Source organism: Protomyctophum bolini, assembly GCF_963924005.1.
Source record: "Protomyctophum bolini genome assembly, chromosome: 8".
NCBI classification, from domain to species: domain Eukaryota; kingdom Metazoa; phylum Chordata; class Actinopteri; order Myctophiformes; family Myctophidae; genus Protomyctophum; species Protomyctophum bolini.
This window is the reverse complement of record NC_137869.1, coordinates 7,769,922-7,914,100: the sequence shown is the minus strand read 5'-3', so window position 1 is coordinate 7,914,100 and position 144,179 is coordinate 7,769,922. Positions and strand designations below refer to the sequence as shown.

The window sequence follows — 144,179 nt, the reverse complement described above, 5'->3', positions numbered from 1 at the left end:
AATGACGAAATGACAAAAACGAAAGGTTATAGCCCATGTTTTTTGAAATTTTGAAAAAAAAAGTTAGCCTCGTTTCTCATCATTTTGGACCATGGGCTATAGCCCATATCGTACGGCATACTATAGCGCGCTGTTTTTCATCATTTTTGAAGATTTGAAAAAAATGACGAAATGACAAAAACGAAAGGTTATAGCCCATGTTTTTTTAAATTAAAAAAAAAAGTTAGCCTCGTTTCTCATCATTTTGGACCATGGGCTATAGCCCATATCGTACGGCATACTATAGCGCGCCGTTTTTCATCATTTTTGAAGATTTTAAAAAAATGACGAAATGACAAAAACGAAAGGTTATAGCCCATGTTTTTTGAAATTTTGAAAAAAAAAGTTAGCCTCGTTTCTCATCATTTTGGACCATGGGCTATAGCCCATATCGTACGGCATACTATAGCGCGCCGTTTTTCATCATTTTTGAAGATTTGAAAAAAATGACGAAATGACAAAAACGAAAGGTTATAGCCCATGTTTTTTGAAATTTTGAAAAAAAAAGTTAGCCTCGTTTCTCATCATTTTGGACCATGGGCTATAGCCCATATCGTACGGCATACTATAGCGCGCCGTTTTTCATCATTTTTGAAGATTTGAAAAAAATGACAAAATGACAAAAACGAAAGGTTATAGCCCATGTTTTTTGAAATTTTGAAAAAAAAAGTTAGCCTCGTTTCTCATCATTTTGGACCATGGGCTATAGCCCATATCGTACGGCATTCTATAGCGCGCCGTTTTTCATCATTTTTAAAGATTTGCAAAAAAATTACGAAATGACAAAAACGAAAGGTTATAGCCCATGTTTTTTGAAATTTTGAAAAAAAAAGTTAGCCTCGTTTCTCATCATTTTGGACCATGGGCTATAGCCCATATCGTACGGCATACTATAGCGCGCCGTTTTTCATAATTTTTGAAGATTTGAAAAAAATGACGAAATGACAAAAACGAAAGGTTATAGCCCATGTTTTTTGAAATTTTGAAAAAAAAAGTTAGCCTCGTTTCTCATCATTTTGGACCATGGGCTATAGCCCATATCGTACGGCATACTATAGCGCGCCGTTTTTCATCATTTTTGAAGATTTGAAAAAAATGACGAAATGACAAAAACGATGGGTTATAGCCCATGTTTTTTGAAATTTTGAAAAAAAAAGTTAGCCTCGTTTCTCATCATTTTGGACCATGGGCTATAGCCCATATCGTACGGCATACTATAGCGCGCTGTTTTTCATCATTTTTGAAGATTTGAAAAAAATGACGAAATGACAAAAACGAAAGGTTATAGCCCATGTTTTTTGAAATTTTGAAAAAAAAAGTTAGCCTCGTTTCTCATCATTTTGGACCATGGGCTATAGCCCATATCGTACGGCATACTATAGCGCGCCGTTTTTCATCATTTTTGAAGATTTGAAAAAAATGACAAAATGACAAAAACGAAAGGTTATAGCCCATGTTTTTTGAAATTTTGAAAAAAAAAGTTAGCCTCGTTTCTCATCATTTTGGACCATGGGCTATAGCCCATATCGTACGGCATTCTATAGCGCGCCGTTTTTCATCATTTTTAAAGATTTGAAAAAAATTACGAAATGACAAAAACGAAAGGTTATAGCCCATGTTTTTTGAAATTTTGAAAAAAAAAGTTAGCCTCGTTTCTCATCATTTTGGACCATGGGCTATAGCCCATATCGTACGGCATACTATAGCGCGCCGTTTTTCATAATTTTTGAAGATTTGAAAAAAATGACGAAATGACAAAAACGAAAGGTTATAGCCCATGTTTTTTGAAATTTTGAAAAAAAAAAGTTAGCCTCGTTTCTCATCATTTTGGACCATGGGCTATAGCCCATATCGTACGGCATACTATAGCGCGCTGTTTTTCATCATTTTTGAAGATTTGAAAAAAATGACGAAATGACAAAAACGAAAGGTTATAGCCCATGTTTTTTGAAATTTTGAAAAAAAAAGTTAGCCTCGTTTCTCATCATTTTGGACCATGGGCTATAGCCCATATCGTACGGCATACTATAGCGCGCCGTTTTTCATCATTTTTGAAGATTTGAAAAAAATGACAAAATGACAAAAACGAAAGGTTATAGCCCATGTTTTTTGAAATTTTGAAAAAAAAAGTTAGCCTCGTTTCTCATCATTTTGGATTATGGGCTATAGCCCATATCGTACGGCATACTATAGCGCGCCGTTTTTCATCATTTTTGAAGATTTGAAAAAAATGACGAAATGACAAAAACGAAAGGTTATAGCCCATGTTTTTTGAAATTTTGAAAAAAAAAGTTAGCCTCGTTTCTCATCATTTTGGACCATGGGCTATAGCCCATATCGTACGGCATACTATAGCGCGCCGTTTTTCATCATTTTTGAAGATTTGAAAAAAATGACAAAATGACAAAAACGAAAGGTTATAGCCCATGTTTTTTGAAATTTTGAAAAAAAAAGTTAGCCTCGTTTCTCATCATTTTGGACCATGGGCTATAGCCCATATCGTACGGCATTCTATAGCGCGCCGTTTTTCATCATTTTTAAAGATTTGAAAAAAATTACGAAATGACAAAAACGAAAGGTTATAGCCCATGTTTTTTGAAATTTTGAAAAAAAAAGTTAGCCTCGTTTCTCATCATTTTGGACCATGGGCTATAGCCCATATCGTACGGCATACTATAGCACGCCGTTTTTCATCATTTTTGAAGATTTGAAAAAAATGACGAAATGACAAAAACGAAAGGTTATAGCCCATGTTTTTTGAAATTTTGAAAAAAAAAGTTAGCCTCGTTTCTCATCATTTTGGACCATGGGCTATAGCCCATATCGTACGGCATACTATAGCGCGCCGTTTTTCATCATTTTTGAAGATTTGAAAAAAATGACGAAATGACAAAAACGATGGGTTATAGCCCATGTTTTTTGAAATTTTGAAAAAAAAAGTTAGCCTCGTTTCTCATCATTTTGGACCATGGGCTATAGCCCATATCGTACGGCATACTATAGCGCGCTGTTTTTCATCATTTTTGAAGATTTGAAAAAAATGACGAAATTAAAAAACGAAAGGTTATAGCCCATGTTTTTTGAAATTTTGAAAAAAAAAAGTTAGCCTCGTTTCTCATCATTTTGGACCATGGGCTATAGCCCATATCGTACGGCATACTATAGCGCGCCGTTTTTCATCATTTTTGAAGATTTGAAAAAAATGACAAAATGACAAAAACGAAAGGTTATAGCCCATGTTTTTTGAAATTTTGAAAAAAAAAGTTAGCCTCGTTTCTCATCATTTTGGACCATGGGCTATAGCCCATATCGTACGGCATTCTATAGCGCGCCGTTTTTCATCATTTTTAAAGATTTGAATTTTTTTTAACGAAATGACAAAAACGAAAGGTTATAGCCCATGTTTTTTGAAATTTTGAAAAAAAAAGTTAGCTTCGTTTCTCATCATTTTGGACCATGGGCTATAGCCCATATCGTACGGCATACTATAGCGCGCCGTTTTTCATCATTTTTGAAGATTTTTAAAAAATTACAAAATGACAAAAACGAAAGGTTATAGCCCATGTTTTTTGAAATTTTGAAAAAAAAAGTTAGCCTCGTTTCTCATCATTTTGGACCATGGGCTATAGCCCATATCGTACGGCATTCTATAGCGCGCCGTTTTTCATCATTTTTAAAGATTTGAAAAAATGACGAAATGACAAAAACGAAAGGTTATAGCCCATGTTTTTTGAAATTTTGAAAAAAAAAGTTAGCCTCGTTTCTCATCATTTTGGACCATGGGCTATAGCCCATATCTTACGGCATACTATAGCGCGCCGTTTTTCATCATTTTTGAAGATTTGAAAAAAATGACGAAATGACAAAAACGAAAGGTTATAGCCCATGTTTTTTGAAATTTTGAAAAAAAAAGTTAGCCTCGTTTCTCATCATTTTGGACCATGGGCTATAGCCCATATCGTACGGCATACTATAGCGCGCCGTTTTTCATCATTTTTGAAGATTTGAAAAAAATGACAAAATGACAAAAACGAAAGGTTATAGCCCATGTTTTTTGAAATTTTGAAAAAAAAAGTTAGCCTCGTTTCTCATCATTTTGGACCATGGGCTATAGCCCATATCGTACGGCATTCTATAGCGCGCCGTTTTTCATCATTTTTAAAGATTTAAAAAAAATGACGAAATGACAAAAACGAAAGGTTATAGCCCATGTTTTTTGAAATTTTGAAAAAAAAAGTTAGCCTCGTTTCTCATCATTTTGGACCATGGGCTATAGCCCATATCGTACGGCATACTATAGCGCGCCGTTTTTCATCATTTTTGAAGATTTGAAAAAAATGACGAAATGACAAAAACGAAAGGTTATAGCCCATGTTTTTAGAAATTTTGAAAAAAAAAGTTAGCCTCGTTTCTCATCATTTTGGACCATGGGCTATAGCCCATATCGTACGGCATACTATAGCGCGCCGTTTTTCATCATTTTTGAAGATTTGAAAAAAATGACGAAATGACAAAAACGAAAGGTTATAGCCCATGTTTTTTGAAATTTTGAAAAAAAAAGTTAGCCTCGTTTCTCATCATTTTGGACCATGGGCTATAGCCCATATCGTACGGCATTCTATAGCGCGCCGTTTTTCATCATTTTTAAAGATTTGAAAAAATGACGAAATGACAAAAACGAAAGGTTATAGCCCATGTTTTTTGAAATTTTGAAAAAAAAAGTTAGCCTCGTTTCTCATCATTTTGGACCATGGGCTATAGCCCATATCGTACGGCATACTATAGCGCGCCGTTTTTCATCATTTTTGAAGATTTGAAAAAAATGACAAAATGACAAAAACGAAAGGTTATAGCCCATGTTTTTTGAAATTAAAAAAAAAAAAGTTAGCCTCGTTTCTCATCATTTTGGACCATGGGCTATAGCCCATATCATACGGCATACTATAGCGCGCCGTTTTTCATCATTTTTAAAGATTTGAAAAAAATTACGAAATGACAAAAACGAAAGGTTATAGCCCATGTTTTTTGAAATTTTGAAAAAAAAAGTTAGCCTCGTTTCTCATCATTTTGGACCATGGGCTATAGCCCATATCGTACGGCATACTATAGCGCGCCGTTTTTCATCATTTTTGAAGATTTGAAAAAAATGACGAAATGACAAAAACGAAAGGTTATAGCCCATGTTTTTTGAAATTTTGAAAAAAAAAGTTAGCCTCGTTTCTCATCATTTTGGACCATGGGCTATAGCCCATATCGTACGGCATACTATAGCGCGCCGTTTTTCATCATTTTTGAAGATTTGAAAAAAATGACGAAATGACAAAAACGATGGGTTATAGCCCATGTTTTTTGAAATTTTGGAAAAAAAAGTTAGCCTCGTTTCTCATCATTTTGGACCATGGGCTATAGCCCATATCGTACGGCATACTATAGCGCGCCGTTTTTCATCATTTTTGAAGATTTTAAAAAAATGACAAAATGACAAAAACGAAAGGTTATAGCCCATGTTTTTTGAAATTTTGAAAAAAAAAGTTAGCCTCGTTTCTCATCATTTTGGACCATGGGCTATAGCCCATATCGTACGGCATTCTATAGCGCGCCGTTTTTCATCATTTTTAAAGATTTGAATTTTTTTTTACGAAATGACAAAAACGAAAGGTTATAGCCCATGTTTTTTGAAATTTTGAAAAAAAAAGTTAGCCTCGTTTCTCATCATTTTGGACCATGGGCTATAGCCCATATCGTACGGCATACTATAGCGCGCCGTTTTTCATCATTTTTGAAGATTTGAAAAAAATGACAAAATGACAAAAACGAAAGGTTATAGCCCATGTTTTTTGAAATTTTGAAAAAAAAAGTTAGCCTCGTTTCTCATCATTTTGGACCATGGGCTATAGCCCATATCGTACGGCATACTATAGCGCGCCGTTTTTCATCATTTTTGAAGATTTGAAAAAAATGACGAAATGACAAAAACGAAAGGTTATAGCCCATGTTTTTTGAAATTTTGAAAAAAAAAGTTAGCCTCGTTTCTCATCATTTTGGACCATGGGCTATAGCCCATATCGTACGGCATACTATAGCGCGCCGTTTTTCATCATTTTTGAAGATTTGAAAAAAATGACGAAATGACAAAAACGATGGGTTATAGCCCATGTTTTTTGAAATTTTGAAAAAAAAAGTTAGCCTCGTTTCTCATCATTTTGGACCATGGGCTATAGCCCATATCGTATGGCATACTATAGCGCGCCGTTTTTCATCATTTTTGAAGATTTGAAAAAAATGACGAAATGACAAAAACGAAAGGTTATAGCCCATGTTTTTTGAAATTTTGAAAAAAAAAGTTAGCCTCGTTTCTCATCATTTTGGACCATGGGCTATAGCCCATATCGTACGGCATACTATAGCGCGCCGTTTTTCATCATTTTTGAAGATTTGAAAAAAATGACGAAATGACAAAAACGATGGGTTATAGCCCATGTTTTTTGAAATTTTGGAAAAAAAAGTTAGCCTCGTTTCTCATCATTTTGGACCATGGGCTATAGCCCATATCGTACGGCATACTATAGCGCGCCGTTTTTCATCATTTTTGAAGATTTGAAAAAAATGACGAAATGACAAAAACGAAAGGTTATAGCCCATGTTTTTTGAAATTTTGGAAAAAAAAGTCAGCCTCGTTTCTCATCATTTTGGACCATGGGCTATAGCCCATATCGTACGGCATTCTATAGCGCGCCGTTTTTCATCATTTTTAAAGATTTGAAAAAAATTACGAAATGACAAAAACGAAAGGTTATAGCCCATGTTTTTTGAAAATTTGAAAAAAAAAGTTAGCTTCGTTTCTCATCATTTTGGACCATGGGCTATAGCCCATATCGTACGGCATACTATAGCGCGCCGTTTTTCATCATTTTTGAAGATTTGAAAAAAATGACAAAATGACAAAAACGAAAGGTTATAGCCCATGTTTTTTGAAATTTTGAAAAAAAAAGTTAGCCTCGTTTCTCATCATTTTGGACCATGGGCTATAGCCCATATCGTACGGCATTCTATAGCGCGCCGTTTTTCATCATTTTTAAAGATTTGAAAAAATTACGAAATGACAAAAACGAAAGGTTATAGCCCATGTTTTTTGAAATTTTGAAAAAAAAAGTTAGCCTCGTTTCTCATCATTTTGGACCTTGGGCTATAGCCCATATCGTACGGCATACTATAGCGCGCCGTTTTTCATCATTTTTGAAGATTTGAAAAAAATGACGAAATGACAAAAACGAAAGGTTATAGCCCATGTTTTTTGAAAATTTGAAAAAAAAAGTTAGCCTCGTTTCTCATCATTTTGGACCATGGGCTATAGCCCATATCGTACGGCATACTATAGCGCGCCGTTTTTCATCATTTTTGAAGATTTGAAAAAAATGACGAAATGACAAAAACGAAAGGTTATAGCCCATGTTTTTTGAAATTTTGAAAAAAAAAGTTAGCCTCGTTTCTCATCATTTTGGACCATGGGCTATAGCCCATATCGTACGGCATACTATAGCGCGCCGTTTTTCATCATTTTTGAAGATTTGAAAAAAATGACAAAATGACAAAAACGAAAGGTTATAGCCCATGTTTTTTGAAATTTTGAAAAAAAAAGTTAGCCTCGTTTCTCATCATTTTGGACCATGGGCTATAGCCCATATCGTACGGCATTCTATAGCGCGCCGTTTTTCGTCATTTTTAAAGATTTGAAAAAAATTACGAAATGACAAAAACGAAAGGTTATAGCCCATGTTTTTTGAAATTTTGAAAAAAAAAGTTAGCCTCGTTTCTCATCATTTTGGACCATGGGCTATAGCCCATATCGTACGGCATACTATAGCGCGCCGTTTTTCTACATTTTTGAAGATTTGAAAAAAATGACAAAATGACAAAAACGAAAGGTTATAGCCCATGTTTTTTGAAATTTTGAAAAAAAAAGTTAGCCTCGTTTCTCATCATTTTGGACCATGGGCTATAGCCCATATCGTACGGCATTCTATAGCGCGCCGTTTTTCATCATTTTTAAAGATTTGAAAAAAATTACGAAATGACAAAAACGAAAGGTTATAGCCCATGTTTTTTGAAATTTTGAAAAAAAAAGTTAGCCTCGTTTCTCATCATTTTGGACCATGGGCTATAGCCCATATCGTACGGCATACTATAGCGCGCTGTTTTTCATCATTTTTGAAGATTTGAAAAAAATGACGAAATGACAAAAACGAAAGGTTATAGCCCATGTTTTTTGAAATTTTGAAAAAAAAAGTTAGCCTCGTTTCTCATCATTTTGGACCATGGGCTATAGCCCATATCGTACGGCATTCTATAGCGCGCCGTTTTTCATCATTTTTAAAGATTTGAAAAAATTACGAAATGACAAAAACGAAAGGTTATAGCCCATGTTTTTTGAAATTTTGAAAAAAAAAGTTAGCCTCGTTTCTCATCATTTTGGACCATGGGCTATAGCCCATATCGTACGGCATACTATAGCGCGCCGTTTTTCATCATTTTTGAAGATTTGAAAAAAATGACGAAATGACAAAAACGAAAGGTTATAGCCCATGTTTTTTGAAAATTTGAAAAAAAAAGTTAGCCTCGTTTCTCATCATTTTGGACCATGGGCTATAGCCCATATCGTACGGCATACTATAGCGCGCCGTTTTTCATCATTTTTGAAGATTTGAAAAAAATGACGAAATGACAAAAACGAAAGGTTATAGCCCATGTTTTTTGAAATTTTGAAAAAAAAAGTTAGCCTCGTTTCTCATCATTTTGGACCATGGGCTATAGCCCATATCGTACGGCATACTATAGCGCGCCGTTTTTCATCATTTTTGAAGATTTGAAAAAAATGACGAAATGACAAAAACGAAAGGTTATAGCCCATGTTTTTTGAAATTTTGAAAAAAAAAGTTAGCCTCGTTTCTCATCATTTTGGACCATGGGCTATAGCCCATATCGTACGGCATACTATAGCGCGCCGTTTTTCATCATTTTTGAAGATTTGAAAAAAATGACAAAATGACAAAAACGAAAGGTTATAGCCCATGTTTTTTGAAATTTTGAAAAAAAAAGTTAGCCTCGTTTCTCATCATTTTGGACCATGGGCTATAGCCCATATCGTACGGCATTCTATAGCGCGCCGTTTTTCGTCATTTTTAAAGATTTGAAAAAAATTACGAAATGACAAAAACGAAAGGTTATAGCCCATGTTTTTTGAAATTTTGAAAAAAAAAGTTAGCCTCGTTTCTCATCATTTTGGACCATGGGCTATAGCCCATATCGTACGGCATACTATAGCGCGCCGTTTTTCTACATTTTTGAAGATTTGAAAAAAATGACAAAATGACAAAAACGAAAGGTTATAGCCCATGTTTTTTGAAATTTTGAAAAAAAAAGTTAGCCTCGTTTCTCATCATTTTGGACCATGGGCTATAGCCCATATCGTACGGCATTCTATAGCGCGCCGTTTTTCATCATTTTTAAAGATTTGAAAAAAATTACGAAATGACAAAAACGAAAGGTTATAGCCCATGTTTTTTGAAATTTTGAAAAAAAAAGTTAGCCTCGTTTCTCATCATTTTGGACCATGGGCTATAGCCCATATCGTACGGCATACTATAGCGCGCTGTTTTTCATCATTTTTGAAGATTTGAAAAAAATGACGAAATGACAAAAACGAAAGGTTATAGCCCATGTTTTTTGAAATTTTGAAAAAAAAAGTTAGCCTCGTTTCTCATCATTTTGGACCATGGGCTATAGCCCATATCGTACGGCATTCTATAGCGCGCCGTTTTTCATCATTTTTAAAGATTTGAAAAAATACGAAATGACAAAAACGAATGGTTATAGCCCATGTTTTTTGAAATTTTGAAAAAAAAAGTTAGCCTCGTTTCTCATCATTTTGGACCATGGGCTATAGCCCATATCGTACGGCATACTATAGCGCACCGTTTTTCATCATTTTTGAAGATTTGAAAAAAATGACGAAATGACAAAAACGAAAGGTTATAGCCCATGTTTTTTGAAAATTTGAAAAAAAAAGTTAGCCTCGTTTCTCATCATTTTGGACCATGGGCTATAGCCCATATCGTACGGCATACTATAGCGCGCCGTTTTTCATCATTTTTGAAGATTTGAAAAAAATGACGAAATGACAAAAACGAAAGGTTATAGCCCATGTTTTTTGAAATTTTGAAAAAAAAAAGTTAGCCTCGTTTCTCATCATTTTGGACCATGGGCTATAGCCCATATCGTACGGCATACTATAGCGCGCCGTTTTTCATCATTTTTGAAGATTTGAAAAAAATGACGAAATGACAAAACCGAAAGGTTATAGCCCATGTTTTTTGAAATTTTGAAAAAAAAAGTTAGCCTCGTTTCTCATCATTTTGGACCATGGGCTATAGCCCATATCGTACGGCATACTATAGCGCGCCGTTTTTCATCATTTTTGAAGATTTGAAAAAAATGACGAAATGACAAAAACGATGGGTTATAGCCCATGTTTTTTGAAATTTTGAAAAAACAAGTTAGCCTCGTTTCTCATCATTTTGGACCATGGGCTATAGCCCATATCGTACGGCATACTATAGCGCGCCGTTTTTCATCATTTTTGAAGATTTGAAAAAAATGACGAAATGACAAAAACGAAAGGTTATAGCCCATGTTTTTTGAAATTTTGGAAAAAAAAGTCAGCCTCGTTTCTCATCATTTTGGACCATGGGCTATAGCCCATATCGTACGGCATTCTATAGCGCGCCGTTTTTCATCATTTTTAAAGATTTGAAAAAAATTACGAAATGACAAAAACGAAAGGTTATAGCCCATGTTTTTTGAAAATTTGAAAAAAAAAGTTAGCTTCGTTTCTCATCATTTTGGACCATGGGCTATAGCCCATATCGTACGGCATACTATAGCGCGCCGTTTTTCATCATTTTTGAAGATTTGAAAAAAATGACAAAATGACAAAAACGAAAGGTTATAGCCCATGTTTTTTGAAATTTTGAAAAAAAAAGTTAGCCTCGTTTCTCATCATTTTGGACCATGGGCTATAGCCCATATCGTACGGCATTCTATAGCGCGCCGTTTTTCATCATTTTTAAAGATTTGAAAAAATTACGAAATGACAAAAACGAAAGGTTATAGCCCATGTTTTTTGAAATTTTGAAAAAAAAAGTTAGCCTCGTTTCTCATCATTTTGGACCTTGGGCTATAGCCCATATCGTACGGCATACTATAGCGCGCCGTTTTTCATCATTTTTGAAGATTTGAAAAAAATGACGAAATGACAAAAACGAAAGGTTATAGCCCATGTTTTTTGAAAATTTGAAAAAAAAAGTTAGCCTCGTTTCTCATCATTTTGGACCATGGGCTATAGCCCATATCGTACGGCATACTATAGCGCGCCGTTTTTCATCATTTTTGAAGATTTGAAAAAAATGACGAAATGACAAAAACGAAAGGTTATAGCCCATGTTTTTTGAAATTTTGAAAAAAAAAGTTAGCCTCGTTTCTCATCATTTTGGACCATGGGCTATAGCCCATATCGTACGGCATACTATAGCGCGCCGTTTTTCATCATTTTTGAAGATTTGAAAAAAATGACAAAATGACAAAAACGAAAGGTTATAGCCCATGTTTTTTGAAATTTTGAAAAAAAAAGTTAGCCTCGTTTCTCATCATTTTGGACCATGGGCTATAGCCCATATCGTACGGCATTCTATAGCGCGCCGTTTTTCGTCATTTTTAAAGATTTGAAAAAAATTACGAAATGACAAAAACGAAAGGTTATAGCCCATGTTTTTTGAAATTTTGAAAAAAAAAGTTAGCCTCGTTTCTCATCATTTTGGACCATGGGCTATAGCCCATATCGTACGGCATACTATAGCGCGCCGTTTTTCTACATTTTTGAAGATTTGAAAAAAATGACAAAATGACAAAAACGAAAGGTTATAGCCCATGTTTTTTGAAATTTTGAAAAAAAAAGTTAGCCTCGTTTCTCATCATTTTGGACCATGGGCTATAGCCCATATCGTACGGCATTCTATAGCGCGCCGTTTTTCATCATTTTTAAAGATTTGAAAAAAATTACGAAATGACAAAAACGAAAGGTTATAGCCCATGTTTTTTGAAATTTTGAAAAAAAAAGTTAGCCTCGTTTCTCATCATTTTGGACCATGGGCTATAGCCCATATCGTACGGCATACTATAGCGCGCTGTTTTTCATCATTTTTGAAGATTTGAAAAAAATGACGAAATGACAAAAACGAAAGGTTATAGCCCATGTTTTTTGAAATTTTGAAAAAAAAAGTTAGCCTCGTTTCTCATCATTTTGGACCATGGGCTATAGCCCATATCGTACGGCATTCTATAGCGCGCCGTTTTTCATCATTTTTAAAGATTTGAAAAAATTACGAAATGACAAAAACGAAAGGTTATAGCCCATGTTTTTTGAAATTTTGAAAAAAAAAGTTAGCCTCGTTTCTCATCATTTTGGACCATGGGCTATAGCCCATATCGTACGGCATACTATAGCGCGCCGTTTTTCATCATTTTTGAAGATTTGAAAAAAATGACGAAATGACAAAAACGAAAGGTTATAGCCCATGTTTTTTGAAAATTTGAAAAAAAAAGTTAGCCTCGTTTCTCATCATTTTGGACCATGGGCTATAGCCCATATCGTACGGCATACTATAGCGCGCCGTTTTTCATCATTTTTGAAGATTTGAAAAAAATGACGAAATGACAAAAACGAAAGGTTATAGCCCATGTTTTTTGAAATTTTGAAAAAAAAAGTTAGCCTCGTTTCTCATCATTTTGGACCATGGGCTATAGCCCATATCGTACGGCATACTATAGCGCGCCGTTTTTCATCATTTTTGAAGATTTGAAAAAAATGACGAAATGACAAAAACGAAAGGTTATAGCCCATGTTTTTTTAAATTTTGAAAAAAAAAGTTAGCCTCGTTTCTCATCATTTTGGACCATGGGCTATAGCCCATATCGTACGGCATACTATAGCGCGCCGTTTTTCATCATTTTTGAAGATTTGAAAAAAATGACAAAATGACAAAAACGAAAGGTTATAGCCCATGTTTTTTGAAATTTTGAAAAAAAAAGTTAGCCTCGTTTCTCATCATTTTGGACCATGGGCTATAGCCCATATCGTACGGCATTCTATAGCGCGCCGTTTTTCGTCATTTTTAAAGATTTGAAAAAAATTACGAAATGACAAAAACGAAAGGTTATAGCCCATGTTTTTTGAAATTTTGAAAAAAAAAGTTAGCCTCGTTTCTCATCATTTTGGACCATGGGCTATAGCCCATATCGTACGGCATACTATAGCGCGCCGTTTTTCTACATTTTTGAAGATTTGAAAAAAATGACAAAATGACAAAAACGAAAGGTTATAGCCCATGTTTTTTGAAATTTTGAAAAAAAAAGTTAGCCTCGTTTCTCATCATTTTGGACCATGGGCTATAGCCCATATCGTACGGCATTCTATAGCGCGCCGTTTTTCATCATTTTTAAAGATTTGAAAAAAATTACGAAATGACATAAACGAAAGGTTATAGCCCATGTTTTTTGAAATTTTGAAAAAAAAAGTTAGCCTCGTTTCTCATCATTTTGGACCATGGGCTATAGCCCATATCGTACGGCATACTATAGCGCGCTGTTTTTCATCATTTTTGAAGATTTGAAAAAAATGACGAAATGACAAAAACGAAAGGTTATAGCCCATGTTTTTTGAAATTTTGAAAAAAAAAGTTAGCCTCGTTTCTCATCATTTTGGACCATGGGCTATAGCCCATATCGTACGGCATTCTATAGCGCGCCGTTTTTCATCATTTTTAAAGATTTGAAAAAATTACGAAATGACAAAAACGAAAGGTTATAGCCCATGTTTTTTGAAATTTTGAAAAAAAAAGTTAGCCTCGTTTCTCATCATTTTGGACCATGGGCTATAGCCCATATCGTACGGCATACTATAGCGCACCGTTTTTCATCATTTTTGAAGATTTGAAAAAAATGACGAAATGACAAAAACGAAAGGTTATAGCCCATGTTTTTTGAAAATTTGAAAAAAAAAGTTAGCCTCGTTTCTCATCATTTTGGACCATGGGCTATAGCCCATATCGTACGGCATACTATAGCGCGCCGTTTTTCATCATTTTTGAAGATTTGAAAAAAATGACGAAATGACAAAAACGAAAGGTTATAGCCCATGTTTTTTGAAATTTTGAAAAAAAAAAGTTAGCCTCGTTTCTCATCATTTTGGACCATGGGCTATAGCCCATATCGTACGGCATACTATAGCGCGCCGTTTTTCATCATTTTTGAAGATTTGAAAAAAATGACGAAATGACAAAACCGAAAGGTTATAGCCCATGTTTTTTGAAATTTTGAAAAAAAAAGTTAGCCTCGTTTCTCATCATTTTGGACCATGGGCTATAGCCCATATCGTACGGCATACTATAGCGCGCCGTTTTTCATCATTTTTGAAGATTTGAAAAAAATGACGAAATGACAAAAACGATGGGTTATAGCCCATGTTTTTTGAAATTTTGAAAAAACAAGTTAGCCTCGTTTCTCATCATTTTGGACCATGGGCTATAGCCCATATCGTACGGCATACTATAGCGCGCCGTTTTTCATCATTTTTGAAGATTTGAAAAAAATGACGAAATGACAAAAACGAAAGGTTATAGCCCATGTTTTTTGAAATTTTGAAAAAAAAGTTAGCCTCGTTTCTCATCATTTTGGACCATGGGCTATAGCCCATATCGTACGGCATACTATAACGCGCCGTTTTTCATCATTTTTGAAGATTTGAAAAAAATGACAAAATGACAAAAACGAAAGGTTATAGCCCATGTTTTTTGAAATTTTGAAAAAAAAAGTCAGCCTCGTTTCTCATCATTTTGGACCATGGGCTATAGCCCATATCGTACGGCATTCTATAGCGCGCCGTTTTTCATCATTTTTAAAGATTTAAAAAAAATTACGAAATGACAAAAACGAAAGGTTATAGCCCATGTTTTTTGAAATTTTGAAAAAAAAAGTTAGCCTCGTTTCTCATCATTTTGGACCATGGGCTATAGCCCATATCGTACGGCATTCTATAGCGCGCCGTTTTTCATCATTTTTAAAGATTTGAAAAAATTACGAAATGACAAAAACGAAAGGTTATAGCCCATGTTTTTTGAAATTTTGAAAAAAAAAGTTAGCCTCGTTTCTCATCATTTTGGACCATGGGCTATAGCCCATATCGTACGGCATACTATAGCGCGCCGTTTTTCATCATTTTTGAAGATTTGAAAAAAATGACGAAATGACAAAAACGAAAGGTTATAGCCCATGTTTTTTGAAAATTTGAAAAAAAAAGTTAGCCTCGTTTCTCATCATTTTGGACCATGGGCTATAGCCCATATCGTACGGCATACTATAGCGCGCCGTTTTTCATCATTTTTGAAGATTTGAAAAAAATGACGAAATGACAAAAATGAAAGGTTATAGCCCATGTTTTTTGAAATTTTGAAAAAAAAAGTTAGCCTCGTTTCTCATCATTTTGGACCATGGGCTATAGCCCATATCGTACGGCATACTATAGCGCGCCGTTTTTCATCATTTTTGAAGATTTGAAAAAATGACGAAATGACAAAAACGATGGGTTATATCCCATGTTTTTTGAAATTTTGAAAAAAAAAGTTAGCCTTGTTTCTCATCATTTTGGACCATGGGCTATAGCCCATATCGTACGGCATACTATAGCGCGCCGTTTTTCATCATTTTTGAAGATTTGAAAAAAATGACGAAATGACAAAAACGAAAGGTTATAGCCCATGTTTTTTGAAATTTTGAAAAAAAAAGTTAGCCTCGTTTCTCATCATTTTGGACCATGGGCTATAGCCCATATCGTACGGCATACTATAGCGCGCCGTTTTTCATCATTTTTGAAGATTTGAAAAAAATGACAAAATGACAAAAACGAAAGGTTATAGCCCATGTTTTTTGAAATTTTGAAAAAAAAAGTTAGCCTCGTTTCTCATCATTTTGGACCATGGGCTATAGCCCATATCGTACGGCATTCTATAGCGCGCCGTTTTTCGTCATTTTTAAAGATTTGAAAAAAATTACGAATTGACAAAAACGAAAGGTTATAGCCCATGTTTTTTGAAATTTTGAAAAAAAAAGTTAGCCTCGTTTCTCATCATTTTGGACCATGGGCTATAGCCCATATCGTACGGCATACTATAGCACGCCGTTTTTCATCATTTTTGAAGATTTGAAAAAAATGACAAAATGACAAAAACGAAAGGTTATAGCCCATGTTTTTTGAAATTTTGAAAAAAAAAGTTAGCCTCGTTTCTCATCATTTTGGACCATGGGCTATAGCCCATATCGTACGGCATTCTATAGCGCGCCGTTTTTCATCATTTTTAAAGATTTGAAAAAAATTACGAAATGACAAAAACGAAAGGTTATAGCCCATGTTTTTTGAAATTTTGAAAAAAAAAGTTAGCCTCGTTTCTCATCATTTTGGACCATGGGCTATAGCCCATATCGTACGGCATACTATAGCGCGCTGTTTTTCATCATTTTTGAAGATTTGAAAAAAATGACGAAATGACAAAAACGAAAGGTTATAGCCCATGTTTTTTGAAATTTTGAAAAAAAAAGTTAGCCTCGTTTCTCATCATTTTGGACCATGGGCTATAGCCCATATCGTACGGCATACTATAGCGCGCCGTTTTTCATCATTTTTGAAGATTTGAAAAAAATGACAAAATGACAAAAACGAAAGGTTATAGCCCATGTTTTTTGAAATTTTGAAAAAAAAAGTTAGCCTCGTTTCTCATCATTTTGGACCATGGGCTATAGCCCATATCGTACGGCATTCTATAGCGCGCCATTTTTCATCATTTTTAAAGATTTGAATTTTTTTTTACGAAATGACAAAAACGAAAGGTTATAGCCCATGTTTTTTGAAATTTTGAAAAAAAAAGTTAGCTTCGTTTCTCATCATTTTGGACCATGGGCTATAGCCCATATCGTACGGCATACTATAGCGCGCCATTTTTCATCATTTTTGAAGATTTTTAAAAAATTACAAAATGACAAAAACGAAAGGTTATAGCCCATGTTTTTTGAAATTTTGAAAAAAAAAGTTAGCCTCGTTTCTCATCATTTTGGACCATGGGCTATAGCCCATATCGTACGGCATTCTATAGCGCGCCGTTTTTCATCATTTTTAAAGATTTGAAAAAATTACGAAATGACAAAAACGAAAGGTTATAGCCCATGTTTTTTGAAATTTTGAAAAAAAAAGTTAGCCTCGTTTCTCATCATTTTGGACCATGGGCTATAGCCCATATCGTACGGCATACTATAGCGCGCCGTTTTTCATCATTTTTGAAGATTTGAAAAAAATGACAAAATGACAAAAACGAAAGGTTATAGCCCATGTTTTTTGAAATTTTGAAAAAAAAAGTTAGCCTCGTTTCTCATCATTTTGGACCATGGGCTATAGCCCATATCGTACGGCATACTATAGCGCGCCGTTTTTCATCATTTTTGAAGATTTGAAAAAAATGACGAAATGACAAAAACGAAAGGTTATAGCCCATGTTTTTTGAAATTTTGAAAAAAAAAGTTAGTCTCGTTTCTCATCATTTTGGACCATGGGCTATAGCCCATATCGTACGGCATACTATAGCGCGCCGTTTTTCATCATTTTTGAAGATTTGAAAAAAATGACGAAATGACAAAAACGATGGGTTATAGCCCATGTTTTTTGAAATTTTGAAAAAAAAAGTTAGCCTCGTTTCTCATCATTTTGGACCATGGGCTATAGCCCATATCGTACGGCATACTATAGCGCGCCGTTTTTCATCATTTTTGAAGATTTGAAAAAAATGACGAAATGACAAAAACGAAAGGTTATAGCCCATGTTTTTTGAAATTTTGAAAAAAAAAGTTAGCCTCGTTTCTCATCATTTTGGACCATGGGCTATAGCCCATATCGTACGGCATACTATAGCGCGCCGTTTTTCATCATTTTTGAAGATTTGAAAAAAATGACGAAATGACAAAAACGATGGGTTATAGCCCATGTTTTTTGAAATTTTGGAAAAAAAAGTTAGCCTCGTTTCTCATCATTTTGGACCATGGGCTATAGCCCATATCGTACGGCATACTATAGCGCGCCGTTTTTCATCATTTTTGAAGATTTGAAAAAAATGACAAAAAACAAAAGGTTATAGCCCATGTTTTTTGAAATTTTGAAAAAAAAAGTTAGCCTCGTTTCTCATCATTTTGGACCATGGGCTATAGCCCATATCGTACGGCATTCTATAGCGCGCCGTTTTTCATCATTTTTAAAGATTTGAAAAAAATGACAAAATGACAAAAACGAAAGGTTATAGCCCATGTTTTTTGAAATTTTGAAAAAAAAAAGTTAGCCTCGTTTCTCATCATTTTGGACCATGGGCTATAGCCCATATCGTACGGCATTCTATAGCGCGCCGTTTTTCATAATTTTTAAAGATTTGAATTTTTTTTTACGAAATGACAAAAACGAAAGGTTATAGCCCATGTTTTTTGAAATTTTGAAAAAAAAAGTTAGCTTCGTTTCTCATCATTTTGGACCATGGGCTATAGCCCATATCGTACGGCATACTATAGCGCGCCGTTTTTCATCATTTTTGACGATTTGAAAAAAATGACGAAATGACAAAAACGATGGGTTATAGCCCATGTTTTTTGAAATTTTGAAAAAAAAAGTTAGCCTCGTTTCTCATCATTTTGGACCGTGGGCTATAGCCCATATCGTACGGCATACTATAGTGCGCCGTTTTTCATCATTTTTGACGATTTGAAAAAAATGACGAAATGACAAAAACGATGGGTTATAGCCCATGTTTTTTGAAATTTTGAAAAAAAAAGTTAGCCTCGTTTCTCATCATTTTGGACCGTGGGCTATAGCCCATATCGTACGGCATACTATAGCGCGCCGTTTTTCATCATTTTTGACGATTTGAAAAAAATGACGAAATGACAAAAACGATGGGTTATAGCCCATGTTTTTTGAAATTTTGAAAAAAAAAGTTAGCCTCGTTTCTCATCATTTTGGACCGTGGGCTATAGCCCATATCGTACGGCATACTATAGCGCGCCGTTTTTCATCATTTTTGACGATTTAAAAAAAATGACGAAATGACAAAAACGATGGGTTATAGCCCATGTTTTTTGAAATTTTGAAAAAAAAAGTTAGCCTCGTTTCTCATCATTTTGGACCGTGGGCTATAGCCCATATCGTACGGCATACTATAGCGCGCCATTTTTCATCATTTTTGACGATTTGAAAAAAATGACAAAATGACAAAAACGATGGGTTATAGCCCATGTTTTTTGAAATTTTGAAAAAAAAAGTTAGCCTCGTTTCTCATCATTTTGGACCGTGGGCTATAGCCCATATCGTACGGCATACTATAGCGCGCCGTTTTTCATCATTTTTGACGATTTGAAAAAAATGACGAAATGACAAAAACGATGGGTTATAGCCCATGTTTTTTGAAATTTTGAAAAAAAAAGTTAGCCTCGTTTCTCATCATTTTGGACCTTGGGCTATAGCCCATATCGTACGGCATACTATAGGTAAGGCTGCAACAACGAATCGATTAAATCGATTAAAATCGATAATTCGTTGCCAACGAATTATCTTAGCGATTATTATCGCGGGTGTTTTCCAACATTAAAATGTAACATAAAGCTGCTTTCTTTTTACCGTTCAGTAACGGCACTAGGCTGAACGAACAATATGCAACGGGTCGTATAAACACAACACAAGATTGTCTTGAACGTGACCAGAGCAGCTCCCCCCCCCCCCCCACACACACCGCAACGATCCTGTTGCAACGTTAGCTTGCTAGCCTAGCAAGGTTGTGTTTACTGTTGATATAGCAGCTATCGCTAACATGAGGAACAGAAACAAGTCCTCTTTGGCTCTCCGTGTTCATCGGATTCTTTATCTTACATAAAGAAATACGAGCGACCTGTTAAAGAAGTTAAGAACACAGCGTGGGGACAGAAGTCACAGTGACAGACTTGTACTGAGCGTGCCGTATGTGACTGTGAGCATTGCGGGCTGAGAGGACTCCCCCCTCCGCTCCCCAGGCTCAGGAGGGAGGGGGCTGTTTGACTGTACTGTGCGCTGGGCAGGAGCATGTCTTAACGGTAGAACGGAGCGGCACTAAAAGTCAGCATTGCAAAAATAAAAAGTATGATTTTATAGTAATGATTTATATAAAAGTAAGTCAATTCTGTCTTTCATATATTTGATTTATCCATGAATATTTTTCTTCACAGTTAGGTTTGTGGGCAGGGGGTGCTTAGGGGGTAAAGGGTCTGTAACAGAGTACAAAAATGGAACCAAATGGACTCAACATTGATTTTACAATAGAAATTAAAATATAAAAATTGGGGTCCCAGAGAGTACAAAAATGGAACCAAATGGACTCAACATTGATTTTACAATAGAAATTAAAATATAAAAATTGGGGTCCCAGAGATAGAAATGGAAAGAAAGACAGTCAGCTATACACGGTCAACATTACAGATTACAGTATCATTACAAGTAGGAATGGCAATGAAATCAAATTGGATAAAAAAGGGGGTAACATATTAATTTTGAAGGAGTATTCATTTTTATTATCTTTATTGTTAGTTACAACATGCCTAAAATAACTTGAAGCTAATTTTTTTAAGTAATTGCAAAAAGGTGCCATAATCCGATTAATCGATTCATCGTTTAAATAATCGGCCGATGAACCGATTATGAAATTAATCGTTAGTTGCAGCCCTAACTATAGCGCGCCGTTTTTCATCATTTTTGACGATTTGAAAAAAATGACGAAATGACAAAAACGATGGGTTATAGCCCATGTTTTTTGAAATTTTGAAAAAATTGTTAGCCTCGTTTCTCATCATTTTGGACCGTGGGCTATAGCCCATATCGTACGGCATACTATAGCGCGCCGTTTTTCATCATTTTTGACGATTTGAAAAAAATGACGAAATGACAAAAACGATGGGTTATAGCCCATGTTTTTTTTAAATTTTGAAAAAAAAAGTTAGCCTCGTTTCTCATGATTTTGGACCGTGGGCTATAGCCCATATCGTACGGCATACTATAGCGCGCCGTTTTTCATCATTTTTGACGATTTGAAAAAAATGACGAAATGACAAAAACGATGGGTTATAGCCCATGTTTTTTGAAATTTTGAAAAAAAAAGTTAGCCTCGTTTCTCATCATTTTGGACCGTGGGCTATAGCCCATATCGTACGGCACTATAGCGCGCTGTTTTTCATCATTTTTGACGATTTGAAAAAAATGACGAAATGACAAAAACGATGGGTTATAGCCCATGTTTTTTGAAATTTTGAAAAAAAAAGTTAGCCTCGTTTCTCATCATTTTGGACCGTGGGCTATAGCCCATATCGTACGGCATACTATAGCGCGCCGTTTTTCATCATTTTTGACGATTTGAAAAAAATGACGAAATGACAAAAACGATGGGTTATAGCCCATGTTTTTTTTAAATTTTGAAAAAAAAAGTTAGCCTCGTTTCTCATGATTTTGGACCGTGGGCTATAGCCCATATCGTACGGCATACTATAGCGCGCCGTTTTTCATCATTTTTGACGATTTGAAAAAAATGACGAAATGACAAAAACGATGGGTTATAGCCCATGTTTTTTGAAATTTTGAAAAAAAAAGTTAGCCTCGTTTCTCATCATTTTGGACCGTGGGCTATAGCCCATATCGTACGGCACTATAGCGCGCTGTTTTTCATCATTTTTGACGATTTGAAAAAAATGACGAAATGACAAAAACGATGGGTTATAGCCCATGTTTTTTGAAATTTTGAAAAAAAAAGTTAGCCTCGTTTCTCATCATTTTGGACCGTGGGCTATAGCCCATATCGTACGGCATACTATAGCGCGCCGTTTTTCATCATTTTTGACGATTTGAAAAAAATGACGAAATGACAAAAACGATGGGTTATAGCCCATGTTTTTTGAAATTTTGAAAAAAAAAGTTAGCCTCGTTTCTCATCATTTTGGACCGTGGGCTATAGCCCATATCGTACGGCATACTATAGCGCGCCGTTTTTCATCATTTTTGACGATTTGAAAAAAATGACGAAATGACAAAAACGATGGGTTATAGCCCATGTTTTTTGAAATTTTGAAAAAAAAAGTTAGCCTCGTTTCTCATCATTTTGGACCGTGGGCTATAGCCCATATCGTACGGCATACTATAGCGCGCCGTTTTTCATCATTTTTGACGATTTGAAAAAAATGACGAAATGACAAAAACGATGGGTTATAGCCCATGTTTTTTGAAATTTTGAAAAAAAAAGTTAGCCTCGTTTCTCATCATTTTGGACCGTGGGCTATAGCCCATATCGTACGGCATACTATAGCGCGCCGTTTTTCATCATTTTTGACGATTTCAAAAAAATGACGAAATGACAAAAACGATGGGTTATAGCCCATGTTTTTTGAAATTTTGGAAAAAAAAGTTAGCCTCGTTTCTCATCATTTTGGACCGTGGGCTATAGCCCATATCGTACGGCATACTATAGCGCGCCGTTTTTCATCATTTTTGACGATTTGAAAAAAATGACGAAATGACAAAAACGATGGGTTATAGCCCATGTTTTTTGAAATTTTGAAAAAAAAAAGTTAGCCTCGTTTCTCATCATTTTGGACCGTGGGCTATAGCCCATATCGTACGGCATACTATAGCGCGCCGTTTTTCATCATTTTTGACGATTTGAAAAAAATGACGAAATGACAAAAACGATGGGTTATAGCCCATGTTTTTTGAAATTTTGAAAAAAAAAGTTAGCCTCGTTTCTCATCATTTTGGACCGTGGGCTATAGCCCATATCGTACGGCATACTATAGCGCGCCGTTTTTCATCATTTTTGACGATTTGAAAAAAATGACGAAATTTTGAAAAAAAAAGTTAGCCTCGTTTCTCATCATTTTGGACCGTGGGCTATAGCCCATATCGTACGGCATACTATAGCGCGCCGTTTTTCATCATTTTTGACGATTTGAAAAAAATGACAAAATGACAAAAACGATGGGTTATAGCCCATGTTTTTTGAAATTTTGAAAAAAAAAGTTAGCCTCGTTTCTCATAATTTTGGACCGTGGGCTATAGCCCATATCGTACGGCATACTATAGCGCGCCGTTTTTCATCATTTTTGACGATTTGAAAAAAATGACGAAATGACAAAAACGATGGGTTATAGCCCATGTTTTTTTTAAATTTTGAAAAAAAAAAGTTAGCCTCGTTTCTCATCATTTTGGACCGTGGGCTATAGCCCATATCGTACGGCATACTATAGCGCGCCGTTTTTCATCATTTTTGACGATTTGAAAAAAATGACGAAATGACAAAAACGATGGGTTATATATAGCCCATGTTTTTTGAAATTTTGAAAAAAAAAGTTAGCCTCGTTTATCATTTTGGACCGTGGGCTATAGCCCATATCGTACGGCATACTATAGCGCGCCGTTTTTCATCATTTTTGACGATTTGAAAAAAATGACAAAAACGATGGGTTATAGCCCATGTTTTTTGAAATTTTGAAAAAAAAAGTTAGCCTCGTTTCTCATCATTTTGGACCGTGGGCTATAGCCCATATCGTACGGCATACTATAGCGCGCCGTTTTTCATCATTTTTGACGATTTGAAAAAAATGACGAAATGACAAAAACGATGGGTTATAGCCCATGTTTTTTGAAATTTTGGAAAAAAAAGTTAGCCTCGTTTCTCATCATTTTGGACCGTGGGCTATAGCCCATATCGTACGGCATACTATAGCGCGCCGTTTTTCATCATTTTGACGATTTGAAAAAAATGACGAAATGACAAAAACGATGGGTTATAGCCCATGTTTTTTGAAATTTTGAAAAAAAAAGTTAGCCTCGTTTCTCATCATTTTGGACCATGGGCTATAGCCCATATCGTACGGCATACTATAGCGCGCCGTTTTTCATCATTTTTGAAGATTTGAAAAAAATGACGGGTTATAGCCCATGTTTTTTGAAAAAAAAGTTAGCCTCGTTTCTCATCATTTTGGACCGTGGGCTATAGCCCATATCGTACGGCATACTATAGCGCGCCGTTTTTCATCATTTTTGAAAAAAATGACGAAATGACAAAAACGATGGGTTATAGCCCATGTTTTTTGAAAAAAAAAAGTTAGCCTCGTTTCTCATCATTTTGGACCGTGGGCTATAGCCCATATCGTACGGCATACTATAGCGCGCACAATGAGCAGAAAATGAACCATGTAAATAACAAATTGAGGGCACCGCAGGGAGTTGAACCCCATTCTGGTAAACCAGGAGTACCACACCAGTGCCATAGTTTTTTGTTTTATAATTTACAGGTCCAAAATCAGTCATTAGTTTAAATTTTGCTAAATATGTTTAACTTACTCTTGCCGACCTCCTGCGGCAAGATAATAAAAAGATAGCCTAAACACTCAATTTGAATGATAGCCATGATTATGTCTTTATACAATTGAAAGAAGACTCACACCACAAATACATTAAGGAAAACTCCTCAGACATAAACTAAGACATTTATTTTGTCATGCTCATAAAGTGCTGCAAAGTGCTACAAGTGAAAAGTGCAGCAGAAAACGTTTGGGTCATAGGCCCATCGTCGATGCCTCGCCTACTGACCGGCATGGATGATGAAGTTTTAGCTGTGCAAATGGAAGCATAAATAAATCACATCAATACACACCACATAATGTGATGTTAACTGACGCGATGAAGCTTCACTCGCACATTATAAAAGACATACATCACATCAACCAACATCACATACCTAGCCCTAACCCTACCCTATGTACATTATGTGATGTAGGAGGACATGATGAAGCCTTACTCACAAATGTGAAATGAGACAAGACATAAACACACATCACATACCGGGCCTGTGTTCATAGGTGATGTGGGCTTACATAATGAAGCTTTACTCACAAATTAGATCTGATAATATAGCACCAACAATGGTCTTATGACCTAGATGTTTGCTGCTGCACTTTTCACTTTAAGAACTTTGAGCACTTTATGAACATGAACAAAATAGATTTTCTTGGTCTCTGCCCAAGCAGTTGGCCTTAAGTTTCCGTGGCACAAGTTTGTCTATCTAGTTGTCCCATGTAGGAAACATGGGGCAAAATGTACAATTTATGCCATTTGTGGACGATTGACATAAATTATACGAGGTAGCAGCATTCTTTGCGCCCCAGTATTTGTCAGCAATACTACGAACATTAGTACACAACATACAACAGCAATAAACACAATTCGTATGGCGCAATGCCAACAGACGTGAATAACAAGCTATCCGCAATTGCTGTGAAATATCACCTTTAAAAAACACATGAATGCACATCACATATCGGCCTGTGTTCATATCTGATGTGAACTGACGTGTTGACGCTTTACTGGTAAATTACATGAAACAGCTTCAAGTGAGAAACTGTACACGAGACATGACCCGAGTCACACATACACTAGTGAAGAACTAGTGTCATAGATAGGAAAGAAAGAAATTAGAAATTACAATACAATAAAGCAAAATGCGATTAAAAACTCTGACCACAAAAAAATAACTTTATTAAAGCAAAGAATAGAAGAGAGAACAGATGAAGGTTGGGTAGAAACCTTGTACATCCAAAACAGTTACTTTTCTGGACTAAAAAACTACTGTGATCCAATATTATTAATATAATAATCTGTGTTCCAATGTTATTATTTAGTCACAAGCTCTTGCTGATACTTCACTGGTTCAACAGAATACTACATAATGTTAAATATTCAATAATGCATTTGCCTCGTGAGATTGGCCATTTGCTACTTGTGTGTGACACTGTAGCATGACCAAGTAAGGACATTTATTTACTAAAGATTGAACTATGGCGATACAAGGTTTCTGCCCAACAGTCAAGGATAATAAACTACGCTCACTTACCTTCAATATCAGCACTAAACAAAACACACACACACCAACCAAGGAAACAAATGACACAGCGGCCATCATTTGCTTCCTCTTGTTAGTTTGCACAGACCTACAGCATAGTAAGCTGTAAACACAGTGTTAAGGGGCTACATGCTACCATAATGACGCAAGACATAAATCACATACCTCCACATCACATTTGTACACACATAAAAGACTAGTGAAGAACTAGGGCAATAGATAGGCAAGAAGAAAGAAATAACCTAAATAAAGCAAAATGCGATTAAAAACTATGACAACAAAAAATAAATAACTTTATTAAATCCAAAGAATAGAGAAGAGAAAGGAGACACAAGAGAACATACATACGTGATGTGGATGTGGACAGACTTTACCCGTAAATTATGTTAAACGATAAATAAATCACATGCCTCAACAAACATCACATAACAGTGATGTGGACTGGCATTATACACACAAATTAAGTGAAACTATACATGGCGCGAAAGACAACCTACGGTATGGTAGCATGTAGCCCACTTAAACAAGCAGCAGGAATCAGACGGTTAACTAACCTTCACTGCTAACAGCAGCCAGCAGTGGCAACAGCATAGAGTTCACCCAGCAGTGGCAACAGCATAGAGTTCACACCTCCAGTCAGCTTCACTTTCTGAAATGGCAGGGGGAAAGAAAATTAGTTGTCGGCCTACAGGATGACATTTTGGAAGTCATAAAACTCACTGACAGGGCTGTGTCACCTTTATTACACACAGTCTAGGGCTATAATCTGCCTTGTGCAACCATTTATTTTATGAAGACAGCCCTAGTTTCTACTACAGCCACATGTAATCCAGGTACATACCATGTGGGGCCTTCCGTCGCTCGGTTGAAGATGGCCGGTATTAATAGAGCCGCGTAGGTTGTATGGCACAATACGTCCCGAGCACCGTACGCCTCGTAATCTCAGGGAGCGTTCGTTGACACCGTTATTCGTTTCAGCCCAGCCGAGTAGACACTCTATTACCAATACCAGCCATCTCCTGATGACTGCAGCCAAGGTCACCGCATGACACCAAGGTCACATGATCAACCTGTAAGACACAAACATACACCAACATTACTCTTTATCCAGATTTTATACATTGTAGAAAATACGTCTTTAGGAAATTCTTGCATTTTTCTTTTGCAACGAGATCATATTTTAATGATGCTTGGGAGACAAAAAACACTTTCCTGGGGTATTTTATGCGTTTAGATATTTTAGTATTTCAAAGAGTCCATGATGTCATGGACACTGGGCTCACTTCCTTCCTGGACTGTTGTCTCAGCAAGACAGCCCTTCCCTATCCACAAGGAGGAGCAGTGGACCAAAGCATTGTGGGAATTGTAGTTCAGGAAGGAAGTGAGCCCGGTGTCCATGACATCATGGAGTCCATAGACACTTTGAAATACTAAAATAACTAAAAACACATAAAAACCCCAGGAAAGTGTTTGTCTCAAAAATCATTCAAATAAGATCTGGCTGCAAAAGGGGTGAAGTGGCCCTTTAAAGTTGCTCTGTATGGTAGAAATTGGCATGTAGATCTGCTACTTTTGTATGCATGTGTACGTTTGTAGGCCTACATTTGAGTTTTCCATCCAGCAGAGACATTTAGTTTAATCTTATGAATGTGTCTGAGCCACAGTTACAACTTGTGTTACCATGATGTACTAAAGTAAAAGGGTATGGCATAAAAATGCACTAACAAAATGCCAAATGTAGCTCATTATGCAGATATGTCCCATTTCAAATGTTTGAAAGAAAACAAATCTGAAAATAGCAGATCTACAATCTCACAATGCATTGCATCACAATGCATTGTGAGCTTGTAGATAAGCTACTTTCAAATTTCAAAATGTGGTTGTAGCCATAGTGGTAAATAACTGCAATGTAGCTAGGCTGTTTATTTTAATAATCCAAATCAACAAAGTAACTAGCAATTAAAAGTTTCCAAATAATTGTAGTGTAGTATAAAAGTAGCCTACAATATATTTTCCACAGTAGCCCAACTTCAATAAAATGTAGTGATTAACTTCCCACTGGTTTAGTTTAGCTTGTTTGCTTCTCAAAAAGGACCAACTAATTCCTCATAATGTTGTCCATTTAGTGTCACAATAAACAACCAACAGTCCTTCTAACAACTCTAATGTTTACACAATAGAGTTAATGGTGGATAAAAACCTTACCTTGCCGCAGCTACGCCCCAAACACACTGCCACTGCACCGCATGCGTCCATTTTAAACCTAGAGTATCCGGATCTGTTGAAACACGTCATTGGAAAGTCCATCGGTCATTGGTTGGTTGGTTCCGTCAGAGTGAATGGATCTCATCCGCTGCAGCTGTGTGTGGATTTACAAGCAGCACGCACACACACACACACACACACGCGCGCACACCGGCGAGTGGAAGTAGGCAGCCTGCATGCACTCACAAACGTGTTATATTAAATTAAATTAACATCATGAATGTTGTGTTCTTATATCCTTACTGAATTGAATCATATACATAAGATTGTCTTTCTGGTTTCTTTATTATCATGACCGCTCCTGTCGACTTGCCGGTCTCAATCATAACATCCTGTTACATCACCTTTGGTGTCCCTATACATTTATGTTACCTGTCGTTACCTGCTTGCTTCCTGGTCATGTGACTTCAGTAACCAATACACGACAATGAATATAAATTATAAACGGTTTATTGATTAAAGAACCCTGAAAGAAGAGATATATAAACATAGCCTACTCTGTAAGTATAGGAAGTATACATGAATAGATAAATAGATAAATAGACAGACAGACAGACAGACAGACAGACAGATCTAGAATGGTTTGGACATACAGCAAATTAATGATACATGTGATTGTTCTTTATAGCAATTTTATGTTTAATGCATTTTTATTTTATTTATTCATTCATAATTATTTGAATAAATTGTCACCTTTTACTTTGAAATGATTTGTAGTTTTTGAGCATTTTAACTTAAACACCCAATGCATATATTTTGCCAATGGCAATAGCACAAACTTCGGCACGCTACTAGTCCTATACATACTTACACCTATAGAAATATGTTCATCTTACGGTGGACTGCATGTTTGCCTGAAAACGAATCTCTGAAATGTTCCATAGATTTAGAAATATTGTAGTGCTTTAACATTTGAGGATTTACAATGGGGGTCATCCCAGTCATGCTTGCAAAATATATGTAAATAATTCAAATAAAATATACACAATATACAAAACATGGGGTCAGTTTCCTTCAGCCCATGAAGGCCTCGGAGTGATTTTCGTCTTTTTTTTCAAATCCTCAAAAATGATAAAAAAAAACGTCATGCATAGTATGCCGTCTGAGGCCATGGGCTGTTTATCTCTAGACGTTTGAATGCTTATGAACCACAATGGAAACAAGTCTCTGGCTCTTCATCATTATTTATTTTGCTTTCCTTTCCGTATACACAGCGAGCACAGTGGCTCACTCATAGTGTCCCCAAATCATGAAAAAATGACATGACCTGCTTTAATTACTTCAGTCTAAATTAGTAGCTCAATGCTCAACACACGTATAATTAAAGGCATTTGAAATGACATAAAAATGTAATTTTCAGGATTCCAATTCGGATATAGCAAATTCGTGTCGCGCTGCGACACGTTTTGAGCTTGTAGATCGGCTATTTTTGCTACGACAGTAATATATGGCCCTAGGGAGTGAGTGTGGAATTGTCAAAGTTGCCCACCCCTGCTATAGTATGCCGTCCGAAACCATGGACTAATATATTATGTAGTTTCGTGATTTTCATCTTTCTTTCAAATCCTCAAAAATCAAAAAAGATGAAAATCACCATATTGAAAATCACTTATCGTCTGAGTGATTTTTGTATTTTTTTCAAATCCTCAGAAATGATGGAAAAACGGCGTGCTATAGTATGCCGTCCGATGTGCTATAGCCCAAATAAAAAATAAATAAATAATTATTATTATTGTGACAAAGGGAACTTTCTGCAAAAGGGCAGGTGCTCAAGAACCAGATGAAGGTAGGATATGCACATCTGCTGGACCCAACGATAATCAAGTGAAGAAAAAAAGCCAGCACAAACGGCTTAAAGAAATAGCAGATGTACAAGCTCACATCTTGTACATCTATATTTGAAATTTGAAAAAAGTTTGAGAACTGATTTAGAAGGCATTTGTAGATAGAATCAGCATCAGGTCTGAATGGGTTAAAAATAAAAAGACAGGAGAGCAGTCGTGTGACGAGTCTGACGACATTCATTTTAGAACCAGAAAGGGGAGTCATGTTGGAAGTATACGTTCCGAGTTTGTTTAACCTCCTGAGCAGCACCGAGGCAGTGGATCAGGGGTAGCGTGGCCTGTAGATCGGACGGATGGGAACCGTGAGGTTCCCAGTTCGATTTCGAGTCCATCCCCCAAAGTTGGTGTCCTCGAGCAAGATGCTGAACCTTTAATTGCTCCCGATGTGCAGGTTGGTGACTTGCATGAGAGTGTTTTTCTTTGTGGGTTTTGTTTTATTCTTTTATAAATAAATGCCCTGCCTATCATACTACAGTGTCATGCAAAAGCATAAAAAGTAGCAGATCCACAAGGTCGAAACGCAGTGTGAAGCGATGCATTTTGAACTTGTGTATCTGCTACTTTTAGAGTTTGAATCCTGAAAAGTAACAGTGTTGGAAATCATGAGGTTTCCACCGACGGACAATGTTACACAGCACGGCTTGCAAAGTTCCTGTATTAGAAAAGGATTTATTTTAGATTTTTTCTGCAGAGGTTTCTGGTTGCTTTCGTCTGGCTGTTTCTGCCGATGTTGTTGGTTCTACTTGTTTCTTGGGTGCAGTTATCTTCTTGTTGGATTCGTCATGTTTTTCGTTCCCGTCTGTCTTGTCAGGGTGTTTCCCACAGTGCTGTTCCTGCTCCTGCTGCCTCTTCATGTCCTCCCGGATCTTGTTCTTGAACCGTTTCTTGTGTCTCCTGATCTTGTCCATCTCTGCTTTCCTCTTTGCCTCCAGGTCAGGATCCTGGAAAGAGAGCAGACCAGACCAACCCACCATCACTGCCCCTGCACTGAACAAAGATCAATCACTTAAAGAAGCACTATGAAACTTTTAACTATATAGTAGTGCTACACAAAGAATCGAAAAAAGATCAAGATCTAGATTCAGACACCTATGCAATCTCATGTTGTGACGAATCGTGCAGCACTAGTTGGCTGTCCAATTAATTTTAGTTTGGGTTTTTTTTTATAAATATTTTCATGGAAAAAATGAGAATCAGGATCTCAATTCTTGTGGAGGAAAATCGAGATACACATTTGAGCAAGAATCTTAAAACCCTTTTTTCTCAGAATTGAGGAAAAAAAAGGGTTTTAAGAATGTCGATGTTAGGGCCGATTCATACTTTAGAGCCGAATAAAAGTCGGTTCAGTGCTGTAGAGCCTACAATGTGACGTCATTTGAGGTTCGGGGGGGCGGGTAACGTGCTAAAGTAGTCTCTTCGGTGCTACTGAAAATTTCTGACGAGCCGAAATCATTTCGGCCGAAACAGCGGTAAAAGTGTATGAATCGGCCCTTATTTCAAGGACCCCCAGGTTGGACCTGAATTAGTCTACGGATCTCTGGGACCCCAATGTATATTCAATCAAAGTTAATTTAACTCCGAGTGTAGATATTATTGTATGTCTTTATGAATTGAATACACAGGCCCACAATGGAAGCAACGCCCCCATGGCTTTCTGTGTTATCTTTTAAGCACCATTTGTATAATTGTACCACTGTGTCTCTTTGCAAACTGTTAAAAGTATTCAATCAATCAATTCATCTCATGTCTGTATCATACGAAGTGCAGCTCGCAGACGAGGAACATGATTACCTCGCCGCCACGTCCGTGGCAACCAGGATCTTGTAGACGCTGGACTTGAACATGGAGAGGTTGGCGAAGCGTTGTTTCTGTGAAGAAAAGGCGACGAATGAGGCAAGCTGTGATTTACTGTGCAGAGTAGACCCTATCGTCACCTGACTTAATCCTCTTTAGTGCAGATAGGGGGGTTATTGTTTTGTGCCACCGCACACATTTAAATCACACTCTTTAGTGCAGATAGGGGGTTATTGTTTTGTGCCACCGCACACATTTAAATCACACTCTTTAGTGCAGATAGGGGGGTTATTGTTTTGTGCCACCGCACACATTTAAATCACACTCTTTTCAGAAAGAAAATGGGATTTCTCTCTCTCAAGAGAGTTGTTATCGGCTCAGAGGGTTTTTATATTATATTATATTATATTATATTATATTATATTTCCTTATTCTTATCCTGCTCCATTCATAAGATTGAGTAATCCTGGTCTCTAAACTGCCTCCCTGATGGAGGGGTAAGGAACTGGTTGGAATAACGCGTTCCTTCCACGCGCTACGTCCAACCAGGGAAACTCCCCCCTGTCAGGTGTAAAGGAGCAACTTGGACACTCGGGCATGAAGGAAGCATGAGTTCAAGTCCGTTGCTCTCCCCATGTCCCCCATATATGGGGACTAGGTTGGTGGAGGGTGTGTAGAGCCCAGGATCAGATAATTAAATATAAATAGATAAATAATAAATTAGATAATTGACACAGGGGTGAGAAATGGGTTACAAAATCGTGGGATAAAAATTCATATACGGTAGATAAGATTGAGTGCAGCAAGATCAGGGTTCAGTGCGTTGCTGAAGTACACAGGGACCTTTCATGACATTTCAGTTAAGAATGTCTATAAACGAAGCACAGCTTGATTGTTACTCTCATTTTTGGGGCTGCCACTATCAATTTTTTGCCGATTATTCTATCGATGGCAGACCGTTTCAAATGGGTCAGTTTGATGAAGTGTTTGAGTCCCACATCAATCACCTGTTTCATCATGGAGTGTAAGGAGATGGTAGGGAAGTTGAATTCGCGCAGCATCATGGTGAGGATCTGGCAATTTCTGGAAGAAGAAGTGAGGGGCACCTGGTTATGTTTGTTTAAAGTGCTCTAATCATAATTATTTAAAAGGTATTATCATATTAATTTATCATTGTTAAGTTCACTCTGTATATCCACGGGCATAATAGCATGCTGATGCCATTACAAAACATGGACACAAGAAATGTGTTTAATAAAATGAAATTAACTGCTAGAAGGTCCTAAATTAACTTCATTAAGCAGTCGCCGTCTCTGTGACATGTTGTTCTTTCTAAATTTAGAGTATAGAGATCGACTACTATGCAATCAAATAAATCTGTATACAAGATAATTTCAGATTTCAGAGAGGGAGGGAAATACTAAATTAACTGTTAACTAGATTAAAAAAAATTGCGGGGACGAGTTGGTAAAGGGGCGAGCAGTCTCGTATTCTGTGGGAGACATGATCTGGAATTGAACCTGCAACCCTGACGATGTCTGTGTGATGCTGTCAGTGATTGAGGGCAGCAGAGTGTTTAACACTGGGCTTGCTATTAGCGCTAATGCTTCCACTGCTCCTGAGCTCACACAGTTGAGAGGACAGGCTAAGGGTTTCAAGTTTTGGAACGGCCCTGCGCGGCGAATCCAAACAGTCCTGCCTGTATTCTCTAAATGCCGATGATGAATGGAGCGACAGGATGAATAGGCGCTGTGTTATGAGCATTCTTTCACACCACAAGATCTCCCCCATCACACTCTTTACGGATAAGGAAAGGGGTTAGACCACGTGTAGTAACGTGTTGTACCATGTACAATCTCTCCTCCAATCCACCTCCTCCTCCTCCTCCTCCAGCTCTCTGGCATTTGGTTTATGTCTCTGGTCTGGGTTCCCAGAATGGGCTGGACTTGCTGCATGCCTCTCGTCATTTTTTCACCCCTTTCCTTTTATTTTACAGAGTAGCCTGTGCGTTAAGGGCTCCCCAGAGGCCTGCATGCCCTCCACACTCCGGCGAGCAGCCAGTACGTCATTCCAGTGGGTCACCCCAGGTAGGGGGAAAATGTGCCTATTGCTCCATCTCTAACTATACCACCATTGTCAGGTCTGGTCTGGACTGCAGCTGGTTCCCGACCCCGACAGTCCTTTTCTCATGGTCTTTTTTTTTCTTTTTTTTTTACCTCCATACAAAATGTAACATCCGGGATTCGAACCTGGGTTTCCCACATGGAAACTAAACGGAGCCAAGCATCGTCCCCACTAGCCTAAAGGGGAATTCCCCCCCCCCCGGGGGAGAGGATAAGCCTCCGCCCCCGACCAGGTCACCAATGTAACGCCGGGGTGTGAAGGGGATAGGCCTGTATTAGGCTTACAGCCTCTTCAAGCCACTCTGCCACCCCTAAAAGGTAGGTTATAGCGGCTTATAGTTGGTATCAGCTGAGTAACATTTTCTATCCCCCCCCCCCCCCCCCCCCCTCCCCATGCGCGTGAGTGAGATGTCCCTCTGCACATAATGGGAAAGATGTGATGCGCGCACGCACACGCACGTTTAATAGAAACCAAGTGCAGAGCTGAGGGACTTGGATAAGGTGATAATTGATGAAGTGCAGCCCTGGGGGAACAATAGTGTTTAGACATAGTAAAATCCTCAGTGTTAACTTACCCATATGGGTAGAATGTGTCCACTGTTATTACAGAGTTAAATGAAGACTGAGGATTTCACTGTGCAGCTGTTCTTAGTTGGGGGTGCCAGCGACCACAGGGAGTATTATATAACTCTTCAGACTGTTTTGACATAGGTTGTCCTATCTGGAGGACTCAAAGGGTCCAGGCGTCCGTCAACACACTCCAAACGTTGGTCATGGGGGCGAGCCAGGGTCGGGTAAACACACAACGCTTGTGGCAACCGACAGGGAACTGGCCGTGCTTCCTGGTGCGCTCAAACAGGTGGAGGCAACAATGTCTCCACTGATGGTGCTGCACCGCTGTTGTCTGCCAATTCCTCTCTCAGCTAAAGAGACGCTCGATGGAGGACTGCGGCCTTGGGGGGGGTGAACTGTTTGAGGCCCGCTGGATCAAAGATTTGGCTCGACAGACGGAACTCAATCACCTGCATGAGTTTGAAAGAACGAAGGAAAACCAGTGATGTTACAGAGGGCGACCGCAACCAGCCATAAGCCCTGCAGAACTAAATGTGGCAGAGTTACTTCACGTGAGAGCAGCGCACCACTTGTACAGCAGTTCTCTAGTTATAATAGTTAGTTACAAATCAGATAGGTACAACAACGTCCAGTGTACCAGTAACTATGAGTGTTGCCAAAGTTCGGATGTTACGTGTGTGAGTGACGTCCACCCACCGTTGACCCACAAGGACATTTTAATATACATAGGTTTGAGAATATCAGAAGAAAATGCACACATCGATTCATTCAATATTAGTCACCTCTCTTTTCTACTTTCTTCACTGCTAGAACCTAGAAGGTACAGCATGCAATCCACCTGCCCCCCCCCCCCCCCCCCCGACACCCTCCCACTCCGGCCTCTTTAAGTGTCAAATGTATTTATAATAGAGACAAATATAGTATCCAACATCCTGTGCAGAAGCAATGAATCAGGGACGGCTTAAATGTAACAGCCCAAGTTCATTAACAGTTCACTAAAACATGAAGTGGTTTGAATACCAGTCTAGACACACATGAAGCAATGGGACCAGAGGCTAAACTGAGCTTCCAGACATTTCCCGACTGAAACAGACATGAACCCATCATTGGGTCCAGTGAATGTCAACAGAGATCATTACTACCTACTGAGAGATGTGTTGCACACATGAGAGCGGCTGAACGGCATGTTGACCACGTCAAACTCACGTTGCTTCACACGGTATACTTGCTCCTCGTGGGAGGTCCTACTGACCTGAACCATCGCTATCTTTTAGCTACGGAGAGAGATATCAGGATATTTATGAGGAAAAAGGCTACTTCAGCCAAAAGCCACAATATCCCGCCCCCGGTTAATATCTGAGGTCACATCCACAGTCAAAACAGCCTGCCCTTCACACAGAGGTCCATATCACGGACCACCAACGCATCACTCGCTGGCCCCATAAGTCAAGCCAACACTCTGTGGAGCCCTGACCCTTGTTCTACACGCCTGTGGCTGTACACCCACCCCCGACTCCACAGATAACTTCCCTGGCCATTGCCATGTGGTGGTGGGTGTGCTTGTTTAGCGTTATAAAGCGACAGCGGTTGGGTTGATCTCGCCACGCTTTCATCGAGGCTTACTCATCGCCACAGCTGTGCAGACGATGACTCCATGGCTGAAGGCATGTGTGCGGTGCCTGCTCACATGGACCCATCATCTCTTCCTCCTTTCCTTCAATCACCTCCTCCTGTTGGTTTGTTGGTTTCCCGACAGACGGCGCTCCAGTGACTGCCTTTAACTGCACTCCAGAGTCCACGGCGGGCTTGGAATGTCTGACCGAGTGCCACAAAGACACATTTTCGCCTTGTATGGCGTTGTGTGTTCGAAAAAACCTCAGGGGAAAGTGACGGCTGGGCATTTTGTTCACGCTTTCCTAAAAAGCAGGGTGACTAGAGGGTAACTGGGACTAACACACACACAAACACACCCCTGTATTTGGACTATAGGACTTCAGGAGTCAACGTGGCATTATTTGTATTCCTGATGTGTAATTTAAATGACAAGAACGTTAATGCAAAATCAGTTGATGGGTGCTTGCGTTTGTCACGAATATAATCAAATAAAGTGTGGTGTCTTTATAGTTAGCATAGTCATTCGTATTGTCAGTACCAGTCACTAATACTTAGTCAGAAATAAATTAGTACCAGTCATTAAAATAGTCAGCACCATAATCATTAAGCACCAAAGTCATTAAAGTAGTTCTTAAACATATTCACTGCAGTTAGTGGTTCAGTATCATGTCAGTATGTTTTACTATGTTTAAGACATGGATCAGTCTATAGTCTGGTGTTTGTTTAATGTTTTAAACTGCCATGGATCACTGGGATCAGTCTATAGTCTGGTACGTGTCTCACAACGTTTCAACCAGGGGGGCAGTCAGACAGATATTTTGTGAAATCGGGATTTCCTGAAAGTTCATATAATGGCCTGTTGTGGCGCTGTCATTGGGCCCAAAAAAACCCATAGCCCCATAGAAGTCCATGTATTTGGGCCCAATTTCACCTAGACTGTATTACCTTAATAAACATGGTCATGAATACTTTCTGCTTCCAGTCACTAGTTTAAAGTCTCATTTCTAATGTCCTAATATTCTTTTTGGAAAATGATGGTCCCATTTATTAAAAAAATGACCATAAAGTTGCGTATGTTCTGAGGGGCGTGGCTACCGTTACAGTCTATGATCGGGATTCCCCACCCACTCGAGTCAAAATAAAAACCAACGAAGAAGTCCCGCCTCATTGTCTGGGCCAGCTGGGCCCAAACGGATCTAGAAAGATGGCGACTTACAATTCAAGGACTGACAGGCTTCATTTTACGTCCATATCAGACCCGGAGAACGCTTTGTCCATATTTTTTTACAGTCTATGGTTTCAACCCAAGACAAAGACCTGCCATATCAGGTTTACTTCACGTGCATAGTACTAATAGGAGACCGGAAGCAGGTTGGAGTCCATTCATTCCAATGGAAGAGCTTCTGAACGATTTAGTGTCACTGTAATAAATGTTGGACCCGCTCGTCACAAGCCACACAATATTCCCAAGATGAAGAAAATCGACTTTTCTCTGTCCCTGCAACACTAGGAGCACCATAGGACATTCACGAGATGTTCTGTCAGACACCAGCACCCACTTAGGAGGCTATTTCGCCTCTAGTGACTACAATTGGTTTTCGACCTGACATGATCGGTCTAGTTTGTCCTACTTTGTTTAAAACGGTCATGGATTACTCTGTAGTCTGGTGTTTTACCCGACCATGTCGCTATCCATGATACTGACATTTCCCCATAACCACCATCACCTTCTCTGGCCAGGACCTTCCCCTATCATCTGTCGTCACCAACCTGGGTGTCGGAATGGATCTCCACCTCAACTTTGAGGCCCACATGGAACATCTGCTTAATGTGGGCTTTTGGGAGTTCAACAGGAGTTCCGTAGTTGTAGATGGCAGGGAGGAGGAATCACTACAGCAGCAGCTGCTGGTATATAGTAAGTGCTGAAAATGTAAACCAGTGGAAAAGTACAGGATTAGCAACTCGAATAAACACATGACAACCAGCCTTCCAATATATATCATTTTTTATTTTTATTGTACCAACAGAAAAAATGAACATTTTAAACAAAAAGTATGTAAAACATGCCCTGTCTGTACAGGGAGGCAACGTGTAGGAGAGAGGAGGGATAGGGAGAAGTGGGTAGGAGAGATGGATGCAAAATGGGGAACACATGCTGGAACATCAGTTGTTTCGTAACACCACCTGAGGAACAGAAAGAACACAATAGTGTTAAATCCTACACTTTTTTTGAACCTCAATCTTTGTTTGAAAACAGATTTTATTGCCAGTTACACTAAAACTCCCCCTATCACGCCATAAGCACACATTTCAAAACCACGTTCCTAATTTTACACACTTTGATTAAAACAACATCATGAGCCTGACTAGAACCTCTCTGTTGAGTGAATTGGCCTTACATTATTTTTTAAGTGAACCAGTTATTACATTACTTCAAGTGCACAAGACACAGCAACAGAACCAGCCTTCACTAGTAGTGTCTGTCGAGAGGCACCACAACCTCCTAAAGGCACGACAGACTACCGGTATGCAACAATGCTTAATTTGGTTTCTGACACCTCATCCCTCTCATCACACATCACTGAGATTCTGCATGGGAGGTAGGTGATGCCAGTCCAACATAAACACCAATGGATGCCAGGCTTCATTAAGCAACAAGCTTTGTTGGTGAGCTCGCCCTCAGAGCTAGCGTTTAGAGATGCCAGGAATGTTTACATTCCTCAGGTAGTGATGGGTGAAAGTAGGTTGGGCTTTGGAACAGAGGGCTTGCGACGTACCATTACTGTACGTCTTATCTCTGGAAAATCTGAACTCAAGGTTTTCTCTATTCGTCGTACAACAAATATTTAGGGCTTACGTGGTTGCCATGCTGGAACCGATCCTAATCCGATTGTTTTGGTCACAGTTCAATTATTGACAATCAATGCAATGTGAGCTAGGAAATCAAATCGGCTATTTTTGCCATTTCCATCATTGTGCAATGAAGTATAAATTATAATACAGGTTTAGTCGATTAAAACAATCTATTACAATATATCTGTGTAAACTATTTATATATCTGTAGATCCATATAAAACACGAGCAAGAGTAAAGCTGTACTATGTAACTGACATTTTTACCACCTTGACCATCAGGTCAAAAGTCATGTCAGATCCTACTGTAAGTGAGACATGACCTGTGGCACGATCTAAATGTCTCAGTAGAAGAGCAGGGAGACCAAACACAATCAACCCAATTGTTAAAGTTACATTGTAACATGCACTACCATACAGAAAGTTACATTTTACTCAAAAAAAAAAGGTGCATAGTGCTGCTTTAAGATTAGTTATTGGTTCTAAATATGGGTTTTGATATACCCGTATTGTGCCAAATATAAGACGACTCCGATTATAAGAGGACCCCCATTTTTCAAGACTCATTTGTGGAAAAAGAACATTGAGAAGAACATAATCGGGGACTAGACTATTTGTCAAATAGTCTAGTCCCTGATTATAATACGACCCCGTTTTTTAGGATATTTCCATTGGGGGAAAAAACATCTTATATTCAGGCCAAGAGGGTAATTTCCGTCCATTGCCCTGCTGTATGACGGGTTGTGCGAGACATGCCTTTTCACTCGTCGATGTACTCGAATGGCTCCGGGGGCTCGGGCTCCTGCTCCTCCTCCTCTATCTTGGGGCCGTGGGCGGAGACTGGCTCCACTAGCTCCTCCTCCTCCTCGCTAGTGTCTCTCATGATGATGATGCCGCCGGTGGTCAGCTGGTGGAACAGACGGGAAAACAAAAACACCAGCGATAATGTCAGTCACACAGGTTGAGGTAACGCCAATGTCAAGACGTACGCATAGTCGACAAGGGTTAGTGTAAATAAACCTTTCGTCTGCTTAAGGTCTAAAATGTAAATGGTACATAGCCAGACAAGGTTCCCTACCTTTGCCACAATAAAAGTGTTTATTTTAGTACACAAATGGAATTTGTCCATTTGGTTCCATTTGTACACTGTTCAGCGTCACATTAGAACTAAGAATGTTACTGTGCAATGTCTTCTTGGTTCTCTCAGTCAGTGGAACAAACTAAATCCACAGTTGTTTAACCCATTTTGGGCGAGAACCCCTTTTGGTGTTAGCATTATGTTATGCTTTAGCTATTGCCAAATAGCAGATCTACAAGCTCATAGCGTGCAACTGAGTGGCGCGCTACGAGCTTGTAGGTCTGCTATTTTTGAAACATTTGAATATATATTCTTTCAGAGCGAACGTTTTTAACTCAAATCTTTGCTTCTGAGGGTGTCCCTGGAATTACATATTTTCAGATGGGGGTCGGCAGCCAAATACATATATTTTTTGGGGGTTATTGAGAACCACTGATATAGAAACATGAGTTTTCTCAGTTTATTTTTAAATTTCGAGGTCAGGCCTAAATGGGTTAACCCCCCCCCCCCCCCCCCCGCTCTCAACATGGGACTTGTGCTTATGCAATAGCTGGAAAAATGTAAGTATTCACATGGGGCTTAGAGCAGCGTAAACTACCATGACTCAGCCCCGAGTGGAACACACAGAGAGAGAGAGAGAGAGAGAGAGAGAGAGAGAGAGAGACAGTGGTTCAGCAAGCTAGTGTGCATACCAAATAGAAATGGATTCATCTGTGACATCATGGGTTCAACTCTGGTTCAAATGCTTTGTGTTGCACGTCACAACCCCACTAGAACAGGTGTTTCCTGACTCTTTTTTACAGGGTCTGGTGGTGGTGGGCCAAATCTGAGAACCTTTGTTAAGTTGCAGTATTTTGGTGCTCGTGATGTTTAACCCATTTAGGCCTGACCTCAACATAAAAAAAAAAAAATCCTTTTCTAAATATTTTCACGATTTCTCAAAAATAGCAGACCTACAAGCTCGTAGCGCGCCACTCGGTGGCGCGCTATGAGCTTGTAGATCTGCTATTTTTCAATAGCTACATTATAACATGTTTAAAACACCAACAGGGGTTCCCGCCCAAAATGGGTTAATGTGAAAATCTGCTTAGAATAGGCAACGTAACGATATATCGTATATCTATATGTCGATATAAACTGATGACAATTTAAATCGATTCAATCAAAACATGTACAGTAACAGCAGTTAAACTTGCAATCGAGTTAAACTTGTGTAAAAGGTTCTTTTGCTTGCTAGTAGCTACAGACTATTGAAAAGTTGAAACGGTTGTCTTATCTACCTCAGGATTGAAAAGAGGTTATCGTAAAATCGTATCGTGAACCTAATATCGTGATTCGAATTGTATTTATCGTGCGTTGAGTTGAATTGTTACATGCCTATAGTTTAGAATGATTCATCATGGATCTGAGATGCTTATGACTTTGACACAGTGCTTATTATTGATGTGATTGAGCGTACCGGTTTGAAAGGCTGGTACGGGCAGGTCTCAGGCATGTTATTATTATTGATGTGATTGAGCGTACCGGTTTGAAGGGCTGGTACCGGCAGGTCTCAGGCATGTTATTATTATTGATGTGATTGAGCGTACCGGTTTGAAGGGCTGGTACCGGCAGGTCTCAGGCATGTTATTATTATTGATGTGATTGAGCGTACCGGTTTGAAGGGCTGGTACCGGCAGGTCTCAGGCATGTTATTAATATTGATGTGATTGAGCGTACCGGTTTGAAGGGCTGGTACCGGCAGGTCTCAGGCATGTTATTATTATTGATGTGATTGAGCGTACCGGTTTGAAGGGCTGGTACCGGCAGGTCTCAGGCATGTTAATATTATTGATGTGATTGAGCGTACCGGTTTGAAGGGCTGGTACCGGCAGGTCTCAGGCATGTTATTAATATTGATGTGATTGAGCGTACCGGTTTGAAGGGCTGGTACCGGCAGGTCTCAGGCATGTTCAGGACCTTGAGCTGGGCCGGCATCACCCTGGCCGGGTTCTCCAGCAGCTGGAAGTTGGGCTCTGGCTCTTTCTTCTTCTCCTTTTCTTTCTCCTTCTCCTTCTCCTTCTCTTTTTCCTCCTTCTTCTCCTTCTCATCCTCTTTTTTCTCCTCCTTTTTGTCCTCTTTTTTGTCCTCCTTTTTCTCTTCTTTTTTGTCCTCCTTTTTCACCACCTCCATTTTCTCCTCTTTTTTCTCCTTCTCTGCCTCCTGCACCTCCTGAATGTCATCCAAACCAGAGAGAAAAGCAAAAATGGTTTTGTTTTAGCTTCAGAGAATCCATCTAATTTTGCTGGGATAACGAGTTTTCACAAGGTTGTTTATTTTTCTCTCGTTAGAAATTGATTATAAATTGATTGTCCTTGGTAGCGAGTGATTTGTCTGCAGCGTGTTGGGTAATTCAGAAAACAATAAGTGTATGCAACTCCAGTTAACAATAATCTGTCTCAGAGCAAAGCATTTCTACTCCTTGCAGACTGTGTGCACACACACACACACACACACACACACGATCATTTGGAGTAGTGTCTGTAACAGAACAGCTGCAATTGATAACACATGATTGGACACCATCAGGTTAGACCAAGGACTTTTACAACATAACCTGGCCAAGAGGCGAGAACTGGCGAAACGTGAACTGAAGCGACCCGCTTTGTCTGAGCCCATAGAAGAGTCAAGCCAAATAAATCAAGACATGTTGTGATGTGAGGTGGTCTGGACAAGTCCAGGCCCCGTTCTCTCAGCACCAACCAGGGATGCAAAACTAGCATGGTGGAGCTAATCAAACACGCTGCTTAACGTCCCGACAAACTGCACCACTGAAAGCTATACACGATAATACGTACTGGACCTGGGGCTGACAGCCGCTGTCGAATGTGTGCGAGTGAACTATAGCTGAGCCTCCCAGCAGATCTGAGGGCAGTTAAATGGGTTGGGGATGCCTTAACAGCATGTAAAGACCGACCCTTTTAACCTTAAATGACTTTACCCTGCAGGAATAGTTTTAAGTGATGCCTAAACATTATTTCCCATTTATCTACCAGCATCTTCATTATTTATTTTATTAGTACAATTACATTTTGTGGTTTTGTTTAAGTGAAACCTTGCTTCTTATGTGTTTTGCATGTGCATTCACTTTATTCTTTGTTGTGTTCTGCTGCATTTTAACAGCATGAAATCGACCTCAGGAATTAGGATCGACTGCACGTGTGTGTGTGTGTGTGTGTGTGTGTGTGTGTGTGTGTGTCAGGAAATAAACTTAATGTCAGTGTGCGCTTCAGTCTGTGGCAATCTGGAGCGTAGCGGTTGAAATATTGCCACCAGTGCTATGAACCACATTATTATATAATCTTGAACAAATTACCACCCAGCAGACATAAAAGCTGTTGCAAGTTGTCTGCAATGGGAAAGATTTCCCTGTTTTTCAAGCCAGGTAACCTATTGCACTGTAGAAAACTTAATTGGGTGATGAAACAGTCGGTGGCTTGTAAACTTTGAGAGGAAGGGACCACTGTGACCAGTGCACAAACAAAAGCTACTTCCTAACCTTTAACTATAACACAAACTGAAGACTTTCACTGATGTGAAAAACAATAAAAACAAACAAACTAGCAAATAAAATGAGGAAACCAAAGACGCTGGGTGGAAGGAAGAGGTGTCGCTTTCTGGTTGGGTTGGTGTGTGTGTGTGTGTGGTCTGCTCTCGTGTGATCAGACACTCACCACTTCCATTTTTTCCTCTTCTTTCTCTTTCTTCTCCTTCTCCTTCTTCTTGGCTTTAGCTGTGATGGAGAGAACAGCAGTAGAGACCTGGGAGACAGAAGAGACAATAAGAAACACAGAGTTGGAGAAAGAGCATGAAGCCAATTATTTAGTTCAAATGTTAGACAGAGTGAACTATACATTAAGCCAAGGTGACAGGGATGTTGAAATAATAATTAAATACAATCGGCCAAATGAATGAAGTCATGAAAACCTCAGAAGAAGCATTTTAAATACACCCAAATGTACAAATAAGTGAGATGAACATTTTTCTTTTCAGGCCAGCTGCCTGGTGTGGAGACAGAGGGCCTCGTTTGGCCCCTGAGACAGAGTGACGTAGGGGCATTTATTTCAGTTACCTTCTCCTTCTCTTTCTCCTTGGGCACCTCCAGGGCCGGAGGGTAGGCGAAGGTGGAGGGCTTACAGTTAGAGCGATACTGGACCTTTGGCATCTGCAGGAGAAAGAAAGAAAACATTCCGTTAAACCGTTAAATTGTCCCAAATAGTGGTACAGTGATTATATTTAAAGTTTATTAACTATCAACGATTTGTTTATAGAGGGTATGCGCGTGACATCATCATCAAACCCGGAAGTTATGCAGGAACGCCTACTGAGTTGCAAAAAACTACTTTCTGGCCTTGACAGCCAAACAGAACAGTCACGAACATCAGATTGCATTAAACGACGTTAAACTCAGTTTGCCATGTCACTTTGCCACTCGATTTCCCATTCACTTTATGCATGCGCACACCCTTTATTGAACTAGAGTAGGTGGTATTTTATATAGAATGTATAGATGTTCAGTGTCACAGTTTTAACCTACAATTGTATTTTATTTATTTCGCGTTTTATGGTTTGTTCACTAGTGCATTTTATCACCGTCAATGCCTGGGATCTTGGACTCATGGAGCATCAGTACTACCGTCAACCAGTCCAAATATGCATCCATATACGGTCCAGTCCCCACTTTGACCTGCACTGCGTTTGCAGACAGCCTTCTGATCACAGAGCTGCTAATCCTGCATCACACCTGTGGAAAGCCTGGCTTCCATTTTTTAACCATCCATCCGATTCAGTCTGCCTAATCCAAACCCATATCCGGTCATTTCCACAACACACACACATAGACGCACGTCGCACGCACACAGACCGTTTTTGAAATCTGCCGATTCTCTCGAAACCAGAAATGCAGAGTGGCAAAGCGAACAGAACCCAGTGTACAAAATGGCCCAGACAATAAATGACTCCAGAAGATGGGTTGTGCTGCAGGACATATTGACTAGAAGGCATTTTCATTACAATCACTCTATAGTTCACCTCATTCTCTGCTGCACAGAGTCTCTTTTGAGCATTGCATTTAATGAGCATTGTGCTGACAATGAGAAGGTGCTCCCTGCCAACGTTGCATCTGATGGCTGCATCGAGCTTCGATTCTCGCTGGTGAATGCACACGTTAACTCACATCTAATGCATTACAGTAATGAGAAATAAATTCCATGTTGATTGTTTTTTTTATATTAGGCTATTCACTATTGCCGGGACAAAAGGCATATGGTCAGGTGACATGTTTGGAGTTGCCCATGCATCCACTCACTCGCTACATACAGTTTGCCGTCGCCTTTGCTTGTACGATATAACCATATGAATCTACTTAAAGGGAAACTTCACCCTTTTTGCAAAAAAAAAAAGCTTTAGTTTCTGGACATGCGATACATTTTGGTTGTTGCTTTGATATAGTGTGTGCTTAAATGTGACTTACTTTTCCATCTCCGAACCCTCTCAATACATTTGGAGAATGCCACACACGCAGAATTAGGCACAAATAATATGCACATGAATCTGTGCGTGTGTGCGTGCGTGCATGCACACACACACCCACAGTCTGGCCAAGCACGTACCTTGAGGTCCTTGTTCAGTCCGATGATGGCGGTGGGTGTGAAGGCCAGCGACAGGAAATGGGAAAGGGGAAACCAGAACCAGAACTGGGTGAAGACCAGCAGACCGACTACTGACGGCATGTGTGTGTGGCCCGTCCTGGACTGAAGAGAGATGGTCACATTACGTCCACCTGGAACGGGCGAGAGAAAGAACGATTACAGAATGTGGATGTTACGACAATTACGACAATTTCAAGTTGGAACATTTATATAGAATTACCTTTACGCAATTACCAACATGCATTTTGTGCAACGATGCACAAAAATAAACCAAAGTAAAGGGCTCTATTTCCGTCCATGCTAAACCCCTTATCCCTAAACTTCTTTGACTTTTTTTTTTTTTTTTTTACAATTTTGAAAAACATTTTTGAATAGTTAAAATAGCCAATCTACAAGATCACATGTTGATGTAACATGATGGGAATATGGCTGTTGTGTCTGCCTGTTGTACATAAACCACCATCCTTGGAGCTAGGTCCAATTCGGTTGATTTAAATTTGAACGACATCCCGTTCCTCACTTTAAAATGTGAAAAAAGCAGTCTAAAGTGCTAAGCTTACAGGAGGCACTTCAGTGAAAGGCTGGCCAAAAGTAGGTGGACTTAATGGGTGATCTTCAGGCCAAGCAACCCACTCAGGTTACCATTAGTCATTCACTGCATGTAGGAACTGCTGCCTCGGTAAGATTACACAAGCAGAGCCGAAAGTAACCTCCTCCCTGAAAAGGTCACTCAAACAATGACCTGCCAATGCCGGTTGCAGAGATGCATAGATTGAAGACGTTTCCTGATAAAAGTGTGCACACACGAGAGTGCCAGACAGAGGGAGGGAGAGAAAATGTGTGTGATGTGCATGCAAGATAGATGAGTGTGTGTGTGTGTGTGTGTGTGTGTGTGTGTGTGTGTGTGTGTACACACGAGTGTAAGTGTGCACACGTGTCAGAGGAGTTGATTGAAGAGGAGGTGATGAGTAAGAGTGGAGGGCTGCAGCTAACGGTGACACAATAAACGAGAGACCTCCCTTGACCTCTATGGGAGGGAAGCACAGGATAAGAGGGGTGGGAGAACCACCAAGAAAACCAGGGTCATCTGTCCCTTTTTATACTCTATATATATATAAAAGGAGAAAACAAGGGGTTACTAGGGAGTCGCCATGCTCCGGTCGACACCAATAGATCTCCCATAACCGTCGCCCAGTGGAAACGGCCTCCAACGCCAGATCAACACAGACAATAGGGCTTAAATCATTTCGTTTCCTCGCTTTCAGCCCGCTCTGCCGTTCTGATGTCATGGAAGGGAGGATGGTGTGTCTGCCGGGTCATTCCAAGACTCGGTTTGTGTGTCATCTCCACCACTCCGGTCCAATGGATTTACTGGTGTCTTTGCTGGGTGAGTCACTCCAGCATGTGTGTGGACATGGTTGGGCATGGCACAACTCAAGTTGATTATGAGGCTCTTAAAACTGGAACGTTTGCAAGCATTTGGCTTAGGAGAGGAAGAGATGGGCTAGAGTCGGTCTTAGGAGAGGAAGAGATGGGCTAGAGTCGGTCTTAGGAGAGGAAGAGATGGGCTAGAGTCCGTCTTGCGGGGAGCTCTTCGGGATATGTCGAGAAATGTTGGATCAAACATTTTGGATTCAATCGGTAATTGATGAGTCAGAGAGTAGAGAAAGCCATTTCAAGGTGGTGGCGATTGTGCCTTCATTTCATTTCATTTGTGTGTGTGTGTGTGTGTCTGTGTTTCCACACAGGCGACTAAAACTTCAGTACGACCAAAGCTTCTAGTAGAAAAGTAATTAATAAATGTGCTCAATTGTCGAAAAGCAACACATCAAAATGTGCTTCTCAATCATTTGTTTAATCGAAAGAGTAATCAATAGAAAGATCGTCACGATAATCGATAGTCTCAACCATATCCGAGCATGAACAAAGAGCAGATCAGTGGTGTAGAGACAGAAAGATGGAGAGAGGCAGAGAGGATGAGAGATGCTAGTGAGAGACAGTGAATCAGGCAGAGAGGATGAGAGATGCTAGAGAGAGAGTGAATCAGGCAGAGAGGATGAGAGATGCTAGTGAGAGAGAGTGAATCAGGCAGAGAGGATGAGAGATGCTAGTGAGAGAGAGTGAATCAGGCAGAGAGGATGAGAGATGCTAGTGAGAGAGAGTGAATCAGGCAGAGAGGATGAGAGATGCTAGTGAGAGAGAGTGAATCAGGCAGAGAGGATGAGAGATGCTAGTGAGAGAGAGTGAATCAGGCAGAGAGGATGAGAGATGCTAGTGAGAGAGTGAATCAGGCAGAGAGGATGAGAGATGCTAGTGAGAGAGTGAATCAGGCAGAGAGGATGAGAGATGCTAGTGAGAGAGTGAATCAGGCAGAGAGGATGAGAGATGCTAGTGAGAGAGAGTGAATCAGGCAGAGAGGATGAGAGATGCTAGAGAGAGAGTGAATCAGGCAGAGAGGATGAGAGATGCTAGTGAGAGAGAGTGAATCAGGCAGAGAGGATGAGAGATGCTAGTGAGAGAGAGTGAATCAGGCAGAGAGGATGAGAGATGCTAGTGAGAGAGAGTGAATCAGGCAGAGAGGATGAGAGATGCTAGTGAGAGAGAGTGAATCAGGCAGAGAGGATGAGAGATGCTAGTGAGAGAGAGTGAATCAGGCAGAGAGGATGAGAGATGCTAGTGAGAGAGAGTGAATCAGGCAGAGAGGATGAGAGATGCTAGTGAGAGAGGGTAGAGTGCCAGAGACAGAGGATTGAGATCATTAAGCATTGGAATAAGTGAAAAAGAGGGATTTTGGTCACAACCCCAGTGTAATAAGCACCAGAGATCGTGAAATGGATCTTTATTGGCTTCTGCCCGTCACATTAAATACATGTACCCTGGCCCCTCAGACAACACACTCCAGTACACGTCTCATAACCACCACACTAAAACACCACCATGCCTTAGCTCTGGCATTCACCCAGGCAGCCAGCATGTGTTTTATAGTTCACCCGTCCTGTACCCAGAGTCAGACAGCGCGTTCTGTGTGTGTGTGTGTGTGTGTGTGTGTGTGTCCATGTTCGCGACATGGAGGTGAGGAGGAAGGGAGTCTGCTATCTGCTTAATGACCCCGTGGTCAGATCTCATCTGGAAGATCTCACGCAAAAGAGTGTGAAAACTGTATGTGTTAGAATGAAAGTTGTGTGTACTGTGTATGTGGATTTTATTGATAATATAACATCAAAAAGCGTATGCAATAATACGTTTAACAAAAAAAAGTAATGGAATTGTATTTATTTAAAACCTTGAAAAATGAGGTCGAACACCATGCTAAGTGGACAGATGGGTGGGCCATCTGAACGCTCCCCAGACTTTTGAAGTGGGCCCTGGTCCAGAAAGGGTTGAAAAAGCACTACTTCAGATGGTTCTCGACTTGGGGGTAAATTTGCAACACCTGATAGTGTATTTGGACAGCACAGTGTAAACACACAGGCAGATTGCTGCTTTCTGTCTAGCTTAACACAGACTGTGCGGGAACCACTTTTGGTGTTTTAACTAAGCATTATGTTATACTTTAGCTATTGAAAGATAGCAGATCTACAAGCTCCGAGTGGCGCGCTACGAGCTTGTAGGTCTGCTATTTTTGAAAAGTCGTAAAAATGTGTCACAAATCTTTGAATATATATTTCAGAGCGAACATTTTTAACTAAAAATATTGGCTTCTGGGGGGTCCCTGGAACTACATATTTTGAGATGGGGGGTCTGTGGACCAATAGAGATAATTCTGGGGGTCCTTGACATGAAAAAGGTTGAGCACCACTGACATAGAAACATGGGTTTTTCAGAAAACTATTAGGATTTAGAAGCCTTTTTTTTTTTAACCGCCTTCAGTCCTAAATGGGTTAACACAGACTGTGTGTGTGTGTGTGTGTGTGTGTGTGTGTGTGTGTGTGTGTGTGTGTGTGGAGGGGGGGGGGGGTAGAATCATGCACTGGATTTACAAAAACACATGGTGCATGCGCACAAGCGCTGTGTGTTTTTGGTAAATTCAATGCATGATCTGTGTGTGTGTGTGTGTGTGTGTGTGTGTGTGTGTGTGTGTGTGTGTGTGTGTGTGTTCGAGAGCACATTGTGTATATATTATACACCCATGTGATGATGTGCAGCCCTTCGGGACCTCGCACGCACACACACACAAACACACGCTGTGTGTGTGCCGCTCGACGTGTCCACAAACACATGCACACACAAACACGGAGGCCATCAGACAAACAGCAATCACTGGAGGAATAGCGACCGGGGCCATATGGCCCCGAGCTGGAGGCTGGAGCTGCCAGGCGCTAATGCACCTTAACATGATTTGTTCCAGAGTGAGTGCAGGGTGGTCAGCTGGAGAGAGAGAGAGGGTGTGGGCTGTCCAGGGTTCTGTGTGAGGACTCAGGATTCAAATTGATTCAAGGCGCACGCACACGCACGCACGCACGCACACACACACACACGTCCGTATTTCACCTTTTTATGTTTTTCCGTAAATTAACGGCGTACTTCGTTGTACAAAACCGACTCGTACAAGTAGTGACAGTGGCCGAGATCTACAAGCTCACAACCAGGGGGGCAGTCAGACAGATATTTTGTGAAGCCACTGAGGAAATCGGGACTTCCTGAAAGTTCATATAATGGCCTGTTGTGGCGCAGTCATTGGGCCCAAAAAAAACCCATAGCTCCATAGAAGTCCATGTATTTGGGCCCAACTTCACCTAGACTGTATTACCTTAATAAACATGGTCATGAATACTTTCTGCTTCCAGTCACTAGTTTAAAGTTTCATTTCTCATGTCATAATATTCTTTTTGGAAAAAAGATGGGCCCATTTATTAAAAAAATTACCATAAAGTCGCGTATGTTCTGAGGGGCGTGGCTACCGTTACAGTCTATGATCGGAAGCCACCCCCCCCCCCCCCCCCGTTCGAGTCAAAATAAAAACCAACGAAGAAGAAGTGGGGGAAGTCCCTAATCTACAACATGCTTGTAGATTTGCCATTTTCCACAATTTTCAACATGTCCAAATCAAAGCCTGTTGTGACTAAATAAGTCCCCCCCCATGATATACACTTAGTTACACAAAAGACACTAATTCTAGTCTCACAGTTCCAGACTTTTCACAAAACCCAATAGGATTCAGTTATTGAAAATGAGACTGACCTGCATCCAGGATGCCCTGTGCCAGGATAGCGCCGAATTTTGCCATGACGTCATCGTGTTTGTCATTGATCACCTTGGAATACAGCTGCCTGAACTGGTTCACCTGGGACGAACACAACAGAGACAAAGCACAATGTAAGTATGTAACTGCAACGTCCCTCCCTCCCGTACGCTTCGTTTGAAAACGTCCATAAAATACAAGCATGGCTCTGCAGGAGGTTAGACGTTCCGCAGAGACCGTGCTAACAACACAACAATAACATATTAAGGTCAAACCTGTTAGAAAGGGCTAGAAGTTGCAATTGGAATGTTTAAGTTGAACCCTTTATGTGAATCTATGAATACAACACTACACATCCATACTGAAATGCTGGATGTGGGCCTTTAAATCTCAGACACCACTTTGACGTTGTGTTAATGTACAGTATATGTAGCTAAGTCCACTGTTTGGATGTAAAGCAGGCGTCTGTCAGAATTGAATCTACCTGAGAACATTTTTATTTGAACATCTGGGAAACCTTTCGTGGCCGACAATGCTTGCCAAGGCACACAGCTAGGACTGACATTAAGCCTGTGACTCCCTTATTATCCTTTAATAACCTTAAGAGCACAATGATTTATATATTTAAAACGAAAAAAGAAAGGGGTTTCATGAGTGCCACTTTAAGAGAGGGTAATTCTTAGTTTATTTTCCAAGCTCCATTTTATGTTTCCCCTCTCATGCTTATTACAGAGTATTCAGGGCCGGTGTAACATGGCTCGAATGCAGACACGGCTCGGCTTCATGGACAAGCGGAATTCCTATCCGAGAGTTGAGTTATTCCACGAGCCGCCTTGTTTGTGGAGAATGGCAGGCAAATTCACATTTCTATGTGTAATCAACGGTATTGAGATATTTCGAGTGTAAGATTTGCCTTCCAATGATTAGTCACACCTTCAAACTGATTTGGGGAAGAAGGCCATGATTCAACACAACAGCACTGCAGTGTGTGTGTGTGTGTGTGTGTGAGAGAGAGAGAGAGAGAGAGAGAGAGCACAAGAGTAAGAATGTTTATGTTACATAATATACTACAGGTGTACGACATGAAAATAAAAATGGGATAATAAAAGTCTAGGTGGTGGTTGGTTGGTCGCCAGCAGTGTGTACATAAACAGTACCACGCACACACACACACACACACACACACACACCCCCATCACTCACGAGCCACACCAATCTCATTAACATTGACATTAAGAGTGCTGAGTGCAACAGAAAGAGGGCAGAGCTAGCAATTACACAGGCTGGGGCCAAAGAGTAAACACAGTTTGTGGGTATAATGCCTCCTAACTCTTCAAAAGTGCTCTTGCTCAATCCCACATACCACAGTGAGCTCAAAACTATACCGTTGTCTGTGAAACATGGCTCTGGCATGTCTTAACTTTATGTGACAACGCCATATAGAGTATGATGCACTGTGCGCCGTTACGGCACGGGAGGGACAGACATCTTCCCTCTGCTCAGTGACATTGCTTTATTAAAACGTAACTCGATTCATTTTCACGTGTGCATTTCCAAACTGTTCTTCCCATTACTCTCCATCGCTAAACTTTAACAAGTAATCTGTAAATAAGTGAGTAAGCTAGTATGTCGTAGGGACTTGGCATCAAGGGTTGGATTGAGTGTAAAAGTACCAAGCAGGGGGGAGGCATTGGGTCTTATTTTTATAGTCTTTGGTATGACCCGGGCCAGGGAAACAAACCCTGACCTCTTCAATCACAGAGGGACTCAGGAGGATCACGTTATACATACCTTGGGACAGGTGACTTCAGTCTGTTGGATCATGATGAGGGCAGAGGAGATGAGGGCTCCCTGTCTGACGTAGTTCACTGGATCATTGGTCATGGGCTCCAGCAGGTTGATCGCCTCCTGAGAGATAAAGCAGAGGGTGATCAATGGTAATGCAGATACGATCAAAGGAGAGGAGGAAATACTCTTGTTGTGGCATTACTTATTATCATTCATCATTTCATTATCTTGCCTCCATTTTTCCAAGTTTATGTCTTAATGTATTGTGGGGTGTCGCTAGGCAACCGGCCGCCCAGTGAGCATACTAGCCCAGACAGCCAGTGGGGAAGAGGCAGAAGAACACGCCTGCTCCGCCTCGTCATTGGACAGAAGTACGACCCCGCCTACCTGTCAGTTCAAGGCCAAGCGTATGCACCTGGGACACCTTCCAGGGGAGGATAAAAGGGAAGGACTGGCTGCCTCTGCGCTCATTCCCCACTGACCTTCTGAGAGGGACAGTTCGGGCATGCTCGGCGGTAAGCGATATCTCACCCATTCCCTCAGCCCAGGCTTATATCCATGTGAATGCGAGCATCATATTCAAATCCGTCTTTCTCCTCCTCTATAGGTAACCCGCCACCCCGAACGAATATGTAGTGACTACGAGAGAGAGTTCCACTATACCCCAGGGGAATATTGACAGGGAACGAAGTACCCGTCAGCCCGGGGATTCAGAGTGTGATTATATACAGCGCATAGGCGCAGTTAGGGAAACTAACTGCTATTCCTGCCTGTCTGACAGACGCCAGGAGAGAGAAGGATTTCTGTTATTACAAAGACATTTTTGAGTTTGCATTTAATGCCGCGCTATTGAAAGCGAGTCTGTAACAATAAACGGCCGTGGTGGCCCACTCTGATCCTGCCTTGTGTGTAGGTGTCCGCTCAGTGCTCACTAAGTCATATATATATATATATATATCTATCTGATGGGACAAAATAAAAAAGGTTTCCTGGACTGCTCATGGGCATGTCTGCCAAATGAAGTAGTTGAACAATTAATTCCATTAGACTTAAAATCCTTATTCTATGTGAAAGATGCAATTTCTTAGATGTCAAAAAGACAAATGCCATTAGCTTTCTTTTTCGAGGATACATGGTAAAACCCTGGCTGGCTCCATGGAAGTTGAGGCTATAAGGAAACAGTCCTTGGGGACACATACATTCCTGGGGGATAGCGTTGTAGCATATTCACACAGTATAAATCACAGTGACCTCACCCCACACATTTATACAGAGCTTTCCTGAGAATTATTCCTCGAGTGCTGTTCCTGGGAGAGGCAAGGCTTGTGGAGAAAGCTGTGCGGCGGCCAAAATGTCGGTTGCTAAAAAAACATGCATTTACTTCAGATCTTTATCACAAGGTCCGAGCCAGAGAGACCATGTTGCCTCTTTGCAGAAGCCATTATGAAAGCACACTTTGATGATACACACAGGGTCATCGGTCAAACAAAGATGTTTGTGGTGTGGTTGAGGTAATGGGTATAAGCAATGGCTGTCTGAGTCTCGTCATCACAACGAGACAGCCTAAAGGAACGTCTCCAACCCTCTGGCTGTATTCTCTGGGTTTAGTCTGCATGGTGGTGGAATGATCCAGCCAAGGCCAAACTATCTTCAGTTTCTTCTCATGGTCTGCTGTGTGTATGAGGAGGAGAGTCTCTTGACTTTAACCAATTCTGACCTGAGATCAGATTCTAAAAAATGTCTTCTACATCCTGACAGTTTTCTGAAAAAAGCTATGTTTCTATGTCAGTCGTTCTTAGATTTTTTTCAAAAATAGCAGATCTACAAGCTCATAGCGCGCCACCGAGTGGCGCGCTATGAGCTTGTAGATCTGCTATTTTTCAATAGCTAAAGCATAACATAATGCGGACACCCCAAAAGGGGTTCCCGACCCAAAATGGGTTAAGTAATTTCTCCACTTCCCCTTTTGTTCTGGGCCAGCTGTGGGCCAGTAATGACTGTAACGCACACCGCCAAACCCACGGAGGGAGGGAGGCACACGCTCAGACGAGGAAAGAGAAACAAATGAGGACAACACGGGGGGAAGTAAAATAAACCGTGCTTTCCCCTCTCTACCGAACGGCCGGAGATATGGTCCCGAGCGTTAAGCCAACACCAGCCTATACCACTTCCTGTTGCTGATTGGTTAGTCGGGGGTTTTAATTGCAGGTATTTACTGTCAGGGCCAATCAGCAGAGCAGGTTGAAGCAGAACATGGGGTGCCCCGTCTTGGCCCTCTCGCCGTCATATCTCGCAATGTTCCCGTTTTTTTGCAAACGGCTTTTGTGGCGCTCGAGTGAGTTTTCATTCTACAGTGACTGGTTGAAGCGCTCCATAAACAAACGGATCGGTGTGGAACACAAACTGGACCACAGTTTCCATTTTTCATTCTTAATACATATTTATAAAGCTGTATCAAATGACCATGTTTTGACATTGAGCTATTTCAAATAGCTCACGTGAGGTTTGCCCAAGTTATACTCCCACCGCCACATGGCGGTGTTGCGTCCTCGTGAAACACTTATTTTCAGGGAGCTACACCATCGTGTGATGAAGTATACATTAAACATCTTGACCATTTTCTTGGTGAAGATATTTTCCAACAAGTTGTCCAAAGACCCGGGTTAAATTTTCACAATGGCACAGAATCAGCAATGTCAAAGAAATGGGTGGTAAAGGAGGCCTCAAATAAATCCCATCCTCTGCATGTTTCCTGGCATACAGCATAACATAACAGGAGCAGCATTTCAATACAAATATCTAAAGTCCCAGGTGTATAAATGATAGATGATGATAAATGTTAGACTAGTCATTGGTTAGTCATAAGGTTGGTGAGGGGTGTGCTAAAACGACCGGATTAAGGTTGGTGAGGGGTGCGCTAAAACGACCGGATTAAGGTTGGTGAGGGGTGCGTTAAAACGACCGGATTAAGGTTGGTGAGGGGTGCGTTAAAACGACCGGATTAAGGTTGGTGAGGGGTGCGTTAAAACGACGGGATTAAGGTTGGTGAGGGGTGCGTTAAAACGACGGGATTAAGGTTGGTATGGGGTGCTTTAAGGGTTGGGAGAGGGTTAAGTTTAGGCTTAGGTGTGCTGCCCCGTGGGAGGTTAGGGTTAGGGTTTTAGATAGGTTGTAGGCCTGGTCTAACCAATGACTAGTCTAAACTAAGTACTGCACCCGGCAAGGACAGGTGACCCACTTCTCTCGTCACAACATCATTACTCTCCCGGGAGGGGCTGATGTGCTGTAGTAGACCCGAGTGTGGAGGAACTGAGGTGCACTCGAGGTCCCTCCTCCTTTACCCCCGCCTGGCTCAGCCTGGTATAGCCTGATCCAATATAAAACTCAGGCCCGGCCTGGGACATGCGCTCAGTGGTCCAGGCACCTTTGGCTGGTAATCCAGTCTGGCAGTGTGCCGCGGGTTCGACTCCCGATGGCCTTTATACTGCATGTCTCTCTCCACATTTCCCGTCAGCCTACTGTCTGTCCCTCCATAAAAAATATATTAAATAAAGGCGAAAGCCGCAAAAAAAAACATAAAACAAACTCAGGCCTTAAGGGTGTAATGTACCATGACTCTGCTTGGGCTCTGCCACCTAAGAGTCATTAGCCCCCTCCAGGGAGAGTAATGATGTTGTGCCGACACCTCAGTTTCTCCACACTCAGGTCTACAGCACATCAGCCCGGGCCACATCATTAACCCATTCTGACCTGAGATCAGATTCTAAAAAATGTCTTCTACATCCTGACAGTTTTCTGAAAAAGTTATGTTTCCATGTCAGTCGTTCTTCGATTTTTCAAAAAAATAGCAGACCTACAAGCTTGTAGCGCGCCACTCGGTGGCGCGCTATGAGCTTGTAGATCTGCTATTTTATTTTTCAATAGCTAAAGCATAACATAATGCTAACACCAAAAGGGGTTCCCGCCCCGAAATGGGTTAAGGTCACTTGAGGACCTGGCAGTTTCCTCCTTCCTTCTCTGTGAGTCCATGACGGGCGGAGCTCTGGGGACTGTGGACAAACTTTTAACCTTATACACGCTTCCTCACATTTTGTTCAACTAGAGCATGAATACCAGTGGTTCTTAAAACGTTTTTAATTTCAAGGACCCCCAGTTTTGGTACGCGTTCAGGTCATTTCCACAGGCAGCGACTGACACGCCCAGTAATTCATTTTCAAAGTTAAGGGGGCGATTACGCAGGCGCTCGTTTCGCGCACACCACACGCCCACAAGCGGCTAGACCTGTATTGTGGCGATTGTGGATTTCTTTTTTACCGTCCTAAAGTCGTCTCTTCGGTGCTACTGAAAATTTCTGACGAGCCGAAATCATTTCGGCACTACAGTGCCGAAACAGCGGTAAAATAGGAGTATGAATCGGCCCTATGTATGAGCCTTTAGTCCACGGTCCCCATTTTATTAATGTTTCATCTCTAGGACCCCAATCTGCACTGTAAAATGTTACACTGTGATGCGAGAGCAAAATTGTTCACCTCGTGAATATGAATAATGACGTTTTTGTTTCGTTTCTTTGCTTCCATCAGTAAAGCCTGCGTCACAAAACTGTTGCATCATCAAACTGTATTTTGCTCTGAAGACATTGTTAGCTTTGATTTGACAGCTGAAAAAGATAGCTGTTGCTCAGCAACTCCCCGAGGAGGCTGCAGAAGACGACACTGCTCCAAATCACTTTAGATAAGGCTGACAAATGAGCTCTCATTTGCCCGTGTTTAAGGATTTAAGGTCATTTCAGCGTCAGTGACGCACGTGTTGTTACCACAAGGGACACTACAAAGAGGGTGATGAGGATGAATAGGGAAAAGCAAGGCTGATGGCTGCGGCCAACGCAGGTCATATAACTCTACAAAGACTTTTCCATTTTTTCCCCTCGCAGCCCATTGAAGAATATTTTAATTCTGGGTTTAAGCATCATAGTGCACTTCAATGACATCTGAATTTCCCACACAGGATCACTGTCTGTCTATAGTAGTAGGGAGTGAGTCATGATAGTCCTCGACTACCAACACTTGAGTCAATCAAGAGGCGTTATATGAGACCTCTACACGTCACAGGCTTTCTGAATTCTCACATTATTGAGACTCATGTGCCCACACATTAATAGGCAGGCTAGACTAGAACTGAATGGCTGGAAAATGGAAATTAAGAGTTTATATAGTATGTGGTGCATGCATAAACTTTCCTTAATGATTATATCTGGTTTCAGTATTCATTTATGATATATTTTCTCTATTATTAAGGTTAAGTTTGTATTGGTGGAGGGGGGCGGGCGGGGTCGCGAGACATGGCCAAAGCATTTCCGGGGGTCCACAGCCAAAAACTTTGAGAACCCCTGAGGTAGGGCAGCTGCCTTGCTTCAGGTAAAGAACCCCTGAGGCAGGGCAGCTGCCTTGCTTCAGGTAAAGAACCCCTGAGGCAGGGCAGCTGCCTTGCTTCAGGTAAAGAACCCCTGAGGCAGGGCAGCTGCCTTGCTTCAGGTAAAGAACCCCTGAGGCAGGGCAGCTGCCTTGCTTCAGGTAAAGAACCCCTGAGGTAGGGCAGCTGCCTTGCTTCAGGTAAAGAACCCCTGAGGCAGGGCAGCTGCCTTACTTCAGGTAAAGCCTTTACCTGAAGCAAGGCCCTACAGTACTACCTATACAGAACAGACTGACACCCTGTGTCTGATTGTGGTCTGAATGGGTTCAGCCCATGATTGAGGCTCAAGTGAAGAACTTTCCTTCATAGCAATTAGCCGCTAGAAATATGGCTACACGATTAATAACTGTATAATTGCATGTCACAATTTAATTTCCCCCGACTTAACGAGAATGTTGGTGCATCAACAACAATGAAACACTTCAATTTATTTAGGACACCTGTCAAATTATGCGGCAATAAACTGATGTAATTTATTTCGACCTTGAAAGGAGGTTTATATTTCACAGCAAATAAAAGCATCAATCTCTGTGAATGAGGCACCACTAAGCCAATAGCTGACTGCTGAAGTGAAATATTCACGGAAGGCATTTTCAAACCATTTATTATTGGTCCCGCTCCCTCCCGGACCTTAAAGAAGAGAGAAGGACTGACCTTATTGCCAGTCCCGGCACAGCAGATGCCCAGGGCCATGGCTGCTCCACAGCGGACATGGGGGTTGTAGCTCTCGGACAGGAGAGACACCACACTGGGGCATTGTTCTGGAGTCCTAGACGAAGACACAGGCAGTGGAAAAACTCAGAAGATATTCATTGATTAACCCTCTCCCCCCGCCCCCCTCCCTTCATTGACAAATGTTCTTTTCTGTGGACAAATTATGAAAGGTAGTGTAAAAGGAGAAAAGGAAAGCTCCTGCTGTACATACTTAAAGACATTCAGGAATCACAAAAACGAATCGATAAATAATTTAAAAATCACACCCGCGTGAGACAATGTCGTAAAACTGGCCATTCATTGTCAATGGCATTTAATGTTTGCGTTAGGACGATGACGTAAAACTGGCCATTCATAGTCAATGGCATTTAATGTTTGCGTTAGGACGATGACGTAAAACTGGCCATTCATTGTCAATGGCATTTAATGTTTGCGTTAGGACGATGACGTAAAACTGGCCATTCATTAACAATGGCATTTAATGTAACTTTACACACCCCTCAAATAGCAGTTACATCAAAAAAAGAAAAATATAGGAATATTCCATGCAGTACAGCAGACTTAATCCATCATTCCTTAAGCGTCGATTCCATCATATACAATCATGTTATAGGATATAACTTAAAAGTATAGCTCAATTATGAAATGTCAAGCAAGGTTAGAGAAGAACTTTTAAAGCTCTTTGACACAGCGATGCAGATTATTCCCTAGTCAAAACTTTGGTAATGAGCAGACATTTTTAACAAAGCACTGAAATCAGGCCTCCCTCGATACAAAAACAAGATCCACATGAATCACGGATGAAGTGATTTTAGGCCTAAAGTAAATTGCCACGCGAGTGTAGTCAGACCAATAATTATCTATAATAATTAGCATCATCGTGGTGGATCTGGGTCAGGGCCTTCTTTGCAGAGGCTCATCACTGCTGTGGATCATTCTATAAAACGCATCCCGTTGTCACAAAGGGCAGGGCAGGGAGCTTTATGTCATTATCCCATTTCGGGCGGGAACCCCTTTTGGCGTTAGCATCATGTTATGCTTTAGCTATTGAAAAATAGCAGATCTACAAGCTCATAGCGTGGCACAGAGTGCCGCGCTACGAGCTTGTAGGGCTGCTATTTTAGATACATCGAAGAACGACTGACATAGAAACATAGCTTTTTCAGAAAACTGTCAGGAGTTAGAAGACATTTTTTTTAATCTGATCTCAAGTCAAAATGGATTATAGAAAAATTGTCAAGGCTCAACAGATGCCATCATTGCAAGGCGCTACGGGGCTAAAATGCTGTACTTCAAAAGGCAGTGCGGTCATGGGGCAAATCCGGCACCAACAGTGAACAAACAGTCTTATGGGTGTTAAACCTGGAAACACTATTTGTATAACTTTTTGTGAGTGTGTGCGTGTGAGAAATAAGGCCTGTGATTTATGGCTATGACAGTTTGCCAATCTTCAGGGGGGACTGAATACGGTGTCCTCAGAAATGTTACTAGATTGAAATATTTGGCTGGAGATATAATGGAAACATATGGCTCTGTAGCTTACCGCAATTTCTTTCACCGCTGGTATAAACCGGTATGTATTTAACTGCCGACTGAACTGCACATTGAGCCAAGTCATTTAAGATGTACAGTAAGGGAGGTATGTAACGTAAACCATTCATTTAAAAAAAGCAAAAAAAAACAAAACTAATCTGTCAACATAAAATTGTCAAGTGAAATAAACAGTGATGGAACATCAAGTATCTTAAAAGAGACCTGAGAGATTGATAATGACCACAGAGGACTTCTAGTAATGTCTTGCTGGGGTATGCAGTCTAGAAAAGTTATTTTACAGTCAGAGGAATTACCAGCACTCACTCAATATCCTTCAGGTGCTTGTATTAAACTGGAATGGAACAGCTTAGCAACCAGAACGTTTCAGCACAAACCTTTCTTCAGCGTTGTAAATAAACACACAACAACTTCGTTAAATATTCTGATTAACTGCCGATTAATCACAAGAGCGTTCTGCCTGTGTGTAGCTCCGTGCAACAAATGGCACCATTCCCACTGTGGGGCTCATACTGTACATACAGTAAATGGGATTGGTCTGCTATTGAAAAATAGCAGATCTACAAGCTCATAGTGCGCCACCGAGTGGCGCGCTACGAGCTTGTAGGTCTGCCATTTTCTTTAAATCGTAAAAATGTGGCGCAAATCTTTGAAAGTTTGAATATATATTCTTTCAAAGTGAACGTTTTACATCAATTTACTAAAAAATATAAAGATAGCCAAACATAAGCTAATGTATACTATGGTCTGTAGAGCTGAGGTGGGCAACTGTCTGAGATTAACCATAGCTATATAGCCATACCATACCTTGAGTTTTCTGTCGAGTGCGGAGCAATTTAAATGAAAATATTCAATCACATTACCAAAACATTTGCTGTTTAATCACACTTAGACTCGCTGCCTGGTTTGAACGTGAACCCAACAGATCATTATCAGGAGCAGCACGGGCCACACACAAAGCCCAGGCATTACATCATTCACCTACATTATCCCATTCTGATCAGATTAAAAAAATGTCTGTTTGAAAATGACAGTTTTCTGAAAAGCTATGTTTCCATGTCAGTCGTTCTTCGATTTTTCAAAAATAGCAGACCTACAAAGCTCGTAGCGCGCCACTCGGTGGCGCGCTATGAGCTTGTAGATCTGCTATTTTTCAATAGCTAAAGCACAACATAATGCCAACACCAAAACGGGTTCCCGCCCCAAAATGGGTTAATATTCACTGTGCAGGAAAAATGGCAAATGAAGGACATGATGATGTTACCATGCGTTTTCTTCTCACATGAAGACTTTCAAGGCAGACTACTGATCACCACCAGTGACAGAATTGCAGGCAGTAGCTATCAAGTTAAATTAATGGACCGGCAGCCGGTTCCCACTTTTGTTTTGTTGCCTACAGACGAGACGGCAACAGATGTTTAATTTGCTACGACCGTTTTTTTTCTCTTTTCATTCGATATGCATAGCACTTTTCTTTCCAGCTCGTCAAGACACCTAGGGCTAGTATATATTTTTTTATATTTATTATCGACCTAGTCTATGCTCGTATTAATGTCATTATCGTCCTATGATTCTAAACATTGGTGGTTTTCACTGTCTTGGCAATGGTAGATCTCGCAGATCTTGTGTCCAAAAAGGTTGCCCAAACCTGTTGTAGAGGCTGGCAAAGCAATGTATAGGTAGAAAACCTTGATTACTGCGGAGTGTGTTTTTTGGGTAAAAGCATCCAATCTGAGTGACAAATTATTATACATGTGAAAAGTTAGCTTTTTCCATAAAATAATCCACCAAATGGCTATTTCCATTCATAGTGACTTCTCATTCCTTTGATTAACCACCCAGCAAAACTGTCCCTGAGATAACACTATAACATTCTAGCCATCCCCTCCAATACTATATGGACCACTGTACTGTACTGTACTGTACTGTACCGGGTTATGTTTCCCATGTCAGAGCCAGCTCCTCTTCCCCACCATCACATTTTCCTGGCTCCAGTCGAACCTATCGTCTCACCATGAGAAACATCCTCATGTGTTCTTCAAATACCTTTGACAGACCCCGACCTCAAGCTCAGGCAGCTGTGTCAAGACTGTTTCCTTAAACAATTTACACAAGGTGATTATCCCCCCCACCACCAACCTTCTCCATGCTGGGTTTGAACCACAGACGGAGGGAGTGGGCTTCACAGACGGTATAACACCACAGCCCAACAGGGGAACTCAACCCTCTGGACGACAACACCAGAATTATTATAGTAAAATAAGGTAAAGAGGTTCTAAACTGCACTGGTGCCCACACTTTGTTGTCTTGACAGCCACTTTCAAAATGACCAGTTCAACAAGATCTATTGACCAAACTAATTATAATCCCTTTTGCTAAATTTTAGCTTAAATAAGTTACATAAAATTAAATTGGAAATGGGATATAGAATTGGTAGGATTTCTTGTATGCAACATTGTAACGCTACTGACGTATGTGTGCAACACTGCTACTGACGTTTGTGTGCAACCCTGCTACTGACGTTTGTGTGCAACCCTGCTACTGACGTTTGTGTGCAACCCTCTTGAAAACAAAGTATTGCATTATATATGTATTATATATATATATATATATATATATATTTTTTTTAGGGACATGTCATGTGGTCTACCAGCACAGCCTATGTGATCTACTGGTGGATCACGATCTACCTTTAGGGCACCCCTGTTCTAAAGTTTGTGTTGTTGTGCAATGTGTGTGTGTTGTTTGTTAAGTCCTGAAGTGAACAGTGAACTTAATGGATTCTGAATGAAATCCCCCAAAGAGAGACTGAAAAGCACAAGGCAAACAAAAGGCTGCTCATTAGTTTGCCCTTGAACACACACACACACACACACACTGCAATCAGTTATGGGTCTCACTCACTCTCTCACACACACTCGTGCGGACACACACACACACACACACACACACACACACACCGGAGTGGCTAAAGCTAATGCTGCAGTCAAGTCACGCTACGTTGAGACAAAAACAATCCAAGCAGGCAGCAATGATGATATCTTCATTTCAATTGAATGAAAAAAACACCAAGATCCAAACTAGTCACATCCACGGACAGGACGGGTAAAGGAATGCGACAAGACATGGGGGGGAAAATGTGGAAAGACGACACGGATGAGATTTCCTCTCCACGACAAGTGATGTAAAAGGTTAATCCTTACCTAAATTACTACAACATGTGCAATGTTACAGTTATTGTGAATTTCCAACTGCATAGAGCCTCGTAAGGCAGGGTGAGGTAAGCTTTAAGAATGATATTGGCCATGTTATCTGCTGGTTCTGTAGTGAAAGGTGGCGATAAGACCCACATTGCCTGGGCATGACTGCCGAGCTCCGTCTGGAGAGATTAAGGGTCTTTTGAAATGTCCCAGAAAGGTTTGCTTTGACTGAAACGGTCACTGATACTGTAGGTGTTAAACCAACCCCCCAATAAAAAAGACATGCTTCTTATACAGAGTCAACACCACAAATCTCTATCCATGGCTTCCCTCTGCCACAAGTCAGCCAAGATGTCAACCACTGTGCCAAGTCTTCCAGAAAGTAAGATTAACTGTAAATTATGTCCTTATGTTAATGAAAATGTGCATTGATCTCACGGAATATTGTAAATGAGTGCGATTACCTGCTTTTACTAGTTGTTTCGTTTATTTGCACAGCAATATTGGAAAAGTTGATTCAAAACAAATTATCTATTAGAAATTTAAACCAATCCCCCAATTAAAAAAAGACATGCTTCTTATACAGAGTCAACACCACAAATCTCTATCCATGGCTTCCCTCTGCCACAAGTCAGCCAAGATGTCAACCACTGTGCCAAGTCTTCCAGAAAGTAAGATTAACGGTAAATGACATCTTATGTTAATGAAAGTGTGCATTGATCTCACGGAATAATGTAAATGAGTGTGATTACCTGCTTTTACTAGTTGTTTTATTTTATTTGCACAGCAATATTGGAAAAAGTTGATTCAAAACAAATTATCTAGTAGAAATTTAAGGGGGAAAACCCAAGGGCACTCCAACAACATCATAATTGATAAGATAAAGTATTCCAGAACTGTGACTGCACAGTTAATAAGTCTGGAGGTCAAAACTAACCACATTTGCAAGTTATTTTGACTCGGTTAACATCCATGTAATACCATCCAACCTCCAACAAAAACAAACAGGGGTTCAAAACTGGGAGGGATTTCGCGTAACCCTTCATCTGAATGCAATAAAACACTGAATTAAGCTCATTGGAGGTCTGTTACAGAGTCCATAACACAAAGGGCGTGACGATAAAGCCCAAAGGGTTTTACACACACACAAATAACTCACTATAAGCCTCCGGGGAGAGTCTCATGATACATACAGTCCTTTACGTTAATAATGCTGCGGAGCATTCCCTTCCCTTCCCGGAGCCTAAATCTCCAACCCGTCCGTTTGGGTTTAACCCATTCTGACCCGAGATCAGATTCAAAAAATGTCTTCTACATCCTGACAGTTTTCCATTCTGGCCTGAGATCAGATTCTAAAAATTTCTTCTATGTCAGTCGCTCTTCGATTTTTCAAAAATAGCAGACCTACAAGCTCGTAGCGCGCCACTCGGTGGCGCGCTATGAGCTTGTAGATCTGCTATTTTTCATAGCTAAAGCATAACATAATGCGAACACCAAAAGGGGTTCCCGATCAAAATGGGTTAACATCTCATCTAACAGTAGGACTTTATCCGAGCGCAAATGGCAATCAGAGGGAGAATATTTTCTATTTGACACAAAGGGGCAACGATAGAAGATGCTATTCTGGTGTTCGGATGACCTCTGCAAATCTTTTTTTTTAATTAAGACTATAACTATATCTGAAGTACAGAGTGTGACAGACCAGTTGGTAAAACACAGGCTTTACAAAAATCCATGCCTACTTTGCCTTACGATATTACTTTGCTTGAAAAGTCACTGAAGAAATAGGATATAAAGCCTTCAATTTAAAAAGTAGATATCATGTAGTCAAAGCCGACACAGACAAAGACAATTCCAAACACTACCGTATCAAATCAATATCTTCAAAAGTATTTTTTAATATATCATTTTTTATACCGTGTGCCTCCTGGACACCAAGAGCAGAATCGTGGAAACAGTGGAGAGACGTTTTCTTTTCTTTCTTAATCCTACTGCATTTGTCTCCTAAGCCTGTTTGCAAATGATGTCTGGGAAGCAACACACACGTACAATTAAGTGGAAGGAACAGGGGGTACAGAAAACCTAAATAAATTATAGATTCATTTTACCACCTGAAAATGTGATAGAGGCTAATTATTAATGTTATGTACAACCACCACGGCAGCAGATTTAATTAGCGTGCTTCCGGTCCATTTCAAACATGCCATGGTGCAGAGTACCTGGATAATGTTGTCTCCAACAAGCAGGGGCGTGACATGGGTTCACTCTCTAAGAACCAACCAGGATTATTATAGGCAATAAACTAGTAAATGCACATAAAACATACATTAACCCATTTTGACCTGAGATCAGATTCTAAAAATGTCTTCTACATCCTGACAGTTTTCTGAAAAAGCTGTTTCTATGTCAGTCGTTCTTTGATTTTTCAAAAATAGCTAAAGCATAACATAATGCTAACACCAAAAGGGGTTCCCGCCCAAAATGGGTTAAAACTAACTGAAGTTTAAACCAAGAAATTAATTTTAAAAAAAATGAAATATAAAAACGAATTAAAAATGCGAAACTATAATAACCTTGGAATGTAAAAAAAAAAGTACTGAACTTAAAAAAATATATATACAAAAAAACAAAACTTTCATGTCTGAGAAAATGTGAGGAAATAAGGTTTGGAAATTCAGAGTCAGCAAGTATACATGGAATAATGACTCGGGTGTTGTATTCGAGTAGTGTTGCACGACACCAGTTCAGTTCAGAGGTGCTCAGATGTGGGCAGAGTGCTAGCAGATGTCAGCAAAGTGCAGTGCACCCTCACCACGGGGCTCCACCGTCGCGTGCGTCAAAAAACGAACCGGGGCAATTTGAATGCAGTCACGCAACGCAAGTTACGCAACACAACGCGGGCAGTGGAGCCACTCTTCATTGATTAACCCATTCTGACCCGAGATCAGATTCTAACGCACAGAAGAATGGTGGTTCTTTAACGCATTTTGACCTGAGATCAGATTCTAAAAATGTCTTAAATCCTGACAGTTAAAAAAAATAGCAGACCTACAAGCTCGTAGCGCGCCACTCGGTGGCGCGATATGAGCCCCGGTGTTAGCCTCTCCGATGCATCTTGGGGAAGGGGACAGGACGTGGGCGGGGGGGCGGGACACCTCTGACCCTTCCTCTAATTAAAAGTTCATCAGTCCAAGTTAGCTTGATGGTTGGCCCAGACGCCAGCAAATCAAGAGCTGAATCGAGTGGTCCATCCATCAATCAGGTATTTGAGAACACTAGACAAGACTCGAGATGCTTCTGGTTCAACCCGTCTATCAGGCTGTGGAAAAAAAGGGAATCCATAAAATAACTCCTCACATAAATAATGCCATCTTTGACCCCTCTAACCTGGACGTATATATGGGGTAAAATGCTCAGCGAGTACTGGCAGATTTGTGACACCAGAATGTACCGTTGAGCCTTTCCGATGGTGGCCACGGCCGCTGGCCCTGAGTTTAACCCATTCTGACCTGAGATCAGATTCATACGAGGTTTCCACTGGACACACACTGGTCTGATGAACCCATTCTGACCTGAGATCAGATTCTAAAAATGTCAGTCGTTCTTCGATTTTTCAAAAATAGCAGACCTACAAGCTCGTAGCGCGCCACTCGGTGGCGCGCTATGAGCTTGTAGATCTGCTATTTTTCAATAGCTAAAGCATAACATGATGCTAACACCAAAACGGGTTCCCGTTCAGAATGGGTTAATGAAACACCCGTCACGAGGTCCTCATCTTTGAGACCACTAGAACGTAACTTCTCTCTCGCACCGCTCCTCCGACATCTTTACAACCCCAACATGAAAGAAAGTGTAACGTTTTCAACGTAAAGAAAATAACAGGGGTACACAATATGGTGCACGAAGGGTTGACGCTAATTAATAACTCCTTCACTATGAGCCCTCCGAAAGGAAGCCACTCATCTTCAGCTCAGGATACAGTACGCTCCAACACCACTATTACCCCGTTTTATGGCTTTCATAGGTTTTTAAAACACCATACAATGAGGGAGCACAGCAGATCATAGAATACACTAATTATGGCAGTCATAAGTGCAAAAGAATAAACATAAAAATGTATCAGATTTCAAACACGACTGTTGTCCAACGCAAACTGGATTTTGACCTTTTTCTCAGATGGAGAAATGCAAGCAGAAAGGTGACAGTGAGCTTTTTCTAGCACCTAACTACAGAGCACCCCCCCCCCCCATGCACTGAAACACACACACACACACAGTCCCCCCAATTGGCTCTTCTGGGGGAGAGGTAGAACAGAAAGTGACAAATATAAACAGTGGGACGGCTGTGTTGAAGGAAATTACCTCCCAGAACTACTGGCGTATGGCCAACACGGAGACATTCATCTGTTTTCTCCTGAGCATAGACTCGTGCAAGACGAGGGGAGGGAGAGAGAGGGAGAGGGGGGGGGACGGAGTGGAGCCAGTGAGAGAGAGAGAGAGCAAGAGAGAGAGAGAGATGATCAGAGATGGTGAAGGAGAGAGAGGCAGGGAGCAGGAATGGGAGAGACAGAACATGTGAAACTTTTTAAACCTGTGATCACAGTAGCCGGTGCGAATTAAGACTGGGATTTCTTCCAACAGGAGGGAACAAAAGGAACTTCCACATCATGGATGGCTAAATAATACCTCACTGGGACCGCATTGAGCTTTTTCCTCCTCTCAGGGAGGGCGTTTCTGTGACATGCTCGAATTTGGGCAAGGTGTACAATATTTTGAACCATGAAAAAAAGAACGAAAGATAACAGAGTTTGAGGATTTAAGCACATTTGGGGGTGCACGGTTCTCTTAAACGCAACTTTGCCTTAATTTGGATGCAAGGATGCAGCGGCTCTGATAGCCGTTATACCGTTGAGGAGCGAAGGAGGAAGGCACAAACTTTAAAAAAGGTAAGAAACCGGCGCTGTCCCTGACTTACTGTAAAAACTAACATTTTATGACATACAATACAACAAAGCAAAATACAAATACCATATTTTTAAATTATTTTAAATAAATGAATCGTTCCCACCTCCCACTATTTAAAAGTAAAAAATATATATATATATATATTTAATTTACAGTACTTCTACACTCAATATGTTTATGCACAAATCTAGAATGTAAATCAATACAGCAATGTACAGAACAGCTAGCAAGCTGTGATTACAGCTAATCGCCACTTCCTTTGTTAATTACCTTCCCTGTGGTCTGGAACCCAATAATGACCGTACAGGAAAGTCCTTTGTCATTTGCTATAATCAATGTCACTCACCATTATAGGACATCACACTCAGAGAACAGGGGATAACACTGTTTCACTATGGTTTCTTTAACAGAACTGTTTCAACACTGGAGTGTAAAAGTAATCTGATGAGCATAAGACTGGAACTGCCTGGATGTGTGAAGAACACAGACTCCTGGCCGACAAATCTCTCTTCGCCGTGGAATCAGAGTTTGGATTATTGCCTGGTACCAGGGAAAGCCCTACTTATCCTGGGGGTCATCTTTTAAAAGCCGTGGATCTTTAAAACTACCAACCAAAGTCAGCCCGCTTCGATTCACCAGGGATTTGCCACCCTGTGCATCGGCCCTGTGCTGTCCCTGCCCCGTGCTCCTGCCCGCGGGACCCAGTGACCATGCTGACCACGTCTCTGGAGCCAGTCAGAGCAGAGACCCGTCCTCCTCCTCCCCCTGTGCAGCAGCATGCCCCAGCCAGTGGCGGTCGTCCCACTGGCGCCCAACTGCTCGGAGGGACCCGCGGAGGGGGCTGGGATGATGCAGCTGCAGTGGGCAGCCCTCCTCATCATCATGGTCATCGTCCCGACCATCGGAGGCAACATCCTGGTCATCCTCGCCGTGTCACTGGAGAGGAGGCTGCAGAACGCCACCAACTACTTCCTGATGTCTCTGGCCGTGGCAGACCTCCTGGTTGGACTCCTGGTGATGCCTGTGGCCCTGATCACTGTCCTCTATAGTAAGTCACCATGACCTCCTGGTGATGCCCTGATCACTGTCCTCTATAGTAGGTCACCATGACCTCCCGGTGATGCCCTGATCACGGTCCTCTATAGTAAGTCACCATGACCTCCTGGTGATGCCCTGATCACTGTCCTCTATAGTAGGTCACCATGACCTCCTGGTGATGCCCTGATCACTGTCCTCTATAGTAAGTCACCATGACCTCCTGGTGATGCCCTGATCACTGTCCTCTATAGTAAGTCACCATGGAGGACAGGCCACCGTCCATGGACGTAAAACATGGTCACCACAACTCACCATAACACCATAAGCTACTATAGTTCACCATCAATCACTATATTCACCTCTTGGTGTATTGGTGATTATGAGGCACGCAGGAATAATTAATGTTTAGGGCCACAAAAATGCATTTTAAAAAGAGTAAGCTACTTACTGCTATTAATATGACTAGTAAGTCAATCTGTGCACCTTCTCTCCCAATGTAGATTATAGCTGCCATGAAAAAAGACATAACAAATGCCTTAGTGAGCCGTGGACAGGAAAGCAAAAATGCTTAACGTGTTCATTTTGAACTAGGATAGACTCGTTAATTTCATTGTTCAGCAGCCCGTCTAATGCAAAGCAATGCAATGCAAGCAAAACAGGCTTGCAGATTCAGGTTCGAGAAAAAAAATCTAAAATCAGACAAAACTGGATGCGACTGCTTTCGTTCTCTAAACTAATTACAGCAGATTAATAATAACGAGATAGTGCACCATAAACAGACTACTTCCTCTGGCAGTTTGATTATGGCATTATATAGGGACATAGCTAGACTCAACTGGCATCAGGACAGAACTAGACCCAACTGGCATCAGGACAGAACTACACCCAACTGGCATCAGGTTCAGGACAGGACAGCCCTTCAGTCTTGTTCAGTGCGAAAGCCCCAAACCCAAACCTGAGCTGTGCCGAGGGGGGGGGGGGGGCAACTAAAAACACTTTATTTCGATTCCAAGTGTTATTGGTGGGCAAATGCGGCTGTGTAAGAACTGGCCATTAGTGTTCCCTCTGTTGACGTGAAAAATAAGGTCACCTGCTTTTACACTGAAGCCTGAAGTCTGACAGATTACGGTTCATTAATTCCGTGAGGGAATGGACTTAAATGCCCCCAAGAAAAAACTACACTGATCCTCTCTCCCAATGTGTGGAAGGAAGGAACACAAGATCCAGCCACGCTTCTTAAGAAAACTGCACAAACCAGTTGCATAAGAACCTTAACCCATTTTGGACTGAGGTCAATAAAAAAAAAGGCTTCAAAATCTTAACGTTTTTCTGAAAAACCCATGTTTCTATGGCAGTGGTGCTCAACCATTTTACCCAAGGAAAATGTCAAGGACCCCCATAATTATCTCTATTGGGCCACGGACCCTCATCTCAAAATATGTAGTTCCAGGGACCCCCCCCCCCCCCCCAATAGCAAATATTTTAGTTAAAAATGTTCGCTCCTACAAGCTCGTACTGCTCGTACTGTAGATCTGCTATTTTTCAATAGCTAAAGCTATTTTTCCGCCCAAAATGGGTTAAGGCAGGCACACAGGGGGAAATTGCACATGGTGTAAATTACCAATGGAAGGCTGGAAGGATGCAGTTACTGTACACTGAATTTAATTCACTCTGTCAGAGTTACATTCAGCAAGACTAAAGAATAACTAAATAAAGAGTTAACTGTCAAAGTAGATGACAGCACTAGCGATGCTGTAAAATTATTTCTTGTCCCATTTTACAGACGTTTAGTATGGATCCTGCTCACCGTCTCAGTCTCATTTTGGAAATAAATCTCTTCAAAAAAGGAACATTCTTGTTTTGTTTTAGACTGAGCAGCAGCAGCCACTACTTGCCTCCTTTGTCTGTAGTGTATACAGTACAACAGCACCACAGCAAGAGTAGTGAGAAACATCATGAAGTGAACATAAACACACACACACACACACACACACACACACACACACACACACACACACACACACAGAGTTGAGTACCTCACACTGAGGCTGTAGAGTCACTCCACATGGCCGACCACATCAAGCTCTGTGTACAAACAGCAGTATATGCACTGAAGCAGACAGAAAGAGGGCCATACGTTCAGAAGACCAGCTGCAATTCACTTTTATCAGAGCCTCAAAGTCGGCACCCTTAAGTTAACCCATGCTGACCTGAGATCAGATTCTAAAAATGTCTTCTACAACCTGACAGTTTTCGGGAAAAGCTATGTTTCTATGTCAGTGGTTCTTCGATTTTTCAAAAAATAGCAGACCTACAAGCTATTTTTCAATAGCTAAAGCATAACATAATGCTAAAAACACCAAAAGGGGTCCCCGGCGCCCAAAATGGGTTAAAGTTCAGGAAACACCAACATCAGCAACAGCGATATCAGCCTGGCTGGAAAAAAAACCATGTACTAAAGCTAAATGCACAAGACTGAAGACGAAGTTGGAGCTTTCAATATTCATGAATAAAAAAGGAGTTACATTACAAGTTGTGAGCCACTCTGGGTTTTTCATTTTGTCCCACATCTGCTCAACAGATGAATTCAAAGCTTATAGGCAACACCTTGAACATTTTAAATGGTTCCACTGTTTAAAAGGTGGGTTTTTCTGTCTAGCAGTATAACGTGTAACAACAACGTAAATCAAAGAAACTGCGTGTTGAAAAGAATTTGGGTGTTAAGGAGCATTTACACCCACACCTCAGCGGAGAACGCTATAATGTATAATAAAAAAAGAAATGCAGTGGGGGGGGGGGGGGGGGGGAGTGTGTGTTCAATCAAGAACCATTACACCCATGCCCAGCGGAGTGGGTTTATTTCAATCGCCAGTATCCGTCTCGTCGGATACCCCCCCCCCCCCCCTTCCCTCAACAGTGAAAGGTCACAGCACACTATTAAATGCCCTATGCTTATACATGGCACGAGTGTAGCATCTCTTCAGAGTGCATTTCCAGTCTGGAAAGATTGGAAAGCAGCACTACTTTAGTCTACTAAGTGTTTATACTGAGAACTATGTCAAATAAATAAGTTTTGATGCATTTGACAATTGGTTCTAGATTTATACAGTGATGTTAATTTGTCCACCAAGTAAGTGTTTATGTTTAAGGACCAGGTCAAATAAATTGTTTTGATGCATTTAAGGCTTGGCAGTTGGCGCATCTACCGTAAGCACATAACATAGCAGTGAGGTAACATTTTCTGTACCACCTAATCCAAGGTTAGCTTAACCCTTAAAATAAAATAAAAACAAAACATGTTTCTATGTCAGTGGTGCTCAACCTTTTTCATGTCAAGGACCCCCAGAATTATCTCTATTGGTCCACGGACCCCCATCTCAAAATATGTAGTTCCAGGGACCACTCAGAAGCCAATATTTTAGTTAAAAAATGTTCGCTCTGAAATATATATTCAAAGATTTGTGCCACATTTTCACGACTTTTGAAAAATAGCAGACCTACAAGCTCGTAGCGCGCCACTCGGTGGCACGCTATGAACTTGTAGATCTGCTATTTTTCAATAGCTAAATTATAACATAATGTTCCGCCATTGCCAGGGCCTTGAACCAACAGGTGGAGAATAAAACATCGTCGGGTCTGTTCCGCTAATGAAATCAGCCCCATCCTTTACAGACTGCTTCCGTTTTAAGTGCCAACTTAGCACCATGTTCAGACCTCAAATCCTCAAACTGGAGAATAACAATTTAGCGTTTTTATCCGTCTAATCTTCCCAGAGATGGGAGCTGCAGGCTTGTGAATTCTTACCGCAGCAGCTATCATCAATGTTCCATTTTAAAAAAGGACGGAGGAAAAAATCAAATACCATTTTCGGGACATGAGGGCATGCCCCGAAAAACAGATTGAATCAATTATTTGGGGAAACGGAGCCAAAAAACAACAGTAAAGGGGTGCTCGATGGCATATTAGTAAAAAAAGCTATTCAGTATTTGACAGAAATCAGTGGCCCTTGGTGGAACATGAATACGCTGGAACAAGGAATTTTCTCAAGTAGTAGTAACAAAATAAACAAATAACTGCAAAAAAAAATATTAAAACATCCAAAAGATAAGGTTTTAAGTTCAAACCAGTATGCTGCTATAAATTGTTTGTCTGATACTATATGCAGAAACTGTATAGACAGTCATAGCTGTCTAGATACGGTATAATAATTACACCCTTGAACAATACAACATATTTGTACTCAAATGCTTAAGTTTGTTTCTTACAACAACAAAACTAGACAAAAAAAATACAACTACCATTTATGTTGTTCTTTGAATAATGTTTTCCACATTTATATCTAAAGATGAATCATTCCTCCACAGAGCAACAATAAAATAGCAATATGAGATCCTTCCATATTAAAACTAATTCACCTTGACAAGCCCAGTGCCATTGCCCATTACAAGTAGCACTTAGGAAAAACACATAACACAACAGAATATTATGTAATTATGTCAGACAATGGAGTCTTTTGCAACGTTAATGGGTCAGGACACGAGCCAGTCCAATTACTTGCCAATTTCATGCCTGGAACCCAAAATAAACACTTCTGTCGACTCGAGCATGGTCTTCTGCACATCTACATAAAGAGCTTTTAAGCTCCATAAACAGTCATCAGAGAACAATTCTTTTCTTCCAGTATCCCATTCCTCACTGAGATAAACAAACACCAATCTTTACATGAGTGTTACTTCCATGCTGTGGACACCGGGGCACATCCTCCATAACTGGTAATGCGCGCAAAGGAATTTCAGCTCAGAGAGAAAATGGGGTATACTGAGGACATTAAGTGCATCAAAGTTAAATCAGAAATGGACCGTCCGGCCGCTCCAAGAGATTTAAAATAAATAAAAATTATTTCACATGTGCTTTAAAGACTGGATTGTTATTGTCATATAATCCCCCCTCTTCTCTTATCCTTTTCTCAGATTCTGGGTGGCCTCTTCCAGAGTTCCTCTGCCCTATCTGGCTCTTCCTGGATGTGCTGTTCTCCACGGCGTCCATCATGCATCTTTGTGCCATCTCACTGGACCGCTACATCGCCATCAAGAAGCCCATCCAGCACAGCCAGTATAAATCCAGGGCCAAAGCCTTGGCAAAGTGTGCCCTGGTGTGGATCATATCCATAGGTGAGCATGGCCCATCTTTCAAAACTAAAGCAAATCCTTGCTAGCCAGGCCAGCCACAACATGTCTCCTTCGCCCCTTCAAGTTCACAGGTGGCCAGTTTGATAACATTTCCTTGTGTGAGGGACAGTCTGTTTGATTACTTGACATATGAGCCACAGCAGACCTGGTTTCTAGAGTAAAAGCCGGACGCAATAAAAAGTAGGTGCTATATACACACACAGTGCCGGCTTCCAATGGTTAACACACCAGAACATTCACAGAGATGTCAATGAAGCAAGTCCTGTGGGACAGCTTGTAGGAACAACTCTGCTTCAGAAAATCACAGGACAGGACATATTTTAGTCCCACCATCATATTACATCAAAGTGTCTCTAATGTAAATAGCCCATGATAAAAGTCACGCCACCAACAGCTGACTGATGTTAACTTTTGACCCAAATATAAAAAATATTTAATATATTTAATTAGGCTCAAAACTTAGGAATAAGCTCAAGGGTTTAGATAATGGTTCCAAAAGAAAATAAATAGAATACAAATTGAAATAATATTTAATAAAAGATTGTAAGCACAGTCATTGGAAGAAAAATAATTGTATGTTTATTTTTTTATTCTTAAATTACTTTTTGATCAATTTTTTCTTTTGAGTTTTTTTTGTCCAACACTACAATATGCTACTCTACATGACTGGCCAGTGAACCCTTGCATAAGCAGACCGTTTTGCTGGTTGAGATCTGTAAAAATCTGCAAACCATATTAGCTTCCCAGTAGGAAATGAATTTAAGAGACTCTTGAGCTTATTAACAGCGCAGAGGCCTCTGGTTCTCTGGCCAGTGAGTTTCATAGATTGTGGTGGTGTGACATTTTGGCTGGATTCACCCTGGCATTAACCCATTCTGACCTGAGATCAGATTCATACGAGGTTTCCACTGGACACACACTGGTCTGATTAACCCATTCTGACCTGAGATCAGATTCTAAAAATGGTCAGTCGTTCTTCGATTTTTCAAAAATAGCAGACCTACAAGCTCGTAGCGCGCCACTCGGTGGCGCGCTATGAGCTTGTAGATCTGCTATTTTTCAATAGCTAAAGCATAACATGATGCTAACACCGAAATGGGTTCCCGTTCAGAATGGGTTAATAGAGAATCATATAGTACTCAGAGCTGTCAGAGGGGGCCCTTTATGCCTGGGATGATTTAACCCATTTAGGCCTGACGTCGAAATTTAAATTTAAAATTTAAAATCTTTTTTTCTGAAAAACCCTCATGTTTCTATATCAGTGGTTCTCAATATTTCATGTCAAGGACCCCAGATATAATGTACTATGCCGCCGACCCCCATCTGAAAATATGTTGTTCCAGGGAGGGACCTTCCAGAAGCAAAGATTCGACTTAAAAACTGAAACACTGAAAGAATATATATTCAAAGATTTAAGGCACATTTTCAAAAATAGCAGACCTACAAGCTCGTAGCGCGCCACACAGTGCCGCGCTGCAAGCTTGTAGTTCTGCTATTTTTCAATAGCTAAAGCATAACATAATGCTTAAAACACCAAAAAGGGTTCCCACCCAAAATGGGTTAAACTTGACTTCAGTGGTGGAAAGTAACAAAGTACAATTGAGGTATTTTTACTTTCCAGTTCTCTTTTTTCCTCTACTCAACTACATGTCAGAGGCAAATATTATACTTTTACTCCACTATAATTTAAAAGTTCTAGTTACTTTTGTAGTTACTTTGTAGATTTCGATTATCATCACAAAACATGCATTATCCACTTTAGCCTTATACAGGTATTGTACTTTTACTTGGCTATTTGCCAATCTACAAGCTCACAACGGGTTGCATTGCGAGCTTGTAGATCTGCTATTTTCAAAGGATTTGCATACATATTGAACTTGTGTAATAGGACAGTCTGCATAACTTTTACTTTTGGTACTTTAGGTATATTTTGATGTCATACTTTTGTTACTTGTAACTGAGTATTACTAGACTGTGGTATTGATCCTTTTACAGGAACCCCTTTGTGTTTTAAGCATTGTTATACTTTAGCTATTGATAAATAGCAGATTTACAAGCGCATAGCGTGAGTGCCGCGCTATGAGCTTGTAGATCCATTTTTGAAAAATCGTGAAAATGTGGCACAAATCTTTGAATCTTTCAGAAGGAACGTTCCAAATACATATAATTTTTGGGGTCCTTGACATGAAGTAGTTTGAGATTACCACTGATATAGAAACATTGTTTTTTTTTAGAATCTGATCTCAGGTCTAAATGGGTTAAGTAAAAATTGTCAGTACTTTTTCCACCACTGCTCGGCTCTGAGCAAAACCAGATGATTGGATGGAGTGGCGGGGAGGGAGCAAAGCACTTAGGATGAAGAGTCCTTATTCTGCACATTGATCAGTGACAGAAGATCAAAGCAGGTCATGGATAATCAGTTGTGTGTTTGGATTAATTCTGCAAACCAAATTATTTCTCATCTCAGTCTTATTATGACAAAAGTTTGAAATATTTATTCAATTACGGAGTCGGGTCACCTAAATTGAAATGCCAAATATGGACACTTTTGTTTGAGCGATGAAAGACAAAAACACTAAGGAGTGATGAGCCAATAAGGAAACTGGGAATTGACACCATATAAATCTAGCCAAAGCCAACGGAGCCACTATCTTTTTCAATTGAATGAAAATTAAAAAAAATTAAATATCTACTTATCTAGCCATGTTATTTGGCAATACTAATACTTTTCCACTTTCTCATATTCAGGTATAGCACTTCCCATTCCCATCAAGGGGCTGAAGAACTACCATCTGCCCAACAACGTCACCTTCAACAGCAACCACACCTGCCTGCTGAGAACCGACAGCTTCCGGGAGTTCATCATGTTTGGCTCCATGGCGGCATTCTTCATCCCTTTGACCATCATGATGGTCATCTATCTGCTGACCATTCAGGTGCTGCGCAAAAAGGTCTACTTGCTTAAGTCAAGGGTGACACAACGCTTCACTCGACCGTCGGTCTCCACGGTCTTCCAAAGGGATGAGAAACCGGATGAGAAACTGACTCTGCCGGATGGCCGACCCCTCAGATCGCGTGTGAACTCGACCACAATGCAGGCCTTCACGGTGGACGACATGCCTTTTCGGCGGATGTCCACTATAGGCAAAAAGTCCATGCAGAACCTCAGTAATGAACAGCGCGCCTCCAAGGTGCTGGGCATCGTCTTTCTCCTGTTTGTGGTCATGTGGTGCCCCTTCTTCATCACCAACATCACCTCCGTGCTGTGTGCCAGCTGTGACAACGACGTGATCGCTCGTCTAATGGAGATATTTGTATGGGTGGGCTACGTGTCGTCGGGCATCAACCCCCTGGTCTACACCCTGTTCAACAGGACGTTCAGGGAAGCGTTCACTCGCTACATGACCTGTAATTATAGCGGACATGCCAGCGACGGAGAAGAAAGGCGCATGAGGACGCAGCGCGGGGGACGACATCTGACAAAGATCTCCTTCCGCTCCTCCATGGCGGAGAACTCCAAACTGTTCATGAAGCGGGGAATGAAAAACGGAATCGGCGCGGTGAGCTACCAGAGCCCGCTGAGGCGCAGGCAGGCGCCCACACAGTCCTCTAGCAGAGTCGTGTTGGACACACTGCTTCTAACGGAGAACGAGGACTGTAAGCATGAGGAACATGTGAGTTACGTATAGAGCCGACTTAATGCACTCCCTTCGGAAAGACAGTCTGAAACAAATGAGCGACACATGGAAATGTAGTAACATGCCTTGAAAGGAGGTCATACAGGCCATTTTACATTGAGACAATGACGATCCCTTCTGTGCACTAAGAGGAAACACAGTGAGCTCCGAGTCTGAAGGGGAAGCTAAATTAAATGGCAGCGACCACAAGCAGGTTTTCAAACTATAACTGTGACTTGCAGAACATTAATGTAAATAAGCATCAACATTCTGCAGGAGGATACTCGCAATATACTTGAAAATCCCACATGGCTCAGAATGGATTGTCTTTAAGGAGACTGCCAGACAAAAACGCAAGGAATGAAGAGGTATGACCGTCTGGAAACTCTCTCTGTAATGCAATTCTAATCCTGTCACCTTGGGCTATTTGAACCTGCTATGTACTATTTCAGATGTATGCTTACAGTGGGCTGCATAACTAGGGAGGACTCCCATGACCTTTTCAAATCTCTTCTGCAACATTCTTGATGCATCGCACTCTCAAAATGATATTACTCATTGTTACTGCAAGTTGTTTTTTTTCAGGTTTTTTTTTTCCCCAGAAGTTTTTGTATGTGTATTACAGACTTACTGCACGGTTTAGTTTTGGAATGTCAATGATTGGGGTTTTTCAAAAGTGCTACAGCGTTGAAAGAGAAATACTAATATTGCAAGAAATCCAAAGCTTTGCTGAACATGCTCAATAAAATGTACATGCAGAATTTTCAAGTTTTCTGATCACAACTAACTGTTTCACCCCTAGTTTGAGCCCTTTTGCTCCCATTACAATTTAAGCATTTAGCAGACGCTCTTAATCCAGAGCGACATTACGCACCAGACTACTATTTCACATTTATCGAGGCATTATCTTTATGTCTCTTTGAATAACTGGGAATCACTAGGGCAAAGCAGTGCTTCCCAGGAGAGCTGAATAAACACGCCATAAACCACACAAACAGGCAAAGGCTTCTGAGGCTTAATGAAAAAACAATGCGGCTGCAACGATTCAACACAACAGAGCAAGCACATGTCATAATCTATTTAATTAGTGGTAATAAAAATGGGCAAAGCAAACAGACTTAGCCTACAGATACAAATGGGCCAGCAGGGCAGTAGGGCAGTGATGCTATCAGTACGTCTTTATGTATCTTAGCGTTGTAAAGTTATCAATTGCCATCATTATACTATACTGGATAGTAGAGAGCTAAATATGTTACGGCAACAGGGTCTATAAGACGACAGACATGGCAAAAAATATACTAAACAAATGTCTGTTTTGATTAACAGTCTAACCTACTGTAAATATATCGTTGGAATGGGACTCTTCCAGCTGGGAATGAGCCATCCGTTTATGTACGGTGTGTGTGTGTGTGTGTGTGTGTGTGTGTGTATTAGTAGAATCATGTAGGTAGAAGACTTGAAATGCCAACTTATAGGAGAAAAGCATCCTACCATAAAATAACTTTTATTAAATCAATCAAGTTTTGTTGATCAAAGAGCTTTGCAAATTCTGGACACGAAAAAAAAGACAAATATTTGAGCTCTGGCCCATTTAAAAATAAAAGGCCTTATTTTCCCCCTGGAGTGAAGGAGGCCATTAGGGTGTGAACTGGAAGAGGAGCACAGCTGAATTGTTGCCGTTCAGGAGGCTTTTCTAAACACGGGAAGGATTTACAGAGGGTTTATCTAGCGGGCTCTATTGATCATGAGGAATATCACAGAGCCTTTTTTGGGCTTAAAATGGACGCCCGGGTTTTCGCCTTGCTTGGCAAGGCTGCTCCGTTTAACGCTCCCCTGCATGCCTGATGAGTAAATTCACGTCTGTGTACTAATGAGTGATGACCCCCCCCATAAATACAGAGAGAAGAAAGAAAAATGTGTAGTCTAGACAGACAAGAAGGCCCCAGCTGTCCTCCTCGCACAGAGGCAAAGCTTTCAGTCACAAAACAACAAGAACATCTACCGGTAAATTCAACTGTGTATATACAGCAGACATGTCTGTTATGTTACAGGTCACAGAATTGTGACCACTTTGTACAACAGTGACACTAATAAGTTGTGAATCACCAAACTTGTAAACGCCAGCTTGACAAAAGGGCTCTCGTTAAAGATTAATAACACTGCTATTGGTTTTCAGTCGTGCTTATGAAGCTGAACATCATTTTAATTTACATGTTTAATTTTTTTTTTTAATCCTTGGCGCACGCTGGCCTAGCGGTCCAGGCACATGCCACATAAATACAGGCTCTGGCCTGACAGCGTGTCACGTGTTCGAGTCCCGTTCATGACGACCTTTGCTGCATGTCTCTCTTCCCTTCTCTCTCTCCCTCTTTCCTGTCTATCTTCACTTGAAACTATCAATAAAGGCAGAAAAGCCTAAAACAAATCTTAAAAAGAAATCCCTTATAATTATGTAACATGACAACACGAGCAGGAGGTACATGCCCCCTCAAGGGCCAGTGCAATGGGGGTTGTGTACATAAATTATAGAGTAAAATGCTTTCAAAGGGTATTGTATATCCCTCTTTAGAAATTCTACATAAATTCTTCAACATAACTACCGAATAATCATGTGGAAAATCACTAGACATATGGATTTTGAGGGTGGCTCACCAACTTTTTTTCAGATCTAGTAGCCAAGGTAAAGTATTTAAGTTAAATTACTACATATGCTACTCACTATTGTAATTTCCATTTCATTTTAACCCTGTGCTTCCTTCTTTTGGTCAAGAAGTGATAAGGAACTGGTGGTCAATTTGTACCTTCACAGCGCATGAATGTAACTAATTTAACGGACTACTATTCATTTCCATGCCAACTAACAAGAGCAGCACAAACAAGTAAGACTAGCGTGCACTAGGGATGGTTCAGAGGATCAAAATCGATTATTAAAAAAAGCCTACTGCAGGTGACTTGAATCCTATATTGGTATCCGTTATCATTAGCCAGATTGAGACAACATTATGTGGATGGATAACAGATTTTTTTTTAATTTTCCACAATTGATGCTTTTGTTATGGTTTGTAACAGCCTTAGCGTTGACTATCGATTCATATTGAATTATAGTAATCAATTTTCATCTTAAGACACTTTTACACATCCCTACATCTCTCCCTAGTGCAAAATCACTTTCAACTAAAACCGACTGACGACAACATGGCCAGTGCTGTAGTTAATATTTACACATATTCTCCCCAATCTTTAAAAGGAGAACATGAAAGACTGGTGCCTTTGTAGCAGATAGAATGGCCAGGGTGGCGTGCCACAGATGATTATGGCTAAGACAGATTCACCATCTACAAGTCTGAAACGAGAGCGGAACACATTACGGTTTGTTTTGGATGTTTGGCAAAAGGCACGGGGCGGTACAAGCCACTAATAACACCGTCTCAAGGATGAGCATCAACTTCATTTGGATAACCATGCTGTGCTATGGGTGGAATGCAGTCTCTGTGTCCTCGCATAGAGACTGATGAATAAGCTGTCACGGAATAATGTCATAACAGATGTAGGAGGACCCCTAGTGGCCATGTAGGAGCATGACAAGAAAAGGCTGGGGTAATGCAATCTGAATCTTACCTGAACATGATGAAGCCGATGGACTCAACGGCAGCCCTTCTGACATCATCGTTCACGTCGCTCACCTTTGAGAAAGAAAAAAGAGGAGACACGTTTAACCAAACCATTTAATCCTAAAGCTTAGCAGTCCATTATGGTCATTGTATGACATAGTATCTGAAAACATTATCAGGCACATTATTGTGTCATCACGAAATTGAACGTGTGCAGTCTGACACCTGCAGGACGTTAAGCTGAATCACACATTTTGAATAAGTTATTGAACGGTTATTCTTAATGGAATTCTTAATGATTTGCTGGGTGAGTCCACATAAAAAACAGCATTGAACCCTTACGGTCTTTACATACCGGGGCATGACAAATTAATTACGATAGAAAAACCGCAAGCCAGTAAGTTCATATCATAACAAACATTCATAGTTTACTTAGTTGATGCCTCATGCATACACGTTGGGAAAATAGTGCAAAACTCGTTACAAAAAAGAAAATGATGTTCTTCCCAGCAGAATGGACGTGTTACGTTGTTCTCTATGATAAACCTCTGTTCTTCCCAGCAGAATGTACAGTATGTGTCATGTTGTATGATAAACCTGTTCTCTCTCTCTTCCCAGCAGAAAGTACAGTACCTGTTATTTGTATGATAAACCTGTTGTCTCTTCCTCTTCCCAGCAGAATGTGCAGTACCCGACTACCTGTTATGTTGTATGATAAACCAGTTCTCTCTCTCTTCCCAGCAGTATGTGCAGTGCGTGTTATGTTGTATGATAATCCTCCGTTCTTCCCAGCAGAATGTACGTGTTACGTTGGTCTGTATGATAAACCTCTGTTCTTCCCAGCAGAATGTACGTGTTACGTTGGTCTGTATGATAAACCTCTGTTCTTCCCAGCAGAATGTACGTGTTACGTTGGTCTGTATGATAAACCTCTGTTCTTCCCAGCAGAATGAAGGGTTATGGGAACGTGGACAGGGAGGAAGTACTCACAGCGACGTGCAGCAGCCGTCGGATGGCCTTGTTGTTCCCAGAACCGCAGTAGGCCATGCCAACGGTGTACATTCCTGAGCGCCTCAGGATGGGGTCCTGGAGAAGGAAGAGAAGACGATGAGAGAAAGCAGAGCCTCAACACTCAGGGGTCTGCACACATCACACATCACAACGGCCATCAACACAGCTCAATCATTTCCCTTGTCTGGTTCATTTTACAGGCCTTTTCTGGCATGGAGTTCAGAGACTTGAAAACTGACATGGGGTTGTCTACACATTATGAGGACAGAAGTCAGTAGATCAAAGTTGTGAGCCTCGTGTGCCAAGGATTGCACACTTCTTTTGTTTTGTCACCGTCAAGGGGGGAAGGGGGGGGGATGCTAATGCCATAACAAAAATTACTATACTTTTCATGCCATTTAAACGAATATGTTTATCTAAAGATCTTGCACAGTTGTTGATACAAATACATTTTCCATTCAACATCCCATTCTGTATAATGTATTTTCTCTCTCATCTCTTCCCAAAATGATTTTAGAGTATATCATCAAACATTCTTCAATCATCCTGGCTGAAACATTCGTCCCATTTGGACGGCGGGCAATATGAATGATGATTTTTGCCTGGGTTATGGAATTGCTATGTGATCAACCAAAAATCTCCCTGGGATCAACTGGTTGATCTTAAAATACATTGTTGCCCTCTCTCCCTGCTCTACCATGTCTTTATTTTTAAATCATACAACAGTGGTTCTGTTTAAATAAAAGGTTCACTGAGCGTTCCATCAGCACCTTATCTCTGCAGAGGCTCTCGATGAGGGTGTCGGCCTCCTCCATGCGTCCGTACATGACCATTGCAATGCCGACGGCCAGCCCACGCAGAATCTTCTCGTGCTGGGTCTCCTGGGCATAGCCCACCATATCCTCGATGGCCTGGGCTGACTTGGAGCCCAGCATCACCAGGCCCAGAGCCAAGCCCGCAGCCTCACCTGAGAGAGAACACAGGGACAGACATGGGTTCACATGGGTCATGCTTTTATTGGCTACTGTAGTTTTTCCTCCTTTTGTTTCATTACATTCCTATTAATGTACGACATCCACTGGGTGAGTTGCGACTACTATGTGTGTATTACCGGTACACGCTTACTAGCATGACTACCAACATGCACCATCCCGTGTAATATTTAATTGGAATTTGACAACCCAAGAAATATAATACAAAGACAAGAACACAACATTTCATTATATTATGCAAACGTCAAGCTCCAGAAAACAGAGCTGAATTAAAGGTCAGTTTTCCTCTGATCTCAGCAGCTTGCTCCCAGAAGCAGTGAAAGCTTTAGTGTGTACTGGGAGTGCAGAGCACTACAACAAATATTTCAACTGAACAAGAATGGTGTCCTTTAATCAAGTTTTCAATAGTTGCTTGGCAACAAGAAGAACCACAACTGGTAGTTTTCCAAGAACCAACTTAGCACACCAGACAAAAGCTGGAAGATCCTGACTGGCAAGTAGGTTTGCTGATCAAACTAGCCACATTGTTAGGGTGCCAGCTCATCACAGAGAGGACTCTGAAATTCATCAGTAACTGTGGCTAGTATGAAAATAAGGTTGGTTTCCTGCCTTGGTTAAAAGGGCAAAACTGTGATCATGAAGTGGCATTGTTGTTCTGTAAAGGAAAGTTTATTCCAGGCCTACATACCAGTTACAGCATCATCTTGGTACAGGTTGGACTTGAGCAGGTCATAAACATCCTGTCTGGCTGTGCCCAGAGCTGCCAACCCAAGGCCAAGTGCACCCCCATGACGAACAATCTGTCAGATAGAAAGACACAAACTTAAATATGTATATTTTATACACAATATATTATTTTCTCTTTTAAAGTGTTGGTAATCTTGAACTTGCTTACTCTAGCAGATAACATGATTACCTAGCATGTAACAAAGACACGCATTTACATTTTGAAGCACAATAGCACATACAAAAAACAAATGGGCCAGCAGGCCATCACAAAAACAATTATTTGCTGTGATGTTGAGACTCAAATTTAAATTTAAATGAACAATTTCACCCCCAGTGCACTCACATCATTGCTGGCGTTCTTGAGCTGGCTGAGCAGATAGTCGATAATGTCTCCTCCGTGGTTGGCGTGGATCAGGCCCAGGGCATACAGGCCGCCTCCCTCCTGGTAGGCTGAGCCAGGGGAGGTGTCTTTGGGCAGGTAGGTAGCCATCAGCTGGAGTGCCTCTTTCTCATGGCCCTACGGAGCATTTTATATTCATATTTTTAACAAACCTAGAACGTCTGAAGCCAAAGTATGAGCTTAAACATTTTGTTGGTTACAATCATTCTGTAAGGAAATAATAAGAGGTAAATATTACCTTGTGAATGACACCAAGACTAGCTGTTGCCGTAAACTTGGCCCAGTTGGTGGCTCTTGCTAACCACTCCAAGTTTTCTCTGCGATTATGTACAAACATTGTTAGCAACAGTAGGGCCTCGTCAGAACAAAACGATCATTAGTCTTGATTAAGTGAATATATTGTAACTTCAACATCTTCACTCAGTGACATCAACTACCGTAAGCATTATGCTTTAAACTTAACAAATGTGTCAAAAGAGCAAATATACAAGTTACTTTTCAACCCAAGCTGGTAGAAATGTGTCCTCTTATGCTCCCCAAACTAATATTTGACTCACCTTAGAAACTGGTCACTTGTGGTTCCTGTGTGCATGAAAGAGTTGGCTATGACTGTGGCTGTGTGGCACACTGAATTTCGAACCGCATCCTGCAAGGAGGATGATAAAAAAAAAGGAAATTGTAAAACATTTTAGTCAGAAACCACTTTTAACAAATCACCTTTGTTACAAATTGTTTTACAAAACCAGAACATAAGCCAGAGGAGTCTTTATAGCCATAACCACACCAAAGGCTCGAGACGGTTTTAGCATTGTCCCTGCGGTGTGTCTTGTTGCACGTTGACACTAGTGATTCAACGCATGGAATTCAATGGCCCAAACCACACCAAAGGGTCGAGACGGTTTTAGCGTTAACTCCTTGCAACTGTTTGGACCCAAGAGGTGCATGGTGACCCTTTTTGTGGTTAGGGCTTTACATGTGCAACATCTTTATTTCAAATTTGTCACAAAAATGCTAAGATATGAAAGATGAGTACCATTTCAGCTTACAGTGCTCAAGACGTCTCCACACGTCTTTATAATTACACCCGTAGAGGGCCCATGACGTGAGAGGACATCTTAGGGTCTTTTTTTAATTAATGATATAAAAGCGGATCACAAAAATCTATTTTTTTGACTGGGCCATTGCTAGGTAACGCCTTGTGCAGCGCTCTGAGTCATGTTTTGTGCAGCTGTTCACTTCCTTGTTACGGCAAGGAAGCTCTGAGAAGGAAGAGAAAGTGTCCATTTAAGTGTCATGGCGCAGCCCAGTCACTTCCTTGGTTTACGGCCCGACAAGAGATCAGATGTGACAGCGCAAGGTAGTAATGGAAGATTATATGTCCAAGTTTGGGGGGGAAATGGAAGGCGGGCTTTTCAGAGTAAAATCTGCCTCATCTGCTGGGCACTCTAGCGCCTGTATTTTTAAAAATACCGGCGCACTGGAAGTGTTCAAGAAAAATAAAAATAAAAGTATGGCCCTTATTTCAAACTAGCTCATCCAACATACAGTCATGCAGAATGAAGACGACTTAGTTCCAACATAAGGCCATTTCCTTACCTTTGTGTTTTTGAGGATCATCAGGTCTGTGTTGTTGTTTCGGATCAGGAACTGCAGGTGTAGCTCAATAGCCATTTCTCCGCTAAGGATTTTGATCATCTTGGCGTTCTGGTCCTTGGGCTCATCCTTAGCAAAACATGTCATTTTGAGCGTTGGATTAACAGTACAATACAAATTTCTCAGGATATTTTAAACAAAATGAGATTTCATTCGAATTTCTAGTTCAAAACTAGAAATACTGTATTTTATTTCTATATAAAATGAAAGAGCTTTTAGATCAGTTTATGCCACAATGTAAAGTCATAATGTAGAACTTTTTGTAATATTTTCGGCGACACCAGTTGTGCTACAGTACATTCCTTGTGTTGTACTAATAAACATGTTTTACCGTGTCTGCTGGCTTTCCAGCAGGGGAGCTCCCTGCCTTATCGTCCATTTCCATTGCATCACTGCAACACACAAATCATAGTGTATGTAGTCATGAATTCATAACGACACAGTAGGCCAACAGAAGTGCTCAAATAGCCTGAAAAGCTGAGCCGCTCACTTAAAGAAATATCTAAATATCTTTATTGTTCAGACTACAAACGACATCCCCAAGCTTTCAGTCTTGAAGTCAGCACAAAGAAAAGACTATCCTTTTCCTTGAAAAAGAAAACAAACAAAACAAATCACACTTTTGTGTAAAGTGAGGGTTGCCCACCGTGGCTTCCACACGATTGCCGATTAATTTCCATTACATACGTTACGAGACATTGTGTTATTGTATAAAACAAATTCAGTCACAAGATGTATTTATATTGGCCACATGACGTCTCATGTAGTCATTTAGTGCCCGAAACAAACATTATTGTATTGCGCCCCTCAAGGAGGACACTTTTTGGAGAATCCTAGAGGACATGTAAGCCATTTCCCATTCCATGGTTATGTGGGAATCCAATCAGAATGTGGGTATTGCCCTCACTCCGCAGGAACACACACTCCATCTACCACAGCCTACCTGTCCTTGTCTGCGGTGGGCACTGTGCCGATGTTGGTGGAGCCGGGCACAGCGGGGATGGGCGTGCCCACGGTGCGGAGGTTCTGGATGACGGAGGAGAGGAACTGCTGGCTGGCACTCTCGTACAGGTCGAAGCAGATCTGGTAGGCCATCAGCAGGTTGTCCTCCTTCACCAGCTTCTCCAAGATATCACTCACAGCCTGGGGGTCGTCTAGGAAGATCAGGCACTACGGGGAAAGATGAAAGACAATGAGAGTAGGGGCAAGCGGAAAGAATGATGAGTTGCATGCCAGTAAACACATGGGGTAGAGGGGAAGATGTTCAAGCGACCAGCGACAGAGAAGCCAAAATTATTTAACTACAGAGAGACACAGCATTACCAATTGGCTTAACACACAGTACAAAATCATTTCACAGTCTAAAACACTTCGCTAAATAAGAACTGAAAGTCTCCCAGAGTCCCAGCTTTCATTGCTAGAACTGGGTGGAAACAATTCGTTTTAAATAAACAGTATTGCAAAACCCAATCTTTAGGGCAGTCCTTCATGTTGAGGCAGACATGATTGGTTTTCAAAGCAGTAGGTGTAGGTTAGTTTATTCTCGCAGCTGTTCTAGTAACTTCAGTACCTTGCATTTACATATCGGCAGGCAGAGATCTCCAACCATCTGGCAACAAAAGACTAGCTCCCATGTGAGCATAACGTTTATTTTTACCTAAATAAACGCCTTTCTGCTTTTATTTCAACCAAACACAGTTGCAGACAAACAACAAGTATGAGTTCCATCAGAAGGTTTTTACCTGGCAGACGTTAATAAAGTCGGGCTTCTCCAGGTTCATGTAGAGTTTGACCAACACTCGGAGCACTTCGTTGCGGAACTTCTTGTTCTGCATCAGGGACATGCACACCTTCAAGCTGTAGGCGAGCAGGCCGCTTACATCAGTCTGTGAGAGAACAGGAGAAAATCGTCAAAGTGCGTTAGGATTGATGGAGAAAGATTATCCAATTAAACCCAACATACAGTATTTAAATGAAACAGTCCCCCAATTGTCTATAGAGCGTCGCAGTCGCGCCCACTTTCATGACGACGCCAGGCCCAGGAAATAATTCCCAATGCATTTTCCCCATAGACATATCAAAATGTATTTATTTAAAGGCCTTTTAAGCGTTGTACTTGAGTCGTGACAATATTTTGGAAAGAAAAACAACAACAACATTTTTTTTCTTCTTTCTAATTATTTGTTCGGCCCAAAACTTTGTGTTTATTGTCCGCGGCGTAAACATCTTTAAATAAATATTTTTTGAAAAGTCTATGAGAAAGAATTACAGGGAATTCTTTTCCGGGTCTCTCGAGCGACTCCGTAGCTCTATAGGGTCTCTCTCCTTTCCCCTCTACACCAAATAGGGCTGTCACAATTACAAATTAATTGTCACAAATAATTGTGATCAAACTCCATTATTGCTCGCTAGGTGGACCACTATTCATTTCCGGGTTATCAGTGAGGTGGGGGCTGTTGTTGTGAGGACATTGATCGTTAGCCGTAAACTCATACCTCTTAGCTCTCGTAATAAACAGTTAAATGTCCTTAGCGATGCGAGACAAAGTCACAAATCATTTACGATCGTCTGGATGTGCGACAGCTCACCATGGACAGCGCTCAAAGCTAAAATCCCGTTATAATGTAGATCGATGGAGCTGTATTTAAAAATCCCATATCTGGTGAGGGCGGAGGCTCTCCATAGCAACCAGAGCAATACTAAAAGGTAAATTGACGGTCGCAGCTTTCATATATGGTGTATACGGGGGGTACGAACATGTACGTAGGTGGCACCTTTAGTACTCTAGCCTAGAGGGTACGATTAGAATCGTAGAAAGCAGAGAAAGGGGAACATTGGAACATAAAGAATACATTTGTTTGCCTGGAAATTAAAAAATGCACAGGGCAGATATGACAAATAACTGAATGAAGAAATTACTGACATTCATTATTTTTATACTTAAAAAAAGGTTAAAAACATTACAGCGTCACGCATTGTAAGCTTGAAGATCTGTATCTGTATGACACATTTTCAACATGGAAACAATTATGACAATTATGACAAAATAATTGGGATTATCTCAAATAATTGCGATTAGACGATTATGTAATAATTATGACAGGACTAACGCCAAAAACATTTGCTGAATGTTTATTGTTCGCCCCAGAATAGGGAAGCTAGGGTGCATGTGGTGAATTCTTGTCAATAGTATTAAAAATCTACGCTGCTCTTTCACTGGTGGTGAAAGCAGGACAACTCACTGATTCCAAGATAGTCTTCTCAAAGATGTCAAGCCGCCTGGTTTCAAGGGCAATGCCAATTGCCTGCTTGTACTTGTGGTCGCCCAGGCAACGCAGGAACATCTTGTTGACAATGCCCTCCAGGCGCGGGTCGATGGTCTTCTTCTCCTCATCTTCGGGCATCTCCGCATTTTCAACCCGCAGCTTTGTGTAGTGGTCAATGCATTTGGCTAACAGAAGAACAGATAACAGTATTAAAGAATGCACACTGTTTTTGTTTAAAGGGAAAAGAATCACACGAGATCATTGCAACTTAAAAATCACAAGAAAAACTAAAGCCATGTTGGCAGAGTCTATCAATCAAACTCCTGTCAGTACTGCTCTGTTGAGGGTGGAGCTAGCTATTGAAGGGCTGCATTTCATTACATTTCCATTGCTTTAATTTATGTTCATCATATTCCTGTAGGTTGATAGACTAAAGGGGCTTTTCACATGGGAAGGAAGGGACTGACATGCCATCATGCAATTCATTTTTCAATGAGAGGCAAGGGGGCAGGTAGGGGCGTTGGGTCAATCTGACATGAGCAGGTGCACGTCTTCTCAAATCAAATCAGTCATGTACAAATAAAGTTTTTATTTTGTTTATGTAGAGATGCTAGGTAAAATACAGACAGCCAAATGTAAGCATTATCACATCTGATAATATAAAAACAAAACTATATACAGTATGAATTAAGTCGACAATCCAGATAAAGAGACAAGATACAACATTATTCATGTTGTCTGAACACTCACCAATGATGGTCTCCACATACTCCGACTCATCTGTGACATTGAAGAGGTCCCCAGCGCCCAAAGCGTAGTTCAGCGACTCTTCAAATGCCCCGAGATGGTAAAAGACCTTGGAGGCCACCAGGGCAGCAAACTCTCTGCTTCGAAATGACTCATCCTCATACAGGACCTCGCTGAAAACGGGAGATTATAACAGTTCACATTAGAGTAGCCAAACAAACAAACACATTTGATAACAAAACCTGTGGCCTTTTGGATACTAGGTTATCAAACGGTGCACAGCACACCGGTCCTTGCGAGGTGCCAGTCAACGGGATAAATACTAATAATGAAAATGAAAAAGACGGTATAGTCGGATTAGTCGCACACTCGTAGCTGGCGCTGCTAGGGTTTAATATTTTCCCCGAATTTGCCTCATTTAAAATCCCGGGTACTGGCTGACCTTTTCCTGGGCTACCCAGGCTTAAGGGGATATATTCTCTAATCTATACTATATGGACATCATTATAGCGTATTGTTGGGGCTGTCAGTTTGTGTGTGTTGCCGTCCCCTCTCTTGCATTCTGTTCTTCTCTCAGTCTCGGCCGCTGCATGTTGAAAAATGATGGGAGGGTTCAGATTGGATATTTGACCACTCAAAGATCAGGGGAAAAAACGTGCTCTGGGTGCAAACTCCTTTAGTGTCATTTCTACAAGAAAAAAACAACCTCCAGGAGGACGAGTCCAGGTGCTGCCACACTTACTAAAGAGCCGCGGACGTTGTCTGCTGTCCGCAGCTTCTTTTCCGGATTTTTAGACAGCTGGTGGATGGAAATTAAGCTCCACCTCCGCGGCTGACTGCCACGGAGGAGAGCGTTTCCGGGAATCTGTCCGTCACGGCAGTCAGCCACGGAGGTGGAGCTTCTTTTCCATCCACCAGCTGTCTAAAAACTCGGAAAAGAAGCTGCGGACAGCTTCTTCTGTCCGCCGCTGTTTTCCGCTCAGGTGTGGAAACACTGTCCCGAAGCCATTTCCCAGGCAGGAAATGACGTGCGCACGGTGCGCTGTACCCGAGAAGCCCGAATCCCGGGATTGAACCCTAGTAGCTGCCAATGCCAAACGTTTTATTGTGGACACAGATAAGAGAATAGATGAATACTAGATCTGAAGAAGAACTATTTAACTCTTTTGTCGCCAACTTACATTTTGTCAACCGATCCAGAAATCTCAGCCCAGAAGTCATTGACAATGACATCAAGCTTTTGCAGAGCAAACTCCTGCAATCAAACACAGAAACACCAGTCAAGCATTGTTTTTCTTTGCATTTAGTAGTAGAGTCAAGAGTGTGTGTGTGTGTGTGTGTGTGTGTGTGTGTCAGTCATTCTGGTTTGATATATTTTGTGTAGTGGGGAGGGGATGGCAATGTCTCACTTATAAATTCACTGTAGCATAAACCATGCAGGTCCCCCAAAAAATCCTTTATTCGTTTTTGGAAGTAAGGAGGGAAGGGAACACACACAAAAAAAAGATCACCTTGAGCTGAGGCTCCTCCTCATCCAGGAGCGAAATAATCCCAGCTGAAATAGAAGTGAGGCATTTATCTAATTGAATTACTCAAATTTAACAAACTTTATTGCATCATAATCTGCCGTCCTGTGAATCATAACAACAGACTAGCAGCAGACCGCCACAGCTCAGTGTGTCAGCAACATCATTACCCTGGCCTGTACTATAACATTCACATACTGTATGTTGTTTGACAGCAGCAGCATTATCATTATGTTAGCAACAGCCTTATCCTATAATATTAAAACGTTCACAAAATATGTGAACGTTTTAGGATATGATAAATATGTTGCTAACACAATGCGCTGTAACGGTGACGGTGTGCTGCTGCTGTCACCCTGCTACATACATAGTGCTTTTAACTTTAGTTTATATGATATATACAGTAAGAAAATCTAAATAAACCAGAGTATTTGCGTAAGCAACTAAATAACGGTGTATTTCTGGGAATGTAACGGTAATACTCATTGTCTTTCACTAGCTAAACTGAACTCCTTGCTGTGTGACTCAGCTAATTCAATGGCCGTTAGCGGTGTTAGCAAAAACGCTAGCTACAATATTAAATAAATACCGTACATCTAATATAATGACTATCTCTTACCGGCGGATGTTATCATGTTTGGCTCGTCAGTCCCTCCTCAACGCCACTGTTGTCCCGTTTTGGGGCTTTTAAATTCTCACAGGAGAAACAAAATGTTGTGTGTGAAAAGAGTGGCACCACCAGATTACAGTCGCTGTTTGACGCTTGCTTTTTGTTTAGCGACTAGCAGCGAGCGACGTAAATTCCTCTCAAACGGACCCACAGTTTGGAGGACCGATGCTAAGCCTGATGGAAATAATTAAAAACTTCATTAAATCTCACCCACATTCTCAACGAGTCTGTTAGAGGGCGAATATATTTACGTATTTCCTCTGTTTGTTTGAAGATAAATATAGAAATATAGCATAAATCCTGTCGGTCCCTGAACCGGCATCTCTAAAACCGATCTCGCATGAATCAGTTGTTTTACCTGTCCTGCACTGTCTGAATAGGTCTGAAGTGAACCATAAAACTAACATCCATCATGTATCCAAGCACTTGCACATTTAAATTGTGGTAACTATTATTCTTTACTAAAAAAATATATATATAACACTGTTTATTAACACTCTATCATACTATATCTGGCTATTGGTGGCTATATTTAATGCAATCCCATATTCTATATTTAGGAGCCCAGCGTCGGAATGCCGGTGTGTAACCCAGGTGTCCCTGCCACCTGCATGGTGCCCACATAGCTCTGCTCCATAGCTCTAATGCGTTGGATTTATCTAAATGCAACGCAGAGCTCGTGCCCACCTATCATCATGTATCCATTCATTGAGACATTTAAAAGCATATGGGATCTGGACAATCATAGTTGTTTTACATATTATTTAAATGTATAACTCTGTTTATTAACAGCTAGTCTAGAGTCACTATCATAGGGCTGGCTATTGGCCAGTTTGATATTTTGTCATATTTCTAAAGCAATGTGCCCACCGGCCACCTATCCTGTATCTATTCATTGAGACATTTAAAAGCATATGGGATCTGGACAATCATAGTTATTTTACATACATATAAGGAAAGTTCTATGTAGCCTACATATATATCCTGCTTCGTGAATATGAAAGCAACTGATTATGATTCACTGCCAAAACAAATGTAGGGATTCTGGGATTCTCAGTCATCTTCCCAAAACATCAGTAGACTAAGTCCTCTCTAATATCTTGTGCTTTTTCTTTTTCAAATCTCTTGTGTGACATTTGTAATTGATCTTCCACACAGGTATTTTTGACATGTTACAACAACACAATTTGAATGTTTATTCCAGAATTAAAAAACAAAACAAAAAAAAGATATGGTATCCAGTACAGAATCATAAATACATATTAACAGAATGGTCAATGTCTATGATGGCAAGGCTTATTAGGTCCAACACCAAATATCAAAGGCACAAAATAGTTCATATTCATAGGCTAAATTCATATACATCATAGGTAAACATTGAAATAAGTGTCTCTAATACTGTATGCCCATTAGTTCTCCCTTAAGGAAGAGTACTCCAGTTCAGTCCGCTGCTGGATAGGGTGAAATATAACTGAAACATTATTTGCTAAATAATGTTGTGTGATATAGTGTTTGATCATGTAGGGTTATCAGGTCATAGACGAATAACTGATTAAGTCAGTTTGGTCTTAGTCAAACAAAGACTCACTGTGTTAGTTGATTAGTCACTTACTGTACTTGTTTCAATGCTGAATGAATTATTTCTCAGTGAAATAAATATTAAAATGTTAAATCAATATTAAAATGTTATATTCTCAATAACAGGAAAGGTTTGTTCTCCACTTGTTTGTTTATTGCTTCAACGTTTAGATCCGGCTGGATCTTCTTCAGGAAGATCATTCCTGAAGAAGATGAAGCAATAAATAAACAAGAGGAGCAGAGACAAAATCAGTGTTGTGGACTTTATTCCTTTCCTGTTGCAGCGTTGTTTGTCCAGCACCCATGGGTACGATTAGATCGCCTCTGTCTATTCTCTCAATAACCTCGTCATCAACCTGAAAAGGCTTGTTTCGGCACGATTGTACGCAGCAAACACAATTTTACAGATTTGTCGACTAAATCAGTTAATGAACAACAATCGTCAACCAATTCCTATGATTATTAGTAGAGAAATTCTTTAGTCGAGGACAGCCCTTTGCCTTGAGTGACGTTACACTTTGACAAACTATAACTAAAGGCTTTTGTCAAGTGGTTTGTTGTAAATTGTTCAATCTAGTAGAACAGGTCTTGTGACACCTAAAACACCTAAAGCATGTCCGTCTACAATGTGACGACTGCACAGAATCCTCAAAATGTTCACACTTCACAGTGTGTGATCCTTGAGTACACAGACGTGACAGGGTGAAAGTTAAGCAAATCAGTCTTATGTGGCACTGTTAACTATCGCTGTCAGCTGCTCCACAGTCCACAGATCCAGGAGACAAGGAATCGGTTCTGAGAGGAATGCCCTCCTCTATGCTTCCCGTGTCACCTGAAAAACAAACACACAACCATTATGTTCTAGTACCGGTATTAACGTGAAGGAAAATGGGACTAGCATTCTATTAAATTGGGACGACATAGTATATTATTTGGGCATCTCCCCGTCACCGAAATGACATAAATGACTTAAACCAATGGCAAAATTAGTACAGGCTTAATGAGATATTCCACAGTATCAGGAGCGGACACATAACTGAATAAAGAAGGCACTGGAGCAACTCAAATGATTGGAGCCTTTTTGAGGGGCTCTCACTCGTGTGTGTGTCTGACTGTCTGTCTGTCTGTGTGTACACCACGGAATGTGATGATTCGATTGGCTGAGCACGGAATGTGATGATGTATGATGATAAGAGCACCCCTCACTTCACACAAGTGTGATTTTCTTCAGATTTGCTGCAGCGCCTTCTTTATTCAGGCAAATTAGTACACTCATAAATAGGGATATTTTTTTTACATTTTACAGAATGTCTGCAGGGAAATATTTCACAAATAGGATGTGCTTTTACCTTTTCGCCTATTGGTTGAAGGGCTATTGGTTTGGCCACTATGTCTTCTTCGAAGAGCGAAGGAAAAGCATTGGAATGGCCAGCAAAGCGTGTTCCCTCTATCCTTGGTATCATCTGAAAAGGCAATAAGAAACATTTAATTTGGCAGCTCATCCATATGAGCAGATTTTTCATGAATGGCTCTTATTGTTTTCGTGGTCCATTGCACCCGAGCCTGGGAAAACGTATACACAAATATGACAGGTCTTGTGAGTGTCATGGTTGAATAAATTGACCTACATTAGACTAGCTCAAAGCCATGATAATTCAATATAGCCTAGTCAGTGTATTTAACACACATAGAGGTGCTAAGATAACGCTTTGACAGATTTATATTAGGCCTACACTTCACACCTGATGTCTGGGATGAATAGAACACTTTGCAGGCATTCGTCTTGATGGCGAGTATTTTGCTCTCAGTCTTTGGAATGAAACTTCCGACCCAGATTGCATCAGAAGAATGTTTCCGAAACACTGAGCGGATCAGGCGCTCCAGGAGTCCCACGCAGTCGGTGGTCTCGACGCTCTCCGCCGCGGCGCGTATTAACCCCATCAGTGCAGGCGGCGCACCGGCGCGTTTAGTGCGAGCCCTCACGTCCTTCAAGATCTCTTCCACGCACAATTCGTTTGAGGCTGAGCCCCCCTTGAGGAACTCCTGCCTGAACAGGAATACTATGATCGGACAGTCTATTGTTCGCTTCTGGCTACAGAGGTTAATGCTTGTCGCTGTGGTCCTTTGAACTTTATTATCCTCCCCCACCGACTTGGCTCTCAATGCCAAATCCATTGGCCTCGTTGACACGGCAGCCACTTCGCTCTCTGCGTTCAAAGCCTTGGTACCGACGTGGCAAATGCAATTTTCACTGACATGATCACCGGCACCGGGGGGTTTTGGAGACTCAGGGAGCTGCGGTCCATTGCTGCTGCTGTTGGCAAGGTTAGCGCCGGCGTCTTCTGCTGGAAATATGCTGCGGACAAACTCCTGCAACAGTCCAGCTTCGCCTTCCTCCTCGGGTCTGAATGCGTTGCTTACCAAATAAATCCTCTCCTTGCCACCGATTTGAGCAATAACCTTTTGGAATTCCTCCTCGGAGTGCCGCGTGTCATCTGGGCTGCTCGCCATGATATAGATAGCCTGCCTACCCACGACTACTCCCACTACAGTACAGTCGAGTAATTACAACGTAGGCAATCACTGCTGTGCGATGCGATCGTCTATCAAGTAGTTGTTTACAAGGAAGGACCCCCAAATGACAACTCCATCCACCCTGCTCCGTGGACTCTATGCCGATAGTGGTTCACTTCTCAGGGTCGGAGGAAGTACGGATCGACAGAGGGAGGGTCCAGAATGAGGATAAGGCTATATTTATCCCTATTGGCCAACCCAGCTGCCTGTATAGGCGTGGTCATACAGGGCTAAGAATAAAGACAGGACAGAGTAGACTTGTTAATAAATGTGCTATGTGCAATAGAGATGTTGATGTTGACAGTTAGCTCTGGTCCATAGCCATGATAGACAGTAGTGGTAGAGGCTACTAGGCTAGCAGTAGTATATCCTGCTACCCTAATAGACAGGGGTACATGAGCACCTGGCCGTTCATTCGTGCTCTATCTCCGACCAAGCCACACTTCCACCACACATCTCTCTATGCAAAAAAAAACCTGCACACTCCCACAAAAGACATAGACTACATTGCATTCGCCAAAAATGTCTTCTTTACTGTTTAAATATTACTTTTCTGAAACACGCTATTCTTGCTCAACCTCAACAGCCTACGTCAGAATCGTCATGTTGCCGTCTACTACGCCAACTACGTTCACTTAATGGGGCCAGTCCTTCACAGTGACACACGCGTTAGATCAACCACGCGACCGGGATGGTTTCTACCCCTCAATGTCGTGCCTACTCTACACTGCCATCCCAAGTCCCCTCCCCCTTTCACTGCTCCTGTGTGTGACCTGTGAACTACTCTCTGACTGCACTGTGGCTTGATTTATATGTGCGAGGTTGAAATGTAATGCACATAAATTAATTATAGGTCCAGCAAGCAAATCATGATTGTCTGTTTGTGCTCAATAGGTCACCATCACATTCCGATTTTAGGTGTTGTGTTTTTATGACATTTATTTGGGCCAGTAATTTCATATCTATCCTTTTTCCGACCAACACAGAACATGCTAACGGTGTTAGCGCGTTAGCATCCATCTTGCTTTTGATTTATATGTGCGAGGTGGAAATGTAATGCACATAAATTAATTATAGGTCCAGCAAGCAAATCATGATTGTCTGTTTGTGCTCAATAGGTCACCATCACATTCCGATTTTAGGTGTTGTGTTTTGTATGACACTTTGGCCAGTAGTTTCATATCTATCCTTTTTCCTTTGACCAACACAGACCATGCTAACGGTGTTAGCGCGTTAGCATCACACAGCTTACAGGCAGCGTCAGTGTTGCATGAATACTTTCAACCATGACAATGCCGACTACTTTTGCTACACACACTTCCCAAGGATTATGGAGATGTCTATTTTTTTTAAAGGTTGAGAAATGAAATAATTATGGTCGTTTCTAATCTCAGCATTTCACAAGAGAAAGACGTGGATGCCTTTCGCTGCGCTGTTGGCGTTGCCATGTCTCATAGAAACAAGTAAATAGGTCTATAAAAATAATCCCAAAACAAGCGCATATAACAGGGGTCTGTAACCTATTTTAAATGAAGTGCCATGTTTTTATTTTCTAGATAGTGAGTCAGCCACAAGCTCACATCACAACAATAATCCATGTAATAATCACAATAACAATACTAATAATAATAATCATAATAATAATAATAATAACAATAAACTTCTTTGTAAACTCACTCATTTACAAACAAGCTCACATCAGAACAATAATGCATGTAATAATAATAACAATAATAATAATAATCATTATAAGAAAAAAAACAATAACAACACTAACAACAGTACAGTACAGTACAGTAAAGACGTACAGTAAAGTACAGTACAGAGGACAACATTACAGTACAGTGCAATACTAAGGAGTGCAGTACAGTATCCTGCTACCCTAATAGACAGGGGTACATAAGCACAGTGGCCGTTTATCCAACAGCTTTCTCCGACCGAACCACACTTTTACCACACATCTCTATATGCAAAATAAATTCGGCACACTCCCAGAATACATATAGGCTACATTTAATTGAAAGAAATGTCTTAATTACTCTATAAATATTGTTTTACATCACCACACGATCCCATGGGACAACTTTTTGTGACGTCAAAATCGTCATGTTTGCCAAACTCTCCACCAGCACAGAGCCTCCTCCCCCTTTCACTGCTCCTCTGTGCTGTGTGTGACCGACCCACTGTACTACTAAACGGACTCGCCCACTCTACAAACAACAACAACAACGTGAACAACAAAGTGAACAAACAAGACTCATGCTTGCCACCGCCAACAACTGGACTGGAATACATCATGCCACGACGAAAACGCTCCGCACTTTCTCAATACACGCCACACGCCAAACGTTTGCGAGCCTGCAGTCACGCAAAAGAAACCAAAACAGGTCATCACAGCATGTTGCATGCGTGTGCTTCTCAGCTTCTCCAAACATTTGCCTGTGCGTGCTTCTGTGCGTGCTTAATCATTTGCACGCCCGTGCATCGTTTGTTCTTTCTGTGCTTTTCCCAAATCACATCGTGTGTGTGTGTGTGTGTGTGTGTAAACATTTGCCTGTGCGTGCTTAATCGCTTGCACGCCCGTGCATCGTTTGTTCTTTCAGTGCTTTTCCCAAATCACATCGTGTATGTGTAACGCCGTGCATTCTGTGCTTGCGTGCGCATTTCCCAAATCTCAGTGATTTATCCACACATCGCTCTGTGTGTGTGTGTGTGTGTGTGTGTGTGTGTGTGTGTGTGTGTGTGTGTGTGTGTGTGTGTGTGTGTGTGTGTGTGTGTCGCGTCGCCCTCCAGCTGCAATTGCGAGTGTGCGCAGTGTGCAGGGCACACTACTGAGTTTAAAAACACAGCTGAAACATGAAGTGGAATCTTTTGTTTGTGTAAAAAAAAAAAGGGAATATCAACAAAACATATCTGTTTATTGTACACAATGCAATATTGAATGCAATGATATGGTGTGTCCTGTAAGCCCATGTGGGCTGGGCGCCTTTGGTGCATGACACAAAAATAAAGAAATCTATCTATCTATCTATTCAGGCCCATTCAATTAATCTATCACTACATTAGTTGCCTGTTCAAACTAAACTACACTTTATGAAATCATTGTTGCAGCATACACACATATATTCAGGCCCATTCAGAACACATTTCCCAAATCTCAGTGATTTATCCACACATCGCTCTGTGTGTGTTGGCGTGTGTGTGTGTCGAAGCCGACGAGATAGATATTTAATCGGCACTGATTTGTACACCAGCATGCCACGGGCACATGTGGTCACTTTAAGAATAGTTTCACTGAGATCCTTGACCCTCAAAACATAGGTCTATACACCTTATTTGTTCATTTAAGTGCAATATTGGCTGAGCTATAGTGAAAATCGATTATTTTGATAATGGAGCCACTCATTTGCATAAAAATGGTAGATGGGACACTTTGCAAACTTTTTAACATAGCTTATTCAAGTAAGACATATTCCATGATGTGGAGTCAGTTCAAACTCAGTCATTCATTAATTTATTCCAAATGTATAGCTGATACTGACTAAATATACAATTTTCACCGATTTGAGGTATAGTTCAGAATTTTGGCTACAGAAAGAGTAATTTACAAGATAGAAAGGTTATCTTTGGCTCAAATTGAAGCTTAGGGATATGGGAAGTTTTCTATATACAAGTGAGGCAGTGATTCTCAGCATAATGTGTTGGAAAATAACCATCTTTGTTGTTATTAGCCAAGCGGACACCATATTATTTTGTGTTTTTGAGGATGATGTGGGTCATAATTCAGAATATAATGGTAGCAACCCCCCAAATCCTGTTCTGCTACTTACCCCTATGTGTCAAGATACTTCATGACCAATTTCAGACTACCATGTCTATTTATGTAATTTTAGTGAATTAATATTTGCCTTATATTTCGCCAGAGCCATATACCAAAAAGGGGGTTTTGAGGTAGGTGGGACATTTTGACAACTTTTTATCATAGCTCATCATGTTCAGCACATTTTTTCCAATAAGAAAACACTGATTAGAAGTATATTTCCGGGGGGTGCAGGAGACCCCCCTCCAGCGACTAGACTAAAACATGAAGTGGAATCTTTTGTTTGTGTAAAAAAAAAAAAGGGAATATCAACAAAACATATCTGTTTATTGTACACAATGCAATATTGAATGCAATGATATGGTGTGTCCTGTAAGCCCATGTGGGCTGGGCGCCTTTGGTGCATGACACAAAAATAAAGAAATCTATCTATCTATCTATTCAGGCCCATTCAATTAATCTATCACTACATTAGTTGCCTGTTCAAACTAAACTACACTTTATGAAATCATTGTTGCAGCCTACACACATATATTCAGGCCCATTCAGAACACATTTCCCAAATCTCAGTGATTTATCCACACATCGCTCTGTGTGTGTTGGCGTGTGTGTGTGTCGCGTCGCCCTCCAGCTGCAATTGCGAGTGTGCGCTGTGTGCAGGCCACACTACTGAGTTTAAAAACACAGCTGAAACATGAAGTGGAGTCTGTCAACTCCAGCAATTTCTTTCTTCCCATATTGCGCTGCAACGACACTGGGATGAGGCCCCCGAAGGGGGCCGAAATTCTAGTCCTCATAATAGCATGATACATGTTTAGAATAAGCATGCTATAGCCTGGGCCTATACTGTCTGTGTCTTGCAGATAAAACTGTTCAAATCTCTCTACCTGGAGGGGAGAGAACAGATGGGGAGGTGAACGGAATACTGTGAGCTGTGGGGTTCCATGCACAAGGAAGCATACTGTAGGGCCTTTACTGTACCTAGTATATTTCAAATGACATGACATCAGCTTGTGACTGCAACTTGTTCTTGTTCGCTGATGACTCGGCACGGCACTGCTGCTGGTCTCAGACAGGAACAAACTGGAGGTTGAAAAGGCCCTCAGCTCTGAACTCGGTAGAATCTGCACTTGGCTCACTGATAATAATAATAATAATAATAATAATACATTTTATTTATAAGGCGCCTTTCAGGGCACTCAAGGTCGCCGTACAGATTAAAAGCAGTACAAGAACACAGTTAAAAGCAGGAAAAAAAAATTAAACTAGGGCACAGCCTGCAGCAGAAGACACTAGAGGTCACACAGAGTTATAGGCCTGCCTAAACAGGTGGGTTTTGAGGTGAGTTTGAAATATAGTGATAGAGTCCATGTTTCTGATGTCAGGGGGGAGGGAGTTCCAGAGATGAGGGGCAGAGCGGCTGAAGGCTCTTGAGCCCATGGTGGAGAGACGGGCTGGGAGGACTTTCAGGGTGAGGGAGGAGGCAGACCTGAGAGACCGGGTGGGGATGTTGACGTGGACAAGGTCAGACAGGTATGGGGGTGCGAGGTTATGGATGGCCTTGAATGTGTGGAGAAGGATTTTGAAGTCGATACGGTATTTGATGGAGCCAGTGGAGTTGGTGTAAAACAGGGGTGATGTGACTAATGACAGGGGTTCTGGTGACGATACGGGCAGCAGCATTCTGGACTAGTTGGAGTTTATGGAGGAGTTTGTGGGGGAGACCAAAGAGAAGGGAATTACAGTAGTCCAGGCGGGAAGTGACAAGAGAGTGAACCAGGATAGCGGCACTGTGGGGAGTGAGTGAGGGGCGGAGGCGGTTGATGTTTCTGAGGTGGAAGTAGGCGGACCGGATGGTGGTGTTGATGTGGGTGTGGAATGAAAGGGTACTGTCGAGGACGACACCCAGACTCTTAACCTGAGGGGAGGGGGAAACCGAGGAGTTGTCAATGGTGAGAGTGAAACTGGGTTGCTTGGTGAGTGTGGATTTGGAACCAATGACTACCTCGGTTTTATCACTGTTGAGTTTGAGGAAATTGGAGGTGAACCAGGACTTGATTTCCTGCAAACAGGTACAGAGGGAGGAGGGAAACTATCTTTGGGAACTGAATCCATTCTCTTTGGATAAAATAGTAATCTCAGCAAGGCCGGCGGGTGACAATATCACACGAAAAGATGAAATTGTTTAGGTTCCATCCTGGAGGCCACCAATGTAATCTCACCCGTGTGAAGTGAGTGGTGCAACTCTGTGTGGGGCCAGAAGTTACAGACCGAGTCAGAGTTACTGTGTGGGGGACCCCAGGGGGTCCCTCTACTGCAGTGTAGGCCTACTGTACTGTAAACACCGCAAATCATCATATATACAGTTAGAGTGTGTGTGTGTGTGTGTGTGTGTGTGTGTGTGTGTGTGTGTGTGTGTGTGTGTGTGTGTGTGTGTGTGTGTGTGTGTTAGGCTGCGCAACAGTGACACTTGTTTGTTCAAGCAAACCAAACGTAAGCTGTCTATAGGAGTGGTTGTTGTTAAAACCTGTTTGCCTAGATTTATTTCCTTTTTCCCCCATTTATCTGATGAATTTAGCTTAGTCATACCAATGTGATACTACTTTATATTCTATCTTTGAAACCAAAGTAACATCTGATTGTTGCTGCTATTTTCCTTTTCCTTGGTAGAAATAACATGCTGACAGTAGGCATGAGGCAAGTTTATTCGTAGCACATTTCAACAAGGCATCCAAAGTGCTTTACAGTGAGACTTGAGAGTGAGACTCTTAACAGTCCACACCAACAATTCACAACACCGGTAGTTGCAAATTGCAACCAGTCGCAGCAGTCTGAATTGACCTGTTGCAGGTCGGTGCAGTTTTCGGATATTGTTGCAAGTGGTTGCAGTTGCAACTTTGTTTCGTTCATGTGTTGCTATTGGTGTGGAAAAACACACTAACACAGCATACATGGGCAACTGGCGACCCAGGGGCACATGTGGCCGGTATACTGAGGACAAAGAATACAGAAACAATACAAATCTTAACATAAAATTGAAATGTATAATAACATTACAGTGCAGAAGAAATACAACACCTCAGTAAAAGGCAGTGCAGTGGCAAGTCTATGGGATTGATTTACAATATGTTCTAGCAGACCTGCAGTAGCCTATTGAGAAGTTTAACTTGCACACATTTTTTCTATTCAGTGCCAATGTAACAAGTATACGGTAAGCGCCGATTCATACTCCTATTTTACCGCTGTTTCGGCACCGAAGAGCCGACTTTAGGACAGAACCCCCCCGGAACCTCAAATGACGTCACATTGTAGGCTCTACAGAGCCGAACCCACTTCATGAATCGGTATGAATCGGCCGTAAGTAGGCCTACTTAGGGGGCACAGGGAAATGTATTGGAGTAAGATGTAAATTGCAGTGGAATAATATTGAATGTAGACACTTAATTAGTCTGCCACTTACAACGTCTGATTTTGACAATGGGAACAAAGTTCAAATAAAATAGTGAATGGTTATGTTTTCACTCTCCACTGATCTCTCAGGTTCAGATTCAGACTGCAGAGGACCCGGGGCTTCACATTATGAAATCTCAAGGTGCAGAGTTCACTCTCTTTACTCCCAATATTTGCATTGAAAGAAATCCATTCTTCCCTCCAATGTTATAAAGGGCCGGTTTCTGGGAAAACAAAGAGTGAAACATCAAAAATAAATGAGGACTATTGGGCTGCATGACCTTTTTTTATTGTGTAACTTTTTGTTTTGATTTTAGCAAAAGTGTTGAGTGAGAACATGCTCTTGCCAAGAGTGTGCTGCTGCTGCTGCTGCTGCAAAAGTGTTATTTTATGTTATGGAATAGTTTTGTCTAATCCTTTAATCAACAAACGCTTAATTGGAAGGTGCCATTAAATGTACCTTCGAGTTCCTTAAAATATAAGTTACATTTAACTCTGTAAGTGTGTGTGTGGGCCATGAAGATACAGTACATTGTTTACTGTGGAATGAATGATAAACCTGAAAGTCTGACTAAAGCTAATAGAGATCAGTTTGTGACCTTTAAACAGCTAGCCAAATCTCTCTCTCTCTCTCTCTCTCTCTCTGTCTCTCTCTCTCTCTCTCAACAATTTGAACATACTGACCTGCATGTATTGGGAAAAGAGTGTCTGAGGATCCAGAGATTCTTTCGGTCCAGCGAGAGAGATGCGGAGACCTAGCCGAACTGGGAAAAAAATAAACACGAAAAAGATCAAATAAGTAAATAGTAGCTGCAGTATCATGTAAGGCACCTTGCAGAGGCAGGCATGGATATGTCTCTCTGCGGATGTCATGGTTCATGCTCCCACAGTGGAGACATTGGATTGTGTCTCAATTAAAGTCTACAACATGTCTCATATTCATTACTCAGTGAATAGTAAGTAATAGTAGGTAATGACCCTAAAAATGTACACTTTGACACTAATTTCATTATTATAGCTTTAAAAAGCAAGGCAACACCCGCACACTGTCTTCAAATGCAGCTAGTGAACCAGCAACGTTTTGGCCTATACAGCCTTCATCAGGCTATCTTTATGTTCCATACCAAAGGAGACCTTTGCATTGTGACTTGAAGTTAAAAGTGTCTCAACTCCTCCACTACAGTGTTTGTTTTTGTCTGCACCGATTACCAGAGGGGTGGGGCTAGGTTTAGTTAATTAATAATAATTTACTGCACCAGGAGGGCCCAGATAAGCATATCAAATAAAACACAATGTTATGATCTAAAGTTAACAGTCTGTCTGGTCCAGTGTGGTGAACCGCACAGATCTGCTATACATGTATTACCGTTTAATAAATATGATAATAACAACTTTGCTGCAGAGATTACATGATGTCCTTTATACAGTGGTGGAAAAAGTACTATTGTTTTTTTTTTTTTTTTTTTTACTTAAGTAAAAAAGTATCAATACAGCAATATAGAAATGATATTGTATTCAAAATTGATTTGAGTAAAGGTATGAAAGTATTGTCAATTTGGCATCAAAATATACTTAAAGTACCAAAAGTAAATGTACTTATTATGCATAAAATGTCTAAAAAGCTTTTGAAAATAGCAGATCTACAAGCTCAACACGTCACATCGCGACACGTTGTGAATTTGTAGATTGGATATTTTCAAATAGCCAAAGTATACATAGGGGTGAAGTGGTTAACGTATGTGTTGTTATAATAACCAGTAACTGAAGTTTTCAAATAATTAAAATTAATGTACTAAAAAGTACAATATTTGCCGCTGAGATGTATTGCACTAGAAGTAAAAGTACTGAAAATTGGAAATGCTCCAGTAAAGTAAAAAGACCTCAAAAGTATACTTGACCAGTAAGACGCGCAAACGCGGGAAGCGAACGCAGCTCGTACATATTTGGGTTCTTTTAAGATTTATTTTTAAGTTATTATCTTTTTAAGTCTCATGTCACCATGACTCAGCCATAACCATATAAGGAGTCCCCAAAGCAGCTATACGTCCAAATATGGAGTGTGTTGCATCAATCACAAACAAATCACTCAGCTCCATATATGGGCACAAAGGGGGGACACACGCACGCACGCACGCACAGACAGACATGATCTGCTAGGTCTCATAGTAAGTGCTCACTGCGTTCGCAATCACTGCGTTCGCAATTACATGTAGGCTACTTGTAGTTACTTTACACACCGCAGCCCTATGATAATTATGATGATGACCGTTGTTCAACCTGTGATTTTCTTGTTGGACACCAGATCCCTCAGAGCAGACAGCTGAGCTCTAGGCAGAATGGACAGTGGACCGTCCTCTTCAGTGCCAACGGAAGCGTCCTCTCTGATGAATCTCTGATGGCCTCGGTGGCCGTCATGTCCAGTCACATTGTTGACGTATCCAACATGCTGCGCTGAGGAGTGAAGATTACATGACATGACATTTCAGATTGGATAATACTTAACTGGATATAATATAATAGTTAACTTGACTGGAATATACCCCCATGGGGTCAAACGAAATATCTTCACAGAAAACAGCAGACCTACAAGCTCACAATGTGTTGAACTTGAATTGGCTTGTAGATCTACTTTCTATACAAACCTTTGGCCAGAATAGGGATGTTAGGCATGGATTCAAATGCATTCATTGATCTCCAGAGAGGAGCGATAAGAACAATCACCATACCGCCCAACACAATACTTTTCTGTCTGTCTGTCTGTCTGTTTAGAGTACGACCTATTGACCCCTTACCGGTTTGGGAGCCAATCTACATTGACACATTGTGAGCTTGTAGACTGGCCATTTTAACTATTCAAAAATGTTTTTCAAAATAGTAAAAAAAAAAAAAAAAGGCAACGAAGTTTAGGGCGAAGGGGTTTAGTGGTGACGAAAATGGAGCCCTACAGGTGCCCCAAGCCCAATAGCTGCTATAGGCCAGCATCACGGCCAACACAAATCTTCTCTCTGGGAGCCCCTGACACAGAACATTTTCAATTTGTGGGTCCTGGTCACAAAACAGTTTGAGAACCACTGATTTAAAGTGCATGGTCAAAATGGAAAATCAGAGTCTCTTGTGCAAGTATAGAAAAAACAGTAGCAGATATAGAATCACGGTCTCTTGTGCAAATATTAGACATGTACATTTGCCAGTACAGTCAGCAGCAGTACGTATAGATATTGTATAATCTCTGCTGTTGCTTCATACTGGTTGCAGTAAAGAGCTGACCTGTTGACATGGTGGGTTCCAGGAGGACTGCTTGTTCCTCAGAAAAGCCTGAAAAGAAAAAGAACAGCCTGTAACTTCTACTCTTTCTGGTAAACCAGCAGAATCTGACAGAATAGTGTTGTCTCTCGTACTCTCTCCCCGCTTATGGACCACAATGGAAACAAGCCCCAGGGATCCTTTTAGCATAACCTTTGACTGTAGCCTACTGTACTACCTGTAGGCTACTGTTAACACACTTGTTAATAAAGTACTCAATCAATCAATCACTCAATCAATCAATCAATCAAATTTGTGTGTCGCAAGTAAAGATCTCCTTTTTTCCTACATTTAAAAAAATGTCTTATTACAAAAGATTTAGATTTAGGTTAAAAAAAACATTTCGTCAATTTAAAACTAGTTTCTAAACTAATAAATGAAAATAATAAATAAAATCTGAAAATCAAATAATTGTGTGCGTGTGACTGCGAGTGTGTGTGTGTGTGTGTGTGTGTGTGTGTGTGTGTTAGGCTGTGCAACAGTGATAGCCTATACTTGGTGGTGAAAAAAAACGCTATTCCCGTGCTCGGACGGACCCAGCCAGCCAGCCAAGGACACACACCACTGAAAAAGTGTGAACCACTGCCCTGGCCTGAAGGCTGACCCATATTCCTACTGGTGAACTAGTAGCACTAGAATCTGAGACGTCAGCTTCAGCACAATAGCTTCACAATTTCACTAATCCTGTCACCCAGATTCACAATGAAGGTGGAGAAATGGAGATGACTTCAATGAAACGTATAGTTTCGAGTATATAAGTTGACAATATAACACGTCTATTACTTTGTTATGCCTTCTGTTTGTTATTTTATATTTAACTTATACAATTTAACTTCTTTAAAATAGCTATTCCATGTTTTGTTGCTGTCACTTTGCAACCATATTTAAAAAACAAATGCTACTAACCCTCATTCTAAAATATATCTATATTATTAATTATTATTATTATAGAAATGTTTTGTTTTTTAAGGTAAAAATATATTTGAAATTAAGGCTGGGATAAGCGCTGGATGATTCTTCATACTGAAATATGATCAATGGATTTTTATAACAAAAGTAACAACAAAATTGCACACATTGCGATTAGACACGTTTTTGTTTCAACCTGGTGTCCCAATTTTGAAAATGTTCAAAAAATAGGTCACAATGCAAAGCCTATGACAAAGTATAAATATGGTCGGATTACCGGCAAGTGGTTAACTAAATATAATTCCTTACCTTGTGCATTTGCAAGGTAACTTCCAAGAAGTAGAAAACACAACACTAGATCAAAGCCAACAGTAGTAAGGGTTCTGGTAAGATCCATGCTGAGAAGAGAAGAGTGAGGTAGAAAAGTAAGTAAGGATACCGTCTTAAACTTTGTGGGATGGAGCATTGCTACACAGTGTAAACCCTTTTCACACAAAACACAATAGATCAGGTCTGAAATAATAGGTATTGTATTTCAGCAGGCCTTTGTCTCTGTTGGATCTCACAAAAAGAGGGAGTGGTTATTTATACTCATGGGCCCACCTATGAGTAAAAATTTACAAAAATCACAAAAGCATTATCAGAGTTTCACAGAGACTCGAGTGGATCGAAGACCGAAGTGTATAGTTCTATTGTGAGAAAATGTAGCCCTAACAGTGAGTGTCATTACTGTCATAATGTGACAATCAAACATTTTATTAATTCTACATTTCCACCAAAACAAGCTATTTTTTGGTTCCAGTTCTGAAACAGATTGTTTTCAGTGGAAACACTCTAAACTGGGACTGGTTCAATATCAGGCAGGAAAAAAAGAACCACACCGGTTCAACCCCCGGTGGAAAAGGGGCCTGAGAGTGTGTTGGCACTGGTACCACTGGTACACTGGTACCAAGCACATTGGAACTGGTACACTGGTACCAAGCACATTGGAACTGCATCTCTCACCATGAGAGCAGGTAAGAAATGAGAATAGCTCTGATTAAAAAAGTGCCAAGAATGTCACAACCCAATGTACAAATATAAACAGAAGTAAGAAGAGCTTGTTGACATTGGGTAATTCGGTGAATGATTCACCATCGACTAATGCGGCATAGACGCTGTCAATTTAATTTAAATCATTCTCCATCCTTGATTAGCGTTTGTATCTCTGTTCTTTTTTCAAAGCATCCATATAGACCCTAGCCGCCCTACTATACATTAGGAGGGCAAAGCAAGATGTTATAACAGGAAAACAACATGTTCACATCCTAAGCCTATTACAGAACGTAAGAAATAATGTAAAGAGAGCACAGCCCTGTAGGGTTTCTTTTGCAATAATGAACATCTCTTTGAATTATTCTATTTCTTAGGCCTATTGTGAAATTTAGTAGGGATGCACCGATATGGAAATTATACTGATACCGATATATGTTTATTTAGTTTTTGTCTATTTAATTTCCCCCTTTTGTGACAGGGAAACAAATACATCTTCAATACAAGAAATAACTGTTCAGAATCTACATCTTGGTCAGCTGCATATATTATCTGCAGCTTACTTCTGTTGGTGAGTTGGTTATCTGCCAGATCACCAACACACCACACCACACAACAGAGCCAACGCAAAATGCATGCTTATCAACAACAGATAAATATCGGCTACTGCCATCAATGTCAGATGTTTCTGCCGATACTGATATTGACCAATAACGTTGAATATCGTCCGATATTGATTATGTGGCCGATACATCGGTGCAATTAGTAAATAAACACAAGGCTTATTAGTAAATAAGCACAAGGCTTAATTATGAGAAATTAACGTCAATGAATTTCATTACATCATTCTCATGTAATGTATATAACAGATTTTGAGTGACTAAATATGTGTGTTCACATCTTACCTTGCCTATCATACTCATAAATCTAGGAAATTACATAATAGTTCAAGTCCATGTTTTCTTTTGTTACAATGTTAAGCATTTATTAACATTGCTATTCATTTGCACCATGTGGTGTGGTTCTGCATAATTTGTGGTGTTAGAGTGCCACCCTGTGGTTAGTTTGAGTGTTAACATGTTCATTTTCATCACATGGGGTTTACCTGAATCAGAGTGGGCAATTTATGTTACAGTATTTGTTTTTGTCTGCAATGATTACCATTAGGTTTTAACTAGGTTTAGTTTATTAATTACTACTGCACCAGGAGAAGAAAAACATAAACAGCAGTGTACATTAAAGCCTCACTATGTAACCTTTTTAAATGAATACATCTAAATGTAGTCCAATTGTATGTTAATACAATATAACGTATATTGGGGTGGTTGCATTTTGTCTAACCTTTTAGCTCTTTTATTGAGACATTTAGATCGTGTCTCACCCAGATGATCTGACACAAATATTTACCTGATGGTACCCGATTTATGTGACAGTGTGATTTGAGTCTGACTTATTAGCCAGGCTATGCCCCACCCCCTTCTCTCTACCTTCAAAACCGCACAAAACCTGTTTAGACTGTAGCCTTCCCAAGCAGATCTGTATTTAACTTGTTACATGTACTGTTTTAATGGTTGTTTATTTTATTTTCTTATTCCCTCCCCTGGCCCCCACATGTAAAGCGTCTTTGAGTACATTTATGAAAACTGCTATGTAAGTCCTGATATATTATTATTATCATCATCATTATTACTGAGGGAAAAGCTGCATTGACTATCTTGAAAGCCAATCCCATTTTTAATTGCTTAACACTGTCTTCTACCCCGAGCCATCCTAGGCTAGCAATCTTTGATTAACCTTTTTTCTTTGATCACCTTTGATATTGATGCCATGCATGCCTTTCACTATGTCCGTTTGTTTGTATCCGTGTAATGACTTAATTTCACCCTGCACTCTGTCAGACTCAGAGACTATATTCAGACCAGAAAGACCAGAATATATAGTCATGAACTGCTATGGAGAGGAAAAACCACAACAGAGGTTTCTCTTCTTTCCGCGTTCTTTCAAATAAGACATACTGTACTGTAGCTACTGTGTACAATACTGTGAAAACTATTTCATCTGCCAGGAATGAGGAAGGTTTTATGTCATATATGTTACCGGTAGGTGTTGGCAACTTGGCACGCTGACAGAGCACACAATGAAGTCGATTTTGTTTTGATCTTTTGGATTTACAGTGAAGGAAGGTATAGCTATACAGTACCTGCAGTGTTTGTCAAAAGATTCTGACGTTTAATTTAGTTTGAGTCATATTTTACTTTTAGTCATCTGAAAAGTTTTAAAATGCCGTAGCAACATCACCCAAACGTTTTTATTCCGGAAGGTCTCCCAAATACAAACATTAAATTATGGAATAGTGATGGAATGTATAGGCAGTCCAATATGGATGGATAGAATATGAAAACAAATAAAAACACTCGTCTGAAGTGAGGGCCGCTCCTATCATCAATTTCATACATCATCATACATCACATTTTGATAATACTGTTAATAAATACTTATACTCGCTATGGGGTACACACATTGCTCAGCCAATCAAATCATCACCATGGGGTACACACAATCACACAAAGCTGGGCATATAGGAGGGGCTAACAACCCCTCAAAAACTAAACTAAACAATTTAACCATATCAAGACAAAAAAATGTATGAATAAGGAGACAGATTTTAGGTGTGCATGTCCTTAATGCTTTAGTTGACTGACCAAAGGTGAACCTTTGACAATGTGGAATGTGACAGACATCACAAAGCATAACTTTATTGATTGATAGATCAAAACATATATTGACCATGCATGCAGGAAGAGTTCAAGCTGTTATGCAGGGCTTTCATTCAGCTATAGGTTCAGTGTTCAAGGCCTCCCGTGAGGACGATTTGTATTATATTGTTTTATAAAGAATGGAATAAAAACTTATTTTAGTTTGACTTTTAACCAAAATAAGGGGTGCATATACATAAAAGTGGCTACTCGGAAGCTAATGTAGAGGTTGGCAGAAGCCATGTGCAACAAAAACAAACTGGTGCAGCCCTTATACTGCTCTGAAACCTCTCTCTATCTCTCTCTCCCACACTCACGCACGCACGCACACACGCACGCACGCACGCACACACACTTTAGTGCAATTTCCATCAGGGTTTTCTCACACAGAGTATTCTCTCTCTCTCTGCCTGTTTGGGTAAATAACTAGGAAACAGCTAGTGAGAAATCCCAGGAATGATGCGACAGAAACCACAATGGGAATGACACGCACAGTCCCCACTGCATCTATCACGGCGCTCAGGGCCAACGCTACCAAGAGCTGACTGATATAGACCTGGCAGGATAAGATGGCACAGTCAATACCGAAGCCTCTTCTAGTGTTCTCAGGGCTGTGCTGAATGAACTCTTCGATTTCATGGTATTGACCCAGTAAAGCATAAGGACAGTAGGAGATGGTCATGTCCATGACACCCATGCTACTGATCATCGCCATGGCAATGTAGACATTGGGGAAGATCGCCATGACAGCAGTTCCTATGGAGAACCCCAGGGTTCCCAGCATGTAGATGACCTTGATGCTCAGGTGAAAATGATCCAAATACTTCTGAAGGAGGGCAGAGCTGACGGCGGCAGAAGCAGCATAGATCGCGAGTCCCCAGCAGCCCATCTGCACCCCTTTATGGTAGTTCTGGAGCTCAATGGAATTAGCTGGTGCCGTGGGGTCTCCATGGTAGATAACTTGTCCCATGAAGTCGGTATAGAACAAACCCTCAGCTAGGACAGAGAACCACGTAATGAGGTGACACAGACTTAACCTCCACAGTTGGCTTGGCATCTTGAACATTGAGAGCCAGAGCAGCCGTACGGTTGTGCGCCCCGCTGGCCTGCCCTCCAGGTCTGAGTCATCGGATGACGGACACTTCCTGCTGTCTGCATTCTGTTGGATCTCACATGGCTCATCAGGGCTGTGGGAGGAGGGGGTCGCCCCAGACAGATGGTAGACCTGTGATATCACTTGTCCAGAGACATCTTCCGGGGGGAAGATGGAATGTTGTTGGTTGTCCATTTGTGGGTGTGATAGGAGTGAGGTTGACGTGCTGAAGGGGAGGTTCCCTTGCTCAGCAGAGCCGTGGAGGCCTCTCACTGGATGGGAATGACCAGAAATAGACACATCTTTGACTCCATCTTTTGACTCCTTACTCTGGTCCAACAGGGCAAGGCTGTCAGCGGAGTCAAAGTGGTCACCCGTCTGGCCATTCATCTGGGGAGGCTTCAGTGGGACTGTGGGCTCCGATTCTACCATCTCACCGGTAGGGGGAGAGGTGTCACAAGGAGGAGGAGGTGGTGGTCGTACAGGGGGAGGAAGAGTAGGAGAGGAGTCATAATTGACGTGGTTCGTTGATGAGAAGACCTCCTCCATCTCGTGCTGTGACTCTGCGGGCAAGCAATGTGCCTCAGGGAGGAGATTATTTGAGTTAGGGTCACGATCAGGATCTAATTGTTTGGCTGTATCTGGTATGTCTAAGGCAGAGTGATGGTTACTCAATGCACACTCCACATCAGGGACGTCCACCTCCAACACGAGATCCACAGGGTTCTCTTCATGAGCGAAGGCGTCCTCCTCTCTAGTTGGGTCAGGGCCATTGGGCTTTAAGGAGGATTGGCTGCAGGGGTCCCCGTCTGTTATGGCCTTCGCCTGGTGGTATGGTTTGAAAGGTTGCTCAGGAATACTGAACATGTGCAGTATGACAGCGACGATGAAGATGATGGCAGTAAAGAGGAATAGGATCTGTTCCTGGTGCTTGAATGCACGGCCCAAAGCTGTGTCAGTCCAGTCCAGACCAGCTAACAAGTAGCCCACAGCGCCGCCAATCCCAGCAGCAAAAGAGTGGATATTTAGAGCCATACCTTGCTCCTCAGCACTGGCAACATCTAGAAGGTAAGATCTGATTGGTCCCTCAGTCGCGTCGGCGCAGAAGTCCAGTACCACCACGCCCAGAACAGTAAGGGCGATGCCGATTGGCTGGCTACCGGGGGTGTCGCCGACAGACAGACCTATCAGTGAGCCGTTTAGAAACAGTGCTACGCCCAGCAGCACGCCCACACACAGGGCCAGTATGAAGGGTCTTCTCCTGCCCAATCGTAGAGTGCAGCGGTCACTGAGAGAGCCAATCACAGGACTTAACATCAGACCCATTATAGGGCTGGGGAACCAAGTTAGACTATAGTACTGCTCTGGAAGGCCTATTTGCAGCAGCAGTGGCGTTACAAGAGCCGTTTCCATGGCATAGCAAAAGGCACGGCCCAACATCACCGACCCGTGCATCACCCAGCGATGCAGCGGTATTCGCAAGTCATTGTTTGTTTGTGTCATTTCCTGTTTTTCTCCTGGAGAGTAGGGACCCCCTTGTCCACAGTCTCCTGCTCTTCTTCCATAAGTGGGTCTTTACCATTATTCTATTGTATGATTATTATTGACCTGGCATCCTATAGTGTTTATATAGTTTCAATGTACAGATCTACTGTTTGACTGATGATAGGTTATTGGTTTACTTATGGTACTATAGATAACTATTTCTATGCATTTGATGTATTATCTTGTGTTGTCCTTGCTTACTGTAAGTGGCTCTGGATTAAGAGCATCTGCTAAATGCCTAAAATGATATGATGGATGTGTGTAGTCAGACCTTTATGTCATCATATCATATTAATATGAAGTCAGCCCAAACTGCCCAAAAATGGAGTTCCACAGGCCTGGCAGAAATGTAAGTAATATTATTGAACATGCAGAACTCATAAAAGCTTATTCCATTACCCTGACATTCTAGTTCCGAAAAGGTCAACTTCTATCCGTTCATATGGTGAGATGTTACCATTATAATTTTTTACAGATTTTAGCTTCTGCTAGTAGAGACCGTCACCAATATCAAAATATACTCTGCCAAATGTAAAAGCAATCAGTATGCAGAAAGGCCCATTTCACAATATCTATTTAATAATCAAGTAATTTATTTTGTTAATCAATTAAACTATACAATTAATTGATAACTGAAAATAATATACTGAAAAAAATTATAACTGAAGTTGAACCCAAGCAGACATCTTGAGATTGCTTTATAGGTTTACCTATTAGACAAAAACATAACTTTACCTTTTATACCAGGGAACAAAACCAAACATTTAGGCTATAGGTGAAGCTGAAGTTTGGTGATTAAGTTCCTGTTTTCTTCTTCTTGAGGACTCTCTTCACAGTCACCTTGAGCGGTCCCAAAGTATTCCCACTGATCTGTTTAAAAAACTGAAAAGGAAAAGAACAGCAACACCATATATCAACTTCTGAATAAAGGGTTTGATTGATTGATTGATTGAAGTATTTATTAACAGTTTGCAGAATGGGTACGTTTCATTATGGGTCATTATGGGTCACAGCATTCAATAAACTGAATGTAGCCTACTTAACAAATCACACTCGTGTGAAGTGAGCGGTGCTTTTCATCACAATGATGACGTCTGATGATGTCACCCAACAATGGCGCGCATATGTTGGTTAGCCATACCAACAGTCCTGCAGTCATTAGTCAGACAAACCCGTGCTGCGGGTAAAACATCACCTGTGGCTCCCGACATGCGTGGCGGGTTAACCCATTCTGAGCGGGCACCCATTTTGGTGTTAGCATCATGTTATGCTTTAGCAATTGAAAAATAGCAGATCTACAAGCTCATATCGCGCCACCGAGTGGCGCGATACGAGCTTGTAGGTCTGCTATTTTTTTTAAATTCGAAGAACGACTGACATTTTTAGAATCTGATCTCAGGTCAGAATGGGTTAATCAGACCAGTGTGTGTCCAGTGGAAACCTCGTATGAATCTGATCTCAGGTCAGAATGGGTTAAAACTAATCAGTGCTGCGGGTTAAAAATCACCCGTGGCTTCCTGTGACATTCTGTGCTCAAACGGAAAAACAACAGACAGACAGACATACACACAAAGCTGTGTATTTCAGTGGCTGCACCGCTCTGAAATGTCTGTGAAAGACCATGGGTAAAGAGTGTTAAATTACTATAGTATGGTTGCCTTGTTAGGGCAACCACACTCATTTCTCAGTTTGTAAAATTCATCGTAATTGTATCCATTGTACTTCAGAGAATCCAATTCATGAATTTAAGAGAATCATATTTATGTTCTTTTCCCCAAAAAGTATATATTCATGGAGGAACTAAAAAACACACACACACACACACACACACACACACACACACACACACACACACACACACACACACACACACACACACACACACACAGAGGATAATGAGCAATAGCAAACCTCTTCAGTATATTTTGCGACATCAGCTTCAGTCAACTCTCCATAGCTGGACATTTTTACTTGTCCAATAGCATAGGCTGTCAGCTCTGGGGATGATTTAAAGAAGACGATAAGTATAGCAGCTTGATAGTCAAGATGAATTCTACACAGAGACATCCTGTACTTTCTTACTATTACAGTAAGAATATAGACACACATTACATTTTTCTCTTAGACAAAAGGTTATGTCGCCTATAGCAACATTTGAGCTGTGGTAGTTTATTTAGGTTAGCAACATCTTCAAGCGACAAATAGTCAGACGTGGTTACGTTTTTAATGGAAGTTGGGTTGATGCAACAAAACCTGAAAAGTCAACATTTCTCCATGACAGTACTAACCTCGCATCACCAGGCTTTCCGCCTCGGAGGAAAGCCTGGGTCTCTGTTCCAACCGGTGTGAACCGGTCTGGAACGGATGATATCGTTACGTCATGTTGTAGTATTGTTTTGTAGTCATCAGGAAGGAACAATCAAACTGAACTTCCTTTTCCCCTCAAACCGGAAGAATAACAATAAAAGCTCTCGTAGCCTGTAGCTTTTATTGAGAAAAATCGGTAGGAAGTTCCGGAAGATTGATGACTACAAAACAATACTACAACATGACGTGGCGATATCATCGGCTCCAGACCGGTTCATGAACCCGAAATGTAATGGTGCCCAGGCTATGAGAGTACAGTATAGGATCAACCCTACAAACATTTATTTACAGTTTGTCTGGGGCCAGAATATATTTTGTCTCTGCCAGGAGGTCTTCTTTTCACCGTGTCTGTCGAGGGTCTAGTTAGTATGTGTTCTATATGGGGTCTATATGGGTCTAATGTGAGTTAGTATGTGTTTAGGGTCTAATGGAGTTAGAGTCCACTTATACGGCAGGTAAAAATCAAAAATGAAATCAAGAATCTGTCCTTTGTGTAGAAATCCATGTTGTGCCGTACGCCGCATCTTCAGTAGCTAAAGATTGTGGGGTCGTGCCCCAAAAATAGCTGATCTACAAGCTGCAGATCAGCTATTTTCTGCCAAGTGATCTTTTAGGGAATTTCAGAATTGTTTTATCAAATGATGTAGAAGTAGTTGCAATGGAGTCAATGCAATGCCTGGTGATAGAATTAGATTACAAGGACAATTTGTATTGCAATAGAATGGAGGTAGTTGTGTTGGTGAAGTTGTGTTGAGTGGTGATGAAATGTGTTACCTGGTGGGGAAGTTGCATTGACTGGTGGTGAAGTTGCATTGACTGGTGGTGAAGTTGCATTGTGTCGTGGTGAAGTTCGAGTGACTGGTGGTGAAGTTGCATCACCTGATGGAAAGGTTACGTTAAATTGTGAAGTTATGATTACCTTTGTTTCTTATTTCTTTACTGAGTCATTCAAAGCGATTTCTGGTTATGAGTTAATTTGACTAATGGTTTGTTTGTTTTACCTGGACTAGTACCCGCAGTGACTTCTGGGGATGTTGTATGGACTATAGGTGAAGTTGGAATGACTGGTGTTGAAGTTGTATGGACTATAGGTGAAGTTGCAGTGACTCGTGGTGAAGTTGCATTGAGTCTTGGTGAAGTTGGAATGACTCGTGGTGAAGTTGCATTGACTGGCAGTGAAGTTGCCGTGACTCGTGGTGAAGTTGCATTGACTGGCAGTGAAGTTGCCGTGACTCGTGGTGAAGTTGCATTGACTGGCAGTGAAGTTGCCGTGACTCGTGGTGAAGTTGCATTGACTGGCAGTGAAGTTGCCGTGACTCGTGGTGAAGTTGCATTGACTGGCAGTGAAGTTGCCGTGACTCGTGGTGAAGTTGCATTGACTGGCAGTGAAGTTGCCGTGACTCGTGGTGAAGTTGCAATGACTGGCAGTGACGTTGCATTGTGTCGTGGTGAAGTCGGAATGACTGGACGTGAAGTTGTATCACCTAATGGAAAGGTTAGATCACATTGTTAAGATATGACTACTTCTTATATTGCTGAAGTTATTATACTAAAGATCATAATTTAATGTACTTTTAGTTGTGGTGATGTTGCTTTACCTGATGGAAAGTTTACATGAAATTGTGAAGTTATGATTACCGGTGTTTCTTATATTTCTAAAGTTGTAATATTAAAGACTATAATTGTATGTGATTTTTCAACACATTATAATCATAGGGGTATGTCACTGTACTCTTGCATATCCCATTGTCCGCTCCAGTTATATTCAGATATTATAGCTAAATTGAGTACGTATTCATTCAATGATATTATTAGTGGTAAAGTTCTTTTGACTAATGTTTCATTTGTTTTACCTGGGCTAGTAGCAGCAGTGACTGGTGGGGATGTATGCACTATAGGTGAAGTTGTATTGACTGGTGGTGAAGTTGCAATGACTGATGGTGAAGTTGCATTGTGTCGTGGGGAAGTTCGAATGACTGGAGGTGAAGTCGTATCACCTAATGGAAAGGTTAGATCACATTGGTAAGATATGACTACTTGTGTTTCTTATATTTCTGAAGTTATTATACTAAAGATTTTAATTTAGAGTATGTATTTGTCACTGTACTCTTTCAAATTATCTTATTTTGACTAATGGTTTGTTTGTTATACCTGGACTAGTAGCTGCAGTGACTGGTGAGGATGTTGTATGGACTATAGGTGAAGTTACAATGACTGGTGTTGAAGTTATATTGGGTTGTGGTGATGTTGAATTGTGTCGTGGCGAAGTTTGAATGACTGGTGGTGAAGTTGCATTACCTGATGGAAAGGTTACATTATATTACTTATAAAGTTATAATAATAAATATTATAATTGAATGTGCTTTTTCAACACATAATAATCATAGGGGTATTTGTCACTATGTACTCTTGCATATCCCTTTGTCCGCTCCAGTTATATTAAGATATTATAGTTAAACTGAGTACTGATTCATTCAAAGCAATTTGTGGTGATGAGTTAATTTGACTAATGGTTTGTTTGTTTTACCTGGACTAGTACCTGCAGTGACTTGTGGGGATGCTGTATGGACTATAGGTGAAGTTGGAATGACTGGACGTGAAGTTGCATTGTGTCGTGGTGAAGTTGCATTAACTGGTGGTGAAGTTGCAGTAACTTGTGGTGAAGTTGCATTGTGTCGTGGCGAAGTTTGAATGACTGGTGGTGAAGTTGCATTACCTGTTGGAAAGGTTACATTCAATTGTGAAGTAATGTTTACCGGTGTTTCTTATATTTCTAAAGTTATATTAATAAAGGTTATAATGGAATGTTCTTTTTCAACACATTATAGTCGGAGTGGAATTGTCTTTGTCCTGTAGTTATATTCAGATATTATAGCTAAACTGAATGGTGATTAATTCATTAGCTGTAAAGTAATTTTGACTATTAATTTGTTAGTGTATACCTGGGGTAGTACCTGCAGTGACAGGTAGGGATGTTGTATGCACTATAGGTGAAGTTGCATTGACTGGTGATGAAGTTACAGTGACTGGTGTTGAAGTTATATTGGGTCGTGGTGACGTTGCATTAACTGAAGCTGAAGTTGCATTGTGTTGTGGCGAAGTTTGAATGACTGGTGGTGAAGTTGCATTACCTGATGAAAAGGTTACATTTCATTGTGAAGTCATGATTACCGGCGTTTCTTATATTTCTAAAATTATAATAATAAAGATTATAATTGAATGTGCTTTTTCAACACATTATAATAATATGGGCATTTGTCACTTTACTCTTGCATATCCCTTTGTCCACTCCAGTTATATTCAGATATTATAGCTAAATTGAGTACGTATTCATTAAAAGTTATTATTAGTGGTAAAGTTATTTTGACTAATATTTCATTTGTTTCACCTGGGCTAGTAGCTGGTGGGGATGTTGTATGGACTATAGGTGAAGTTACAATGACTGGTGTTGAAGTTATATTGGGTCGTGGTGATGTTGTATTCTGTCGCGGTGAAGTTGCATTAGCTGGTGATGAAGTTGCAATGACTGGTGATGAAGTTGCAATGACTGGTGATGAAGTTGCAATGACTGGTGATGAAGTTGCATTGACTGGTGATGAAGTTGCAATGACTGGTGATGAAGTTGCAATGACTGGTGATGAAGTTGCAATGACTGGTGATGAAGTTGCAATGACTGGTGATGAAGTTGCATTGACTGGTGATGAAGTTGCATTACCTGATGGAAAGGTTACATTAAATTGTGAAGTTATTATTACCGGTGATTCTGATATTAGTTATAATAAATAATAATTTAATGTGCTTTTTCAACACATTATAATAATATGGGCATTTGTCACTTTACTCTTGCATATCCCTTTGTCCACTCCAGTTATATTCAGATATTATAGCTAAATTGAGTACGTATTCATTCAAAGTTATTATTAGTGGTAAAGTTATTTTGACTAATATTTCATTTGTTTCACCTGGGCTAGTAGCTGCAGTGACTGGTGGGGATGTAAGGACTATAGGTGAAGTTGTATTGAATGGTGCTGAGGTTGCATTGTGTTGTGGTGAAGTTGGAATGACTGGAGGTGCAGTTGTATTGCCTGATGGAAAGGTTACATTACATTGTGAAGTTATGATTACCAGTGTTTCTTATCTTTATATTCATAAAAATTATAATTGTGCATATCCCCTTGTCTTCTCCAGTTATATTCAGATATTATAGCTAAACTGAGTACTGATTCATTCAAAGCAATTAGTGGTAAAGTTAATTGGACTAATTAGGGTTTGTTTGTGTTACCTGGACTAGAAGATGCAGTGACTGGTGGGGATGTTGTATGGACTATAGGTGAAGTTACAATGACTGGTGTTGAAGTTATATTGGGTCGTGGTGATGTTGTATTCTGTCGCGGTGAAGTTGCATTAGCTGGTGATGAAGTTGCAATGACTGGTGATGAAGTTGCAATGACTGGTGATGAAGTTGCAATGACTGGTGATGAAGTTGCATTGACTGGTGATGAAGTTGCAATGACTGGTGATGAAGTTGCAATGACTGGTGATGAAGTTGCAATGACTGGTGATGAAGTTGCAATGACTGGTGATGAAGTTGCAATGACTGGTGATGAAGTTGCAATGACTGGTGATGAAGTTGCATTGACTGGTGATGGAGTTGCATTACCTGATGGAAAGGTTACATTAAATTGTGAAGTTATTATTACCGGTGATTCTGATATTAGTTATAATAAATAATAATTTAATGTGCTTTTTCAACACATTATAATCATAGGGGTATGTCACTGTACTCTTGCATATCCCTTTGTCCACTCCAGTTAGTTCATTAGATGTTTTATACATTGGAAGTACAGTTTCAATTTGCTTTGATATATATATATATATATATATATATATATATATATATATTATTTTTATTATTATTATTATAACTTTTGTTCTTACTGTAAAGCACTTTGAACTGCACTCGCTGCCTGAAAAATGTGCTATATAAATAAAGATTGATTGATTGATTGATGAAATTGTACCTGCTGGTGAATCTGTGGTGATTGTTGTTAAAGGTGCTGCTGTAGTGGGTGCTTGAGTTGGCGGCAAAACCACTGTAAAAATAAAACTTTCATATCAATATCAATGCAGGCCATGATATATAATTAATAACAAGGAAGAAGAAATACCATTAAACAGGTCATTAAAGAGCCACACTGTGAGCTATCATCGGTTGAGTCGACAATTCTTACCCGTGACAACAATAGTTGACATGTTCACAGGAAGGGAGAAATTAGAGCTGGATGCAGCCTCAACAAGAGTACTAGCCACAGAAGAGGCACTGGGTGTAGTTGCATTTCCCTCTTGGTTGAATATTAATTCAGCCTCCACATTTACTGATCCTTGGCTGTAAAGGTGATTCATTATTATTAATTATAACATTTATGTTATAATTAACACCAAATGTTATGGTAGGCTACATTAAAGGTACAAATCAATGATACGTTATTATTTATGTACTAAAAACATATATACTTAATACAGTATAACTCCATTGGTGCATACCTGAAGCCGGTTATAACAGTGCGATTGAAATCAGAAAACTTTGCCTTATAGACGTTGTCCAACTGTAAACAGAAATTCAGTCATTGAAATTATTACAGAAATAATTACACAGGAACTGTAAAATAATACTTCGTATCCCACCAAGTTCATTTCATGGTTCATGATTAATAGATTTACATTTTGATTAATTAATAACAATGTTCTAGAGAACATTTTGAAAGGTGGAGGCAGTCATTTTAACTTGTTTAGTTATTTGGTAATTTTACAATGAAAGCAAAACATTTCCATAAAGTATGGTTATTTTTAATCATCATAATTATACATTTGCCAGAGATCAATATAATAGTAATATGCATGATAGGAGGAATCGCTGAAGTTATGGAGAATGTATTGGTAGGTGTTGGATCATCATAATGGTACAGTACTTACCGCTGAAGCTACTTCGGTTGCTAAGTTCTGGAATGCGACTGACCTTGTGTTTTCAAGGTCTGCTGTGTAGGTTTGCGTTATTTTGAATTCTAACACGACCTTTGGCTTTGCTGGTGGTGCAGGTGTTGTAGCTACATATGAAGCACAATGGGTAGAAACAGTTAGTTACAGTTAAATTGAGTTATTATAGCTTAACAGTAAATTATATGTTCAAAGTGCTTAGCGGTGAAGTTATTTTCACTAATAGTGCAGATGTTTAACCTGGGGTAGTAGCTGCAGTGACAGGTAGGCGTGTTGTATGGACAATAGGTGAAGTTGCAGTGACTCGTGGTGAAGTTGCAATGACTGGCAGTGAAGTTGCAGTGACTCGTGGTGAAGTTGCAATGACTGGCAGTGAAGTTGCAGTGACTCGTGGTGAAGTTGCAATGACTGGCAGTGACGTTGCATTGTGTCGTGGTGAAGTCGGAATGACTGGAGGTGAAGTTGTATTACCTAATGGAAAGGTTAGATCACATTGTTAAGATATGACTACTTGTGTTTCTTATATTGCTGAAGTTATTATACTAAAGATAATTTAATGTACTTTTAGTTGTGGTGATGTTGCTTTACCTGATGGAAAGTTTACATGAAATTGTGAAGTTACAGTATGATTACCGGTGTTTCTTATATTTCTAAAGTTATAATAATAAAGATTATAATTTAATGTGATTTTTCAACACATTATAATCATAGGGGTATGTCACTGTACTCTTGCATATCCCATTGTCCGCTCCAGTTATATTCAGATAGTTTCGGAGGGGAATTCGTCACTATAGTCTTTGTCCTCTGTACTTATGTTCAGATGTTATAGCTAAACTGAATGGTGATTCATTCAAAGTTATTAGTGGTAAAGTTATTTTGACTATTCATTTGTTTTACCTGGGGTAGTACCTGCAGTGACAGGTAGGGATGTTGTATGGACTATAGGTGAAGTTGCATTGACTGGTGATGAAGTTGCAATGAGTGGTGTTGAAGATATATTGGGTCGTGGTGATGTTGCATTTTGTCGTGGTGAAGTTGCATTAACTGGTGGTGAAGTTGAATTGTGTCGTGGCGAAGTTTGAATGACTGGTGGTGAAGTTGCATTACCTGATGAAAAGGTTACATTTCATTGTGAAGTCATGATTACCGGCGTTTCTTATTATTTCTAAAATTATAATAATAAAGATTATAATTGAATGTGCTTTTTCAACACATTATAATAATATGGGCATTTGTCACTTTACTCTTGCATATCCCTTTGTCCACTCCAGTTATATTCAGATATTATAGCTAAACTGAGTACATAATCATTCAATGATATTATTAGTGGTAAAGTTATTTTGACTAATATTTCATTTGTTTCACCTGGGCTAGTAGCTGCAGTGACTGGTGGGGATGTATGGACTATAGGTGAAGTTGTATTGACTGGTGTTGAGGTTGCATTGTGTTGTGGTGAAGTTGGAATGACTGGTGTTGAAGTTATATTGGGTCGTGGTGATGTTGTATTTTGTCGCGGTGAAGTTGCATTAACTGGTGGTGAAGTTGCATTACCTGTTGGAAAGGTTACATTCAATTGTGAAGTCATGATTACCGGTGTTTCTTACATTTCTAAAGTTATATTAATAAAGATTATAATTGTGCACATGCCATTGTCTGCTCCAGTTATATTCAGATTTTATAGCTAAACTGAGTACTGATTCATTCAAAGCAATTAGTGGTAAAGTTAATTAGGGTTTGTTTGTGTTACCTGGACTAGTAGCTGCAGTGACTGGTGGGGATGTTGTATGGACTATAGGTGAAGTTACAATGACTGGTGTTGAAGTTATATTGGGTCGTCGTGGTGATGTTGTATTTTGTCCCGGTGAAGTTGCATTAACTGGTGGTGAAGTTGCATTGTGTCGTGGCGAAGTTTGAATGACTGGTGGTGAAGTTGCATTACCTGTTGGAAAGGTTACATTCAATTGTGAAGTTATGATTACCAGTGTTTCTTACATTTCTAAAGCTATATTAATAAAGGTTATAATTGAATGTTCTTTTTCAACACATAGTCGGAGTGGAATTTGTCACTAGTCTTTGCCCTCTGTAGTTATATTCAGATATTATAGCTAAACTGAATGATGATTAGTTGTAATGTTATTTTGACTATTCATTTGTTATACCTGGGGTAGTACGTGCAGTGACAGGTAGGGATGTTGTATGCACTATAGGTGAAGTTGCATTGACTGGTGGTGATGTTACAGTGACTGGTGTTGAAGTTATTTTGGGTCGTGGTGACGTTGCAGCAACTGGTGGTGAAGTCGCATTGTGTCGTGGCGAAGTTTGAATGACTGGTGGTGATGTTGCATTACCTGATGGAAAGGTTACATTAAATTGTGAAGTTATTATTACCGGTGATTCTGATATTAGTTATAATAAATAATAATTGAATGTGCTTTTTCAACACATTATATTCATAGGGGTATGTCACTGTACTCTTGCATATCCCTTTGTCCACTCCAGTTAATTCATTAGATGTTTTATACATTGGAAGTACAGTTTCAATTTGCTTTGATGAAATTGTACCTGCTGGTGAATCTGTGGTGATTGTTGTTAAAGGTGCTGCTGTAGTGGGTGCTTGAGTTGGCGGCAAAACCACTGTAAAAATAAAACTTTCATATCAATATCAATGCAGGCCATGATATATAATTAATAACAAGGAAGAAAAAATACCATTAAAAAGGTCATTAAAGAGCCACACTGTGAGCTATCATCGGTTGAGTCGACAATTCTTACCCGTGACAACAATAGTTGACGTGTTCACAGGAAGGGAGAAATTAGAGCTGGATGCAGCCTCAACAAGAGTACTAGCCACAGAAGAGGCATCTGGTGTAGTTGCATTTTCCTCTTGGTTGAATATTAATTCAGCCTCCACATTTACTGATCCCGAGCTGTAAAAGTGATTCATTATTATTAATTATAACATTTATGTTATAATTAACACCAAATGTTATGGTAGGCTACATTAAAGGTACAAATCAATGATACGTTATTATTTATGTACTAAAAACATATATACTTAATACAGTATAACTCCATTGGTGCATACCTGAAGCCGGTTATAACAGTGTGATTGAAATTAGAAAACTTTGCCTTATAGACGTTGTCCAACTGTAAACAGAAATTCAGTCATTGAAATTATTACAGAAATAATTACACAGGAACTGTAAAATAATACTTCGTATCCCACCAAGTTCATTTCATGGTTCATGATTAATAGATTTACATTTGATTAATTAATAACAATGTTCTAGAGAACATTTTGAAAGGTGGAGACAGTCATATTTGGTAATTTTACAATGAAAGCAAAACATTTCCATAAAGTATGGTTATTTTTAATCATCATAATTATACATTTGCCAGAGATCAATATAATAGTAATATGCATGATAGGAGGAATCGCTGAAGTTATGGAGAATGTATTGGTAGGTGTTGGATCATCATAATGGTACAGTACTTACCGCTGAAGCTACTTCGGTTGCTAAGTTCTGGAATGCGACTGAGGATGTGTTTTCAAGGTCTTCTGTGAAGGTTTGCGTTATTTTGAATTCTAACACGACCTTTGGCTTTGCTGGTGGTGCAGGTGTTGTAGCTACATATGAAGCACGATGGGTAGAAACAGTTAGTTACAGTTAAATTGCGTTATTATAGCTGAACAGTAAATGATATGTTCAAAGTGATTAGCGGTGAAGTTCTTTTCACTAATAGTGCAGATGTTTAACCTGGGGTAGTAGCTGCAGTGACAGGTAGGCGTGTTGTATGGACAATAGGTGAAGTTGCAGTGACTCGTGGTGAAGTTGCATTGACTGGCAGTGAAGTTGCAGTGACTCGTGGTGAAGTTGCAATGACTGGCAGTGACGTTGCATTGTGTCGTGGTGAAGTCGGAATGACTGGACGTGAAGTCGTATCACCTAATGGAAAGGTTAGATCACATTGGTAAGATATGACTACTTGTGTTTCTTATATTTCTGAAGTTATTATACTAAAGATTTTAATTTAGGGCACTTTTAGTATAGAGTATGTATTTGTCACTGTACTCTTTTAAATTATCTTATTTTGACTAATGGTTTGTTTGTTATACCTGGACTAGTAGCTGCAGTGACTGGTGAGGATGTTGTATGGACTATAGGTGAAGTTACAATGACTGGTGTTGAAGTTATATTGGGTTGTGGTGATGTTGAATTGTGTCGTGGCGAAGTTTGAAAGACTGGTGGTGAAGTTGCATTACCTGATGGAAAGGTTACATTATATTACTTATAAAGTTATAATAATAAATATTATAATTTAATGTGCTTTTTCAACACATAATAATCATAGGGGTATTTGTCACTATGTACTCTTGCATATCCCTTTGTCCGCTCCAGTTATATTCAGATATTATAGTTAAACTGAGTACTGATTCATTCAAAGCAATTTGTGGTGATGAGTTAATTTGACTAATGGTTTGTTTGTTTTACCTGGACTAGTACCTGCAGTGACTTGTGGGGATGTTGTAAGGACTATAGGTGAAGTTGGAATGACTGGACGTGAAGTTGCATTGTGTCGTGGTGAAGTTGCAGTAACTTGTGGTGAAGTTGCATTGTGTCGTGGCGAAGTTTGAATGACTGGTGGTGAAGTTGCATTACCTGTTGGAAAGGTTACATTCAATTGTGAAGTAATGTTTACCGGTGTTTCTTATATTTCTAAAGTTATATTAATAAAGGTTATAATGGAATGTTCTTTTTCAACACATTATAGTCGGAGTGGAATTGTCTTTGTCCTGTAGTTATATTCAGATATTATAGCTAAACTGAATGGTGATTAATTCATTAGCTGTAAAGTAATTTTGACTATTAATTTGTTAGTGTATACCTGGGGTAGTACCTGCAGTGACAGGTAGGGATGTTGTATGCACTATAGGTGAAGTTGCATTGACTGGTGATGAAGTTACAGTGACTGGTGTTGAAGTTATATTGGGTCGTGGTGACGTTGCATTAACTGAAGCTGAAGTTGCATTGTGTTGTGGCGAAGTTTGAATGACTGGTGGTGAAGTTGCATTACCTGATGAAAAGGTTACATTTCATTGTGAAGTCATGATTACCGGCGTTTCTTATATTTCTAAAATTATAATAATAAATATTATAATTGAATGAGCTTTTTCAACACATTATAATAATATGGGCATTTGTCACTTTACTCTTGCATATCCCTTTGTCCACTCCAGTTATATTCAGATATTATAGCTAAACTGAGTACATAATCATTCAATGTTATTATTAGTGGTAAAGTTATTTTGACTAATATTTCATTTGTTTCACCTGGGCTAGTAGCTGCAGTGACTGGTGGGGATGTAAGGACTATAGGTGAAGTTGTATTGACTGGTGTTGAGGTTGCATTGTGTTGTGGTGAAGTTGGAATGACTGGAGGTGAAGTTGCATTGTGTTGTGGTGAAGTTGGAATGACTGGAGGTGCAGTTGTATTGCCTGATGGAAATGTTACATTACATTGTGAAGTTATGATTACCAGTGTTTCTTATCTTTATATTCATAAAGATTATAATTGTGCATATCCCCTTGTCTTCTCCAGTTATATTCAGATATTATAGCTAAACTGAGTACTGATTCATTCAAAGCAATTAGTGGTAAAGTTAATTGGACTAATTAGGGTTTGTTTGTGTTACCTGGACTAGAAGATGCAGTGACTGGTGTTGAAGTTATATTGGGTCGTGGTGATGTTGTATTTTGTCGCGGTGAAGTTGCATTAGCTGGTGGAGAAGTTGCATTGTGTCGTGGCGAACTTTGAGTGACTGGTGATGAAGTTGCAATACCTGTTGGAAAGGTTACATTCAATTGTCATGATTACCAGTGTTTTCGATTTCTAATGTTATAATAATAAAGATTATGATTGAATTAGCCTTTTCAACACATTATAGTCGGAGGGGAATTTGACACTATAGTCTTTGTCCTCTGTAGTTATATTCAGATATTATAGCTAAACTGAATGGTGATTAATTTAAAGTTATTAGTGGTAAAGTTATTTTGACTGTTCATTTGTTTTACCTGGGGTAGTACCTGCAGTGACAGGTAGGGATGTTGTATGGACTATAGGTGAAGTTGCAATGACTGGTGTTGAAGTTGCATTACCTGATGAAAAGGTTACATTTCATTGTGAAGTCATGATTACCGGCGTTTATTATATTTCTAAAATTATAATAATAAAGATTATAATTGAATGTGCTTTTTCAACACATTATAATAATATGGGCATTTGTCACTTTACTCTTGCATATCCCTTTGTCCACTCCAGTTATATTCAGATATTATAGCTAAACTGAGTACATAATCATTCAATGTTATTATTAGTGGTAAAGTTATTTTGACTAATATTTCATTTGTTTCACCTGGGCTAGTAGCTGCAGTGACTGGTGGGGATGTAAGGACTATAGGTGAAGTTGTATTGAATGGTGCTGAGGTTGCATTGTGTTGTGGTGAAGTTGGAATGACTGGAGGTGAAGTTGTATTGGCTGATGGAAAGGTTACATTACATTGTGAAGTTATGATTACCAGCTTTATATTCATAAAGATTATAATTGTGCATATCCCCTTGTCTTCTCCAGTTATATTCAGATATTATAGCTAAACTGAGTACTGATTCATTCAAAGCAATTAGTGGTAAAGTTAATTGGACTAATTAGGGTTTGTTTGTGTTACCTGGACTAGAAGATGCAGTGACTGGTGGGGATGTTGTATGGACTATAGGTGAAGTTACAATGACTGGTGTTGAAGTTATATTGGGTCGTGGTGATGTTGTATTTTGTCGCGGTGAAGTTGCATTAGCTGGTGGAGAAGTTGCATTGTGTCGTGGCGAACTTTGAGTGACTGGTGATGAAGTTGCAATACCTGTTGGAAAGGTTACATTCAATTGTCATGATTACCAGTGTTTCCGATTTCTAATGTTATAATAATAAAGATTATGATTGAATTAGCCTTTTCAACACATTATAGTCGGAGGGGAATTTGACACTATAGTCTTTGTCCTCTGTAGTTATATTCAGATATTATAGCTAAACTGAATGGTGATTAATTTAAAGTTATTAGTGGTAAAGTTATTTTGACTGTTCATTTGTTTTACCTGGGGTAGTACCTGCAGTGACAGGTAGGGATGTTGTATGGACTATAGGTGAAGTTGCAATGACTGGTGTTGAAGTTATATTGGGTCGTGATGACGTTGCGTTTTGTCGTGGTGAAGTTTGAATGACTGGTGGTGAAGTTGCATTACCTGATGAAAAGGTTACATTTCATTGTGAAGTCATGATTACCGGCGTTTATTATATTTCTAAAATTATAATAATAAAGATTATAATTGAATGTGCTTTTTCAACACATTATAATAATATGGGCATTTGTCACTTTACTCTTGCATATCCCTTTATCCACTCCAGTTATATTCAGATATTATAGCTAAACTGAGTACATAATCATTCAATGTTATTATTAGTGGTAAAGTTATTTTGACTAATATTTAATTTGTTTCACCTGGGCTAGTAGCTGCAGTGACTGGTGGGGATTTAAGGACTATAGGTGAAGTTGTATTGACTGGTGTTGAGGTTGCATTGTGTTGTGGTGAAGTTGGAATGACTGGAGGTGAAGTTGTATTGGCTGATGGAAAGGTTACATTACATTGTGAAGTTATGATTACCAGCTTTATATTCATAAAGATTATAATTGTGCATATCCCCTTGTCTTCTCCAGTTATATTCAGATATTATAGCTAAACTGAGTACTGATTCATTCAAAGCAATTAGTGGTAAAGTTAATTGGACTAATTAGGGTTTGTTTGTGTTACCTGGACTAGAAGATGCAGTGACTGGTGGGGATGTTGTATGGACTATAGGTGAAGTTACAATGACTGGTGTTGAAGTTATATTGGGTCGTGGTGATGTTGTATTTTGTCGCGGTGAAGTTGCATTAGCTGGTGGAGAAGTTGCATTGTGTCGTGGCGAAGTTTGAGTGACTGGTGATAAAGTTGCAATACCGGTTGGAAAGGTTACATTCAATTGTCATGATTACCAGTGTTTCCGATTTCTAATGTTATAATAATAAAGATTATGATTGAATTAGCCTTTTCAACACATTATAGTCGGAGGGGAATTTGACACTATAGTCTTTGTCCTCTGTAGTTATATTCAGATATTATAGCTAAACTGAATGGTGATTAATTTAAAGTTATTAGTGGTAAAGTTATTTTGACTATTCATTTGTTTTACCTGGGGTAGTACCTGCAGTGACAGGTAGGGATGTTGTATGGACTATAGGTGAAGTTGCAATGACTGGTGTTGAAGTTGCAATGACTGGTGTTGAAGTTATATTGGGTCGTGATGACGTTGCGTTTTGTCGTGGTGAAGTTGCATTGTGTCGTGGCGAAGTTTGAATGACTGGTGGTGAAGTTGCATTGCCTGATGGAAATGTTACATTACACTGTGAAGTTATGATTACCAGTGTTTCTTACATTTCTAAAGTAATATTAATAAAGATTATAATTGTGCACATGCCATTGTCTGCTCCCGTTATATTCAGATTTTATAGCTAAACTGAGTACTGATTCATTCAAAGCAATTAGTGGTAAAGTTAATTAGACTAATTAGGGTTCGTTTGTGTTACCTGGACTAGTAGCTGCAGTGACTGGTGGGGATGTTGTATGGACTATAGGTGAAGTTACAATGACTGGTGTTGAAGTTATATTGGGTCGTGGTGAAGTTGCATTAACTGGTGGTGAAGTTGCAGTAACTTGTGGTGAAGTTGCATTGTGTCGTGGGGAAGTTTGAATGACTGGTGGTGAAGTTGCATTACCTGTTGGAAAGGTTACGTTCAATTGTGAAGTCATGATTACCGGTGTTTCTTATATTTCTAAAGTTATACTCATAAAGGTTATAATTGAAAGTTATTTTTCAACACATAGTCGGAGTGGAATCTGTCACTAGTCTTTGCCCTCTGTAGTTATATTTAGATATTATAGCTAAACTGAATGGTGATTAATTTAAAGTTATTAGTGGTAAAGTTATTTTGACTATTCATTTGTTTTACCTGGGTTAGTACCTGCAGTGACAGGTAGGGATGTTGTATGGACTATACGTGAAGTTGCATTGACTGGTGATGAAGTTGAAATGACTGGTGATGAAGTTGCAATGACTGGTGATGAAGTTGCAATGACTGGTGATGAAGTTGCAATGACTGGTGATGAAGTTGCAATGACTGGTGATGAAGTTTCAATGACTGGTGATGAAGTTGCATTGACTGGTGATGAAGTTGCAATGACTGGTGATGAAGTTGCATTGACTGGTGATGAAGTTGCAATGACTGGTGATGAAGTAGCAATGACTGCTGATGAAGTAGCAATGACTGCTGATGAAGTTGCAATGACTGCTGATGAAGTTGCATTGACTGGTGATGAAGTTGCATTGACTGGTGATGAAGTTGCAATGACTGGTGATGAAGTTGCAATGACTGGTGATGAAGTTGCAATGACTGGTGATGAAGTTGCATTGACTGGTGATGAAGTTGCAATGACTGGTGATGAAGTTGCAATGACTGGTGATGAAGTTGCAATGACTGGTGATGAAGTTGCATTGTGTCGTGGCGAAGTTTGAATAACTGGTGGTGATGTTGCATTACCTGATGGAAAGGTTACATTAAATTGTGAAGTTATTATTACCGGTGATTCTGATATTAGTTATAATAAATAATAATTTAATGTGCTTTTTCAACACATTATAATCATAGGCGTATGTCACTGTACTCTTGCATATCCCTTTGTCCACTCCAGTTAGTTCATTAGATGTTTTATACATTGGAAGTACAGTTTCAATTTGCTTTGATGAAATTGTACCTGCTGGTGAATCTGTGGTGATTGTTATTAAAGGTGCTGCTGTAGTGGGTGCTTCAGTTGGCGGCAAAACCACTGTAAAAATAAAACTTTCATATCAATATCAATGCAGGCCATGATATATAATTAATAACAAGGAAGAAAAAATACCATTAAACAGGCCATTAAAGAGCCAGACTGTGAGCTATTATCAGTTGAGTTGACAATTCTTACCCGTGACAACAATAGTTGACGTGTTCACAGGAAGGGAGAAATTAGAGCTGGATGCAGCCTCAACAAGTGTTGTAGCTGCACGTGAAGCACAATGGGTAGAAACGGAAAATGATAAATTAAAAGTGATTAGCGGTGAAGTTCTTTACACTAATAGTTCAGTTGTTTAACCTGGGGTAGTAGTTGCAGTGACAGGTAGGCGTGTTGTATGGCTTGTAGGCGCTCGGCCCTAGTGGTAAGAGCGGGGACTGCGGGCGGACCGAGTTATGACGAGGAAACCTCGTGCAGCTGGGGTTTAACATTTAGTGCCCGTTTGCAGCTGTCGCTCCGGTTCAGTCTCTATCCTTTTAGTACTCTACGGTGGAGGGGGGGGGGTGTCCCCATGTATTCAAATGATAATCTGGTGGCTTGTTTTCACCTGCCAGGTAGGGTATGCAATGCATACTCTGCTTAGGCTACTTGTTCACAATGAAACCACCACCAGCAAGAACACCCTGGTTGGCAACAGCGATGCCAGCCTGTATGTTGTATGTTGTCACAACATACAACATACAGGCTGGCATTGTTGTCACATTATAATCATAGGGGTATTTGTCGCTGTAGGCCTACTCTTGCACTGTAGTGGGTGCTTGAGTTGGCGGCAAAACTGGCGGAAAAATGTTATTATTATGGACCCATATTAAGTTTAGCCATAGTCATGCAGCTCTATAGCAGTGACAAAAGAATTATACAGTAGTATCTAGTAGTATCTAATAGTTATATTAAACCAGTACATTTATAGCAACCACAGAGAGGGGGAAATAAAACTTTGTACATGGTAAATGGTAAATGGTGCATTTATATAGCGCCTTTATCCAAGGCGCTTTACATAGATTGTGCATTACATTCACCCATTCATACACCGATGGCAGCGGAAACCATGCAAGGCACATCGGGAGCAATTAGGGGTTCAGTGTCTTGCTCAAGGACACTTCGACAGTAACTCTGGGGGAGCCCGGGTTTGAACTGGCAACCTTGCGGTTCCCATCCAGGCACTCTACCCCTGAGCCACCGCCTGAGCCGCCGCCTGAGCCACCGCCGCCCCTACATTGTACATGCCATTTGTACATGCAGCTTTTGCTGGTTGTGCATGCATGCATCATTGTTCATTCTAGCCTTTGTTCTTTATTTTGTTTAGTTTAGTTTCAGTTTGAGTTAAACAAAATACATTTTCCTTTTTAGTTAACTATATTAATCCTGGTGTACTGACTAGGAAAGAACTAAAATACATGTGTCTCCAATATTAGATTCTCCAGTCTATTATTGCCACCCTGTAAAAACAAGAATGTAATTGAAATGATTCTCCTCGCCTACATTAGTCTATAAAGCCCTAAATTGTCAGGCATGCATCATCATATGAGCATGCATGACAGCTTTTTGTATCATAGTACCACACAAGAGCACTGTGTTCCTATACGTATAATGTATAGGCTCATATAGCCTATTTTCTCATTTTGGATTACACGCACAAACAAACACAAAGTAAATGGGTTACTAACTAAATACAACACAGGTACAATGCATAATGAATGGCATTTAGGCTACATCACCTACCCGTTGTGATTCGTCCCATCATGACCAAGAAGCAAAGCCAGACGGTAAACAGCAGAGGAGAAGACATCTCTGTGCCTCTGACAGACAGGCCTGATAATGGAAGCATGCGGCAGCAGGTGTTTATATTCCAGCTGAGAGAGAGAGAGAGAGAGAGAGAGAGAGAGAGAGAGAGAGAGAGAGAGAGAGAGAGAGAGTGAGATGAAATGTTCAAAGACTCATACTGGTTCAGCAGCATTCATGTACATTAGCACCAGGGGTGCCCAAAAGGTAGATCTACCAGTAGATCACACAGGCTGTGTAGGTAGACCACATGACATGCCCCTAAAATATAATTTAAATTATATTTAAAAAGATTTTCGGCATCTGCCACTTGAATTAAGGTGACTTCACTTGAATAATAGACATCAAAAAGGGAATCTCAAAACCCAAAATGCAATGCTTTGTTTTCAAGTGTTTCGCAGTTTCGCACAAACATCAGTATTACAAAGTTATACAAAAACACCCCTACCAATTCCATTTTCAGCAATGGGATAATATTTTTGGTGGGTAGATCTGGTTGAGCTGGTCATTTTGAAAGTAGCTCTCAAGTCTAAAAGGTGTGGGCACACCTGATTGTAGCCAATAGCACCCAGGATTCAAACCCAGGTCTCCTGTATGTATGGGAAGCCCCAGAGGGTTCGGTTTCCATTGATTATGATTGTGGAGTTTTATAGCCTATGTATGTATGTAATAAATATATATATATGTGTATAATATTTTCCATGAAATAAAAAAGTCAGACACGTTTGATTATCTACAGATATGCCTTCTTGCTTCTGAAGTATTAGTTTGTCCCCACAGGTGAGTGTAGTTCGCCTCCTTGTGGCCTGGCACACTACCTGCAGCATGGTTGTTCTCTTTAGCTGATTTTGGAGGTTATTGAACTACACAGAACTCAGAGCAGAACTACCTCCACATTATTGAATTGATTCCAGTGCCTTGTGTTTTACACATTTCCTCATCAGAAATTCAATACCTAATATAATTTTTTCTCCCAATTTGCTTTTATCTACTCTGTGGAGATAATTATGGGCCTCATTAGACTGTTGTATAATTTGGACATTACTTTGTCCATGTTTGTATAACCCCCGAGTATAAATCTCATCAATAATTTGCATCGACGGTCTCAGGGATTCTCACCTCTTTTTGAAAGTGCTGGATTTGGCATAAATGAATAGGTACGTATCTGGAAAATAAATCATCTGCCAAATCATATCTTATGTCAGTCATAATAAATTCCCCACCCTCCATAATGGCTCAGAATGAGGTGATAGCACCATGAGCCAAGTAGCCAACTACTTAAATCTGAGTTCATATTGACTGACTGACTGACTGTAATAAACGGAACAACAGAACTGTGCATCAGATGGTTCTCACAGAAACGTCGAGGGTAAAACACACCAGTCCAGTTTGCCAACAGAACACTGGAACAACTTGACTCCAAACAGATATGTATGATGAGTGATTACGGATTAATGAAGGCATGCCAGGATTTTATTTGAGTGCAGTGTCACAATAGTTTCATACGGAGGCACACCTTCGATCAGAGGTGAGCAAACAAACTTTGAGTTCATGTTGATTGACTGCTGTGATACCTGTACCTGTTTATCCAACCCCACCCGCCCGCAAACGGATGGTCCCGCAATCTGTTTATAATTCACCCGAACTAGTGATCTAACTTAATCCATAAAAATCCCCAAAAGTCATCAAAGTCGTTCTTGTCAGTCAGGGAAAAAGTCACCAAAGTCTCCCTTGGCAGTAAATAACTTTACCTTTGACTGCTACGTAGGTAAAGTACTAATCATCTTTTATCAAACAAAAGCAAACATTAACATTTAGATTAAGCTGAAGTTTGGTGATTAAGTTAATGTTTTCTTATTCTTGATGACACTCTTCACAGTCACCTTGAGCGGTCCCAAAGTATTCCCACTGATCTGTTTAAAAAACTGAGAGAGAGAGAGAGAGAGAGAGAGAGAGAGAGAGAGAACAGAATAAAGACAGAACGATCTTTATGGCATAGAACAATCATTATGGAACACCATTCAATCAACTGAATGTACTTTAAAAATGTCTGGAAAAACAATGGGTAACTTATGCTTGTTTCCCCCAAAAATATGTAATGGCATAGCCATATACAGGAATTAAATCATTCATGTATTCATTGAGCAGAACCTTCAGCTTTAGCTAATGACAATTATAACAGCTATAGGAAGACGCACGCACGCACGCACGCACGCACAGAGAGGATAATGAGCAAACCTCTTCAATATGAGATGCGATTTCATCTTCATTCAACTCTCCATAGCTGGAGATCTTGACTCGTGCATGAACAGAGGTTGTCAGCGCTGAGGATGATTAAACAAGACGATAAATATAGCTTCTTGATAGTCACACAGAGCGCGCGCACGCACACACACACACACACACACACACACACACACACACACACACACACACACACACACACACACACACACACACACACACACACACACACACACACACACACACACACACACACACACACACACACACACACACACACACACACACACACACACACAGTTTTCTCCATTTCAATGATATTATTAGTGGTAAAGTTATTTTGACTAATGTTTCATTTGTTTTACCGGCTAGTATGATACAGTAGTATCTGAAGTGACTGGTGGGGATGTATATGGACTATAGGTGAAGTTGTATTTCCTGGTGGTGAAGTTGCATTATGTCATGGTGATGTTGGAATGACTGGAGGTGAAGTTGTATCACCTAATGGAAAGGTTATAGATCACATTGTTAAGATGTGACTACTTTTGTTTCTTATATTTCTGAAGAAAGATTATGATTTAATGTACTTTTAGTTGTATATATGTATTTGTCACTCTACTCAAATTCTCTTGTCCGTTCGGTTTACATGGACTAGTAGCTGCAGTGACTGGTGGGGATGTTGTATGGACTATAGGTGAAGTTACAATGACTGGTGATGAAGTTATATTGTGTCGTGGTGAAATTGCATTAACTGGTGGTGAAGTCGCATTGTGTCTTTTTGTTTGAATGACTGGTGGTGATGTTGCATTACCTGATGGAAAGTTTACATGAAATTGTGAAGTAATTATTACCGGTGTTTCTTATATTTCTAAAGTTGTAATATTAAAGATTATAATCGTATGTGCTTTTTCAACACATTATAATCATAGGGGTATGTCACTGTACTCTTGCATATCCCTTTGTCCACTCCAGTTAGTTCATTAGATGTTTTATACATTGGAAGTACAGTTTCAATTATTTGCTTTGATGAAATTGTACCTGCTGGTGAATCTGTGGTGATTGTTGTTAAAGGTGCTGCTGTAGTGGGTGCTTGAGTTGGCGGCAAAACCACTGTAAAAATAAAACTTTCATATCAATATCAATGCAGGCCATGATATATAATTAATAACAAGGAAGAAAAAATACCATTAAACAGGCCATTAAAGAGCCAGACTGTGAGCTATTATCAGTTGAGTCGACAATTCTTACCCGTGACAACAATAGTTGATGTGTTCACAGGAAGGGAGAAATTAGAGCTGGATGCAGCCTCAACAAGAGTACTAGCCACAGAAGAGGCATTGGGTGTAGTTGCATTTCCCTCTTGGTTGAATATTAATTCAGCCTCCACATTTACTGATCCTTGGCTGTAAAGGTGATTCATTATTATTAATTATAACATTTATGTTATAATTAATACCATATGTTATGGTACATTAAAGGTATACAAATACGTTAATATTTATGTACTAAAAACATATATACTTAATACAGTTGGTGCATACCTGAAGCCGGTTATAACAGTGCGATTGAAATCAGAAAACTTTGCCTTATAGACGTTGTCCAACTGTAAACAGAAATTCAGTCATTGAAATTATTACAGAAATAATTACACAGGAACTGTAAAATAATACCAAGTTCATTTCATGGTTCATGATTAATAGATTTACATTTTGATTAATTAATAACAATGTTCTAGAGAACATTTTGAAAGGTGGAGGCAGTCATTTTAACTTGTTTAGTTATTTGGTCATTTTACAATGAAAGCAAAACATTTCCATAAAGTATGGTTATTTTTAATCATCATAATTTGCCAGAGATCAATATAATAGTAATATGCATGATAGGAGGAATCACTGAAGTTATGGAGAATGTATTGGTAGGTGTTGGATCATCATAATGGTACAGTACTTACCGCTGAAGCTACTTCGGTTGCTAAGTTCTGGAATGCGACTGAGGATGTGTTTTCAAGGTCTTCTGTGAAGGTTTGCGTTATTTTGAATTCTAACACGACCTTTGGCTTTGCTGGTGGTGCAGGTGTTGTAGCTACATATGAAGCACGATAGGTAGAAACAGTTAGTTACAATTAAATTGAGTTATTATAGCTGAACAGGAAATTATATGTTCAAAGTGATTAGCGGTGAAGTTCTTTTCACTAATAGTTCAGTTGTTTAACCTGGGGTAGTAGCTGCAGTGACAGGTAGGCGTGTTGTATGTTTAACCTGGGGTAGTAGCTGCAGTGACAGGTAGGCGTGTTGTATGGACAATAGCCCCCAATGAGGCTCTCCAACGTTGAGGCGCAGTGAGGATGTTGTATGGATTATAGGTGATGTTGCATTGAGTGGCGATGAAGTTACAATGACTGGTGTTGAAGTTATATTGGATCGTGTTGAAGTTGCATTTTGTCGTGGTGAAGTTGCATTTTGTCGTGGTGAAGTTGCATTTTGATAAGATTTTGTTTGTTAACAAATAATAATTGTAATAACTGATCTTATTATGGACCGATATTAAGTTTTGCCATAGTCATGCAGCTCTATAACAGTGACAATGATACAGTAGTACTTTTATTATTATTTTTGTATTGACTTCAGTGATTTGACTATGCTCCTTTAATGACCTTTTTGACCTGTAAACAAACATTTGGCGCATCCTGTCTCAAAGAAATGCAGAAAAACTTGTCAAGTCTTTGAACAATCTTCTACTCATCCAGAATGCTGTTTTGTGTGTCATTAGTTAGTTAGTTTTGAGTAGTAGTAGTGTTTTTCAGGTATTCAGAGGAAAGCCTTGATTTATAAACGTGTTATATTAAACCATTACATTTATACCAACCACAGAGAGAGGGAATAAAACTTAGATGGTTTTACATGCAATTCTATTTAGTTTTTGCTGGTTAGCCTTTATTTTTTATTTTGTTTACTTTAGTTTCAGTTTCAGTTAAACAAAATTATTTTTCCTTAGTAGTTTTAGTTAACTATATTAAACCTGGTGTAGGCCTACTGGCTAGGAGAAAAAAGACATGTCTCCAATATTAGATTCTCTAGTCTACATTATTGTCACCCTGTAAAAACAAGAATGTAATTGAAATTATTCTCTACTATTATTCTACATTAGTCTATAAAGTTCAGCTTTTTGTATCATAGTACCACACAAGAGCACTGTGTTCCTGTAGGCTCATAGTCATATAGCCTATTGTCTCATTTTTACACGCACAAACAAACACAAAATAAATGGGATACTAACTAAATACAACACAGGTACAATGCATAATGAATGGCATTTAGGCTACATCACCTACCCGTTGTGATTCGTCCCATCATGACCAACAAGCAAAGCCAGACGGTAAACAGCAGAAGAGGAGAAGACATCTCTGTGCCTCTGACAGACAGGCCTGATAATGGAAGCATGCGGCAGCAGGTGTTTATATTCCAGCTGAGAGAGAGAGAGAGAGAGAGAGAGAGAGAGAGAGAGAGAGAGAGAGAGATATTTAGGGATATGCAAAAGAACTGGTCAAAGCCTCATACTGGTTCAGCTGCATTCATGTAGCACCCTGGATTCAAACCCAGGTCTCCTGCGTGGGAAGTCAAGCATCCACGACACCGCTCACTTAAACAGTCAATCAATGGCTTCCTGAAAGTGAATTGATTGAGTGAGTGATTGATTGATCGATTACTTTAGTAGACAGAAATGCAAACATCAGAGTACGGTCAAACACTTGCAATTTCATGCACGGTGTTACATTTTCGTTATAAATGCTGCATGCTGATTGATAGCTGGTCACTTACTTGTGGGCTCGCCAAGGCGAGCATAATGTTTACTTGCATGAATTAATTTGTATTATTCTCCTAATTCTTGTGAATGTGAGAGCTCCTACTGCACATTTATATGTGTGGTCTGAAATAAACAGAGTGCTAATTGGCTCTTCGTTTCTCTGCCTTAACCTGAGAGACAAATCAGACATCTTTAAAACCCATAGAATCACTGTACAAAAACACTTGATCAAAAGCCCAACCGTTACCACCATTGCCACATAGCTCAAAAGTACAACTTATTTAATTTTAACAGCTTTAAACACTTTGCAGATGCTGGTCTCATTTTTAAGATCTTAAATGGACTTGCACCTCCACCACTGAAACAGTTCATAGATCGAAGGGACAGTGGTGACAGAGCAACAAGGGCAACTACCAGAGGGGACTATGAGCAGTGGCGGAAACTCCGTGGGTTCAGAGGCGCGATTGAACCCCCTGGCATTTTGGCAAAGGCGCGACTGAACCCACTGCATTTTGGCAAAATATATCTATATGCACTGCAGTAAATTATGCACCCACTGACTGTCCACTGAAATGTCCCCTCCCTAGTGGTCATGTTGTCATGCACGTAGTCACGTATACCTTTACGAGGGGTTCAAGATAGGTGTTGGGCCGCCGCGCATGCCGCATTCAAATGCTAATAAGGTGGCTTTTGTTCGAAAAAACAAAACTTGTTTGGCTGCTTGAACCCCCTGCCGTTATAAGAACTTTCCGCCTCTGACTATGAGTGCCAATCAGACGTAGTGTGTTTGGTAAAACAGTCTTCTCTGTTAGAGCCTCCCATCACTGGAACGGTCTCCCTACAGAAGTAAGAGAGACTTCCAACTATCTGACCTTCAAATTCAACCTGAAAAGGTGGCTAAAAACAATTCAAATCTGTAATCATGAGTAACTATCAGCACAATTTAGTATTCATCACCGGTGTCATTTCTCACTTCACTTTGCAGTTGTTCTGTCCCCTGTACCATGTTGATCTGTTCCTGTATTGTATTGTATTGTGTTTGTGTATGGACATAGTGTTGGGTGCTTGCACATATGCACACATGGCATCAACGCATGGTGTTGTGTGCAGGCACACTATACTCTGTCTTTCTTCTATCATATTTTGCCCAGGGACTACAGATGAAATTTAGCTTTGGCTAACTCTGGCCCATTTACATTGAGGTGAAAACTGACATGTTGATTAATGAGCTTTGTCCCTGTCAAATAAATAAATAAATAAATAAACCGTACTGTAGGGGATGTATCATGAGTGACCAAATGAGCCTGTTCAATAGTTCCATACTTTTTCCACCAGAGGGAGCCCCACTAGAGCAACAGGTCCCATACTGATTTTGGTTTTTCATCACAGCTGCAGAAAGAAATTATTTGTCTGTCTCGTTTCTCTCATATCATGGTTTTATGCTGTTGTATGCAGTGGCTCAGAAGGTAGAGCATATCGTCCAATGATCCCTGGGTCGGCGGTTCGAATCCCGGGTTCTCCTGTCCACATGTCGAAGTGTCCTTGGGCAAGACACTGAACCCTACATTGCCTCCAATGAGTCGGTGGGTGTGAGCTCGCCACCATTGGTGTGTGAATGTGGGAAGTGAGGACACTGGCATCGACTGCTTCGCTGCTTCACCTCCCAATGTATGAAAGAATGAACCATTGTTTAGCGCTTTGAGCACTTGGAAAAGTGCTATAAAAATGCAATTCATTATGATTCAATCACTTATTTTCTCTTTCTCTTCTTTGTTGACATATTTAATGAATATTCTCAAAATGAATTAGCCTATTGAATATTAAAGGTCATGCATAGCAGGTGAAACCTTGCATGACCCACTAGATGGCGGGCTCTTCCTACTGAAAGCGAAACGGTTTCCTTGTGTTCTGTTGATAAAGTGAACTTAAAACTTCATCTTATCATGTTCCATTGCCAGTTGCCACCCAAGTTAAAAAAAAAAAAAAGCAAAATGAAAACTGTGGCAGTATTTATCTACAGACACAGAAATCAATAACTATTCAGTTTGACTCATTTTTCCATTCCTCATGTTTCACAGTTATGAATAATGACTTGTGTCCCAACGGGGGATGTGCTGTTCCATCTCTCTGGGCTTCCACGCCACTCGTTTGTGGTCTACGAGACAGCATATTGCTCGTGGTGAATGTCCTGGGCGTGCACGTGTGTGTCACTGCCTGCGCCTCCCATCTGGGTTCAGGGTTTTGGAACCAGAGGATTTTGTGACTTGTTGATTTGCACACCGATCGACCGTCACAAACAAAATGTAACCACACGGACGTCAATGAGAATCCCTCTGGAAGACGCTCCGCACTTAAACAATCTGCTGCATGTCTCTCTCACACGTCAACAGGCCCGACCGAGAGAATGCCTCGGATGCTTGGGGGAAACTTTTCAGCTACGAGGATGGCTGGGAAATGGGTATGGTGGATTTACACTTGCATGCTCGCTTGGATGAAGGGAGCTGTTATGGCTAATTTATATGTTGTCACGGTTGTGCAACAAAGTATAAATTAAGCTCAAGTCTTAGAATGTCTGGGGTCTGGTGCAACCTGTGGC

At 40.4% G+C, this 144,179-nt stretch overlaps 5 protein-coding genes and 1 long non-coding RNA gene across 14 annotated transcripts; 1 reads left to right on the top strand and 5 right to left on the bottom strand.

Annotated features, from left to right (window-relative positions):
• Positions 1 to 38,344: 38,344 nt before the first annotated feature.
• psmd1 (proteasome 26S subunit, non-ATPase 1) lies at positions 38,345 to 93,451 on the bottom strand. Its single transcript, XM_080769701.1, has 25 exons — positions 93,304 to 93,451; positions 92,670 to 92,713; positions 92,340 to 92,413; positions 91,162 to 91,331; positions 90,388 to 90,596; positions 88,888 to 89,031; positions 88,089 to 88,315; positions 87,477 to 87,537; positions 87,089 to 87,214; positions 86,050 to 86,138; positions 85,731 to 85,809; positions 85,436 to 85,609; positions 85,052 to 85,163; positions 84,142 to 84,338; positions 83,351 to 83,446; positions 82,368 to 82,432; positions 59,071 to 59,185; positions 52,951 to 53,067; positions 51,159 to 51,261; positions 45,939 to 46,108; positions 44,399 to 44,491; positions 44,001 to 44,087; positions 42,202 to 42,498; positions 39,966 to 40,116; positions 38,345 to 38,541 (listed from the first exon to the last, which is right to left on the bottom strand). Exons 1-24 carry the CDS (start codon positions 93,317 to 93,319, stop codon positions 39,970 to 39,972), a joined length of 3,012 nt encoding a protein of 1,003 aa, XP_080625827.1. The 5' UTR covers positions 93,320 to 93,451; the 3' UTR covers positions 38,345 to 38,541; positions 39,966 to 39,969.
• On the top strand, positions 68,412 to 79,482 carry htr2b (5-hydroxytryptamine (serotonin) receptor 2B, G protein-coupled). 2 transcript variants are annotated; one of them, XM_080770414.1, is made up of 4 exons: positions 68,412 to 68,826; positions 69,256 to 69,893; positions 74,854 to 75,054; positions 77,821 to 79,482. In XM_080770414.1, exons 2-4 carry the CDS (start codon positions 69,623 to 69,625, stop codon positions 78,759 to 78,761), a joined length of 1,413 nt encoding a protein of 470 aa, XP_080626540.1. In that variant the 5' UTR covers positions 68,412 to 68,826; positions 69,256 to 69,622; the 3' UTR covers positions 78,762 to 79,482. The 2 variants fall into 2 exon arrangements, with proteins under 2 accessions (XP_080626540.1, XP_080626541.1); XM_080770415.1 differs by lacking the exon at positions 68,412 to 68,826 and having other exon boundaries at positions 69,204 to 69,893.
• Positions 93,452 to 94,542: 1,091 nt separating the features above from the next.
• LOC308319412 (uncharacterized protein) lies at positions 94,543 to 97,601 on the bottom strand. Its single transcript, XM_080769477.1, has 3 exons — positions 96,675 to 97,601; positions 96,282 to 96,395; positions 94,543 to 95,764 (listed from the first exon to the last, which is right to left on the bottom strand). Exons 1-3 carry the CDS (start codon positions 97,441 to 97,443, stop codon positions 95,670 to 95,672), a joined length of 978 nt encoding a protein of 325 aa, XP_080625603.1. The 5' UTR covers positions 97,444 to 97,601; the 3' UTR covers positions 94,543 to 95,669.
• A 7,859-nt stretch (positions 97,602 to 105,460) lies between these two features.
• LOC308319355 lies at positions 105,461 to 108,093 on the bottom strand. The gene is made up of 3 exons (XR_013964463.1): positions 108,044 to 108,093; positions 107,054 to 107,227; positions 105,461 to 105,540 (listed from the first exon to the last, which is right to left on the bottom strand). It is a non-coding gene; the product is annotated as an uncharacterized lncRNA (long non-coding RNA).
• A 5,065-nt stretch (positions 108,094 to 113,158) lies between these two features.
• Positions 113,159 to 115,324, bottom strand: LOC308319584 (solute carrier family 45 member 4-like; the record flags this gene model as incomplete). Its single annotated transcript, XM_080769686.1, has 1 exon — positions 113,159 to 115,324. The coding sequence occupies one exon, from the start codon at positions 115,322 to 115,324 to the stop codon at positions 113,159 to 113,161; it is 2,166 nt and encodes a 721-aa protein (XP_080625812.1).
• A 665-nt stretch (positions 115,325 to 115,989) lies between these two features.
• LOC308319476 (uncharacterized protein) lies at positions 115,990 to 141,229 on the bottom strand. 8 transcript variants are annotated; one of them, XM_080769575.1, is made up of 20 exons: positions 141,111 to 141,229; positions 139,731 to 139,861; positions 139,321 to 139,382; positions 139,028 to 139,182; positions 138,818 to 138,889; positions 127,534 to 127,722; positions 127,273 to 127,403; positions 126,861 to 126,922; positions 126,548 to 126,702; positions 126,338 to 126,409; positions 125,523 to 125,714; positions 124,016 to 124,246; positions 123,755 to 123,885; positions 123,326 to 123,387; positions 123,013 to 123,167; positions 122,803 to 122,874; positions 119,635 to 119,778; positions 118,556 to 118,639; positions 117,326 to 117,411; positions 115,990 to 116,296 (listed from the first exon to the last, which is right to left on the bottom strand). In XM_080769575.1, the coding sequence occupies exons 1-20, from the start codon at positions 141,217 to 141,219 to the stop codon at positions 116,210 to 116,212; spliced, it is 2,382 nt and encodes a 793-aa protein (XP_080625701.1). In that variant the 5' UTR covers positions 141,220 to 141,229; the 3' UTR covers positions 115,990 to 116,209. The 8 variants fall into 8 exon arrangements, with proteins under 8 accessions (XP_080625701.1, XP_080625702.1, XP_080625703.1 ...); XM_080769576.1 differs by having other exon boundaries at positions 117,326 to 117,415; positions 118,581 to 118,639; XM_080769577.1 differs by having other exon boundaries at positions 118,556 to 118,597.
• Between the last annotated feature and the right edge of the window lie 2,950 nt (positions 141,230 to 144,179).

Excerpts from the sequence above, each read along its gene's own strand:
- htr2b (XM_080770414.1), top strand. The coding sequence starts at position 69,623 with ATGCCCCAGCCAGTGGCGGTCGTCCCACTGGCGCCCAACTGCTCGGAG. Across the intron at positions 69,894-74,853 it reads CCTGATCACTGTCCTCTATA|ATTCTGGGTGGCCTCTTCCA; the intron begins GTAAGTCACCAT and ends TCCTTTTCTCAG. Across the intron at positions 75,055-77,820 it reads GGTGTGGATCATATCCATAG|GTATAGCACTTCCCATTCCC; the intron begins GTGAGCATGGCC and ends TCTCATATTCAG.
- psmd1 (XM_080769701.1), bottom strand. Across the intron at positions 82,433-83,350 it reads GACGGCTGCTGCACGTCGCT|GTGAGCGACGTGAACGATGA; the intron begins GTGAGTACTTCC and ends TCTTTCTCAAAG. Across the intron at positions 51,262-52,950 it reads CTGAAGTCACCTGTCCCAAG|GTGAACCAGTTCAGGCAGCT; the intron begins GTATGTATAACG and ends TGTTCGTCCCAG.
- LOC308319412 (XM_080769477.1), bottom strand. The coding sequence starts at position 97,443 with ATGGCGAGCAGCCCAGATGACACGCGGCACTCCGAGGAGGAATTCCAA. Across the intron at positions 96,396-96,674 it reads CTATTCATCCCAGACATCAG|ATGATACCAAGGATAGAGGG; the intron begins GTGTGAAGTGTA and ends TTGCCTTTTCAG. Across the intron at positions 95,765-96,281 it reads TTCAACCAATAGGCGAAAAG|GTGACACGGGAAGCATAGAG; the intron begins GTAAAAGCACAT and ends TTTGTTTTTCAG.
- LOC308319476 (XM_080769575.1), bottom strand. The coding sequence starts at position 141,219 with ATGCTTCCATTATCAGGCCTGTCTGTCAGAGGCACAGAGATGTCTTCT. Across the intron at positions 139,383-139,730 it reads CAACCGAAGTAGCTTCAGCG|TTGGACAACGTCTATAAGGC; the intron begins GTAAGTACTGTA and ends TTCTGTTTACAG. Across the intron at positions 119,779-122,802 it reads CACCACAGATTCACCAGCAG|GTGATACGACTTCACCTCCA; the intron begins GTACAATTTCAT and ends CCTTTCCATTAG.